At 44.8% G+C, this 131,928-nt stretch overlaps 4 protein-coding genes, 1 long non-coding RNA gene and 1 pseudogene across 6 annotated transcripts; 4 read left to right on the top strand and 2 right to left on the bottom strand.

Moving 5' to 3' along the window:
• The first annotated feature begins 24,670 nt into the window (after window positions 1-24,670).
• On the top strand, window positions 24,671-25,603 carry LOC125622627 (olfactory receptor 5V1-like). The gene has a single exon (XM_048820753.1). The coding sequence runs from the start codon at window positions 24,671-24,673 to the stop codon at window positions 25,601-25,603; it is 933 nt and encodes a 310-aa protein (XP_048676710.1).
• Window positions 25,604-41,978: 16,375 nt separating this feature from the next.
• On the top strand, window positions 41,979-57,891 carry LOC125622606 (olfactory receptor 11L1-like). Of its 2 annotated transcripts, XM_048820731.2 has the most exons (3): window positions 41,979-42,091; window positions 53,095-53,158; window positions 55,898-57,891. In XM_048820731.2, the coding sequence occupies exon 3, from the start codon at window positions 55,916-55,918 to the stop codon at window positions 56,894-56,896; it is 981 nt and encodes a 326-aa protein (XP_048676688.1). In that variant the 5' UTR covers window positions 41,979-42,091; window positions 53,095-53,158; window positions 55,898-55,915; the 3' UTR covers window positions 56,897-57,891. The 2 variants fall into 2 exon arrangements, with proteins under 2 accessions (XP_048676688.1, XP_074974654.1); XM_075118553.1 differs by lacking the exons at window positions 41,979-42,091; window positions 53,095-53,158 and adding an exon at window positions 55,180-55,283.
• An 8,725-nt stretch (window positions 57,892-66,616) lies between these two features.
• LOC125622651 (uncharacterized) lies at window positions 66,617-73,822 on the top strand. Its single transcript, XR_007352762.2, has 3 exons — window positions 66,617-66,800; window positions 68,903-68,955; window positions 70,388-73,822. It is a non-coding gene; the product is annotated as an uncharacterized LOC125622651 (long non-coding RNA).
• Window positions 73,823-77,089: 3,267 nt separating this feature from the next.
• LOC142068882 (olfactory receptor 5F1-like) lies at window positions 77,090-106,044 on the top strand (annotated as a pseudogene).
• LOC125622624 (olfactory receptor 5G9-like) lies at window positions 82,354-83,292 on the bottom strand. The gene has a single exon (XM_048820750.1). The coding sequence runs from the start codon at window positions 83,290-83,292 to the stop codon at window positions 82,354-82,356; it is 939 nt and encodes a 312-aa protein (XP_048676707.1).
• Window positions 106,045-127,440: 21,396 nt separating the features above from the next.
• On the bottom strand, window positions 127,441-128,334 carry LOC125622503 (olfactory receptor 226-like). Its single transcript, XM_048820595.1, has one exon. The coding sequence runs from the start codon at window positions 128,332-128,334 to the stop codon at window positions 127,441-127,443; it is 894 nt and encodes a 297-aa protein (XP_048676552.1).
• Window positions 128,335-131,928: the final 3,594 nt, after the last annotated feature.

Here is a 131,928-nt window from a genome sequence, read left to right as displayed (position 1 = left end):
CCCATTAACCAGGACAACTGGTTGTAAATGGCTCTGTTTACTTGTAAGACTTCCTGTACACCTGTGTGCTGGCAAGTGGGTAATGAAGTCTTACAGTGACATGTGATCATGTCACCTGAACTGAAATCCATCTTTAACTTGGTGCTTTTCCATTGAGAAGGAGGGGTGGGAACACAGAGGGACAAAGGATTCCTGCCTTGTGCAAAAGATATATAAGGGGGTGGAAAAGAACAAAGGGGGCTCCAGTCATGAGAAATCCCCTAGCTACCACCTGAGCTAGAACAAGGACTGTACCAGGGGAAAGGATTGGGCTTAGACTAGGAAGGAGTCCAGTCTGTGAAAGAAGCTTATTGAAACATCTCTGAGGATGAGATTTTATCTGTATTCAGTTTTCTTACTGTATTAGGCTTAGACTTGTGTGTTTTATTTTATTTTGCTTGGTAATTCACTTCATTCTATCTGTTATTAATTGGAATCACTTAAATTCTCCTTTTCTGTATTTAATAAAATCACTTTTTACTTATTAATTAACCCAGAGTAAGTATTAATACCTGCGGAGGGGGCAAACAGCTGTGCATATCTCTCTATCAGTGTTATAGAGGGTGAACAATTTATGAGTTTAGCCTGTATAAGCTTTACACAGGATAAAACGGATTTATTTGGGGTTTGGATCCCATTGGGAGCTGGGTATCTGAATGCTAGAGACAGGAGCACTTCTTAAACTGTTTTCAGTTAAGCCTGCAGCTTGTGGGGGACATGGTTCAGACTTGGATCTGTGTTTGCAGCAGGCAAGCGTGTCTGGCTCAAACAAGGCAAAGTACTGAAGTCCCAAGCTGGCAGGGAAAATGGGCTCATAGGTAGTCTAGGCACATCAGATGACAGTCCAAAAGGGGTTTCTGTGATCCAACCCATCACAGTGAGGATGTCATAAACTCAGCCAGAAGTAAGGGGTGTATTACAGCAGTGGCTGGGTAAGATTCTGCGGCCTGCAATATCCAGGAAGACAGACGAGATGATCTCGATGATCCCTTCTGGCCTTACAGTCTATGAATCTAAAAGATCTGTTCAAATCTGCCCTCCCACTCAGGGATTGTTGGGGTGGAGGGACTTGAACTAGGAGCCTCCCACATCTCAAGTGAATACGCTAACCACTGGGTTAAACGTTAGGAGGGATTGCTTTTCACCCCCTCCAAAATGATGTAGGTGCCTAACACCAAGGGACGGTTGGCAGCTGAGAATCTCAAGCAGAGGGAGGTGCCTCCCTGCCGATGGGATTAGGAACCTGTCTACAAAAGAGGACTCCCCTCTCCTTGCCACCTCCCTGTGGCATCTCCCCACCTAGTGGGTTGCCTTTTGTGAGTCACATTCGTAGCGCCAGTCTCTCACCCGTTGCATAGGGCGCTAAGGCACCAGACTCACGCTTTGTGAGCCCCAGTGATTCTCCAGCTTCCTAAAAGCTAAGTATGGTGATGCTCAGCCTCACCACACCCAAGTTGTTTTGTGAGTCTGTCCCTGGGTTCCTAATTTGGGGGTGTGAGCTCCACCAGGCAGCAGAGCATCTGAAACTGAGGCAATCAGACCCCGAGTGTTGAAACCCCTTATTTCTCCTTGTGACCCTAGTCCTTACTCTTCAGAATTAAAGCGGAGTCTCTGGAGGACAATTGAGAGGTCCAGCTGTGCCCTCCTGGAGAGCCTTCAGCACCTCTTCACTTCAGGAAATGATGTCTTTGCTTTAGGTTAAATCTGGTCAAGAATTATTATGGTGACAAACAACACAAAACAAAGGATTGATACTCATTGCCATGCAAATCTTGAATAATTCCAGTGATTTCAGAGGACTCACACCAACATGTGACTGAAGAATTATGCCCAGTGTGACCGTATGATGTATCAATGTTAGATACTAGTGCTTGGTCCCTTTACTAGGGCTGGTTCAGAAAGGAGCTTTTTGTGGAAAATCCAAGCCTATGAAGTCAATGGGAATTTCACCTCACTAAATTGCATCAGAACATCAGGAGCTTGGCCTTATGGGATGACAATTATAATCATTGAAATGTCAGGCTGGAAGGGACCTCAAGAAGTCATCAACTCCAGCCACTGTGCTGAGGCAGGACCAAGTAAAACTAGACCAATCCTGGCACGGGTTTGCCCAACCTGTTCTTAAAAACCTCCAGTGATGGAGATTCTACAACCTCCTTTGGAAGCCTGTTCCAGAGCGTAGCTCCCTGAGAGTAAAAGAGTTTTTCTTCATATCTAACCTGAATCTCCCTTGCTGCAGATTAAGCCCATTGTTTCTTGTCCTACCTTCTGTGGGCATGAAGAACAACTGATCTCTGTCCTCTTTAAAACAATATGCTTGAAGACTGTTATCAAGTTCCCCTCAGTCTTCCTTTCTCAGGACTAAACTTTCCCAGTTTTTTCCTCTTTTCTCATGGGTCAGACTTTCTAAACTTTTAAGCATTTTTTGTTGCTTTCTTCTGGACTCTCTCCTGTTTGCCCACATCTTTCCTAACATGTGGCTGTAATAAAATACAGCCCAGACTTTAAAACTTATCTGCTCTTCTGGGAGCCTCCTCAGTAGGCTACTCCCTTCTGAAACCTTTCTCCAGTCCCTTGAGCACACCCCTTTCATGTGGTTGACTCATGCCTCTACTTCTTTCTGGGGTGGGAACCCCACAATCCTACCACTCTGACTGGGACTTTGGGTTACTCCTCCCTGGGCACCAGCTGGGCTACCTGGCAGGTCCAGATGTCCTTTGACTTGGCTGGAGTTCCCCTTTGGAGGCCTGAGGCTAGGAAGAGTTTGCAGTGAGACAGAAGCAGGAGGATTTGTCCAAACGGTGCCCAAAGCTTAGAAAAGCAGATTTAAAATACCTATAAACCATTATCTTTCCTACAGTTGGCATTCCCTGCCAGTAGCTAGGTAGACATAATCCAGCCTTGGTGGTCCCTGTTCTCTCTGGGCACCAAATTACAGCTTTCCCACTACAGCTCCTGACCCTCTGTCTCTCTTTCTTGACTCTGATGCCTAGGCCAAAAGCTTTTAGCAATAACTGTCAGTGACAGCAACAGCAGACATCTTAGTGGAGCAGGGATGGTGTCAGTAATGGGATACTGTGTCCATGTCATCACCACACCAGCACACTAGGAACTAATTGCCCCACCTTGTTGGCACTCTTAGGATGGAGCTGAGAACTCACTGGACCATGGGTAGTTCTTACCTCCCCTCTCAGCCCTAGAGTGATTTCTTAAGGACAGAGGTGAGGCACACTGGCAGGGAGTGGGTGTAGGTAAATCACAGAGCCATTGCCATGCTATGTGTGACCTCCAGAAAGCCAAGGACAGCATCCTACAGAGATATCAGCTCTTCCTACCTATACAACTGTTGTGTGTTTCATAGTAATTATTTATAATTCAGGAGCAACTTTGGAGCATTGTGGCAGAAAAACCTGAGAGTCTCTGGATTAAGTTTAGAAGTGTGAGCAACAAGGGTGATGTCGTGCTGGGAGTCTACTATAGACCACTGGACCAGGGGGATGAGGTGGATGAGGCTTTCTTCTGGCAACTCGCAGAAATTATTAGATTGCACGCCCTGGTTCTCATGGGAGACTTCAATCACCCTGATATCTGCTGGGAGAGCAATACAGCGGTGCACAGACAATCCAGGAAGTTTTTGGAAACTGTAGGGGACAATTTCCTGGTGCAAGTGCTGGAGGAACCAACTAGGGGCAGAGCTCTTCTTGACCTGCTGCTCACAAACCAGGAAGAATTAGTAGGGGAAGCAAAAGTGGATGGGAACCTGGGAGACAGTGACCATGAAATGGTCGAGTTCAGGATCCTGACACAAGGAAGAAAGGAAAGCAGCAGAATATGGACCCTGGACTTCAGAAAAGCAGACTTTGACTCCCTCAGGGAACTGATGGGCAAGATCCCCTGGGAGAATAACATGAGGGGGAAAGAAGGCCAGGAGAGCTGGCTGTATTTTAAAGAATCCTTATTGAGGTTACAGGGACAAACCATCCCGATGCGTAGAAAGAATAGTAAATATGGCAGGCGACCAGCTTGGCTTAACAGTGAAATCCTTGCTGATCTTAAATACAAAAAAGAAGCTTACAAGAAGTGGAAGATTGGACAAATGACCAGGGATGAGTATAAAAATAGTGCTCGGGGATGCAGGAGTGAAATCAGGAAGGCCAAATCACACCTGGAGTTGCAGCTAGCAAGAGATGTTAAGAGTAACAAGAAGAGTTTCTTCAGGTATGTTAGCAAGAAGAAGAAAGTCAAGGAAAGTGTGGGCCCCTTACTGAATGAGGGCGGCAACCTAGTGACAAAGGATGTGGAAAAAGCTAATGTATTCAATGCTTTTTTTGCCTCTGTCTTCACGAACAAGGTCAGCTCCCAGACTGCTGCACTGGGCAGCACAGCATGGGGAGGAGGTGACCAGCCCTCTGTGGAGAAAGAAGTGGTTCAGGACTATTTAGAAAAGCTGGACGTGCACAAGTCCATGGGGCCAGATGCGTTGCATCTGAGAGTGCTAAAGGAATTGGCGGATGTGATTGCAGAGCCATTGGCCATTATCTTTGAAAACTCATGGCGATTGGGGGAAGTCCCGGACGACTGGAAAAAGGCTAATGTAATGCCCATCTTTAAAAAAGGGAAGAAGGAGGATCCTGGGAACTACAGGCCAGTCAGCCTCACCTCAGTCCCTGGAAAAATCATGGAGCATGTCCACAAAGAATCAATTCTGAAGCACTTACAGGAGACGAAAGTGATCAGGAACAGTCAGCATGGATTCACCAAGGGCAAGTCATGCCTGACTAATCTAATTGCCTTCTATGATGAGATAACTGGTTCTGTGGATGAAGGGAAAGCAGTGGACGTGTTGTTTCTTGACTTTAGCAAAGCTTTTGACACGGTCTCCCACAGTATTCTTGTCAGCAAGTTAAAGAAGTATGGGCTGGATGGATGCACAACAAGGTGTGTAGAAAGTTGGCTAGATTGTCGGGCTGAATGGGTAGTGATCTATGGCTCCATGTCTAGTTGGCAGCCGCTATCAAGTGGAGTGCCCCAGGGGTCGGTCCTGGTGCCGGTTTTGTTCAATATCTTCATAAATGATCTGGAGGATGGTGTGGATTGCACCCTCAGCAAGTTTGCAGATGACACTAAACTGGGAGAAGAGGTAGATACACTGGAGGGTAGGGATAGGATACAGAGGGACCTAGACAAATGAGAGGATTGGGCCAAAAGAAATCTGATGAGGTTCAACAAGGACAAGTGCAGAGTCCTGCACTTAGGATGGAAGAATCCAATGCACCGCTACAGACTAGGGACCGAATGGCTAGGCAGCAGTTCTGCAGAGAAGGACCTAGGGGTGACAGTGGATGAGAAGCTGGATATGAGTCAACAGTGTGCCCTTGTTGCCAAGAAGCAATGGCATTTTGGAATGTATACGTAGGGGCATTGCCAGCAGATCGAGGGACGTGATCATTCCCCTCTACTCGACATTGGTGAGGCCTCATCTGGAGTACTGTGTGCAGTTTTGGGCCCCACACTACAAGAAGGATGTGGATAAATTGGAAAGAGTCCAGCGGAGGGCAACAAAAATGATTAGGGGACTGAGGAGAGGCTGAGGGAGCTGGGATTGTTTAGCCTGCAGAAGAGAAGAATGAGGGGGGATTTGATAGCTGTTTTCAACTACCTGAAAGGGGGTTCCAAAGAGGATGGCTCTAGACTGTTCTCAATGGTAGCAGATGACAGAACAAGGAGTAATGGTCTCAAGTTGCAGTGGGGGAGATTTAGGTTGGATATTAGGAAAAACTTTTTCACTAGGAGGGTGGTGAAACACTGGAATGCGTTACCTAGGGAGGTGGTGGAATCTCCTTCCTTAGAAGTTTTTAAGGTCAGGCTTGACAAAGCCCTGGCTGGGATGATTTAATTGGGGATCGTTCCTGCTTTGAGCAGGGGGTTGGACTAGATGACCTCCTCAGGTCCCTTCCAACCCTGATATTCTATGATTCTATGATAGGTGCCAAGAAATTCACTGGGATTCTCAACGCCTCAGTTCAATCACCCAGTCTCCCTGTACAATGAATGGGGTGAGGCAGGCACCTAAAAATGGGATTCACAAAAGTCAGCACACTCAGGGGTTCCTTGTCTAGGCTAGCCAATGGGAGATTCAATCGAGGTTCCTGTCTCTGCTTGGGATGCACTCTCACCTCCTTGATAACTCTTAGCTCGGTCGTTTGGGGCACTCACCTAGGAGGTGAAAGACCCAGCTTCAGTTCCCACCTCTGCCTTAGGAAAAAAGGGACTTGAACATGGACCTGCTATTTCTCGGAATACCTCTATTACCTCTGGGCTGGGGGATATTTTGATATGAGGTTCCCTAGTTTCTCCTGCTGAAGCCATTCACTTTGGATAAATACTTAAATAGCCATTGGGCCAGAGAGAGAGAGAGAAAGTGCATGACTCTATAGACCGATGGAAGGTGGGCAACCCGTAATCCACTTGTCCTGCTCCAATGAGTCTGTTATATGGCTCTAGAATGAGGGATGGTTTGAGACTGAAGGTCAGACTCCAATAATGAATTCATAACAGCAGACACACTTTTTAACCAACAACATCCAGGTGGCAATACATGGCTCTCCTGGAAACATCGTATTTAATAGGTGCTTTCTTCATCCTGTCTGCAGAGAGGAACTGTGATGGTTCATAGACTCCAAGGTCAGAAGGGACCATTATGATCATCTGGTCTGACCCCCCTGTGTAACACAGGCCAGAGAAATTCCCCAAAATAATTCCTTTTGAAAAATTGCTCGGAGGAACCCTCCCTGTCTTTGGCTCCCACGTGTTGGCCTGTTTAGGAGGTGTCGAGCAAACAGTAGAAAACCTGCTGTCTTTTTGTTCAAATCTTAATGCCATGGAAATGCCAGAACTCCTGTGAATTTGACAGGAGTCACTCATGGATCCCAGGTTTCAGAGTAGCAGCCATGTTAGACTGTATTTGCAAAAAGCAAAGGAGTACTTGTGGCACCTTAGAGACTAACCAATTTATTTGAGCATAAGCTTTCATGAGCTACAGCTCACTTCATCAGATGCAGCCGATGGAGTGAGCTGTAGCTCACGAAAGCTTATGCTCAAATAAATATGTTAATATCTAAGGTGCCACAAGTACTCCTTTTCTTCATGGATCCCAGTGACTGATTCAGGTCAGAGGAGGCTGGTGAGAGGGCAAAAGAGAAGACACTCAGCATCCTGGGAGAGGAAGAGAGAGAAGGACGCTCATAGCAGTTTGGAAACATCCAGAAAAGAAGATGAGGGGAGAAGGGTAGGGAGAAAGGAGGAGGAGGAAGAGAGGGAGAGGGAGAGGGAGAGAGAGAGGAGATATTGGGACAAGCTCAGATATTATCCTGATTACATAGATAGATAGAGAGAGATGTAAAATGGAGTCACAAAATAACTATGGGATACTCTCTTGGCAATGGCTGCCCAATGTCTGTGATGTGATTTTTCATTCAGGAAGCAATGCACCATGATACCATCCTTGCAAGGTAATGGAAAGGGGACCAGGATAATGCCAAGGGTCTTCACAGCTTCTTTGAGAGACACGTTCACTCTTCACATTTCCAACTCTGAACTCCACCGGTCTACGATATGCCAACCCTTCGCTCTGGCAGATAGAGCTTGCTATTCTTTTGTTGGAAGAATGAGCTCATCATTTCTTGTTTATTGGGGAGTTTGGGTTGCCTGGCAACATCTCAGCAGAGTCTTTCTGAGAATAGGTTTCAGAGTAGTAGCCGTGTTAGTCTGTATTCGCAAAAAGAAAAGGAGCACTTGTGGCACCTTAGAGACTAACCAATTTATTTGAGCATAAGCTTTCGTGAGCTACAGCTCACTTCATCGGATGCATACTGTGGAAAATACAGTGAGGAGATTTATATACACACAGAACATGAAAAAATGGGTGTTATCATACACACTGTAAGGAGAGTGATCACTTAAGATGAGCTATTACCAGCAGGAGATTGGGGGGGAGGGGGCAGGGGAAGAAAACCTTTTGTAGCGATAATCAAGGTGGGCCATTTCCAGCAGTTAATAAGAACATCTGAGGAACAGTGGGGGGTGGGGGGGGGGAATAAACATGGGGAAATAGTTTTACTTTGTGTAATGACCCATCCACTCCCAGTCTCTATTCAAGCCTAAGTTAATTGTATCCAGTTTGCAAATTAATTCCAATTCAGCAGTCTCTCGTTGGAGTCTGTTTTTGAAGTCTTTTTGTTGTAATATTACGACTTTTAGGTCTGTAATCGAGTGACCAGAGAGATTGAAGTGTTCTCCAACTGGTTTATGAATGTTATAATTCTTGATATCTGATTTGTGTCCATTTATTCTTTTCGTAGAGATTGTCCAGTTTGACCAATGTACATGGCAGAGGGGCATTGCTGGCACATGATGGCATATATCACATTGGTAGATGTGCAGGTGAACGAGCCTCTGATAGTGTGGCTGATGTGATTAGGCCCTGTGATGGTGTCCCCTGAATAGATATGTGGACACAGTTGGCAATGGGCTTTGTTGCAAGGATAGGTTCCTGGGTGAGTGGTTCTGTTGTGTGGTGTGTGGTTGCTGGTGAGTATTTGCTTCAGGTTGGGGGGCTGTCTGTAGGCAATGACTGGCCTGTCTCCCAAGATTTGTGAGAGTGATGGGTCGTCCTTCAGGATAGGTTGTAGATCCTTGATGATGCGTTGGAGAGGTTTTAGTTGGGGGCTGAAGGTGATGGCTAGTGGCGTTCTGTTATTTTCTTTGTTGGGCCTGTGCTGTAGTAGGTGACTTCTGGGTACGCTTCTGGCTCTATCAATTTGTTTCTTCACTTCAGCAGGTGGGTATTGTAGTTGTAAGAATGCTTGATAGAGATCTTGTAGGTGTTTGTCTCTGTCTGAGGGGTTGGAGCAAATGCGGTTGTATCATAGAGTTTGGCTGTAGACGATGGATCGTGTGGTGTGGTCTGGGTAAAAGCTGGAGGCATGTAGGTAGGAATAGCAGTCGGTAGGTTTCTGGTATAGGGTGGTGTTTATGTGACCATCCTTATTAGTAGTGTCCAGGAAGTGGATCTCTTGTGTGGACTGGTCCAGGCTGATGGTGGGATGGAAATTGTTGAAATCATGGTGGAATTCCTCAAGGACTTCTTTTCCATGGGTCCAGATGATGAAGATGTCATCAATATAGCGCAAGTAGAGTAGGGGCATTAGGGGACGAGAGCTGAGGAAGCGTTGTTGCTGGTAATAGCTCATCTTAAGTGATAACTCTCCTTACAGTGTGTATGATAACACCCATTTTTTCATGTTCTGTGTGTATATAAATCTCCTCACTGTATTTTCCACTGAATGCATCCGATGAAGTGAGCTGTAGCTCACGAAAGCTTATGCTCAAATAAATTGGTTAGTCTCTAAGGTGCCACAAGTCCTTCTTTTCTTTTTTCTGAGAATATTTTCCCAACGGTCACCAGAATCCGTTTAAGCAGTTGTGCTGCGGCACTTGGAGATCCATGTGAGATAGCAACAATTCATTTCTAGGAAGGTGAGTTAGGAGTTTTCATTGTTGAAATGGACACAGGTTAGTAAAAATTTGAACACAAACAGTCTTCATTATAAAAGAGCTCAGAATGGTTAAGGGAGTACAGCATTCAAGCAAAACCACAGGAATGATATATTAACCAGACAAGTGAGAGTTACAAGAGCTCTAATTCCTAGCTTTGTAAAATAGTGAAGTTTTCACTGCCACTTCCAGCAAATTCATTCCTTATCAAAGTGTACCATTTTCTCTCTTGTGTTTTCATGACCATGAAAGAGATTCCTATTTGATTTTCCCCCTTTTATTATTCCTTTTCTTCTTTGAGAACCACCTCCTGCTGGGGTTCAGGCACCAGCAAGTCTGTTTTTGACAGGAACTGCAATTGCCCCTTGTCAAAATGTGGATTTTCACCCCACATCCTTTTTCCTGCTTGATGAATGGCCACTTAAACAGGTGATAGTCCTTGTTGACACTTGGCTGAGTCTCCAGCCTTCCTTTTGCCTCTGCGGATCTGTTTGGACTTGTTCCCTAGTCTTAGAATGTGTTTTAGCATTGTTATATGGAAGCATCTTATAACTCTATATACAATATTGCCATATGGATAATAATGCTCAGCAATTTATGATTTTTCAAATGATTCCTCACAAGTCATACTTTGTACAGAATAGTTCTGTAAAAGGGTGAACATGGGGTACATACTGTCACAGTGGGTGGGCAATATCCCTAGCCTGGTGACATAACTTGGGGCAAAATCAGAAATCAAAGTGAAATCTTCAGAGGGGCTATTCTGATTTGAATGTAATCAAAGGTGTTGTATCTGCTCAATAGGGTCATAGGACCTCATAGGACTTGATTTCTGGGCACATCTCAGTGTTGATTGGTCAAGGGGAGAGGAGGAACTACCACAGAAAATCCTGCCTGTGTCCCAGAGCAGATGATCCGTGGGTACGGGACCTAAATCATGTCCCTCCTAGCACTGCCCCTAACCAGTCTCTTAGCACTTCCTCCAACCAACCAGCCTTAAGGGGGCAAGAACTGATTTTGACATCTGCGGTGTGAAAAGTTTGATAGCTGGAGTGTGAAGAAATTTGTCTAGGTGTGCAAAAGGTGTATTCCATAACTACATTGACACCCCACTTACAGTTTCACAGACTGCTAATTGAGGTAGGCTCTCAAATGCTGCTCAAGGTCAATGAGAGTTGGTTGACTCCAAGTCTTCATCTTCCTATTAATGGGCATCATGTCCCAGAATACTCATCCCTTTGCCCAGTGCTTCCCTGTTTGTTCAAAGCTGAACCCTTCTTCAGGGGAATGGAACCAATCACAGACTCTATCTACCCATCTGTGGTCACTCACAGTCATTGTTGTAGACCTTGACGGTATGGCTAAAATAATGAAGGCTGAGATTGTCAGTCACCCAACTCCCATGGGCTTTGAATTGCATTTGGGTTCCTAACTTCACCAGCTTCCTTTGGAAATCCAAGTGTACAACCGTGCGGGGAGTGAGATCAATGCTCACATGTTCCAGTCAGGACAGTGGCTTTATTGATCTGATGCGGGAGGGATAGTTCAGTGGTTTGAGCATTGGCCTGCTAAACCGGGGGTTGTGAGTTCAATCCTTGAGGGGGTCATTTAGGGATCTGGGGCAAAAATTGGGGATTGGTCCTGCTTTGAGCAGGGGGTTGGACTAGATGACCTCCTGAGGTCCCTTCCAACCCTATGATTCTATGATATGGCCACAACAAGGGTATATTTGAGAATATAATTCCTTCCCTGAAGAGCTGTCAATTAAAGAAGACAGTTGATCTCCACAGGAAGGTGGAGATAGATTACAACATTCACACGTGTGCTGAACCAGCTCCCTGATGTGCCCTTTTACCCCAGAATCTTGACTCCCAACTGCCCCACACGCTTTAACTGCTACACCCACTCCTCTCCCCGAGAGAGGAATTGAACCCAGAAAAACTGATGCTCAGCTACCTGCTCTAAACAGTCAATCGTCTTGGAACAGCCTTCTCTCCAATCATTAGAGAAGTGTCCTTACTATGTTATTCAAAAACAAGTTTATAAATCAGAGGTTTTGTTATTCTTTTACCAGCTCTACTTAATAATCACGATTGGCAAAAAACACAGGCAAGAAAAGACTGGCTCTAAAGGCTGAGACCATTCCAGTCAGCATCATAACTTTGTCAATTGCCAGGATCCAATGGAAGAAAACCCTAATCCAACAAGCACAGCTCTACACATGAGAACAGAATTTCTCCTGTGACCCATCAAAGATCTCAGGCTAAGGCTGAAGTAGTGACAGTTCCAACACAGTGTCCTGCCATTCTGCCTCATCCCTGCTTTGGGGAGCCTGCATCCAGCTGTCCCAGGGTACCTCAAGGTCCATGACCCTTCAGCATCAAGTACATGCAAGGCCTTTGCAGGTTTAGGCTGGGATATTCGAAGGATTGTCCAGTTCACACTGAAAGTCACACTCAGTGGGAATGGCACTGGAGTGAACTTCGCCACTAGCCTTTGGCCACTGTTATGAATGGAGCAAGAGGTTTGCAAATGAATTCCAAGGCTGTTGGTGAATACATTTTACACATGGACATGTGTCCACGGGCAGCTGGTCTGAAACCCACTGTATGCATTTCACAAGAGACACCAGACAGCCACCAGGTGGTAACAAACTGGAGTCACTCCTGCCAGGGGATAGAATTGAACTGGAGATTTAGAAATTCAAAGTGGAAAGAGCTGATTTCTCTGTAGGATTCTTCCCTTGGCTTTCTGGAGACCACAATCAGCATGGAATCATAGAATCATAGAATCATAGAATATAAGGGTTGGAAGGGACCCCAGAAGGTCATCTAGTCCAACCCCCTGCTCAAAGCAGGACCAATTCCCAGTTAAATCATCCCAGCCAGGGCTTTGTCAAGCCTGACCTTAAAAACCTCTAAGGAAGGAGATTCTACCACCTCCCTAGGTAACGCATTCCAGTATTTCACTACCCTCTTAGTGAAAAAGTTTTTCCTAATATCCAATCTAAACCTCCCCCACTGTAACTTGAGACCATTACTCCTCGTTCTGTCATCTGATACCATTGAGAACAGTCTAGAGCCATCCTCTTTGGAACCCCCTTTCAGGTAGTTGAAAGCAGCTATCAAATCCCCCCTCATTCTTCTCTTCTGCAGGCTAAACAATCCCAGCTCCCTCAGCCTCTCCTCATAACTCATATGTTCCAGACCCCTAATCATTTTTGTTGCCCTTCGCTGGACTCTCTCCAATTTATCCACATCCTTCTTGAAGTGTGGGGCCCAAAACTGGACACAGTACTCCAGATGAGGCCTCACCAATGTCAAATAGAGGGGAACGATCACGTCCCTCGATCTGCTCGCTATGCCCCTACTTATACATCCCAAAATGCCATTGGCCTTCTTGGCAACAAGGGCACACTGCTGACTCATATCCAGCTTCTCGTCCACTGTCACCCCTAGGTCCTTTTCCGCAGAACTGCTGCCTAGACATTCGGTCCCTAGTCTGTAGCTGTGCATTGGGTTCTTCCGTCCTAAGTGCAGGACCCTGCACTTATCCTTATTGAACCTCATCAGATTTCTTTTGGCCCAATCCTCCAATTTGTCTAGGTCCTTCTGTATCCTATCCCTCCCCTCCAGCGTATCTACCACTCCTCCCAGTTTAGTATCATCCGCAAATTTGCTGAGAGTGCAATCCACACCATCCTCCAGATCATTTATGAAGATATTGAACAAAACCGGCCCCAGGACCGACCCTTGGGGCACACCACTTGATACCGGCTGCCAACTAGACATGGAGCCATTGATCACTACCCGTTGAGCCCGACAATCTAGCCAGCTTTCTACCCACCTTGTAGTGCATTCATCCAGCCCATACTTCCTTAACTTGCTGACAAGAATACTGTGGGAGACCGTGTCAAAAGCTTTGCTAAAGTCAAGAAACAATACATCCACTGCTTTCCCTTCATCCACAGAACCAGTAATCTCATCATAGAAGGCGATTAGATTAGTCAGGCATGACCTTCCCTTGGTGAATCCATGCTGGCTGTTCCTGATCACTTTCCTCTCATGTAAGTGCTTCAGGATTGATTCTTTGAGGACCTGCTCCATGATTTTTCCAGGGACTGAAGTGAGGCTGACTGGCCTGTAGTTCCCAGGATCCTCCTTCTTCCCTTTTTTAAAGATTGGCACTACATTAGCCTTTTTCCAGTCATCCGGGACTTCCCCGGTTCGCCACGAGTTTTCAAAGATAATGGCCAATGGCTCTGCAATCACAGCCGCCAGTTCCTTCAGCACTCTCGGATGCAACTCGTCCGGCCCCATGGACTTGTGCACGTCCAGCTTTTCTAAAAAGTCCCTAACCACCTCTATCTCCACAGAGGGCTGGCCATCTCTTCCCCATTTTGTGATGCCCAGCGTAGCAGTCTGGGAGCTGACCTTGTTAGTGAAAACAGAGGCAAAAAAAGCATTGAGTACATTAGCTTTTTCCACATCCTCTGTCACTCGTTTGCCTCCCTCATTCAGTAAGGCAAGGGCTCTGTGAATTTCCCTACACCCACTCCCTGCCAATCTGCCTCAACTCTGTCCTTAAGAAGTCACTCTAGGGCTGAGAGGGGAGTTAAGAACTACCCATGGTCCAGTGAGTTCTCAGCTCTATCCTGAGAGTGCCAACAAGATAGGGCAATTAGTTCCCAGCGTGATGGTTTGGTCATGATGACGTGGACACAGTATCCCATTACAGCCTAGTCAGACCTCACACCAGTTCCAACAAGAGCTATGCTGTTGATTTCACTAACAGCAATTGCTAAAAGCTTTTGGCTTAGCAATCAATTATATTTGTTCTTGAAATCTATAAATACAAATGTTACATCCTTATCACATGTACTTGTACCTGAGGAACTTAGGTAAATTGTCCAGGCTCTAAGGGCTCAGGCCTTTATTGCAATAAATACAGCTTAACAGTGATGAAGAATATTCTTCACTTTGATCAACACGTACAATTGGCCTTGCAATCTGGACTAGGCCATCTCTGAATTGAATGGTTGTTTCTGCGTTGCTGAGTTGATTTCATTGATCAAAGTGTTTACAGACAGAATACAATTACTAATTCTCCTGGGCACCCGTATTCAGAGACAACCCTGGGGAATTTATCCCAGCGGTCATTGAACAATACAGAAAGGATCAAGATCTGAGATCCTCTAGCAGAGAAGCTTCTCTTCTGTTGGTAAATGGGTTTCAGAAACAATGCGGTGGATCACAAATGGGAAGGCAAGTACAAGACAGTCTGGGGCTTTTTCCTTTGTTACTGTTATGGCCCCAAGTTCATTTTCTGGAGCCATCAACACCTAAATTGTCTCCAGAATTCTCTCTCTCTCACACACACATCTAATCACTCACTCTAACTTACTCTTACGTATCTAACCTACAGAATTGTCCTTCATTTTCTCTTGGTCTTATCAAAGATACTGTGCATCATGTCACGCTGTCAAGATAACTCTGGGTTGTTGGTTGTTGGTTTGGCTAGTGCTTTTCCTCTCAGCACTCTGGGATCTCATTCTCACTAATGGAATGACACTGTATGAGGCAGGGAAGTGGGGACAAATGTGGGGGTGCTCTTTAAACATTATTCACAGGGTTGAAGGCTGTCACAGCAGGAAAGAAGTCAGAGCCAAGGTTCTTTTCCCATTTCTTTGTGACTTTTTTGTGTGTGTCTGTGACTCACCCAGCAGTGGGGGGGTCCTGCAACTCCAGTCCCCCTGGGCAGGGCTCAGCTCCCCCCTCCAGGCATTGTGACCAAGTGCGCGGGGTCGCAGCACCTCTCAGGTGTGGCCCAGCTGCCCCTCTGGAGCAGACACAGCAGCTGCTGATGTTCCTGAGGCGAGCGTGGGCCAGGGTGTCAGAATTGCCAGTCAGCCGGCTGAGGCAGGAGCCAAAGCAGGCTGGGAAAGGGGCTGGCTAGCATAGAAACAGGCACAGAGCAGGAGCAAGAGGTAGGGCCGGCTGATGCAGACCTCCCCTCTGCACAGGGCTGGGGTCAGGGCTGGGTGCCAGGCACTGCTCCGGGTGCTCAGTGCCACCTCCCGGAGCTGCCACTAAATCCCTGGCTTTTAGCAAATTTACCGTGACTGCCACCCTGTGATTCTGGATAAAAAATGCCATGACAAATCTGCAGCCCTAATTATTAATAGTGTGCCTGGCTGTGCCACAGGTGAGGTTTGTCGGTTCCCGAGAATGGATCGGATGTTTCACCCTGGGGGCCTGTCTGCCCACGTAGCCACAGAGGGTACAGCTACCCAGCAAATAATCCCCCCTGGCACCAAGTCTCAGAGCCTGGGACATCTGACTGGGGAATGCAGGGTTCGCACTAAGAGGGGGAATAGGACAATATAGACATTATTGGGCTGTACCCTCCCACCCACTCTGGGTTTCCGAGCCCGGGCCCCTGTCGGAGCAGGAACTTCTACACTGATGTTTTTAATCCTGCAACGTGAGCTCCGTCATCCCGAATCAGTAGACCCAGGCTCTGATGCTCGGTGCTGCAGGCTTTTTATGTGTGTTGAGTTACTCAGAGAGAGGGGACCATTGCCGAGAGCTGCGTAGCAGCTTCCGCTTCAGGACCATGAAAAGAGAAGTCCAGAGCCTGTGGCTTTAATGGCTCCTGCCTATTCTTGCAGGGAGCACCCAAACCAGTTTCAATATTTTCAGCCAAAAACTGAGAAAAAATGAGCATTTTTTTTGCGTAAAGCCTCTGGAAATTAGTAGCCCCCATCCCCGTGAAAAATCAAAACAATTACAGGAAAGCAGATACTTCCCATGAATATTTTCACTGTTTTTGAAAATCCAGTTTTTCATTATTTTTTTTTAAAGGGTCAGTGAACATTTTTCAACCAGTCCTACCCATAATGTTCTAATAAGTCTCGTGGTATTTGCTAATGGGTGAAGGAATATAATGGGGCAGAACCCCAGCTCACGTAAATCAGTGTAGCTCTGTTGAATTTGATGGACCAGATCCAGAGCTGGTGTAAGTGCAGCTACACTGGTCCTGGCTCCATTTGTGAGTCTGCTGGGTTTTCTGTTGCACATGTATCTACTTGAACATCTCTGTACCTGTGTGTTTCTATTTGAATCTCTGTATGGAGAATGTGTTTGAGTGGGTTTTTTTTTTTTTTGGTGCCTAAAAGGGCTTCCCTAAGAATGTGGGTTTTGTGTAGATGTCACTCTCTAGGTTTGTTGTGTGTGTATATGTGTATTTTTATGTATTTTGTGCTTGCATCTGTGTGGATACAATGGAATAAATTCTGTTCTCAACTGCACTAGGTATCTTGATAATTTGGTTCAGTGTAAATGAAAATTATGCAATGTAAATAGAAATTTGTGGCCTGACCAGTTGCATAACAACAACACAAAATTAACAAGGAAGTGCACATTTTGTAAACAGATACACACCAAAGTACACATATTGTCAAATAAAACATAATTTTCCATGCAGCCTACACAACAAACACTGCACCCACAGTGATAATACAATCACACAAAAATTTACAAACACACAAACCCTATTCAAGCATACATGGTATACTGCACTTTTAATCTAATCTAATCTAATCTGATCTATCTATCTAGTTGTGACGTTCTGTACCTTGGGGGAACACCCGGCACCCCCACGTTCATCCTTATAATATGATTGTGTGGGTATCCAATACAAAGTTTGTCATGTCGGGTGTCTTCAGAAGGCTCATGATGCACTGAGTATGGTAGTTATAATAATGTTATAGTAATGTCATAGTAATGCTGTAGGTTGTAATTTCACGTATATAGTTATGAGGCTGAGAATGTGTCCTCATGGCTTAAGTCAAACCAGGTAAAAACTCTCCAGAATCAGAGGGGCAGTTCACACCTCATCAGCGCATGTATGGGACAAACCCAGCCCAGCTTCACAGGAACAAAGGACACTGGTCTAGGCAACAACAAAGGATCTGTTGGACTCTCGAGTGAAGCACCCCCCTTCCTTTGGTCAGTTTTGGACTGCGATGAGATAATGCTCGCTTGACTCTGAAGGGTGGGCGGGGGTGGGGGCAAATCCAAGAGGGAAGAAAGAACATGATAAAAGGGGGAGATGTTTGCCATGCTCTTCCTCTCTCTTCCACCTCCATCTACAGACATCACCACCAAGCAACTGAAGAGCTGATCAAAGGGGAGAGACTGACTGAAGAGCAACCAACCAGCGTGTGGTGAGAAGCATCCAAGTTTTTAAGGGCATTGAAAGTGTTAAGATCAGCTTAGAATGTGTTTTGTTTTTTATTTCATTTGACCAAATCTGACTTGTTATGCTTTGACTTATAATCTCTTAAAATCTATCTTTCGTAGTTAATAAATGTGTTTGTTTATTCTACCTGAAGCAGTGCATTTGCTTTGAAGCATGTCAGAGACTCCCCTTGGGATAACAAGCCTAGTACATATCAATTTCTTTGTTAAATTGACAGGTTTCAGAGTAGCAGCCGTGTTAGTCTGTATTCGCAAAAAGAAAAGGAGCACTAGTGGCACCTTAGAGACTAACCAATTTATTTGAGCATAAGCTTTTGTGAGCTACAGCTCACTTTATCGGATGCATCCACTGAATGCATCCGATGAAGTGAGCTGTAGCTCACGAAAGCTTATGCTCAAATAAATTGGTTAGTCTCTAAGTGCCACTAGTGCTCCTTTTCTTTTTGTTAAATTGATGAATTCATATAAGCTTGCAGCGCCCAGTGGGCAGAACTGGACACTGCAAGACAGAGGTTCCTAGGGTTGTGTCTGGGGCTGGAGATATTGGCTGGTGTCATTCAGTTGCAAGTACCTGGGAGTGGCTTACATGCCAGGGGCTGTGAGTGAACAGCCCAGGAGTGTGTGTGTGTGTGGGGGTGGGGGAAGGTTCTCACAGCAGAGCAGGGTAAGGCTGGCTCCCAGAGTCAAGGATTGGAGTGAGCTAGCAGATCACCGGTCCAGATAACACCAGAGGGGAACGTCACACTATTATATTACTTTTTCTTTCTTCCTGTCTCTCTACATGGTTATCAGTGGCCTGATACAAAGCCCACTGAATCCTATACAAGGATTGCCACTGAGTTTGATAAAGGCAGTGGAGAGCAGTGTGTCCTCGTGGAAGGGATGCCAGGCCTGCTCTGTGAGCTTGGTTATGTCAGGTCACTTCTTTCTGCCTTAGTTTTCCCATTGGTAAAATGGGGATGATGTCTCCTACCTCTTTTGGAATGTATTTTGTGAGATTAGATGAAAGGCACTCTATAAGTTCCAGGTATTAATATACAAGTTTCATCACCAATGTATCTGAGTGACTCATATTCTGTAAAAACAATGAGGAGTCTGGTGGCACCTTAAAGACTAACAGATTTATTTGGGCATAAGCTTTCATGGGTAAAAAAACCCACTTCTTCAGATGCATGGAGTGGAAATTACAGATACAGGCATAAATATACTGGCACATGAACAGAAGGGTTCTCCTTACAAGTGGAGAACCAGTGCTGACAAGGCCAATTCAGTCAGGGTGAATGTGGTCCACACCCAATAACTGATGAGGAAATGTCAATACCAAGAGAGGGAAAATTGCTTTTGTAGTGAGCCAGCCACTCCCATAGAATCATAGAATCATAGAATATCAGGGTTGGAAGGGACCCCAGAAGGTCATCTAGTCCAACCCCCTGCTCAAAGCAGGACCAATTCCCAGTTAAATCATCCCAGCCAGGGCTTTGTCAAGCCTGACCTTAAAAACCTCTAAGGAAGGAGATTCTACCACCTCCCTAGGTAACGCATTCCAGTGTTTCACCACCCTCTTAGTGAAAAAGTTTTTCCTAATATCCAATCTAAACCTCCCCCACTGCAACTTGAGACCATTACTCCTTGTTCTGTCATCTGCTACCATTGAGAACAGTCTAGAGCCATCCTCTTTGGAACCCCCTTTCAGGTAGTTGAAAGCAGCTATCAAATCCCCCCTCATTCTTCTCTTCTGCAGGCTAAACAATCCCAGCTCCCTCAGCCTCTCCTCATAACTCATGTGTTCCAGTCCCCTAATCATTTTTGTTGCCCTTCGCTGGACTCTCTCCAATTTATCCACATCCTTCTTGAAGTGTGGGGCCCAAAACTGGACACAGTACTCCAGATGAGGCCTCACCAATGTCGAATAGAGGGGAACGATCACGTCCCTCGATCTGCTCGCTATGCCCCTACTTATACATCCCAAAATGCCATTGGCCTTCTTGGCAACAAGGGCACACTGCTGACTCATATCCAGCTTCTCGTCCACTGTCACCCCTAGGTCCTTTTCCGCAGAACTGCTGCCTAGACATTCGGTCCCTAGTCTGTAGCTGTGCATTGGGTTCTTCCGTCCTAAGTGCAGGACCCTGCACTTATCCTTATTGAACCTCATCAGATTTCTTTTGGCCCAATCCTCCAATTTGTCTAGGTCCTTCTGTATCCTATCCCTCCCCTCCAGCGTATCTACCACTCCTCCCAGTTTAGTATCATCCGCAAATTTGCTGAGAGTGCAATCCACACCATCCTCCAGATCATTTATGAAGATATTGAACAAAACCGGCCCCAGGACCGACCCTTGGGGTACTCCACTTGATACCGGCTGCCAACTAGATATGGAGCCATTGATAACTACCCGTTGAGCCCGACAATCTAGCCAGCTTTCTACCCACCTTGTAGTGCATTCATCCAGCCCATACTTCCTTAACTTGCTGACAAGAATACTGTGGGAGACCGTGTCAAAAGCTTTGCTAAAGTCAAGAAACAATACATCCACTGCTTTCCCTTCATCCACAGAACCAGTAATCTCATCATAAAAGGCGATTAGATTAGTCAGGCATGACCTTCCCTTGGTGAATCCATGCTGGCTGTTCCTGATCACTTTCCTCTCATGCAAGTGCTTCAGGATTGATTCTTTGAGGACCTGCTCCATGATTTTTCCAGGGACTGAAGGGAGGCTGACTGGCCTGTAGTTCCCAGGATCGTCCTTCTTCCCTTTTTTAAAGATTGGCACTACATTAGCCTTTTTCCAGTCATCCGGGACTTCCCCGGTTCGCCACGAGTTTTCAAAGATAATGGCCAATGGCTCTGCAATCACAGCCGCCAATTCCTTCAGCACTCTCGGATGCAACTCGTCCGGCCCCATGGACTTGTGCACGTCCAGCTTTTCTAAATAGTCCCTAACCACCTCTATCTCCACAGAGGGCTGGCCATCTCTTCCCCATTTTGTGATGCCCAGCGTAGCAGTCTGGGAGCTGACCTTGTTAGTGAAAACAGAGGCAAAAAAAGCATTGAGTACATTAGCTTTTTCCACATCCTCTGTCACTAGTTTGCCTCCCTCATTCATTAAGGGGCCCACACATTCCTTGGCTTTCTTCTTGTTGCCAACATACCTGAAGAAACCCTTCTTGTTACTCTTGACATCTCTGGCTAGCTGCAGCTCCAGGTGCGATTTGGCCCTCCTGATAACATTCCTACATGCCCGAGCAATATTTTTATACTCTTCCCTGGTCATATGTCCAACCTTCCACTTCTTGTAAGCTTCTTTTTTATGTTTAAGATCCGCTAAGATTTCACCATTAAGCCAAGCTGGTCACCTGCCATATTTACTATTCTTTCGACTCATCGGGATGGTTTGTCCCTGTAACCTCAACAGGGATTCCTTGAAATACAGCCAGCTCTCCTGGACTCCTTTCCCCTTCAAGTTAGTCCCCCAGGGGATCCTGGCCATCCGTTCCCTGAGGGAGTCGAAGTCTGCTTTCCTGAAGTCCAGGGTCCGTATCGTGCTGCTTACCTTTCTTCCCTGTGTCAGGATCCTGAACTCAACCAACTCATGGTCACTGTCTCCCAGATTCCCATCCACTTTTGCTTCCCCCACTAATTCTACCCGGTTTGTGAGCAGCAGGTCAAGAAAAGCGCCCCCCCTAGTTGGCTCCTCTAGCACTTGCGCCAGGAAATTGTCCCCTACGCTTTCCAAAAACTTCCTGGATTGTCTATGCACCGCTGTATTGCTCTCCCAGCAGATATCAGGAAAATTAAAGTCACCCATGAGAATCAGGGCATGCGATCTAGTAGCTTCCGTGAGCTGCCGGAAGAAAGCTTCATCTACCTCATCCCCCTGGTCCGGTGGTCTATAGCAGACTCCCACCACTAGATCACTCTTGTTGCACACACTTCTAAACTTAATCCAGAGACACTCAGGTTTTTCTGCAGTTTCGTACCGGAGCTCTGAGCAGTCATACTGCTCCCTTACATACAGTGCTACTCCCCCACCTTTTCTGCCCTGCCTGTCCTTCCTGAACAGTTTATAACCATCCATGACAGTACTCCAGTCATGTGAGTTATCCCACCAAATCTCTGTTATTCCGATCACGTCATAGTTCCTTGACATCACCAGGACCTCCAGTTCTCCCTGCTTGTTTCCAAGGCTTTGTGTATTTGTATATAAGCACTTGAGATAACCTGTTGATCGCCCCTCATTCCCAGTATGAGGCAGGAGCCCTCCCCTCACAGACATTCCTGCCTGTGCTTCCTCCCAGTCCCTATTCAAGCCCAAATTAATGGTGTTAAGTTTGCAAATGAATTGTAGCTCTGCAGTTTCTATTTGAAGTCTGTTTTTGAAGTTTTTTTGTTGAAGGATGGCTACTTTTAAATTTGTTATTGAAAGTCCAGGGAGATTGAAGTGTTCTCCTACTGGCTTTTGTATGTTACCATTCCTGATGTCTGATTTGTGTCCATTTATTCTTTTACATAGAGACTCTCCTGTTTGGCCAATGTTCATGGCAGAGGGGCATTGCTGGCACATGATGGCATATATCACATTTAGTAGATGTGCAGGTGAATGAGCCCCTGATGGGGTGGCTGATGTGCTTGGGTCCTCTGATGGTGTCGCTAGAGTAGATATGGGGACAGAGAAGGCAACGGGGTTTGTTACAGGGATTGGTTCCTGGGTTAGTGTTTCTGTGGTGTGGTGGGTAGTTGCTGGTGAGTATTTGTTTCAGGTTGGGGGGCTATCTGTAAGTGAGGACTGGCCTGCCTCTCCAGATCTGTGAGAGTGAGGGACCGTTTTCTGTGATAGGTTGTAGATTGTTGACAATGTGCTGTAGAGGTTTTAGCTGGGGGCTGTATGTGATGGCCAGTGGTGTTCTGTTATTTTCCTTGTTGGGCCTCTTCTGTAGTAAGTGACTTCTAGGTACCTGTCTTGCTCTGTAAATCTGTTTCCTCACTTCCCCAGGTGGGTATTGTAGTTTTAAGAATGCTTGATAAAGATCTTGCAGCTGTTTGTCTCTGTCTGAGGAATTGGAGCAAACGCGGTGGTATCTGAGGGCTTGGCTGTAGACAATGGATCGTGTGATGTGTCCTGGATGGAAGCTAGAGACATGTAGGTAAGTATAGTGGTCAGTAGGTTTCCAGTATAGGGTGGTGTTTATGTGACCATCGCTTATTTGCACTATAGTGTCCAGGAAGTAGCTCTCTTGTGCGGACTGGTCCAGGCTGAGGTTGACGGTGGGGTGGAAATTGTTGAAATCCAGGTGGAATTCTTCAAAGGCCTCCTTCCCGTGGTTCCATATGATGAAGATGTCAACAATATAGCACAAGTAGAGGAGGGACTCTAGGGGATGAGAGCTGAGGAAGCGTTGTTCTAAGTGAGCCATAAAAATATTGGCATACTGTGGGGCCATGCGGGTACCCACAGTAGTGCTGCTGACTTGAAGGTATAAATTGTCCCCAAATCTGAAATGGTTGTGGGTGAGGACAAAGTCACAAAGCTCAGCCACCAGGTGTGTCGTGGCCTTGTCAGGGATATTGTTTTCCATCCTCTTATGGAATAGTGGTGTAAAGAGCTTCTACATCCATGGTGGCCAGGATGTTGTTTTCAGGAAGATCACCAATGCATCGTAGTTTCCTCAGGAAGTCAGTGGTGTCTCGAAGAGAGCTAGGAGTGCTGGTAGCATAGGGTCTGAGGAGAGAGTACAAATAGCCAGATAATCCTGCTGTAAGAGTGTCAATTCCTGAGATAATGGGGCACCCAGGATTTCCAGATTTATGGATCTTCGGTAGCAGATAGAATACCCCTGGTTGGGGCTCTAGGGGTGTGTCTGTGTAGATTTGTTCCTGTGCTTATAGCAGGGAGTTTCTTGAGCAGATGGTGCAGTTTCTTTTGGTAACCCTCAGTGGGATCGGAGGATAGTGGCCTTTAGAATATGGTGTTGGAGAGTTGCCTGGCAGCTTTGTGCTCATAATCCGACCTGTTCATGATGACTACAGCACCTCCTTTGTCAGCCCCTTTGATTATAATGTAAGAGTTGTTTTTGAGGCTGTGGATGGCATTGAGTTCTATACAGCTGAGGTTATGGGGCAAGTGATGCTGTTTGTTCACATTTTCAGCCTGTGCATATCTGTGGAAGCACTCTGTGTAGAAGTCCAGTCTGTCTTTTTGACTATCAGGAGAATTCCATGCAGAATTTTTCTTCTTGTAGTGTTGGTAGAAGGGTTCCTGTGGGTCAGTGCGCTGTTCAGTGGTGTGTTGAAAATATTCCTTGAGTCGGATATGGTGAAAGTAGGCTTCCAGATCACCGCAGAACTGTATTGTGTGTGGGAATGGTGGGGCAGAAAGAGAGTCCCTGAGATAGGACAGACTCTCCTGTTGGGCTAAGTGTGTAGTTGGATAGATTAACAATATTGTTGGGTGAGTTAAGGGTACCATTGTTGTAGCCCCCTGTGACATGTAGTTTACTGTCCTTTTTCCTCTGTAGAGAAGTAAATTGTGCATTGTAAATGGCTTTGTCTCGTTTTTGTAAAGTCCAGCGATGTGGAAGTTTGTGTGGAAGGTTGGACTCCTTGTTGTTGGACTCCTCGTTGTTTTTGTGGATACAGACTAACACTGCTACCCTCTGATCCTTGGCATCATATTCTGTAATGACTTTATCCCCCCCAAAATCTCTCAGGTACATTAATGTTTTCAAGTGGAACAACTGCATATCATATAACAAGTATCATATACTCTTAAAATGTTATAACCATTTCTTGGCAGTAACACCATTGAATGTTGAAGCATGGAGAGAAGAAATCAAACTGTGTTGGAGGAGTTCATCATCCTGGGATTTTCCAGCCTCCGGGAGATGCGACCCTCACTCTTCAGTGGGTTTTTGTTTACTTACCTCTTTACCCTATTTGGGAACACCTGCATCATCATCCTTGTTTTGGTGGACCAGAGACTCCACACTCCCATGTATTTCTTTCTTGGGAACCTGGCCTTTCTGGACATCTGTTCTACCACCACCACCATCCCCCAGATGCTGGTTCATCTCCTCTCTGAGAGGAGCAACATCTCCTTCAAGGGCTGTGCGCTGCAACTTTACTTCTTCTTCTCCTTCATGGGCACCGAGTGCCTCCTGCTGGCAGCCATGGCCTTTGACCGCTATGTTGCCATCTGTAATCCGCTGTGTTACACACTGATTGTCAACAAAAGCATTTGCCTCCAGCTGGCAGCTGCCTCCTGGGTAACTGGCTTCCTTAACTCTGCAATACACACAGTCTTCACCTTCTGGTTACCCTTCTGTGGAGACAACCGTATTGATTACTTCTACTTCTACTGTGATATCCCGCCACTGCTGGAACTGTCATGTGGGGACACCTCTCTCAACAAACTCCTGTTGCTCTGCATTGGCCTCTTCATAGCCTGGACCCCCTTTGCCTGCATCCTTCTATCATACACTTACATCATCTCAACTATACTGAAGATGCCTTCTTCCAAAGGGAAGAGGAAGGCATACTCCACCTGTTCGTCCCACCTGACTGTGGTCCTTCTGTACTATGGCAGCTCTATCTTCTCCTACCTGAGACCCAGTTCAAGACACACATCAGATAGCGCCAGACTGATCTCCGTGTTATATAGCGTCTTAACACCAATGTTAAACCCAATTATTTATACATTGCGAAACAAGGATGTGAAAGTAGCTTTGACATACATGATACATAGGATGTGAATGAATATTATTTGCCTCTTCTTCTCCTGTTGTTACTGCTGCTTCTTCTTCACCATCATCATCCAAATATTTGCAAATAATTTATAGTATGAACCCACAAACAGCATTGATTCAATTCTTATTCGTTTGGGAACATGATACTATATCTGGGTTTTTAATTTTTTTTTTCATTTCTTACTCTCTCTTTTCTGTACACAGGCATGGCAAGTTCTAAGGAATGTCGAGTGCATCGCATGGAAACACAAAGACGTTATAGCTAAATTTGGGAGGATTCGATTTTTATTGGTAAATGTCAGGAAAGGTGGATTTCACCGTACACACACAAACTGACAAAAATATTTCCATTGATAACCATTGTAATTTATAGATAGGCAATGTAAGAAAAATGCTGATGGAGAACGTGAGTTTGATTTAAGGATGTTTACTTTGTATGTTTTGACAAGTGATGTTGACAATGTCTGTTTTAACTCTTATAAAGCTTAAAGTTTTTGAAATCAATGTCTAGTGTCAATAAATAATTATCTTCCGACCTGCCCTGTAGTCGAACCCTCCCGTAATTTCCTGCAACTGGGAAAGATTAAATAGATAAAAATCAGAAAAGAAATCTGGCAGCTTGCACTTGTCCGTACACAACGGTCCTGCGCGGCTCCCGCACGCGGGGGCTTCTGAGGCGCATACACCGGCCCTCGCTCAGAATCGGGTTCAGAATCGGGCCCTCAGACTGGCGGTTCCGCATTTGGACTTCGGAGGCAGCAGCACATAACTGCCAGTGTTTTCATCCGGCCGTGACCCCGCGGGGGGGGGGGGGGGGTATCTCAAGGCTTGAGCAAAAGAGCAACGTTTGTTTAACCTCCACTGCCGGGAGGGTAGCGAGGCAGGTGCCCAGCCCGGGCTATAGGCCGCCAGGGTCTTGGCTTGCTCACGGGTTCAGGGCTGGCTGAAGCTCCCACTCGTTCCCCGGTCTCGCTGCGTGCGCCCCCGCCAGGCTCGGGCTCTGCGGCGCCCGCTCCAGGGGCGGAGCGCTGCGCCTCTCCCCGCCGCGGCCGGGCTGCAGAACACGGGGCGCCGGCGGCGCGGACCGCACGACTTCCCTTCCGGAGCCCTGGCCGCCAGCAACGCCTGCGGCGACCGCACGTCTCCGCACAAAGTATCGTGTCCGCTGAGCAAAGCTGGGAGCGGAGCCGCGGCGCTGAAGCAGAGCTGGGGCCGCTCCAGGGCTCGGGGCTTGAGCCTCGGGGACCGCCCGGGGCTGAAACCGGCGCTCCCCTCCCAGCTCAAGTGCCCAGCACCGGCGCCTCCTGCGGGGCTGGAGCCGGGAGGGGCGCTGCAGGGCTGAAGACCTGAGCTCCCGGATCTCAAGCCCTGCGGGCTGGCTCCCCCTCCCCGGAGCCCGCGCCCTGCGGCGGTCGCCCTACCCGCCCCCGCCCGCTGAAGCCCCGAGGCAGCAAAGTATTTGCGTGTGTGTGTGTGTGTGTGTGATTACTTCTTGTTCCACATGGTGTCCGGGGCGGTTGACTGGTAAGTCCGGAACTCTTGTGTTTGTAGCTTTGAGGTTTTACTGTAAATCTCTTTTTCCAGTTAGAATTTCAGCTAGACTAATAATTCTGCCTCCACCTAGCTGGTTGGAATGTCTAGTAATAGAAAGAGTCATAGCTCGGTGGTTTGAGCATTGGCCTGCTAAACCCAGGGTTGTGAGTTCAATCCTTGAGGGGGCCATTTAGGGATGGGGCAAAAATTGGGGATTGGTCCTGCTTTAGGGGGTTGGACTAGATGACCTTGAGGTCCTTTCCAATCCTCGTATTCTATGATTTTCTCTCTCTGTATATATTGAGACAGCCAATTCATCTCAGTTTGTTTATGTGGGTGTATGTTTTAAGCTGCTTATGGATTCATTTTAGGGATACACATGAATGCTCAGCGAGGTACAGAGGTTTTAAATGTGGTGTTTGTTATGTGTAGGTGGGGACCTAGGTAGACAAGCACTCAAAAGAGTGTCTCTACATCAGAATAGACACAGATAATTATTATACAAATATGTACAGTATACATAGTTATTTAGTGCAATATTGTTATACTCAGACCCTCAAGTAGTTTATAAAAGAGTATTTATAGAAGTTTGTATTTAAGAGTATTCATTATTTTACATGTCTAATAAACAGTATATTTGGTGCATACTTGATGCAGGACTGAACAGAATTCTCTGGCCTGTGCTAGGCAGGAGGTTAGACTAAATGACCATAATGGTCTCCCATGGCTTTAAAATCAAGGAATCTATGATGTCATCCTGATGCTAAAATCAGATCTGCTAGCATAGACATATGCACTTGCAGAGAACATGATGGAAATTAAGATCTACCTCACAGAACCGTGATGTGGCACAAGTAATTTAGGCTTGTAAAGTTCTATCAGAGTATTAGATAGAAAGTCATTCACAAGTCCTTAGACTTAGGTCAGAGGGAAGACAGGGGAAATACATTCAAGAGACAGCCAAAAAATGTTGCACAGACTAATAGAGCAGGAACAGAGGAAGCCTAATGGATTGTACCGTAGACCTGGTAGGAATGTTTACACTGTTGAAATATTGATGAAAATTGCTAGTTTTACACCCACACAAAGTGGAGATGTTCTGAAACACTTCTCATTTTCAACCACATATGCATATTTTTTCCTCTAACATTTCAAATTGTGAAGATATAATTTGGAGACAGCACTTTGACTAAATATTCTCATTTCTTTTTCAACCAACTTCCAATCTGGTCAAAAGATTTTGAATTTCAGAAGTTTGGTAAAAAAAAAATTCATTAAAATTTAGATTAGAAAAGTAGATATTTTTAAAACACAATTTTCCCTACCCGTTTTCCTACAGAACACGTCACCCTCCCATAGCAAAATGTCAATGAATAAATGAGAGCTGCAGGAGGAGGGAGGGAGGTCCATAAAATGCTAGTGGATTTCTCCCATTCTGACTAACTCTACTTTTCTTTTTCAAATTTCTCCAGCTGTATGAAAAGATGCTTTTCTATACCATTTTTCAAAAGGCTTCTTTCACCTCTTTGTTCCTCAGAGTGTATATTATGGGGTTCAACACTGGTGTCACAACTGTGTTCATGAGGGAAATCATTTGGGTCACTCTTTGGGCTGTAGCTGGACTTGGGCCTCAGATAGGCAATAAGGGCCGTTCCATCAAACAAAGTTACCACCATGAAGTGGGAGGAGCAGGTGAAGGAAGATTTCTACCTTCCCTCTGCCAACGGCAGCTTCAGGATGGTGGTGATAATGCAGACGTAGGACAGGGTTATCAGCAGGAAAGGGCTCATAATGAACAGCCCTGACATGACCAAGAAAACAGTCTCAATCTTGGAGGTGTCTGTGAATACCATCTTCGCCACTGGTGGGATGCCGCAGAAGAAGTGGTGGATGTGGTTGGAGCCACAGAAGGGCAGGCTGAAGATCCACATGGTCTGAACCACTTCCACCAAGATGCCGATGACACACAAGGTGTCTGCTAGCTAAACCCAAGCCCACTCACAATTGTTTAGTGCCTACATCGGGGCAGGAGGGAGGTGCCTATCTCTGTTTGTGATCCACAGAAAAGAACCCTTCTCTTGTTGTCAAGCGGATTAGGTCTCGGTGCCTAAATACTTAAAAAAATTTGGCCCGTAGGCAACTAAATCTGAGGGTTAGGAACCTTTCTGGATCTGGGCCTATGGAAATATGGGGCCAGATCTCCATCTGGTGGCTATTAGTTTATTTCCATTGAAGTCGAGCTGGGCAACAAAATATCAGATGAAATTCAGTGTTAATAAATGCAAAGTAATGCACATTGGAAAACACAATCCCAACTAGAACATATTAAATGATGGGGTCTAAATTAGCTGTTACCGCTCAAGAAAGAGATTTTGGAGTCATTGTGGATAGCTCATAGAATCATAGAATATCAGGGTTGGAAGGGACCTCAGGAGGTCATCTAGTCCAATCCCCTGCTCAAAGCAGGACCAACCCCAACTAAATCATCCCAGCCAGGGCTTTGTCAAGATGGGCCTTAAAAACCTCTAAGGATGGAGATTCCACCACTTCCCAAGGTAACCCATTCCAGTGCTTCATCAGCCTCCTAGTGAAATAGTTTTTCCTAATATCCAACCTGGACCTCGCACACTGCAACTTGAGACCATTGCTCCTCATTCTGTCATCCGCCACCACTGAGAACAGCCTCTTTGAAGCCCCCCTTCAGGTAGATGAAGGCTGCTATCAAATCCCCCCTCACTCTTGGGGTGGAAAAATCGACCACGTGTTGTGTTTGGATCAGAACAAGCCTGAGGCCCACTTTATTACAAGCATGCAAGCATTCAGGGGACGAGAGCCTGCCCAGCTGTCGACCCTTCCGAAAGGAATACAGAAGCTTATATAGCTCAAAACCACAATTAATTACACACACTTCCTTATTTAGCAATATATCACCTTATTAGGATTACATTAGAAAATCAATGCAGGCCAAAAGCAAAAACAAGCATCTCCCCCACTAGGCCCCTCCTGTTATTCACTGTCTGTTCTTTTGCAGTCTGTGACCTTTCTAACACAACTGTTGCGGTTATATATTTCATAAGCTTTGACTATTACAAATTATTCTGCTTGGGGACTTTCCACTCTTGGCCCTTATCCACAGAAACAAGCCTGGCCAAAGGTCAAGGCCTAAAAAGCTTGTCCAAAGTTAAGGCCTACCAAATTTTCCTTCACACTCTTCTCTTCTGCAGACTAAATCAGGCCAGTTGCCTCACTCTTTCTGCATAAGTCATGTGCTCCAGTTCCCTAATCATTTTTGTTGCCCTCTGCTGACCTGTCCTCTCCAATTTGTCCACGTCCTTTCTGAAGTGGGGGACGCAAAACTGGATGCAATATTCCAGTTGTGGTCTCACCAGTGCCGAATAGAGGGGAATAATTACTTCCCTCGATCTGCTGGCAAGGCTCCTACTAATGCAGCCCAATATGCCGTTAGCCTTCTTGACAACAAGGGCACACTGTTGACTCACATACAGCTTCTCATCCACTATAATCCCCATGTCCTTTTCTGCAGAACCTCTGCTTAGCCAGTCAGTCCCCAGCCTGTAGCAGTGCATGGGATTCTTCCGTCTTAAGTGCAGAATTCTGCACTTGTCCTTGTTGAATCTCATCAGATTACTTTTGGCCCAATCCTCCAATTTGTCTAGGACACTCTGTACCCTATCCCTACCCTCTGGGCATATCTACCTCTCCCCCCAGTTTAGTGTCATCCGCGAACTTGCTGAGGGTGCAGTCCATTCCATCATCCAGATCATTAATGAAAATGTTGAACAAAACAAGCTCCAGGACTGACCCCTGGGGCACGCCGCTTGATACCGGCTGCCAACTAGACATCGAGCCATTGATCACTGCCCATTGAGCCCAGTGATCTAGCTAGCTTTCTATCTACCTTATAGTCCATTCATCCAATCCAGCTCTCCTGGACTCCTTTCCCACTCACATTAGCCTCCGAGGGGATCCTGCCCATCAGTTCCCTAAGGGAATCAAAGTCTGATTTTCTGAAGTCCAGGGTCCGGATTCTGCTGCTCTCCTTTCTTCCTTTTGTCAGGATCCTGAACTCGACCATCTCATGGTCACTGCTGCCCAGGTTGCTACCCACTTTTACTTTCCCTATGAATTTTTCCCTGTTTGTGAGCAGCAGGTCAAGAGGAGCATGACCCCTAGTTGGTTTCTCCAGCACTTGCACCAGGAAGTTGTCTCCGACACTCTCCAAAAACTTCCTGGATTGTCTGTGCACCCCTGTATTGCTCTCCCAGCAGATATCAGGGTAATTGAAGTCCCCCATGAGAACCAGGGCCTATGATCTGGAAACTTCTGTTGTCCAAAGAAAGCATCCTGTACCTCGTCCTCCTGGTCTGGTGGTTTATAGCAGATGCCCACTATGACATCACCCTTGTTGCTCTTGCCTCTAAACTTAACCCAAAGACTCTCAACAGGCTTTTCTGCAGTTTCACACTGGAGCTCTGAGCAGTCATACTGCTCTCTTACATACAGTGCAACTCCTCCACTTTTCCTCCCTCACCTGTCCTTCCTGAACAGTTTATACCCATCTATGACAGTGCTCCAGTCATGTGAGTTATGCCACCAAGTCTCTGTTATTCCAATCACATCATAGTTTCTTGACTGTGCCAGGACTTCCAATTCTTCCTGCTTGTTTCCCAGACTTCTTGTGTTCGTGTACAGGCACTTAAGATAACTAGCCAATTGTCCTGCTTCCTCAGTATGAATCAGGAGGTCTTCCCTGTTGCACCCTCCTCCTTGTGTTTCCTCCCGGTATCCCCTTCCCCACTTACCTCAGGGCTTTGGTCTCCATCCCCCGGTGAACCTAATTTAAAGCTCTCCTCACTAGGTAAGCAAGCCTGACTGCGAAGATGCTCTTCCCTCTCTTCATTAGGTGGATTCCATCTCTTCCTAGTCATCCTTCTTCCTTGAACAACATCCCATGGTCGAAGAATCCGAAGTCCCCGCTCTGACTCCACCTGTGTAACCATGCATTTACCTCCACAATTTGATGGTCCCTACCTGGGCCTTTTCCTTCAACAGGGAGGATGGACGAGAACATGACTTGCACCTCAAACTCCTTTATCCTTCTTCCCAGAGCCAGATAGTCTGCAGTGACCCCCTCAAGGTCATTCTTAGCAATATTGGTGCTCATGTGGAGAAGTAGGAAGGGGTAGCGTTCTGAAGGCTTGATCAGTCTAGGCAGACACTCCATCAAATCCTGAATTCTAGCTCCAGGCAAGCAGCGCACTTCTCGAGTTTCCCAGTGCATTGCAGATGAATGACTCCATCCTCCTTAGGAGCGAGTCCCCGACCACCACCACCTGTCTGCTCCTCTTGGGAGTGGTGGTTGTGGAATCCTCATACCTAGGACAATGCATCCCATGCCTTCTGGTCGATGGGGTCTCCTTCTGATCCCTTCCCTCAGATGACTCTTCCAAACCATTCTCCTCCGTAGAGAGCCTGAAAATGGTTTCTTATCTCTATCTGCATTGGGGACACACGGGTTCTCCTCTTTCTTCTTCTGGAGGTCACATGGTGAAAATTTTCTTCCCCGTTCTGTACTTCCTTCTCTGATTCTTCAGCATGCTGTTCCTGGAATACCAAATGCTAACTTCTATCCAGAAAGTCTTCATTTTCTCTGTTGCAACTCAGGATTGATACTTGAGTCCTTTAACCTTCTCTTCCAATATGGAGACCAACTTGCACTTTGTACAGACAAGGTCACTTCTATCCTCTGGGAGAAAGACAGACATGGCACATCCTGTGCAGGTCACAACAGCTGATCGCTCATTATCCATATTCTCTTCCTTCTAAGAATCTCTTCAGATGTATTTACTGCTCACAGAAGCATGAAAGGCAAAAACTCTTTGGGAACTCCCCCTCTGTAGTAGTAGTATTTTATGTTTGTATTAATATAATTTAAAATGAAGAATAAAGAATAATAATGTAGCATGTATTAAATGTATTGGTGTATGATTTGATCATATCCTGCCAGCCACCCTTTTTAAATAACAAAAAGAAATAGCCTAATGGGCCATTGGTAAAGATACATCAGCCAGAATCTGTGTCTGGACTGATTTCAAAACAGTGACAGACCTTTAAGGGTCACCAATTTGTTGTAGGTTTAGCATTTTAAAATAAGTAAAAGAATGCCATGATTGTCTTTCTTTTGCATTGCACGTTAATGTTCCTGTTCAAAATGTTCTGTGCAAATTAATGCTGTTTTGTGTGTAAATAAGAAATGTATGTGTTAAAAGATAAGCGTGAAGGCCATCGCTGAACCAGATGTACAAGGTAGAAACCAAAGACAAACGCAAGGGCGCCAGGAGGCTGCAACATGCTGCTATTGAAACGTCAGAGAAGGGCAGATTGATGTGTCTTAAAATAAGACAGGCACCTATCATTGGGATTAAGATAGTAGTGATAAAAAATAAAAAAGACAATTTCAAAAAACAAGCACTCATCAAACAACAATTAAATACAGCACGATGGAGCAAAACTCACTGGTCCCAATGAAGGAAAATCACTATATAAACAGGGGCCCTTGCCATGAAACTTTGGGTTCGTCCTGCCAAGACTTCCCTGGAGCATTGTGTCGCATACGACGGAACCCGGCTCCTCCCTACCGGTGATCAACCTAGGTTGATCAGACTGGTAACTATAACATTGACTGGCGGGACAGTGTGCATGGTGTGTGTATGTGTGACTGAAAAGCATATGTTAACTGCTGTTTTCTCAATAAATGCGGCTTGCTGCCTTCTCCCCATAATAGATCTCGTGCACTTTGTATAAGCATAACATTTTTGGTGGAGAATGCGGTTCAGCAAGAAAAGCAGGATTGGTCCCAGACAAGGAGGCAGGCAACAGATAAAAAAATTGAAAAACAGGTTGGAAGCCCTGAGGGCATAGTGGCAGAAGTAAGCGAAGCAGTAAGTACAGGCATGGGGAATTCAGATCTCTGGAACAATACTTGGAATGGTGAAATCTAAGTTAATAAAGGTGTCATTTTGGGAGATAAGAAAGTAATTTAAGGAAAAAGAGTAAAAAGTTAACTCTGCAGAGGCTGGAGGGAATTAAGTGGTTAAACACTGTAAAAGTGTTGAAAAGAAAAAGTGTTATAGAAAAAGAATTTTTGGTTTCTTTGCAACCATTCTGAAGGAAAAATGGACTCTTTTCCGAAGGAATGTCTGTAAATAAGCCAGGCAAAAAGACAATCTTGTTTAAATCATTTGACTATGAACAATTTAGTCAAATTTGCTAAAAAAACATAAGGGGTTTCTATTGGAATTTAACTGCCCCCAAATGTATATAAATGTAATGTATGTACAGCTGTGTAAAAAATAAAGCAGTGTAAGGGGTGTTAAAAATAATATGTGTGTATAAATATATTGTGTAAATATGTGGAGTGTTAGGACCTAAAACAACACTCCTGGTTTGTAAAACTCTTGCTTTGTAGGTTTAAGATAAATTGGTTTGTTTTTTAAATAATACCACTAAAATCCATTTGAATCTTTCTTTCAAAGTTGTAAAACCAAAAAAATGTTTTTTGCCAGACACAGATAACTAGAGTTTTGTTTGGCCTTGGTATTTAGCATTTAACGCTTAAGGTACCTTAATGCTTTATAAGTTCAATATCTTTTTAAAAGACCAAAGTCATGGCTGCAGCTGGGCAGTCAAAACCAAAAACATGGAAAAAGATTCTGAATTTGTTTTTTGGTAACAAAATAGCAAATAAAAGCTGTAGTTAAAAACAAAAAGACAGTGCCCCACACTGAGCCTTAAGGTGATGCTGGGTAATCAAACTGTTACTTTGATAAGGGTACATAAAAACTCTGTGAGCACAAAAGAAACAGTTACACCTTATGTAAAAATTAATATGGCTAATGTTATAAAAATTAAACTATGAAAGAAATGTGCATTTTCCCCAGAACATGTGCAGTGTATATTGTAGAAGGGGTAAAAAAAAATGCAAAAACATACCATACTAGTTAATTAAAATCCTATTAGGGCTCCAAAGGGAGCCACAATAGGTTGTGTTTTCTTTTTCAGATCGCTGTGTGTTTTGGAAGCAGGAGTTAAAAGTGGAAAGTAATCAAAACTCTGGTGAAAGTTGATTGTGTCCCTTTTAAAACAGAGTCTTTGAGCTGCTGATGGCTTTAAATCCAAAAGCAAGCCAGAAAGCATCTGTGTTAATGCAAATTACCTAACTAATAAAGAAAAAAAAAAAGAACTGCCCATAAATGGCAGCACAAAAGAGTAAAACCAAAGAACAAAAAGAAAAACAGGTAAATCAGGGAAAGGTAGTGGCACTAGTAAAAATGCTGGCCCCTACCGACGCCCACTCTTTAAAAGTACTGGTAGAAAAAATAAATTTTCTTAGACCACACATTTATAAATATGCTAAAATAACTCACCCATTGTGGGAAACTGTTAAAGAAAAAGACAAAATAAAAATGGGAAAAAGAGCAGGACTCCACTTTAACTCTGCTAAAGCAGAAGGCTCTCACAGCCCCAGCCCTTTGTTTCCCTGATGAATCATAGCCTTTTGTTATTCATTTGGCAGCTAATAACGTGGCCTTGGGTGCCACACTATTACAAAATATTGAAAAAGGGAACCAACATAAATGTCCAGAGGTCACTCTGGACAAAAGAATTGCCTTGGCAGAGGTACCCCCACTGAAAAAATTAAATTAAATTTAAAAATTTTTAAAAATTTAAATATTTAAAAAAAGCATGTCTGGTTTACTGATAAAAGTATATGAAAGATGATGTAAAAACATGGGTGCAAAATTGTGTGCGGTGCTCTCAGGACAAGGCTCGTCATCCTCACTGGCAACCCATGATGCACCAACAAAGGCTTGGGTGGCGCACAGGGTTCAAATTAATTTTATTAATAAATAGCCAAGAAGTAAAAAAGAATTCCAGTATTTATTGGTAATAATTAATTCCTTTTCAGAATGGGTAAAGGCATTTCCTACTAAAAATAATAGCACCAGGGTAGTGGCCAAAACGTTTTTTAATAAGGTAGTATGTAAATATGGCACCCCTGAAATAACAGATTCTGATAATGGGGGAGCCTTTGTAAAAAAAAAATCTTTACAACAATAATACAAGCATTGGAAATTAAACAAAAACTCCATATACCATACCGGCCTCAGTCCTCAAGCCAAGTCGAGTGCATAAATTGCATATTTAGAAAGTGCTCCGAAAGGTAGTAATCACACAGGAAAAATCTGGCTGAATAAACTCCCTCTGATTTTGGCTGCCATGCACAGCAGTAATAGACTAAGGACAAAAATTCAGCCCTTCCAAATTGTGTTTGAACATCCAATGTGCCTCATGATTAATCCTAGTTACCTGGGACATGGTCAAGAAAAGAGCTCTAATATAACCCAGCATAATTATTTTCAATGGCTTAAACAGTTACAAGAAAATAAAACCACCCTCCAGTATAGGGTTAATCAGGCCATCGAACACATGACCAACAAAATTCAGAAACAAAGGCCCACAAAGGCAGCCCTGTGGAAAACACAGGATCAAGTCATGTATCTCAAAATGGAAAAAAGGGGTCACTCACTGAAATCAAACTAGATAGGCCCTTACTCCATAGTGAACCGCCTTAGCTCATTGGTATACCGTATTTAAAAAAGTGAAAAACTAAAATGGGTCCATGTTTCACAATTATATTGTTTACATAAATAATAATGTTTAAATTCTTTGCAGAAAAGAACATCCTGAAACCTAAGCATAAGGCACTGCTTAACCACCACAATTTTAATCCACAGAAAATGAAACTCCAGTAGGAAGTCTGGCTTTACCTGCATCTGGGAACTTTTAGCACCCAGATAATTAAGGCAATCATGGAAAAAAATGCAGCCCTCCTTATAAGCCAACATTTAAAAATAATTCACTCCCCGCCAACCAATCATGGATTCCTACCCGTGATGCAGTGATCCTCAAGAAATGGTATAATAAAAATACTAGCCAACTCTTAAAACCCTTAGGAAATACCAATATGTATGCCTGGAAAGGAAAAGTGTAACTTAAGGTTCACTATAAACACCACAGAAATACCAAACCACTTGAAAATAGGGGTTAAAATAGAGGGTCCCTATGGGGATACCACCTGAAGTTCCAGCTACCCACAATTACCATATCAGTGGAATGATCCTGTTAAGACAGGGACAATACTAACAGTTATTGTGGAATACTGTCCAATGCCCTGTAGTAAATTGAACCTATGGTTCCCTGACACATGCACAGAACCTGGAGGAGAGATTATGCATTCAAAAAAGGTACCCCAATTAAAATAAAGAAACCCAAGTTGTTTGTAACTCAAAGTAATCCAGTAAAAGTCTTGTTAAATCCACTATTAGTAAAAATATAAATTGGTATGTATTGGACTCAGTTAAACATGTCTAAATTAAAACCCAAATGTTCACCTTATAGATTCATAGATACTAAGGTCAGAAGGGACCACTATGATCATCTAGTCCGACATCCTGCACAACGCAGGCCACAGAATCTCACGCACCCACTCCTGCGAAAAACCTCTCACCTATGTCTGAGCTATTGAAGTCTTCATATTGTGATTTAAAGACTTCAAGGAGTAGAGAATCCTCCAGCAAGTGACCCATGCCCCATGCTACAGAGGAAGGCGAAAAACCTCCAGGGCCTCTTCCAATCTGCCCTGGAGGAAAATTCCTTCCCGACCCCAAATATGGCGATCAGCTAAACTCTGAGCATATGGGCAAGATTCACCAGCCAGATACTACAGAAAATTCTTTCCTGGATAACTCAGATCCCACCCCATCTAACTTCCCATAACAGGCCATTAGGCCTATTTGCCATGAATATTTAAAGATCAATTAATTACCAAAATCATGTTATCCCATCATACCATCTCCTTCATAAACTTATCGAGTTTAATCTTAAAGGCAGATACGTCTTTTGCCGCCACTGCTTCCCTTGGAAGGCTATTCCAAAACTTCACACCTCTGATGGTTAGAAACCTTCGTCTGATTTCAAGTCTAAACTTCCCAATGGCCAGTTTATATCCATTTGTTCTTGTGTCCACATTGGTACTGAGCTTAAATAATTCCTCTCCCTCTCCGGTATTTATCCCTCTGATATATTTATAAGAGAGCAATCTTATCTCCCCTCAGCCTTCTTTTCATCAGGCTAAACAAGCCAAACTCCTTGAGTCTCCTTTCATAAGACAGGTTTTCCATTCCTGTTATAACGGCCTGGATAAAGCCATATCAGCACGCCAATGACCAAGCAAAACAAAATACAGTAGGCACCATATTAAAAGGAGTTGGCTTTAAAGCAAAAATTATAATTACTGTGTCAAGGTTCCTTCCCCGCTCTGAACTCTAGGGTACAGATGTGGGGACCTGCATGAAAACCTCCTAAGCTTATTCTTACCAGCTTAGGTTAAAAACTTCCCCAAGGATACAAACTATTTTACCCTTTGCCCTTGGACTTCCACTGCCACCACCAAACGTTTATCCGGGTTTATTTTTATTAGGAAAGCGTTGTTTGGAAACGTCTTTCCCCCCAGAATCCTCTCAACCCTTGCACCCCACTTCCTGGGGAAGGTTTGGTAAAAATCCTCACCAATTTGCATAGGTGACCGAAACCCAAACCCTTGGATCTTAAGAACAATGAAAAAGCATTCAGTTTTCTTACAAGAAGACTTTTAATAGATGTAAAAGGTACAAAAGAATCACCTCTGTAAAATCAGGATGGTAAATACCTTACAGGGTAATTAGATTCAAAACACAGAGAATCCCTCTAGGCAAAACCTTAAGTTACAAAAAGACACACAGACAGGAATATCCATTCTATTCAGCACAGCTTAATTTCTCAGCCATTTAAAGAAAGCATAATCTAACGCATATCTAGCTAGATTACTAACTAAATTCTAAGACTCCATTCCTGTTCTGTCCTCAGCAAAAGCATCACACAAACAGACTCTTTGTTTTTCCCTCCCCCCAGCTTTTGAAAGTATCTTGTCTCCTCATTGGTCATTTTGATCAGGTGCCAGCGAGGTTATCCTAGCTTCTTAACCCTTTACAAGTGAAAGGATTTTTCCTCTGGTCAGGAGGGATTTTAAAGGGCTTTACCCTTCCCTTTATATTTATGACATACTGTAAACCTGAAGGTAATTAAAAATAAGTTAAGTTCCTTGTCACAACTGCAAGATAGTCTCATTCACAAGCAGGCAAATAATACTGTGAATTTGGTAGAAATAGGTCTGGTAAACCTAAAAGCAACATAAAATATGTGGCAGTGACTAAACACCACCTCCTGGCTACTGTAAAAACAACAAATAAAAGTAGAAAATAAAACTGTCTTGGCCATGGGATGTACTGAGATGCAAATTCTTAGTTTAGCATCACTTGAACATAAAATGTTTTGGGTAATATCCGGAAATGTTCGGGTATTAACACATCTTTTAAAACAATAAAAAAAGGTCCTTGTTTAACATCTACAAATATAAATAAATGCAATATGTTTCCAGCATGGTTAAGACAAATTTGTTATTAGTTAAAATTATTGTTAAAATTGTTCACCAACAGTCTATAAAGACAAAAATATAAAAAGTAAGCCCGTTCCCAAAATTGATCATGGGATCCTTTTGGCTACCCCAGGTTATAGGTCAGTAAGCTGGAAAAAAAATTATTGGATACCCAAGGGTGTAAAAATGGAGCCCTCAAAAATGGGTGTGCTTATCCCTTCCTGTCACCACAGAACCATGCAGCAAGGACACATTACTAAAAACATGTGTATGGAATTGCAGCAGGGTGGTCACTCCGCTCCTGCCCTGAAGGGGTTAAAAGCAGCCCTGGAGAGGGCTGTGGCTGGGTAAAAGGGATTAAGAACAGCTGGGGAAGCTGATTAAGTCGCTGACCACAGGTGTGCCAGCTGGCCCTGATAAGAGGGCTGTGGGCCAGAAGCTGAAGGAGTCTTACTCTAGCCCTGGAGTGGGAAGGGCCAGCTGCCTGAGAGAGAGGTACCTTTAGCAGAGCAGGGCTGAGGAAGGGCAAAGGGAGCTGGAGAGCTCCATCCTGGTAAACCCCCAGGCTGCAGGCCTTGTTTACGGCCAAAAGTACTGGGGCTGCAGAGGGGCAGCCTGAGTATAGGCAAAGGCAGCAGGTTCTACCCCCTTACCAGGGATGAGTGGCCATTACAGACTGCAGTCTGCCCCAAGGAAAGGGGGCTGGATGATGACTGGCAGTAGCCACTGAGGCAAGGTGGGTTTAGAGGGTTGGGAGTTCCCCTTTGAGGGGAGACCCAGAGTGGGGGTACTGCTGGGGCAGAACTCCAAGGGAAAGGGGCACCGGGGTCCAGGAGGGACACGGTGCCAGCGACAGGCAACACACCGGCCTGCAGAGGGCGCTCCATATGCTGGGAAAGAGCTAATTCCCAGACAACCAGTAGGAGGTGCCACACCAGTGCATCGTCATTCCGCTACAGGAATAAACTAAAAAAGGTAACTCAGTTTTTACAACAGACACAAAGAACTATAGAAAATCATGTCGTTCAAATATTACATGCTAATAAAAACATGCTATCATTGGTACAGCATTTTTACAGGCTGGTCCCTGATCTCTAAGGGTTCATTGTCTATTATGTTTCACCCATTATTAGTTGTGTTAATATTGTCCTGTGTTTGCTTGCTAGAAATGTGTTGTATGTGCTGTTGAACAACAAAAAAAGTTTGTTAAATTACAACCACAAGCTCAAATTGTCTCTCAGTATATTGCTATGAAACAATTGTATAAAATTTGACCCACTCAATAATTGTTCTTGAGGGGTCAAAAGGGAAACATGTAGTAGTAAAATTTTATGTTTGTATTAATACAATTTAAAAGAAATAATAAAAATAATAATGTAGCATGTATTAAATATATTGGTGTATAGTTTAATCATATCCTGCCAGCCACCCTTTTTGAATAGCAGAAAGGAATGGCCTAATGGGCCATTGGTAAAGATACAACAGCCAGAATCTGTGTCTGGACTGATTTCAAAACAGTGATAAACCTTTAAGGGTCACCAATTTGTTGTAGGTTTAGCATGTTAAAATAAGTAAAAAAATGCAATGATTGTCTGTCTTTTGCATTGCAATTTAATGTTTCTGTTCAAAGTGTTCTGTGTAAATTAATTCTGTTTTGTGTGTAAATAAGAAATGTATGTGTTAAAAAATAAGCATAAAGGCCATCGCTGAACCAAATGTACAAGGAAGAAACCATAAACAAAGGCAAGGGCTCCAGAAGGCTGCAACACTCTCCTATTAAAATGTAAAAAAAGGGCAAATTAACAACTCTAAAAATAAAACAGACACCTATCAATATAAACAAAATAGTTGTAATAAAAAATAACAAAAAACAATTTAAAAAAACAAGAACTCATCAAACAACAATTAATGACAGCATAACGACGCAAAGCTCATTAGTCCCAATGAAGAAAAATCACTATATAAACGGGATGCCTTGCCATAAAACTTTGGGTTCATCCTGCCAAGATTTCCCTGGAGCATCATGTCATGACTGACGGAACCCGGCTCCTCCCTACCGTTGATCAACCTAGCTGGCCACTAGGTTGATCCGGACTGGTAACTATAACATCGACTGGCAGGACAGTGTGCATGGTGTGTGTATGTGTGACTGAAAAGCATATGCTAACTGCTGTTTTCTCAATAAATGCAGCGTGTTGCCTTCTCTCCTGTAAACGATCTCATGTGCTTTGTACAAGCATAACACTTCTTCTGTTTATTTGTCCTCTATTCGCAGTATGCTACTCTCAGGACATGTCCAGACTCTGTTTTGATGATTTCTACTCCAATGGAAATTTGATCTTCAAAGCCTGGATATCTGCTACTGCTCTACAGGGGGTGACACTGGGGTCAGAAGGGACACTGGGGTAAGAAGAAGGAGCAGCACTGTTTTGTTCCACTGGTAGCCTCATTTATCCAATGGGACTGTACGAGAAGGATGAATGTGTCAGAGTGTGACACACTTACTCATGTCTGGTGGTAACTTACTCCACCTGTATTCTAACTGACTCCAATAGGACTTTGCACATTACCATTGCATGTCAGTAAAAGTTTGGCCCCAATTAAATAAGTCTATTGGAATCAGGACAGTAATCTATTTGAGGTTGTCATTGTCAAAGGAACCTATGGGGAGTTAGGCACCCATGTGTCATTGATATGATGGTCACAATGATCCTTTGAAATCTATGGAAGGGCCACAAAGGGCCTGGGGTTTTGAAAAGAATGTACTGAAATTCAATGGGATCTGAGCACCAAACTCCCTTAGTTTCCTTAGAAAAGCCAAGGCTGAAGTCAGCATCCAGATTCTGCTCCATTTACTCCCACTGGGTAACACACTGCTCTGCAGGGAATGCCTTTGATTCCAATGGGACAGATTCCAATTTTCCTATGCAAAGTGAATTGCAAACCCCGCCGGGAGTGCTACTTGCAGAGTAAGGGATTATGCTATCTGGATTCTTTGACCATGGGATGGTGTTCCAAGAAGAAGGAGTGCTAGGCAGAGACAGGCTCCACCTAACGAAGAGAGCGAAGAGCATCTTTGCAAGCAGGCTGGCTAACCTAGTGAGGAGGGCTTTAAACTAGGTTCAACGGGGGAAAGAGACCAAAGCCCTGAGGTAAGTGGGGAAATGGGATACCGGGAGGAAGCACGAGCAGGAGCACGTGAGAGGGGAGGGCTCCTGCCTCATACTGAGAAAGAGGGACAATCAGCGGCTTATCTCAAGTGCCTATACAGAAATGCAAAAAGCCTAGGAAACAAGCAGGGAGAACTGGAAGTCCTGGCAAAGTCAAGGAATTATGATGTGGTTGGAATAACAGAGACTTGGTGGGATAACTCACATGACTGGAATACCATCATGGATGGATGTAAGCTGTTCAGGAAGGACAGGCAGGGCAGAAAAGGTGGGGAAGTTCAACTGTATGTAAGAGATCTGTATGACTGTTCAGAGCTCAAGTATGAAACTGCAGAAAAACCTGAGTGTCTCTGGATTAAGTTTAGAAGTGTGAGCAACAAGGGTGATGTTGTGGTGGGAGTCTACTATAGACCACCGGACCAGGGGGATGAGGTGGACGAGGCTTTCTTCCGGCAACTCGCAGAAGTTACTAGATCGCACGCCCTGGTTCTCATGGGTGACTTCAATCACCCTGATATCTGCTGGGAGAGCAATACAGCAGTGCAGAGACAATCCAGGAAGTTTTTGGAAAATGTAGGGGACAATTTCCTGGTGCAAGTGCTGGAGGAACCAACTAGGGCTCTTCTTGACTTGCTGCTCACAAACCGGGAAGAATTAGTAGGGGAAGCAAAAGTGGATGGGAACCTGGGAGGCAGTGACTATGAGATGGTCGAGTTCAGGATCCTGACACAAGGAAGAAAGGAAAGCAGCAGAATACGGACCCTGGACTTCAGAAAAGCAGATTTTGACTCCCTCAGGGAACTGATGGGCAAGATCCCCTGGGAGAATAACATGAGGGGGAAAGGAGTCCAGGAGAGCTGACTGTATTTTAAAGAATCGTTATTGAGGTTACAGGGACAAACCATCCCGTTGTGTAGAAAGAATAGTAAATATGGCAGGCGACCAGCTTGGCTTAACAGTGAAATCCTTGCTGCTCTTAAATACAAAAAAGAAGCTTACAAGAAGTGGAAGATTGGACAAATGACCAGGGATGAGTATAAAAATAGTGCTCGGGGATGCAGGAGTGAAATCAGGAAGGCCAAATCACACCTGGAGTTGCAGCTAGCAAGAGATGTTAAGAGTAACCAGAAGGGTTTCTTCAGGTATGTTAGCAAGAAGAAAGTCAAGGAAAGTGTGGGCCCCTTACTGAATGAGGGCGGCAACCTAGTGACAGAGGATGTGGAAAAAGCTAATGTACTCAAGGCTTTTTTTGCCTCTGCCTTCACGAACAAGGTCAGCTCCCAGACTACTGCACTGGGCAGCACAGCATGGGGAGGAGGTGACCAGCCCTCTGTGGAGAAAGAAGTGGTTCGGGACTATTTAGAAAAGCTGGACGTGCACAAGTCCATGGGGCCAGATGCGTTGCATCTGAGAGTGCTAAAGGAATTGGCGGATGTGATTGCAGAGCCATTGGCCATTATCTTTGAAAACTCATGGTGATCGGGGGAAGTCCCGGACGACTGGAAAAAGGCTAATGTAGTGCCCATCTTTAAAAAAGGGAAGAAGGAGGATCCTGGGAACTACAGGCCATTCAGCCTCACCTCAGTCCCTGGAAAAATCATGGAGCAGGTCCTCAAGGAATCAATTCTGAAACACTTAGAGGAGAGGAAAGTGATCAGGAACAGTCAGCATGGATTCACCAAGGGCAAGTCATGCCTGACTAATCTTATTGCCTTCTATGATGAGTAACTGGTTCTGTGGATGAAGGGAAAGCAGTGGACGTATTGTTCCTTGACTTTAGCAAAGCTTTTGACACTGTCTCCCACTGTCTCCTATTCTTGCCAGCAAGTTAAAGAAGTATGGGCTGGATGAATGGACTATGAGGTGGATAGAAAGCTGGCTAGATTGTCGGGCTCAATGGGTAGTGATCAATGGCTCCATGTCTAGTTGGCAGCCAGTATCAAGTGGAGTGCCCCAAGCGTCGGTCCTGGTGCCGGTTTTGTTCAGTGTCTTCATTAATGATCTGGAGGATAGTGTGGATTGCACCCTCAGCAAGTTTGCAGATGACACTAAACTGGGAGGAGAGGTAGATATGCTGGAGGGTAGGGATAGGATACAGAGGGACCAAGACAAATGAGAGGATTGGGCCAATAGAAATCTGAGGTTCAACAAGGACAAGTGCAGAGTCCTGCACTTAGGACGGAAGAACCCAATGCACCGCTACGGACTAGGGACCAAATGGCTCTGCAGCAGTTCTGCAGAAAAGGTTCTAGGGGTTACAGTGGACGAGAAGTTGGATATGTGTCAACAGTGTGCCCTTGTTGCCAAGAAGGCCAATGGCATTTTGGGATGTATAAGTAGGGGCATTGCCAGCAGATCGAGGGATGTGATCATTCCCCTCTATTCGACACTGGTGAGGCCTCATCTGGAGTACTGTGTCCAGTTTTGGGCCCCACACTACAAGAAGGATGTGGAAAAATTGGAAAGAGTCCAGCGGAGGGCAAGAAAAGTGATTAAGGGACTGGAACACATGACTTATGAGGAGAGGCTGAGGGAACTGGGGATGTTTAGTCTGCGGAAGAGAAGAATGAGGGGGGATTTGATAGCTGCTTTCAACTACCTGAAAGGTGGTTCCAAAGAGGATGGATCTAGACTGTTCTCAGTGGTAGCAGATGACAGAACAAGGAGTAATGGTCTCAAGTTGCAGTGGGGGAGATTTAGGTTGGATATTAGGAAAATCTTTTTCATGGGAGAGTGGTGGAACACTGGAATGCGTTACCTAGGGAGGTGGTGGAATCCCCTTCCTTAGAAGTTTTTAAGGTCAGGCTTGACAAAGCCCTGGCTGGGATGATTTAATCGGGGATTGGTCCTGCTTTGAGCAGGGGGTTGGACTAGATGACCTCCTGAGGTCCCTTCCTACCCTGATATTCTCTGATTCTATCTGAATAAGACGATCAGACTCCGGGCCCAACTAAAGGGATATGGTCACTCTAGATTGACACCAGTGTATCTGAACTCAGCATCTGCTCCATTCCCTTTGATTATCTCTGATGAACCCTCTTCTAGACAGAGACAGGAGTCGGAACCAAATCGTGACCTTGGCCACCCAGACTGAAAGTGTGTCTACACCATGGGGGAGGTGTTAATCCAAAGCTTTTTGATGAGTTTCAGGTAATACACGAAATACAAGTTGCCCCAGTAGCATGCACATGGACACCTGTTCCATTTTCAATCTACATTGTGAGAACACATGGCAGCAGTTTGCCCAAAACTGAGGGTGTAGCATTTTCCAAGGGTATCCCATGGTCTTTTGCTTTGCTGCTGATCCTCGTGCATCGTGGAACTGCATTTGCTGTGAACTGTGGGAAGTCAGGTGCATTCCATTCCCCCCTACCCCCACTGTCTCTGTCCCATTCTTCCTTTCTGGATGAGCTTGCACCATTTTTGAATTGCTGTCAGCCAGCATGGACTGACCAATGCTGTTGGAACAAGTGGACCAGTTCCTGGGTCACCTACACAGTGTTCAGCACCATTGCTGGGCACAGGAAACCAACATGGATTGGGGGGAGAGGATCTTTTTGCAGAGCTGGCATGACTGGGCCTGGGGATAGTGTTTCATGATGAGGAGGGCTACCCATTTTGAGAGCTATGCACAGCTGACCCCGGAGCTTCAGTCAGAGTTGCGCCTATGGATGTTCACTGGTGTAACTGAGAAGAAAGGGTGGGTTTTTGAAAGAAGACTAAGGGAGTTAGGTGCCCAAATTCCACTTAATTTCAGTGGAAGTTGGTTGCTTAAGTCTCCTTTGAACATATCAGACAGACGTAACTGAGCCAAATTAATTCTTCCCCTAGTTCCAATGGTATAAACGCAGGGTACCGCCACCAAAGGCAAGGGAGTGTATGGGAGAGAGTCAGACCTCCTGAAGTCATGGCATGGGATAGTTCTGATTTTCAGAGGAGATGCATGTCTCTGAGGGCTGCCATTAAATCAGTGAGAGTTGTTGGGGGTTCAGCACCTCTGAAAATCAGGGCAATTATTTTGGGCTGTGATTTTCAAAGGGGTCTAATGAAGTTGGGCATCCATACTCCATTGGACAGCTAATTCCTCTAGGCTCCAATGAAAGTCTTAGCCCAGAGGTCTAAATATGGATTTTAGGGTAGGGTTTTCAATAGAGCCAAAGACATATTGGAACACAAGCCAATGAGACTTTTGCTCCTAAATCAAATAGGTGCTTTTGATATCACACTCTAAGGCAGGGGTCCCCAACACAGTGCCTGCCAAGGCGCCTGCCGGGGCATTTTTGTGCGCCCGCAGGACACCCCGCCGCCGTTCCTCAGCGGCATTTTGGTGGTGACTCTTCTTGCCGCTGTCGCCTTTTGGCGGTGGCATTTCGGTGATGGGGTGTCCGTCGCCTGCCACAGTCTTCTGGGAATAGCAATATGCTATTCCCACAAGAAAGGTTGGGGACCACTGCTCTAAGGGCCTAAAGAAGAAGATAGATTCATTGTACGGGTTTCAAAAGTCCCTAAGTCCCTAAAATTTCCATTGATTTAAATGGAAGTCAGCGGCCTACAAACCTTTGCAAATCCAGGACCTACTCCACCGTTAGAGTCAGCATTGGCCCCAGATGATCCTGTGTGCCACCAGGGGGTGCTGCGCTACAGGAAGTGGGGTCCATGCCCACCTAGTGAGGCGGTTGGGGGCTCTGCAGAGCTTGGAGCATTTGTGTGGTTCGGTGGAGCTCTCCTCTGGAGTCAGTGGTAATCCCATGCCCTGGGCTGTGTGAGGGGATTCTGAGGTGAAGGGAGTGGGGTGGGGGCTTAGTTGGGGGCACTCTCCTGTCTTGGGGCATGCTGAAGTCAGTGCCCAGCACCATTCCAGGCAGTGCAGCACTGTAGGGAACGGGGGCAGAGGGTTCAGTTTGGAACACGCTGGTCCATGCTGTCACAGTGCTATTTCTGGTGGAAGTTATATGGCTTAGATGCAATACCATAATGCAAAACCATCTATTGCCACCAAGTTTTCTGTTGTGCTGTTCACAGGTGTAGTGGTGTGCACTGGCTAGTGGCAGTATTTTGTAATAGTTTCTTCCAGCAGGGGGCTGCAGTGGTGCATATGTGCGTGTGCTAATGTACACACACGGTATGTCTACACTGGAATAAAAGCCCTGCAGAAATAATCACAGCTGGCCTGGGTCAGCTGACTCAGGCTCTCGGGGCCTGGCTTGGGGGGGGGCTAAAAACTGTGATGTAGGTTTGGGCTGGGGCTGGGTTTGGAGCCTGGGCTCTGGGACCCTCTCAATTTGTAGACATCCCAGAACCCGAACGTCTACACAGAAATTTTACAGCTCCCTAGTCTAAACTCCACAAGCCTGAGTCAGCTGAGTTGGGCCAGCCACGCGTGTTCAGTGTAGACGTAGACAGAGTTCCCACTTTGCATCAGGTATTCTCACCTTCCTGCCTTCATCATCTTTTTAATAGTGTTGTGTTGGTTTGCCGAGGGTTGCCAACCCTCCAGCATTGTCCTGGAGTCTCCAGGAATTAAAGATTAATCATAGAATATTAGCATTGGAAGAGACCTCAGGAGGTCCTCTAGTCCAATCCCCTGCTCAAAGCAGGACCAATCCCAACTAAATCAATCCAGCCAGGGCTTTGTCAAGCCAGGCCTTAAAAACCTCTAAGGAAGGAGATTCCACCACCTCCCTAGGTAACCCATTCCAGTGCTTCACCACCCTCCTAGGGCAATAGTGTTTCCTAATATCCAACCTACACCTCCCCCACTGCAACTTGAGACCACTGCTCCTTTTTCTGTCATCTGCACCACTAAGAACAGCCAAGCTCCATCCACTTTGGAATCCCCCCTTCAGGTATTTGAAGCCTGCTATCAAATCCCCTCTCACTCTTTTCTGCAGACCAAATAAGTCCAGTTCCCTCCGCCTCTCCTTGTAAGTCATGTGCCCCAACCTCCTGATAATTTTTGTTGCCTTCCTTTAATTTAAAGATCTTGCCATGGGGTGAAACCTCCAGGAATATGTCCAACCCAAATTGGCAATCCTATCTTTGCCTGTAAGAGGTAGCTGCATTTCAGGGCTTGGTTCCAGAGACCACTAAGTACATTTCTATTTCACATTCAGTTTGATGCATTGCTAAAGCACTTTGTGGTCCTGTGTGATGGAACCCAAGGCAATATTAACCACACCAGTGAGACATGATTGTAGTGTTTAGGGTGAAGCAATTACAGATATGGTCATTTCAAAGACAAACAGACACAATCTCTGGATGCCAAATAGGCCCAGAAGAGCAGGGAGGGGATTATCTGCTATTTTTTAGAGACACAAAGTACAGCAACTCAGCAGGGAAATGTTGACTGGCAACAGCTAAAGGACATTGCATCATCTTTGTTGCTCCACATGAAATGTCTCGGGAGTACCGTGGGAAGGGAAAGGTTCTGCTCCCCCCAGGGAATTATTCATGCCCTTCTTCTCCAGTTTATCAGCTGCAGCTCCCATTGGAGTCAATGAGGCCTCAGCACCAGGGCCTATGTGAACATTGGGCCAATGACCAGGGACCATGCCAGGTCCAGGAATGTCTCTTGCCCTGGCCACACTCACAAATGCAGGGCAAACAGCTCAGCAAAATACACCGGGAGATTTTTCATTCACGGTAGTGAATGGCTAAGCTTTTGGAATAATTAATTCTCTTGATAGTAACTACTCTTAGCTGTTCTGAGGCTGGTCATCGCCTCTGCCAACAGCGATTTACACTGCTGTGTGCTAACAATGGCAGGAACTGAAGGATTCAATTCCTTGACACCGTTTATGATCATCCCTTGACTGTCCCTCCTCCATCTCCACCTTCCTCCCACAGGAAAGTGAGGCACTCAAGGGATAAGTAGTCTCTATGGGTGGCTGATGTGAAAATATATGACCAGCTCCTGAGACTTTCAGACTCAAAGCCTCCTGGGCATTAATTAGATGTTAATCATACTGAGCTGGCTAATGCAGTCTGGTGTAGCTCCATTGAACTGAATAGAATCATTTTGACCAAAGAGCAGTGGCTGAAAACATGGATGGTAATGCTGAAATAATGAAACTATGATAATACTGTTCTTAGGGAAATATTGCAAGGTGAAATTAGAGGAGCTCCCCCACCCTCTGCTGCCTCCCCCTGATGTTCATTATACAGTATAGTCACCCCTTCCCCACCCCCACCCTCTGCTGCCCCTAGTGCCCATGATACAGTATAGCCGCCCCTTCCCCACCCCCACCCTCTGCTGCCCCTAGTGCCCATGATACAGTATAGCCGCCCCTTCCCACCCCCACCCTCTGCTGCCCCTAGTGCCCATGATACAGTATAGCCGCCCCTTCCCCACCCCCACCCTCTGCTGCCCCTAGTGCCCATGATACAGTATGGCCATTCCTTCCCCATCTCCACCTTCTGCTTCCCCCTAGTGCCCATTAAACAGTATAGCCGCCCCTTTCCCATCCCCACCCTCTGCTGACCCCTAGTGCCCATTATACAGTATAACCACCCCTTATACAGTATAGCTGCTTCTTCCTATCTTTTCCCCTTTGCTTCCGCATATTGTTCCTTATACAGTGTATCTGCCCCTTTCCCCTCCCCAGTCATGTGGGTCTCACAGCCCTTGCTCCATCCCTCACCCTAACAGCTACACCACTATTTCATTGCCCTGCAGCCTGAGCTCTAGGGGCCTGAGCCAGCTCACCTGAGCCAGCCGCAGACTTGTCACAAGTCTTTTATTGCAGTGTAGACGTATCCACAAAATCAAGATGCAGGATTTGTTGTCTCTAAACAATCCAAGACAGGCAGCTGTCCAGCATTCTTTTGAAAACCTCCAGTGAAGGAGCTTCCATGACCTCCCTCGGCGTCTGTTCCATTGTCCTCCTGTTCTTACAGTTCGGAAATTTTTCCTGAGATTTAATCTAAATCTGCTGTGCTGTCGTTTGAACCCGTTGCCGCTTGTCCTGCCCTCTGTATCAAAAGAGAACAACTTTTCTCCATCTTTTTATGGCAGCCCTGCAATTATTTGAAGACTGCTATCATGTCCACCCTTACTCTCCTCTTTTCCAAACTAAACATACAGTTCCTTCAGCCTTTGCTCATATGGCTGCATTCCATCCCTTTGATCAGCTTTGTCACTCGCCTCTGGATCCTTTCCAGTTTCTCTCCATCCTTTCTCTACATTCGTGACCAAACCTGGGCAGAGTGCTCCAGCTGAGGCCTAGCAAGCACCAAGTAGAGCGGTACTATCACCTCCCATAACTTGCATGCTAGGACTCTGTTCATGCAACCCAAAATTGCATTTCCTTTTTCTGGAACAGCATCACAATGCTGACTTGTTTTGAGGTTGTGATGCACCACAGCTCTTAGATCCTTCTCAGCAGTGCTGCTGCCAAGCCAGTTACCCCCCAGTCTGTATTTGGGCATTTGTTTTTTTCTTCCCTAAGTGCAGCACCTTACACTTGTCTTTGTTAAATTTCATTTTTTTGTCTAGAGGCCAGTTCTACAATTTACCAAGATCCCTCTGAATTTTAGCTCTATCCTCCAAAGTGTTTGCACCCTTCCCCACCAGCTTTGTGTCATATGCAAATTTGATCAGTATATTCTCTATTCCTACATCCTGGTCATTAATAAAGATGGTAAAGAACACCGGACACAGAACAGATCCCTGTGGAACCCCACTTGAGACCTCCCTCCAATCTGACACAATTCCATTAATAGCTTCTCTTTGTTTACAGTTCTTTAACCAATTATCTATCCACTTATCTATCCCAAGACCACCTTTCTCAAGATTACTTATGAGAATATTATGTGGGACTGTGTCAAAAGCCAAAAGTTAGACCCAGAGCATGTGAGCAAGAACCAGCCAGCCCAGCACCTGAGCGAGAGAATACTCGGTGCGATCTCAGAGTCCTGGCTTTCTCCATCCAATGTCCCATCTCCAGCCCTTGGCCATCCCTGATGTTTCAAAGGAAGGAGACTCAAAATAAAATCCCTTCCTGACCCCTGCAGATGGCTGGCTGAAACCCTGAAGCATGAGCTTTTAGGAACATAATACATACATTGGAACTAAGCTGTAGTGTATTGGTAAGTTTATTGGATGGAAGGTCTCCATGCTCACATCCACTAACATGCCCCTTCACACAAAGAAAGATCCCACCTCTGCCTTCATTCCCATTAGCTCATACATCATCCTCGGGGGGAAGAGAAAGCTCTAAACCCTGTGAAAGTATCAGGGTATCTGAGATGATATCCCACCAGTCTCTGCACAGGTTTCCTACTCCAAGATGGTTTGTTTGACTGTGGGAAAAGGTCCACAAGTCAGCCCAGGAGGCAGAAATCTATCAGGAGAATACCATGATGTCTCATTCCCCTCTCACTCACCCCATTGTAAATCAGGAGCTTCTCCACTAAGGTCAATAGTGATATTGAATCACTGTAAGTGAGAAAAAAATCTGGCCCTTAGTTGCCATCCCCCAAGCCCTAGTGAGCTCTTGCACACTTGTGTAAATCTGGAGTAATTACAGTGAGATTAGCACAGCTATTCTTGATTTTGGGGCTGTTCCAACACCCATTGATTTAAATGGACAGACGAACTTTGGTTTCAGCAGACACTGGACTGGGTCTTCACAGAGCAACTGAGCTCAGAATCCGCCCCTCTGTGTTCTCCACTGGTTTTACAGCTAATTAACTGTTTAGTGAGCTCATCCTATGATGATTGGATGGTTCTTTAGGGACGAGGGACCCAAGGGGAAGTTAGAAGAAAAAGTGTTTTATGCTCCCCATTTCTGTCACTTCGAGTTAGGTGTAGCAAGGTCTGTAATCATCTCTTAAGCCTCCTGCTTAATTAGCTCTGAAATTCAACATTGTGTGGATACATGTTTTTTTCCCCTAAACTGTCTAATTTGTTACTGATGATATTGCATGTTTCTTGAAGAAATTCCTTGCTCTGAACTATTTTTATAGGTGTATCTTTGTGAGATATAAAACACTGCCTCAAAATATCTGATCTGTTAAATTGTCGAAAAAGTAAGTATTCAGTTGCTCCACTTAAATCATGCCTGCATGCTGTCATTCTAAGTGAGGCAAAGTGATGTCCATTGATTCTCTCTGAAATTCACCATTGTGAGAGTGCAAGAATTTTTCCTAACCTTTCTGATCAATTCCTGATGTTATTACATGCTTCTTGATGTTAAAACTCCTCATTGTCTTTGAATTATTATTTATTTATTATTTAGGTGCATCTTTGGGAGACAGACCACACTGCAGCAAGATAGCTGATTTGTAGAAATTGTGGAAAGCGTAAGTGTTCACTGGACCTTATTTCTTAGATGCCTTCTTCTTTGGTTCAATCCAGTGGCCATTGAAGTAAATGGACAGTTTCCTTTTGATTTGAATGGCAAAATTAGACTTTGTCTACACCGGTATAATTAGAGCAGTTCAACTCCAAGTGTGGATGCAGTTATAGCAGTATAAATGTGCTTACACCATTATTGCATATTGTCATGGTTCCTTCCCCACTCTTAACTCTAGGGTACAGATATGGGGACCTGCATGAAAACCTCCTAAGCTTACTTTTACCAGCTTAGGTTAAAACTTACGCAAGGTACAAACTATTTTACCCTTTGCCCTTGGATTTCCACTGCCACCACCAAATGTTTATCTGGGTTTATTTTATTAGGAAAGCATTGTTTGGAAATTGTTGAAATTGAAGCATTGTTTTCCCCCCAAAATCCTCCCAACCTTTGCACCCCACTTTCTGGGGAAGGTTTGGTAAAAATCCTCACCAATTTGCATAGGTGACCACAGACCCAAACCCTTGGATCTTAGAACAATGAAAAAAAAACATTCAGGTCTTGAAAAGAAGAATTTTAATAGAAGTAACAGTAAAAAAGAAGTAACAATAAAAAAAAATCACCTCTGTAAAATCAGGACGGTAAATACCTTACAGGGTAATTAGATTCAAAACAGAGCCCGGAGCCCCGGGGTAGCGGTTGCAGCCGGGAGCCCCCAGGGCTCCTCAGTGATTTAAAGGGCCCAGGGCTCCACTGCGGTAGTGGCAGCTGGAGCTCTGGGCCCTTTAAATCGCCCCTGAGCCCCGGGGCTCCCAGCCCCTTCTGCTGCTGGTAGCTCGGGGGTGATTTAAAGGGCCCCGGGCTCCCAGCTGCCGCTACCACATCTGGAGCCTTGGCCCTTTAAATCAAGATTTAAAGGGCCCAGGGATTTAAGGCCATGCCTCTTCCGGTTGAGGCCACGCCCCCTGCTCAGGACTCCAGCATAACGGTAAGTCCTCTAACTTACTTGCACCCCTGGGTACAGACTAACATGGCGGCTACTCTGAAATCTCATTGAGAGTTTCCTTCAACAGTCCCAAAGTAAACCAGAGTAATTAAAATGGAATCAATCCTATGAAGCATTCCTGAATTCCTGATCAGGATTTTATTAGCATTTTTCTCCCCCTTTGCAGTGTCTAAGCAGAACTGAACTGTACATGGCTGGATGTAATGTTAGAAGATATAACAAAAAGATATTTACTGTGATTTCCCATAAATTAGAAGTGTCTGAAAACGAAATCTCCAAATACAAACGTTCCCAATCCCAACTCTGTCACAAAGGACTTGATCCAGCACTCCACTATTGCAGTTTTGCACTGGGGATTTCAATAGAATTACAGGGGTATACAGCTGAAGGGGTTCAGCACTCAGTCACATTGCCGTAGTACCGACATCTGTGAATAGTTCAGCTGCAATCAATGGGTTACTCAAGTTCAAACGTACTGTGAGAGAAAGAATCTGGACTTCAGGGAAAGATGTGGGATCAGATTCTAGCCACAGTCAAACCAGTGTAGGAGTAATTCCACTGAAATGGATAGTGTTCCTCCAGATTTATCTGATATACCTGAGGGCAGAGTTTATGCCTTAGAGAATTTAACCTATTTTCCAAGCAGATAACTATGTTCTTGAGTAGATTTGTTATTCAGAATTGTTCTTCATATGATTGTTATCAATCATTCAGAGCACATGAATCTGCTCTTATTTACACTGTTATAAATCAGGAATAGCTTCACTGAAGTAAATGAGATCACCACTGTTGTGGATAAAAGCCCAATTCTAGTCTTATACAAAATTAAGTTTGCAGCAATCTGTCTATCTAAGTACTCATTATAAAGAATCAGATGTGTTGATTGGTTTTGATTGGACAGAGTGATATCCATTCTTTCCATTACCTAACTGAAAGAGTGTAATGCTTCAAATCTAGCTAGCTAGCTAGCTACATGCCCCCCCCCCCCCTTACTTTCTCTCTCTCTCTGTTGTTAGATGTTTGGCTGTGTGTGTGTGGGTTTTTTTGTGTGCTGCCCCAGCTATGCACAGACAGCTGGCAGAGCATACGTCTAGTGAACCGCCCAATGACCACAAGATTCGTTAAGGTATGAAAGCACCAGGCCAGGTTTATTGTCTCCAAAGCACAGTAATAGCACCTGGCAGTCTGTACGAGGATACTAAGATATGTATGCCCATGACAATGGACACAGCTCAGTGAATGGAGGAACTTTCCATTCCCCCCTCGGCTGGACAAAACAATAGATTAGTTACTGCCCCCTGACCTGGCTAGTTATTACTCATCACCTTATACATGTTGGTTCAATTAAAACATTTTTATTACATACTTTATCCTGACCTTGTCTTTTAGGAGGGGTCAGTGTGTTCCTGGGGGAATGTTTTTGTACCATCCTTGATATCAGAATGTTCTGGTACCACTTAATATTGGAATGTGTTTGTGTAAGTACTCTGTGCTTAGGACTTCTTAGAAATATGTATTTCTGCAGTATCAGCCCTATTCTTGCCAAATTCTGTAAGCAGGTCCTAGCTCATACCAGGCCTCTAATACAAGGGCTTATAAGGCTCTCTTCCTCTTCCTCCTCCTCCTCCTCCTCCCCTCTCTCTCTCTCTCTCTCTCCACCCCAATTTCCTGCCACTTTAATTAATCATGTGTTTAATTCTAGTAAGACATTGTGTATTTTTCTTTGTATTAACCCCACAGATCTGACACTATGTGGCTATGGAGGTTTGGAACACAACAATTGTAACCCACTTCATCATCCTGGGCTTCCCAAGCCTCCAGAAGCTGCAGCTCTTGCTCTTTTTTGTGGGCTTGATCATCTACCTCATGACCTTGTCTGGACATATTGTCATCATCACAATAGTACGTCTCGACCTCCGCCTCCACACCCCCATGTACTTCTTCCTCAGCAACTTCTCCTTCCTGGAGATCTGGTACACCTCCAACATTGTTCCCAAGATGCTGCAGGTCTTCCTGGCCACAGACAGGTCCATCTCATATGCCGGTTGCCTCGCCCAGCTGTACTTCCTCATCACCTTGGGTACAGCTGAGTGCTTCATCCTGGCCATCATGGCCTATGATCGCTACTTAGCCATCTGCAACCCGCTGCGCTACCCGATCCTCATGAACAACAGGGTTTGTGTTCGTCTGGCCATATGCTCTTGGGTAGGTGCCTTTGTTGTCAATGTTCCACCTCTGGTCTCCCTCTGCAAGCTGCCATTCTGTGGGCCCAACGAGATCAACCATTTCTTCTGCGATGCCCCACCCTTGCTGAAACTGTCCTGCAGGGACCCCCGCAAGGCCGAGACAGTCAATTTCATTGTGGCCACCAGCGTCAGCGTCAGCTCCTTCCTTCTAATCGTGGTCTCGTACGTTCTCATCATCGTGACGATCTTGCAGATCCCTTCGGCCCCGGGGCGCCAGAAAGCTTTCTCTACCTGCGGCTCCCACTTGGCTGTGGTGACCATCTTCTTTGGCACCCTGATGTTCATGTATGTGCGGCCGACGTCCAGCTACTCCAAAGACTCAGTCAACTTCAACAAGCTAGTGTCCATGTTCTACACGGTGGTGACGCCCATGCTCAACCCCGTTATATACTGCCTGAGGAACAAGGAGGTTAAAGAAGCTCTGAGGAAAGCAGTGATGGGAAGGTGTGTACTGCTGCCCAAGGCTGGGAACATTCCTAACAGGGGTTGGTAATAGAGGGGAAGGGGAAGCTGAGTATGGCAGGGAGTGCGTGTGTGTGTGTGATGTTAAATAAGTATTCCTCTAAGTCAATATGTTTCATTCCTTTTAACTTAACAAACTTTACTATAGGCTTTCTCTCTCTCTCTCACTCTCTCTCATATGCCGGATAAATCTATCTATCTATCTATCTATCTATCTATCTATCTATCTATCTATCTATCTATCTATCTATCTATCACCAAGCAAACATCCACCCTGCCCCCCCCACACTCTCTCTTTCTAACCTGTTTTCTATAGTGTCTAAGGGACATATCTTTAAAGGTATTTAGGCAAATAGTGGGGTATTCAAAAGCACTTCAGTGCCTAAAAGTCATAGATTTTAATTAGGCCTTGTCTACTGTACAGGGTAAGTTGATGTATGTTACGTAACTTGCGTAACTTAAGTCGACATAGTTTACATCGACTCGCCGCAGTGTCTACCCTGCTCTATGTTGGTGGGAGAGGCTCTCTTATCGACATAGCTTCCGCCTCTCATTGAGGTCATATACTGAAGTTGACGGGAGAGCGCTTTCCCAGCGACTTATTGCATCTTCATCAGACCCGCTAAATCAACACCGCCGCATCAATCACAGCACCGCCAATTTAGCCCCATAGTGAAGACAAATCCTTAGTGTTAGATGCCTAGGTGCATTTGGAAATCCCATGAGTTCCTAAATTTCTTTAAAAATCTGGCCTTGTTTCTATTCGATTGTCTGTCAGTCTATTGTTTGCCACTATGATCTATCCACTATCCTTTCACAGATAGTGACTCTCTCTCTCTCAGTCCATCCAGGGTCTTGTACTACACCCATGATATCTGAACACCTCCCTGCTGGACCATCCTCTTCTCCTCCATTATTATACCATATTGCATAGTTTAAACAGTTATGTATGCAAGCAGATGTTTTAACTATTGTAAAAGTCATTTGCAATTATAAATTTAAATTAATAAATATATCTGTCATCTAGCCAATCTCTCTCTCTCTTTTTCTAATGTGTCTATGAACGTATCATCTGGGAATCCTGAGTGAAATCCTGGCCCCATTAAGGCCTGTTGGTGCATGATCTCACCTGGACTAAGTTATTCTCATTGGGTAGATCTGCCATCTGAGCTGGGAGTGTGGTTCCCCTCGTGGGAGTACAAAGAGCGGTATAGCCATATAGTAGCACTGCTAGTCGCAGCAGGGGCACGGCTGAGCTGTTCCAAGTACAAAACCTGCTGCCCGTGGAACAGCTTCAACAAGAGAGTCAGAGGGAAACCTACAGCAGAATATCCCATAGGCCTCTGGCTAGGACACCCACCCCAGAGGTGGTGGTGGTGGGGGGTGTTCCTCCTCTACTCCTTTCTCCCCTCAGACAGAGAGTGGACTTCACTTGATCCAGAGGCACCCCTTACCCCCTCCTTGGCATCTCCCATTGGCTAGGTTAGATGGCTCCCCGCCTAGCATGCTGGCTAGTATGAATCCCGTTCTGAGGCAGCTATCTCTCCTCATTCATTGGAGAGGGAGCTGAGGTGCCTAACCCAGGCTTTGGGGATCCCAGTGATTTCCTAGGTCCCTACAAGCTAGGTGCTGTCAAGCTCAATATCAAAACACCTAAGTCCCTCTGGGAATCTATCCCCGGGTATAGCCTCCCAGCAATAACTTTGAGTGATGCATGTTGCATTGTTTTCCTAACTGCAAGCTGTAACTAATGTGTTTATGGACATCCAGTGACCTTAACTATTTGAGTCACAAGCAGGGAAAAAACTGATCTTGTAAAGAGTGCAGTGTATTGGAGATCATGGATTCTGGGGTCAATTCTCATCTCCAGCACAGAGTCACGGTGTTACCTTAATAGGTCACTTCAGGCCCAGTTTATAAAGATATTTAGGCACCTAGTGGGAATTTCAAAAGCATTTCAACGGCAATTAGGTGCCTAGGTGCTTCAGAAAACACCATGAGGTGCCTAAATACCTGCAAAATATCTGGCCCTGTGTGCCTCAGTTTACCCTTGAAAAATGAGGATGAAGGTGATAATAATATTCCCACTGCCGAGAGGTGATGGGAGGCTTAGAGCTTGTCTGCACTTGGAATGTCACAGTGGCACATTTGCAGTGCTGTAGCTGTGCTGCTGAAGTTCTTCGGTGTAGACATTACCTGCGCCAACCCTGAGAGGTGGGAGCTCTGTTGACGGAAGAATTCTAGCACTGTCTGCACGAGGCCTAGCACTGTCTGCACGAGGACTCAGATTGGCTTAACTACGCCACTCAGGGGTGTGTTTATATACCTTAACTAATAATCATTCAAGTACATAAAAGGTTGTTACATGGAGGATGGAGAAAATTCTTAGCCTCTGAGGCCAGGACGAGAAGCAATGGACTTAAATTGCAGCAAGGGAGGTTCAGGTTGGACATTAGGAAAAACTTCCTAACTGTCAGGGTGGTTAAGCACTGGAATAAATTGCCTAGGGAGGTTGTGGAATCGCCATCACTGGAGACTTTTAAGAGCAGGATGGACAAACCCCTGTCAGGGATGGGTCTAGATAATACTTTGTCCTGCCATGAGTGCAGGGGACTGGACTAGTCGACCTCTCGAGCTCCCTTCCAGTCCTATGATTCTGTGACTCTATATCAGGACAATATGACAGTATTTTTCAAAGTATAAAACACTTGATCAGATGAACTTGAAATTAAGTAGGGAAGATAGGAAGGGCACCAAGTGTTAGATATATAAGTATTGCTTGCAGTGGTGCTGTAACCAGGTTGGTCCCAGGACATGAATGAGAGTAGGTGGGTGAGGCAATAGCTTGTATGGAACCAGCTTCAATGGAATAGATGAGCTCTGGAGCTAAAAAGAGCTCTTCTTTCAGGACTGGACAAAGTAATCAGAGTGTCCCAGCTAACGACAAGGTGGGACAGATTGATAAAGGTAAGGGGTTACTGTATTGCAGGAAACTAGTTAGAGTGAAGTGGACAATTAACACTTCTGCAGGCATTGGAGAAGAGGTTACAAACTGGGACACTCTGATTGCTTTTTCCAGACAAGAAGAAGAGTGCTGTGTAGCTGGAGAGCTCACCCACCTTGTATCTCTCATTTAAAAACAATCATTTGAAATAAAATCTGTTGCTTCTCATCAAAATTTGTAAAATTCTCACCCATCCTTAATCTGAATGCTGTTGATCATCTCAGGAATATTAATGCCCAAGACTGTTTTACTGACATTTTATTTTTGCTTAGATTTTTGTTTAAAATCAAATGCTCCTTGCAAAACTCTCTTTGTTTGGTTTTTCTACTGGTGTTGCTCTGATACATGCTCCAAGGTGCTTTGTGCCAACGTTATGGTATAAGAACATAGACAGAGAGATGTTTGAAGTATAAGTTGTTTGGAGCCCAGTTCTTCCATTAGGAGGCACTCAAGTCCCAGATCCAGGCTTTGGAATGTTACCCGACTATAGTCTGGAAGGTCAGACCTCGGAGTAATCCACACTACACACAAGAGTACTGAAGGTCAATGGATCAGTGAAACACACCATCCAGTATTTTGGTGTGGTGAGATTTGAGCTTGGATTTGCATTTCATGGCTACTTCTGTGTAAATCTTCTATAAACACAAACACCTACTCCTAAGACCCACACCTCACAAACACAAGCACACTGCACGTAGATGCACAAACACAAACACACAAAACAAAACAATGAGAGACAAATCCCCAGCTGGGGAAAGTCAGTGGAGCTACAGAGATTTACTCCACCTGAGGATCGGCCCACGACGTGTGTTTGTGCATGTTTTTCACTTTCTGAAGGTATGCATTTTGATTTTCTTTGTACATATGCATTTGTGAGTGTGCATGATGGTGTGCTTGTACATTTGAGTGTGTTTGTGTATATATGTTATTTTGAGCATGTCTGTGCTGTGGGTGTTTACACATATGAAACAGAAAAAAACATTCCTTCACCCACTAACTTCCCTGGTCCTTCTCGCATGAACAGAGAGCAACAATACCCGAAGTCCAACGGTGCAAACAATTCGATGTTTATTGGGGTGAACTTCCAGCAATCATGATTCCAGTTTCCTTCCTTAGTGTCCCCCTTCCCAGCTCTGACACCACAGAGCCTTACACCTGTGTCCCTGTTCCCATTCCTGCCCTTAGCGAAACATGATTCCAATTTCCTCAGCCCCATTCCCTGTTCCCATTTCCCCTTTTAGCAAAACATGATTCCAATTTCCTTACCCCCATTCCCTGTTCCCATTTCCCCCACCCGCATGCCCACCCCTACCCCCCTACTTCCTGATTGACTGCAGACTATATAGTAAAACTTGAGTTCTGCTTTGCTATACCTTAACCAATCATGTTCCTGAAATTTAACTAACCAATCCTAACATATTGTAACAGGATTATGTAACCAATTATATCCCACCACCTTAATTAGTTTACACCCAGCAAAATTAATTATACAGCAGACAGAAATAATCACAGAACCAGACAGAGATTATACAGACAAACAATAGCGAAGTGGGAACTATAATGACAAAACAATACAGAAGTGAGGATTTCACATCCCAGCTTTTGAATTTAATTGAGTTCTTTCCAGACAGGATGCTATCAAACTAAGTTTCCTTTTACATTTTCTAGGCACTTCCCTTTCTCTGGAGGTGATAGGCACTATCAGGACAGGATTGTATTCCTAAGAGCCCAATAGCACCTTCTTTCAATGTGACTAGTTTGGAATGTGAGGATGTGACCGTTCGCTTCCCAGTTTATGGGTGCCTCTGTTGCTTAGCCAAAGGCCTTAGCCTAAGAACTGGGCCTCAGACTGTCACAGTAAGAGAAGGACCTTACACTGGCAGACAGTGATTTGATTCTTTCTTTTATACCTCTAGAACTAGCCAAGTGATAAGAATACACCTAAATTTTTAGAGTATAGGCCTTTACAGACAGACCTGAATATCTGTATCCTAACAAACATCCATGAAAGACATAAATACTCATATAAAATCATACCCAATTTTGTAATGTCCATTGAGATCAATGGATTAAAAGTGCTGTAAAAAACAAGTACTATTATTAAGCCAGAAATTTTTGATTTTCTAAAAAAAAAAAAAAAAAATGGTTCATGTACTGGGTTAAACTTTCAACAATAGGGATAACTCACTGTGTCCTTAATTTTAATTTATGCCAAAATCACGGGTTTGAATGTTTAACACAAGCTATTGTATAATGTTAGTGGCTGGAACTAATGCTGGGGGATGAGTGAAAGTAGAGAAACAATATAGTTTTGGGGGGAAAAGGAGTTAATGAGACAATGAAAAATGAATGCATAAAGACAGGGAGAAATGAGGAATGCTGTGAGATAAAAGCCATAGGTTGGAAAAGCAAGGAGAGATTGAGGCTGAATGAAAAATTTAAAGTGAGCGAGACGGAGAGTAACATCTACTTTGAAAGTTTAGTGTCCATGGTACTAGAGTATAGACAGGACCCAGCTATCATTGTAGAAAGGAGATTCTTTCCTGAGGATGCTGGAAACAGACAGATGTTGTGGTTCTCTAGTCCCCAGACTATCACAAAAAATCTTCATTTTTTCAGGCTGGCTAACCTAGTGAGGAGGGCTTTAAACTAGGTTCACCGGGGGAAGGAGACCAAAGCCCTGAGGTAAGTGGGAAAGCGGGATACCGGGAGGAAGCACAGGCAGGAATGTCTGTGAGGGGAGGGCTCCTGCCTCATACTGGGAATGAGGGGCGATCAACAGGTTATCTCAAGTGCTTATATACAAATGCACAAAGCCTTGGAAACAAGCAGGGAGAACTGGAGGTCCTGGTGATGTCAAGGAACTATGACGTGATTGGAATAACAGAGACTTGGTGGGATAACTCACATGACTGGAGTACTGTCATGGATGGTTATAAACTGTTCAGGAAGGACAGGCAGGGCAGAAAAGGTGGGGGAGTAGCACTGTATGTAAGGGAGCAGTATGACTGCTCAGAGCTCCGGTACGAAACTGCAGAAAAACCTGAGTGTCTCTGGATTAAGTTTAGAAGTGTGTGCAACAAGAGTGATGTAGTGGTGGGAGTCTGCTATAGACCACCGGACCAGGGGGATGAGGTAGATGAGGCTTTCTTCCGGCAGCTCACGGAAGCTACTGGATCGCATGCCCTGATTCTCATGGGTGACTTTAATTTTCCTGATATCTGCTGGGAGAGCAATACAGCGGTGCATAGACAATCCAGGAAGTTTTTGGAAAGCGTAGGGGACAATTTCCTGGCGCAAGTGCTCGAGGAGCCAACTAGGGGGGGCGCTTTTCTTGACCTGCTGCTCACAAACCGGGTAGAATTAGTGGGGGAAGCAAAAGTGGATGGGAATCTGGGAGGCAGTGACCATGAGTTGGTTGAGTTCAGGATCCTGACACAGGGAAGAAAGGTAAGCAGCACGATACGGACCCTGGACTTCAGGAAAGCAGACTTCGACTCCCTCAGGGAACGGATGGCCAGGATCCCCTGGGGGACTAACTTGAAGGGGAAAGGAGTCCAGGAGAGCTGGCTGTATTTCAAGGAATCCCTGTTGAGGTTACAGGGACAAACCATCCCGATGAGTCGAAAGAATAGTAAATATGGCAGGCGACCAGCTTGGCTTAATGGTGAAATCTTAGCGGATCTTAAACATAAAAAAGAAGCTTACAAGAAGTGGAAGGTTGGACATATGACCAGGGAAGAGTATAAAAATATTGCTAGGGCATGTAGGAATGTTATCAGGAGGGCCAAATCGCACCTGGAGCTGCAGCTAGCCAGAGATGTCAAGAGTAACAAGAAGGGTTTCTTCAGGTATGTTGGCAACAAGAAGAAAGCCAAGGAATGTGTGGGCCCCTTACTGAATGAGGGAGGCAAACTAGTGACAGAGGATGTGGAAAAAGCTAATGTACTCAATGCTTTTTTTGCCTCTGTCTTCACTAATAAGGTCAGCTCCCAGACTGCTACGCTGGGCATCACAAAATGGGGAAGAGATGGCCAGCCCTCTGTGGAGATAGAGGTGGTTAGGGACTTTTTAGAAAAGCTGGACGTGCACAAGTCCATGGGGCCGGACGAGTTGCATCCGAGAGTGCTGAAGGAACTGGCGGCTGTGATTGCAGAGCCATTGGCCATTATCTTTGAAAACTCGTGGCGAACCGGGGAAGTCCCGGATGACTGGAAAAAGGCTAATGTAGTGCCAATCTTTAAAAAAGGGAAGAAGGAGGATCCTGGGAACTACAGGCCAGTCAGCCTCACTTCAGTCCCTGGAAAAATCATGGAGCAGGTCCTCAAAGAATCAATCCTGAAGCACTTGCATGAGAGGAAAGTGATCAGGAACAGCCAGCATGGATTCACCAAGGGAAGGTCATGCCTGACTAATCTAATCGCCTTCTATGATGAGATTACTGGTTCTGTGGATGAAGGGAAAGCAATGGATGTATTGTTTCTTGACTTTAGCAAAGCTTTTGACACGGTCTCCCACAGTATTCTTGTCAGCAAGTTAAGGAAGTATGGGCTGGATGAATGCACTACAAGGTGGGTAGAAAGCTGGCTAGATTGTCGGGCTCAACGGGTAGTGATCAATGGCTCCATGTCTAGTTGGCAGCCGGTATCAAGTGGAGTGCCCCAAGGGTCGGTCCTGGGGCCGGTTTTGTTCAATATCTTCATAAATGATCTGGAGGATGGTGTGGATTGCACTCTCAGCAAATTTGCAGATGATACTAAACTGGGAGGAGTGGTAGATACACTGGAGGGGAGGGATAGGATACAGAAGGACCTAGACAAATTGGAGGATTGGGCCAAAAGAAATCTGATGAGGTTCAATAAGGATAAGTGCAGGGTCCTGCACTTAGGACGGAAGAACCCAATGCACAGCTACAGACTAGGGACCGAATGGCTAGGCAGCAGTTCTGCGGAAAAGGACCTAGGGGTGACAGTGGACGAGAAGCTGGATATGAGTCAGCAGTGTGCCCTTGTTGCCAAGAAGGCCAATGGCATTTTGGGATGTATAAGTAGGGGCATAGCGAGCAGATCGAGGGACGTGATCGTTCCCCTCTATTCGACATTGGTGAGGCCTCATCTGGAGTACTGTGTCCAGTTTTGGGCCCCACACTTCAAGAAGGATGTGGATAAATTGGAGAGAGTCCAGCGAAGGGCAACAAAAATGATTAGGGGTCTGGAACATATGAGTTATGAGGAGAGGCTGAGGGAGCTGGGATTGTTTAGCCTGCAGAAGAGAAGAATGAGGGGGGATTTGATAGCTGTTTTCAACTACCTGAAAGGGGGTTCCAAAGAGGATGGCTCTAGACTGTTCTCAATGGTATCAGATGACAGAACGAGGAGTAATGGTCTCAAGTTACAGTGGGGGAGGTTTAGATTGGATATTAGGAAAAACTTTTTCACTATGAGGGTGGTGAAACACTGGAATGCGTTACCTAGGGAGGTGGTAGAATCTCCTTCCTTAGAGGTTTTTAAGGTCAGGCTTGACAAAGCCCTGGCTGGGATGATTTAACTGGGAATTGGTCCTGCTTTGAGCAGGGGGTTGGACTAGATGACCTTCTGGGGTCCCTTCCAACCCTTATATTCTATGATTCTATGATTCTATGATTCATCTGCTCCCTTTTTCCCAGGCTCCCCTAAAAGCAAGGCAGATTTTGTCACACTTTCAAAGCCATCATTTTTGACTCGGTTTAAATTAATGCATAACAAGTTCACCCAGTATTTATTAAAACCCCCTAGCAATAACAGGAACTGTAGGTAAAATGGGAGCTTTTGAAAACATTACCATACATAATTACAAAAGAAACCATTAGTTCATTGATAGTATCTAACAGTTTTATGGCTAATTTTTGCTACTATTGATTTCAAAGGACTTTAGAAATGTAGTGTTCTTATCATTTTCCTGTTTTACATATGGAGTGGGGAAAGTGGAGGTTACATGGATTTTTGAAGCTTCAAGAGACACTTGTGACATCCGGCACATCACAAGTCCTGGAATTCCACCCAATAATTCCTGCATCTAGTCCAAAAAATGTGTTGCTGTGGTAGAGCATATCATTCAGAGAGACACCCAGTCTTGATTGCAGGTTTTACAGTGCTGGGGAATCAACCAACTCATCTGTCAAATTGCCCCACTGTTTAATTGTCCCCGGTGTTAAAGGTAAAAGGCCAGTATTTCAAAGAATGGCCACCAAACGGCAGTGGGATCACTCAGAGCAGATGAGACCTCTCACCATGACTAAAGGTGGTAGAACCAGTCTCACAACTTGTGAGGTTCATGGGACTGGTAAGTTCACACATCCCTATTTATTTTTGCCATGATCTCCATGCTGTGAATGGTACTCCATAAAAAAATCAAATCAAATTCATTCTTCCGTCTCTCTTCTTGATCACTTACAACAAAAAAATTGACATGCACAAATAATAGTGGCAAGAACTTACTATGCTTTATCTATGTAGCATTCATGCAGGGTTCATGCACTTGGCAACATTCAGGGCACACCCTGAGTGTTGTGTAGGAGCAGTGCACACACGGCTCCTCTCAAGGGCATGAACCTTGGAAACTCGCCCAGATGACATGAACCGTGGGAAGCCTCCCAGGACTGGGCTCAAGGCCCGAGAGCAAGGAATGCAGTAGATAGAAATTGGTAAATAAGAAAGTTAAACAAAGCCAGTGTATTCCTTTTATCTGTTGGAGTATGTAATGCGCAGGAGGAGAAAAGGAATAAAAGAGAGGGTGGAAAGCTGACAAGGCAGACCAGCCTGCTTGCTTGCTTAAAGCCTTGTTCTGTCTTGTATTTGGACCGCAACAACTGGCGCCCAAACGTGGGGCCCTCAGCACTCACCTCGCCCGGCAAGGGTTTCAGACGCATCACTCATCCGCTTCACGGATCCCGGTGAGTATTTTTCGTTGTGGTAAGTATAGGAAGCTCCCTCTCTGCTTTGCAAGTGCAACACCGCAGTGAGCTACAGTATTTGCTGCGTAAGGCTCAGCATGATTGCCCCACTCGAGAACTCACTCTCCTGCTACAGGAGGTGAGTGCTCAATGCCCGTGGTACCCTGAAGCCAGAACCCTTAAGCTAGCGGACTGGGAGCGGTTGGGCTAGACATTGCACAAAGAGCCTCGGGCACCCGTGCAGGCTTTACATGCCTGGCACCTCTGCCGTGATGCGATACAGCGTGTCACCTCGGAAAGGCCCTCCCTCATGCCAAGAGAGAGGCTGGTGATCTCGCCACTCCCATCCGCTCCTGCAGCCATCCCCCCTCCTGGCGATGCGACACAGCGTGTCGCTTCGGAAAGACCCTCTCCCGCGCCAATAGAGGGGCTGCCGATCTCGCCACCCCTGTCCGCTCCTGCAGCCATCCCTCCCCCTGCTTCACCCCCAGTGCCTCAATTACTGCCGCCTCCTTTGTCTTCCCCTCTGGAGCCAGTGAGTGGTCACTGTCCCCCCGTGGGGCCCCATGCTCTGGGGCCCCCCGGGGGGTCGTCCGCGTCTGTTCAGGGGCTTTCGCTGGTGCAACAAATGGTTCACGCAGCGAAGACTCGCCCAGATCTTACAGCAGAGGAATTAGCTAATCTGGTCTCAGTTTGCCCAGTGACCTGGCAGGATGATGGCCAGAGCAACCAGCTTGCAAACTGGGTCAGTTTGCCTTACTCGGTGATCAGAGAGGTAAAGAAAGCTATTCGCGAGTTTGGCCTCACTAGCACCTATGTACGTGGTGTCCTTGAAGGGCTAGGTACTGGCTACACCCTGGTCCCTGAAGATCGGAAGGCGCTGTTGCACATGATGCTGACGCCCAGTCAGTATGTTATTTGGCTTAGTGAGTATCGGCAGATGGCGGAACACCAAGCCCAGGTATATATAGTGCAAGGTGTCACTTATGAGCAGTTAGCAGGGGAGGGCCCATTTGCTACCGTTCAGATGCAGTCTCAACTCCAGCAGGCTGTCTTCCCCATTATTTCTGCCTGCGCCCAGCATGCTTTCCGGAAGGTCCCAGATTCAGGAAAGCCTACCAAAAGCTTTGCCAGTATCCGTGGGTGCATCAGAGTCCTTTATGGATTTTACCTACAGATTGCAGGAGGCTATCCTCCGACAGGTGGATAACCCTGTGGCAGCTCAGGAGATTCTGTTAAAAATGGCAGTTGAAAATGTGAATGAGGATTGCCGCCGTGCTCTCCAGGCGGCACAAGCCGCTGGCGTTCTAGAGCTGTTGAACATGTTGTGGGCATGCCAAAACATGGGCACACAAGCACATAAAGCTGGGGTTCTGGCCGCTGCCCTGTGGAAAAGCGGGAAGGAGGGGAAGCGTTGTTATCGCTATGGTAAGGAGGGTCACTTTCAGCAGGAGTGCCGCTCATCGACGGCGCCTGCCTGCCCCTCAAAGAAGTGCCCCAAGTGTCGGAAGGGCTATCACTGGGCTAATCAGTGTCGTAGCGGGTCGGGAAACTGCACGACGGGTCCCCCCCGAACCCAGGGCCAAACGGGGGTGTTCCCCACTCAGACAACTGTTCCTCTGCCTTAAAATCCATAGACTCCATGAGGGCAGTGACTGCCGGAAGTGCAGGGCTTGATTTGATTATGCAGGAGGACGCTGATTTTCAGTTGCCGGGGGAGGTTTGCGCCATACCTACACAGGTGACGGGACCTCTCCCTGCAGGATTTGAGGGTCTGGTTCTCCCTCGCTGACACGCTGGGAAACAGGGTTTTTTTGTCATCCCAGGGGTCATTGACGCCGATTACACCGGTGTTATTAAGGTTCAGGTGTGGACCCATCTTCCGCAGTTGCTCCCGCATGGACGGTCAATTGCACAATTGATTTTAGTCCCCTATCAGGTGCCAGCCGCAGAGGATCAAGCCCGGGGCGGAGGTGGCTTTGGATCGACGTTGTCTCAGTCGCCACCTCACAACATGTCCTCTCAATTTGTTGGTCTAACAATGTCGCTCCGCCCCTTGAAACCTCAGTTAACACTTCTTTTAAATAATTTTCCTTTTACAGGGCTGGTGGACACTGGAGCTGACGTTACGGTGATTCGTGATCAGGACTGGCCGGTCGGTTGGCCAACAGTTCCTTCTAAAGAGTTGTGGGTAGCGGGAGTAGGAAACCCGGGCGCCAAAGTTTGTCTTGGGTCACAATCTCTAAACCAGGAGGCCGTGCCCTTGCTATGATCCGCCCTTTTGTGCTCCCTGTCCACCTCAATATTTGGGGCTGTGACTTACTTGTAAAGCTGGACACCACCCTCGATATTAATATATAATGGCCCCAAACTCTCCCCCACCCACCTTGCCCTCTTCATTACCATTGGTATGGCAATCCTTAGAGCCCGTATGGATTGACCAGTGGCCCCTCCCCCTAGAAAAGCTGAAAGCGCTTCATTCACTTGTACAACAACATTTGCATGCACAGCGCTTGGAAAGCTTCACTAGTCCTTGGAACTAGCTGCTGTTATTTTGACCTTTCAATTTTTTGCTGATTGTCCCTTTAATTTGATTGTGGACACGCATTATGTTTATCAGGTAATCGATCATTTACCCCTTGCCCTCAATACCCCTCAGATTGATGCGGACCTCCTCCGCCTGTTTTTGTCCTTACAGTATTTCCTCACCACTCGTAATTTCCCTTATTTTGTTGCTCATATTCGCAGTCATACCTCTCTGCCTGGGCTACTCACTGAGGGCAATGCGCGCGCTGATCGCGCGTTACGTGGTCAGATAAATTCCCTTTTTTCTGACCCCATCGAAAGTCATTCCTTTTTTCATCAGTCTGACTCTGTTTTGGCCCGACAATTTCACATTCCTGCTGATCATGCACATTCTATTGTTCGTTCCTGCCCCCACTGTGCCGCTGCTGCCCCTACCTTTTCTTATGCCGTTAACCCCAGAGGTACCGCAGCGAATCAGCTGTGGCAAATGGATGTCACTCACGTGCCACAATTCCGCCCCTATTCGTTTTTACATGTTTCCATTGATACCTATTCGGGATTCCTCTGGGAGACCCCACAGCATGGGGAAGCCACTCCCAAAGTTATTCACCATTTGCTAGCCTGTTTCGCTGTTATGGATTGCCCGAGCCAGATAAAAATGGATAATGCCCCAGCCTATTGCTCCACAGCCCTCTCCACCTTTTGTGCCCAATGGGACATCCATCTCAAACATGGGATCCCTTATAACTCCACGGGCCAAGCTATTGTTGAACGTGCAAATCGCATGCTAAAAACTTTGCTTGACAAACAATTAAAACAAGGGGAGCTGCGTCTCTGAAACTTAGGAGACATTCAGCAACAATTGCATGTCCTTTTGTTTACTTTAAATAATTTAACATTGAATACAGATCAGCAGACCCCCGCAGATTGGCATTTTCATAAGTCCGAGGTACTGGAAAGACCGCGTGTCTATTACCGTCAGCTGCCCGATCTGCAATGGTTGGGCCCAGTACCTTTAATTACTTGGGGTCGGGGATATGCTGCTGTGTCTCTCCCTGCAGGACCGTTGTGGGTTCCGGCCCGGTGTGTGCGACCGGCACTGAAACAGCATGGCGTGGCACCAGGGGCTGTCGAACCCCATACCGGAGTTTCAGCTGATCTTGGAGGAGAACGCGGTGCCTCCCGGGTCGCCAATGGCGGGATGGAGATGGAGGAGACGCAGCGTCCCAAGCCAGCCCGTGACATGGGGAGCAGTGAAAGCATTGGTTGCCGCGGCTCAATGAAGACTGGCAGCAAACCAACAGCCAGAGACTCCTGAGACTCTGTTTGTGGCCATTCTCACCCAAATCACTGCTAATTCTGTACTGATTGTGTGCCTTATGTGCCTGCTATTTCCTGTAGTGGTTGACTCTGGAGCGCCTCCTCCGTTACGGGCCTGAATGACATATAACCTATGGGAAAGATTGGCTTCAATAGCAAATGTTACCCACTTTTGTTTATCTGATTTTGTAGCAGCTGAAGAATTGTTAGGTACGTGTCTTATTCCAGTATGTCATCACCCTGAGGAAATAGGGAATGAGACGATGCTCACTGCTTACGCGAACCTCTCTTCCCAGTACTCTAGCATGGCTAATTGGGGCCCGGCCAACTACACTTTACCTTCTTGGGCTTATTTTTTGCTGTTGCTGTGTGCAATATATTTCCTTTTTGTTAAGGCTTTGTCGAGACCCGCCCTGGCAGGCTCCACGAGTTATGACCTTGTCTGTCCGGTAGTTAATGGCTTGCAAGAGCAAATTGATGCCCACCATGAGATGGCCGAGCACAAATAAACAAAAAAGGAGGGGATGTAGGATTCATGCAGGGTTCATGCACTTGACAGTATTCAGGGCACACCCTGAGTGTTGTGTAGGAGCAGTGCACACACGGCTCCTCTCAAGGGCATGAACCTTGGAAACTCGCCCAGATGACATGAACCATGGGAAGCCTCCCAGGACTGGGCTCAAGGCCCGAGAGCAAGGAATGCGGTAGATAGAAATTGGTAAATAAGAAAGTTAAACAAAGTCAGTGTATTCCTTTTATCTGTTGGAGTATTTAATGCGTAGGAGGAGAAAAGGAATAAAAGAGAGGGTGGAAAGCTGACAAGGCAGACCAGCCTGCTTGCTTGCTTAAAGCCTTGTTCTGTCTTGTATTTGGACCGCAACATATCTATATATCTTTTCCACAACTATACACTTTCTCTCACCATCAAGTGATTTAGACAAAAATTCAGGAAAAAGGGGCAGTTGGAGTCCCTGTTTCCCCAAAATATTCCTCCAAGTCCCTTCACTCCCTTTCCTGGGGAGGCTTGAGAATAATATACAATGTGACCACAGACCAAACCCCTTGGTTTTTAGAACACTGAAAATTAATCAGGTTCTCAAAAGAAGAATTTCATTTTTTAAAAAAGTAAAAGAATCGCATCTGCAAAATCAGGATGGAAGGTAACTTTACAGGGTAAATAAAAAGATTTAAAACACAGAGGATTCCCCTCTGACTCTGCTTCCCAGTTACAAAATAGGAATGAAATTACCTCTTAGCATAGGGAAAATTCACAAGCTAAAACAAAAGATAATCTCATGCATTTCTGTGCGTTAGTTACAATTTTTATAATCTTAGATGCTCATTTCAGGTATGTTTTTAGGAGATGTTTTTCCTGCCTGCCCTCTCTTTGTTCAGAGAGGGAACAAACAAAGAGAGCACAAACAAAACCTTCCCCCCCCCCCCCCAGATCTGAAAGAATTTTCTTTCCCCATTCATCTTTCTGGTCAGGTGCCAACTAGGTTAATTGAATTGATTAACCCCTTACAGGTAAGGCAATTCAGTACAGCTGCCCTGTGTATATTTATGACAGGGTCTTAAACATTTAAGGATGGAGATTCCACCACCTCCCTAGGTAACCTATGCCAGTGCTTCACCATCCTCCTAGTGAAATAGTTTTTCCTAATATCCAAACTAGACCTCCCCCAATGCAACTTGAGACCCTTGCTTCTTCTTTTGTCATCTGCCATCACTGAGAACAGCCTAGCTCCATCCTATTTGGAACCCTGTGAAGACCGAGGCAAAAAAAAAATGGAGTACTTCAGCTTTTTCCACATCTGTCATAGAATCATACAATCATAGAAAATCAGGGTTGGAAGGGACCTCAGGAGGTCATCTTGTCCAACCCCCTGCTCAAAGCAGGACCGATCCCCGATTAAATCATCCCAGCCAGGGCTTTGTCAAGCCTGACCTTAAAAACTTCTAAGGAAGAAGATTCCACCACCTCCCTAGGTAACCCATTCCAGTGTTTCACCACCCTCCTAGTGAAAAAGTTTTTCCTAATATCCAACCTAAACCTCCCGCACTGCAACTTGAGACCATTACTCCTTGTTCTGTCATCAGCTACCACTGAGAACAGTCTAGAGCCATCCTCTTTGGAACCTCCTTTCAGGTAGTTGAAAGCAGCTATCAAATCCCGCCCCCTCATTCTTCTCTTCCGCAGACTAAACAAGCCCAGTTCTCTCAGCCTCTCCTCATAACTTATGTGTTCCAGACCCCTAATCATTTTTGTTGCCCTCCGTTGGACTCTTTCCAATTTTTCCACATCCTTCTTGTAGTGTGGGGCCCAAAACTGGACACAGTACTCCAGATGAGGCCTCACCAGGGTCGAATAGAGGGGAACTATCACATCCCTCTATCTGCTGGCAATGCCCCTACTTATACACCCCAAAATGCCATTGGCCTTCTTGGCAACAAGGGCACACCATTGACTCATGTCCAACTTCTCGTCCACTGTACCCCCTGTTAGGATATAGATATTCAGGCCTGTCTGCAAAGGCCTGTACTTTAAGAATTTAGGTGTATTCTTATCACTTGGCTAGTTCCAGAGGTATAAAAGAAAGAATCAAAACCACTGTCTGCCAGTGTAAGGGCCTTCTCTTACTGTGACAGTCTGAGGCCCTGTTCTTAGGCTAAGGTCTTTGGCTAAGCAGCAGAGGCAGCCATAAGCTGGGAAGCGAACGGTCACATCCTCACATTCCAAACTAGTCACACTGAAATAAGGTGCTATTCGGCTGTTAGGAATACAATCCTGTCCTGATAATTCCTATCACCTCCAGAGAAAGGGAAGTGCCTAGAAAATGTAAAAGGAAACTTAGTTTGATAGCATCCTGTCTGGAAAGAACTCACTTATCAATAGCTGGGATGTGAAATCCTCACTTCTGTATTGTCTTGTCATTATAGTTCCCACTTTGCTGTTGTTTGTCTGTATAATCTCTGTCTGGTTTTGTGATTGTTCCTGTCTGCTGTATAATTAATTTTGCTGGGTGTAAACTAATTAAGGTGGTGGGATATAATTGGTTACATAATCCTGTTACAATATGTTAGGATTGGTTAGTTAAATTTCAGGAAAATGATTGGTTAAGGTATAGCTAAGCAGAACTCAAGTTTTACTATATAATCTGTAGTCAATGAGGAAGTGACTGGGTGGGGGTGGGGGTGGGCATGTGGGTGTGTGAGATGGGAACAGGGAATGGGGGTAAGAAAATTGGAATCATGTTTTGCTAAAGGGGGAAATGGGAACAGGGAATGGGAGTAAGGAAGTTGGAATCATGTTTGGCTAAGGGTAGGAATGGGAACAGGGACACAGGCGTAAGGCTCTGTGGTATCAGAGCTGGGAAGGAGGATACTAAGGAAGGAAACTGGAATCATGCTTGCTGGAAGTTCACCCCAATAAACATCAAATTGTTTGCACCTTTGGACTTCGGGTATTGTTGCTATCTGTTCATGCGAGAAGGACCAGGGAAGTAAGTGGGTGAAGGAATAAGCCCCCTAACAAACCCTAGGTCCTTTTCTGCAGAACTGATGCCGAGCCATTCGGTCCCTAGTCTGTAGCGGTGCATTGGATTCTTCTGTCCTAAGTGCAGGACTCTGCACTTGTCCTTGTTGAACCTCATCAAATTTCTTTTGGCCCAGTCCTCCAATTTGTCTAGGTCCCTCTGTATCCTATCCCTAACCTCCAGCATATCTACCTCTCCTCCCAGTTTAGTGTCATCTGCAAACTTGCTGAAGGTGCAATCCATGCCATCCTCCAGATCATTTATGAAGATATTGAACAAAACCAGCCCCAGGACCGACCCTTGGGGCACTCCACTTGATAGCGGCTGCCAACTAGACATGGAGCCATTGATCACTACCCGTTGAGCCCGACAATCTAGCCAGCTTTCTATCCACCTCATTGTCCATTCATCCAGCCCATACTTCTTTAACTTGCTGGCAAGAATACTGTGGGAGACAGTGTTAAAAGCTTTGCTAAAGTCAAGGAATAACACGTCCACTGCTTTCCCTTCATCCACAGAGCCAGTTATCTCATCATAGAAGGCAATTAGATTAGTCAGGCATGACTTGCCCTTGGTGAATCCATGCTGACTGTTCCTGATCACTTTCCTCTCCTCTAAGTGTTTCAGAATTGATTCCTTGAGCACCTGCTCCATGATTTTTCCAGGGACTAAGGTGAGGCTGACTGGCCTGTAGTTTCCCAGATCCTCCTTCTTCCCTTTTTTAAAGATGGGCACTACTTTAGCCTTTTTCCAGTCATCTGGGACCTCCCCCGGCCGCCATGGGTTTTCAAAGATAATGGCCAATGTCTCTGCAATCACATCTGCCAACTCCTTTAGCACTCTCGGATGCAACGCATCCGGCCCCATGGACTTGTGCATGTCCAGTTTTTCTAAATAGTCACTTGATTGCCTCCCCCATTCAATAAGGGTCCCACACTTTCCCTAACCTTTTTGTTGCTAACATACCTGTAGAAACCCTTCTTTTTACCCTTCACATCCCTTGATAGATGCAAATCCAATTGTGCTTTGACCTTCCTGATTACACCCCTACATGCTCAAGCAATATCTTTATACTCCTCCCTAGTCATCTGTCCAAGTTTCCACTTCTTGTAAGCTTCCTTTTTGTTTTTAAGCTCACCAAAGATTTCTCTGTTAAGCCAAGCTGGTCATCTGCCATATTTACTATTCTTTCTGTATGTCGGTATGGTTTGTTCCTGTACCATCAAAAAGGCTTCTTTAAAATACAGCCAGCTCTCCTGGACTCCTTTCCCCCTCATGTTAGCATCCCAGAGGATCCTGCCCATCAGTTCCCTGAGCAAGTCAGTGGCTGCTTTTCTGAAGTCCAGGATCTGTATTTTGCTACTTTTCTTTCTTCCTTTTGTCAGGATCCTGAACTCAACCATCTCATGGTCGCTGCTGCCCAGGTTGCCACCCACTTCTACTTCCCCTATGAATTCTTCCGTGTTTGTGAGCAGCAGGTGAAGAGAAGCATGGCCTCTCGGTGGTTCCTCCAGCACTTGCACCAGGAAGTTGTCCCCAACACTCCAAAAACTTCCTGGATTGTCTGTGCACCGCTGTATTGCTCTCCCAGCAGATATCCAGGTGATTGAAGTCTCCCATGAGAACCAGGGCCTGTGATCTAGTAACTTCTGTGAGTTGCCGGAAGAAAGACTCGTCCACCTCATCCCCCTGGTCTGGTGGTCTATAGCAGACTCCCACCACAACATCACCCTCATTTCTCTTGCCTCTAAACTTAATCCAAAGACTCTCAACAGGTTTTCTCCAGTTTCATACTGGAGCTCTTAGAAGTCATACCGCTCTTACATACAGTGCAAGTCCTCCACCTTTACTCCCTCGCATGTCCTTCCTGAACAGTTTATACCTATCCATGACAGTGCTCCAGTCATGTGCGTTATGCCACCAAGTCTCTGTTATTCCAGTCATAGATAGATGTTGTATATGGTCCAAATCCTAGTGTTCCTGCATCTCTTTTAATTCAAGGGATCTTTCTTATCTACATTGGCTTAAAGAGGAGAGAGAAGCTTCAGTGAAGTCTCAGTAAAATCGAATATAGGCTGCAACATTGGGATACCATTTATTTATTTATTTATTTATTTATTATCTTAGGATAAAAATGTAGAAGAGATATTCCTGCTTCCAGGTATTAGCCAACCCCAAAGTGATAAGGATTATGTTACATTAGAAGTGGGCATGTTATTACATATTTTTTCACCTTCCTCTGAAATCCTGGTACTGGCCACTGTCACAAGGTACTGGTCTAGATGAACAAGTGGTCTGATCCAGTCTGGCTGTTCTATATCCCTGTGTAGATTGGATGAGTAATTTTCAACCAATGAGTTATTCACGATTGTTTCCCTTCAACAGCCTGCTATACTTACAGTGTCTGGCTGGTCATCAAAGCTACATAATATCATCCTCTCTCTATCAAGGGAGCAGTAAGATCTGCATATACCTACCACACAAACCTTAATGATGCCATCATTTAGTATTTTTACCCTGGTCTGCCCTTCCCCTTCTCTCAATTATTCGATAAACCCACTTAACTGCCAGCAGTTGTCATGCTATTCATGCTAGGTGAACACCTAGGTAGAAAGTCAGTGCAGCACTTTCCAATAAACCTTCAGATAGGTGTTTGGTTGTCCATAGATCTTGGGTTAGTCATTTGAACAAGGACACACTAGATCCATTGCTGTACACTTTATGACCTTTGACTCAGAGTTTCAAGACTATCTAGAGGGTTTAGATACCCAGCGGTCATTGGAATTCAATTGTTGGGGAGTGGGCACATAACTCAGTTAGGCACCTTTGAAAACCCCCATCCTCACATCTGTTAATGTTTGTGTTGTCTTTCTCTTTACAGGTTATCATTTTGCTCAACAAACCAGCATGGAAAATCAAACCACAGTGACTGAGTTTATTCTTATGGGACTCGCCAGTGACCCACAGCTCCAGATTTTCCTCTTCCTGGTGTTTTTGGTTATTTACCTAATCACCCTGCTGGGGAACATGCTGATCATGCTAGTGATAAGGGCTGACCCTCACCTACACACCCCCATGTGTTTTTTCTTGAGTAACTTATCCTTTGTAGATATCTGCTATTCCTCCATTACCATCCCAAAGATGCTGGTGAACTTCCTAGCAGAGCAGAAAACTATTTTTATTGGCAGCTGCCTCATCCAGATGTTCTTCTTTCTGGCATCAGGAACGACAGAGATCTTCATGCTCTCAGCCATGGCTTATGATCGCTATGAAGCAATATGCCATCCCTTGAACTACATACAAAACATGAGCAAATGGGTCTGTATCCAGCTTGCCAGAAGGGCATGGGCAATAGGATTTACTCTTGCACTGGTAAATACCCTTCTTGTCCTAAGAGTGCACTTCTGTAAATTCAACAAAATCAACCATTTTTTGTTGTGAAATCCCTCCTGTTCTGCATATCTCAAGCAGTGACACCTTGGCCAATGAGGCCATATCCAGCGTTATTGTGGGACTGGGTTCGTCATCAGTAATCATTGTGTCTTATATTCTCATCATCTCCACCATCCTCAGAATCTGCTCCACCGAGCGGCGGCACAAAGCCTTTTCCACCTGCAGATCCCACCTGACTGTGGTTCTATTATTCTACTTAACAGCATTTTTTAAGTACCTGAGACCAGCCTCAGGATCCTTCCTCGAAAAAATAGTTACTGTGCAGTACAGAATCTTAACCCCTATGCTAAACCCCTGGAAATCACAGAGGTAAAGACCGCCCTGCGGAAAGTCCGAGAGAAAGACCTATGTTTTCCAAGCACAATGGGGCCAAAATAATTGTTTAATAAAGGTGCATCCATGTATGCCAGTAAAACCCTGGTTCTGTTTATCTATATGAGTATTGCAGAGTGAAAATTAGAATTTTCTTCCCATGGGAAATTCTAGTATTTCAACATGTGTTTTTTTGCCCTGAAAACACAAACACACCCCTATATCTATATTGACATAGAGACAGAAATAGTGAAATGAAAGGTTCTGAAAGTTTTCAGTTTGGAAATAATGAGATATTTTACTTTGGCCTTTTTCAATTGAAAGAAAACATTTCATTGTTCCTGAGTTGAAATATTTTGCTTCTCCTTGTTGAATTGACTTTGAAACAAAGTGGTTTGAGTCAATTCAGCATTAATCTGTGTTTCCTTATGGCCATGCACAGCCCCAGGGGAGCTGTAGTTTGGGTTACTAATGCCTCTGTTCTCTGTTAAGGTATGTCTACACAGCAACTAGACACCCATGGCTGGCTGGTGCTAGCAGACTTGGGGTCACAGGGACTGTAACATTGCTGTGTAGCCATCTGGGATCAGGCTGCAGCCTGGGTCCTAGAACCCTGTGGGGTGGGAGGGTCACAAAGCTTGGGCTCCAGATCGAGCCCCCAGGTCTACACAGCAGTGAGCCATCCCCGCAGCCTGCGTGCTACAAACCCAAGTCAGCCGGCATGGGCCAGCTGCAGGATTTTCTTTGCTCTGCAGACATACCCTTATAGGCCAGGTTCCCTGGTCAGATTACAATTTGCATTTGCAGTGACGTGACTTCTGTGGAGCATGATGAGGGGTGGTGAAACAAAGAATGCTGTTAGCACTTGTGAGAAGAAGGAGAATAATAATAAGTGGTGGTAGTGTTAGAGAGTTGGATTTTCAGAGGAGCCGAAGGGAGGTGGACAGTCAAATAACTTGAAATCAAAAGGGAATTTAAATACAAACTCCCTGATGCTCATTTGAAAAGGTCTGTCTCAGCCAAAGAGTCAAAAGTGTTAACATGACCCTGTAACTGTCCAACATTAAAGAGTGTTAAACACTGTTCGGGATTTGGTAATACAGAGACCTAAGACTGTTCGGTATCATGGCAAACACACAATTAAAAATCTTTTAAACTTTTTATTAACGATAGAGAGGGGGAAAAAGAAAAAAACATTAAAGCATTTAAAATGTAAAGTATTAAGTCAGGCTTTCATTCTGACAACATCCTTTGTTCCCTTTCCTGTTAGCTGGAGGGTTTTTTTTAAAAGAAACACCCCTTGTTCAACCGTCTCTTAGATGATATTCAACATGGGAATAACTGTCCTTCTTGGGGCAAAGAGAAAAAGTGAGTTGAGATGGGTATAGGTTATCATTATTGTAAAAGACCTTTACTGTCTTCTAGAAAACCAAACAAGACAAGCACACAAAAAAGGGGAAAGAAAAAAACTAAGAAAGATAGAAAATGCAGCTTCTCTCTCCGGTGTTGACTCTCACTTGCAATCTCGCTGTTAGAAAAACATGGGCGGAGCACATGGTCTTACCAGCCACCTGAAGACTTGGCAAACTTAAATGAGCATTGGGCTGTTCTGGTCATTGTATTTAGCTGCCTCTCTGGTCACAAACTTACAGCAGGGTTGACAAAAGAGTCCCCAAACACAGGGCCATCTTCATGATTTATGGGGTCCTATGCAGTATTATTAAACTGGTGTCCCTATGCCCGATGGCTGCCCGGGCTCACATGTGTATTTTAGATAACGGTGGTCTTTTGATGGATTTATTTTAAAAACTATGTGTCTGAAGATCCAAGCATTTAAGGGTAAAGATGAATACTGAGATTGTGCATCTAAAAATCTATGCAAGGACTTTTTAGAGCTGTGATTTTATAATCTTCAGCAACACACTAATGAAATATTTTGAAAGCAAATTTTAAACCAAGGTCCTGTAGACTAACATGTTCTGAGTAAATATTACAGTCATGCACAACTCTTTTTGTCAGTAAATTCAGAAACTGACAGTATATACCTGGTGGTTGGCAAATGCCTGTTAAATGGCTTCATTACCACTTGAATGGCTCTTTAACAGTTTCAGAGTTGTGCTAATAGGTCTGGTGGGCTGGAAGGCTTTTTCACTTTTAAGTACTAGATCCCCTCCAGAGGAAGACTCACTAGGCTGCAGCAGCCAGCTGTGGTGGGAGCCTTAAGGAAGGGTCAGAACAGGGATAGGAAGAGCTGGCATGGTGGCAACTAAGACCCAGGGATACCCCAAATTTTCAGGTGTCCTAAGCAGCTGCCTATGCTGTGTATGCCTAAGGACAGCCCTGCCAAAACTGCACAGTTCTGGCTGGCTGAGACAAGCTCTTATTAATCAGAAGGACAAAACAGAGAGCTAGGAAAGAGAGAAAAATAAGGTAGGAAGGAAAAGGAAACACTGGGAGAGGAGAGTAGCAGAATCTTGGTGGTGTTCGACATTTAGCCAGGCCAATGGAGGTGGCAGTGTCATTTGGCTCAATCTCTCTGACCCGATCTGGTCAGGATATCTCTCAGAATTAGCATGAAGAAGGTCCAGGGTCCCAGGAGAAGTTGGGGGTGTTAACCATGGTGATGAAACTTAGTCCTTCCCCTTCTTCAGTCAGCTGGACTCATGGTTGCCAGCTTTCTCCCAAAAGACTCTTCTTGTAAGGAATGCAAAAGGGAGTGATGGATGGAATAGCTCATCCCTACATTATTGTGCTCACCAGTTAGGCCTTGTCAAGGTTCCTTCCCCACTCTGAACTCTAGGGTACAGATGTGAGGACCTGCATGAAAACCTCCTAAGCTTACTTTTACCAGCTTAGGTTAAAACTTCCCCAAGGTACAAACTATTTTACCCTTTGCCCTTGGACTTCCACTGCCACCACAAAACTTTATCTGGGTTCCTGAAAAAACGTAGTTTGGAAACGTCTTTCCCCCCAAAATCCTCCCAACCCTTGCACCCCACTTCCTGGGGAAGGTTTGGTAATACCAATTTGCATAGGTGACCACAGACTCAAACCCTTGGATCTTAGAACAATGAAGAAACATTCAATTTCCTTACAAGAAGATTTTTAATAGAAGTAAAAAAGAATCACCTCTGTAAAATCAGGATGGTGAATACCTTAAAGGTAATTAGATTCAAAACATAGAGAATCCCTCTAGGCAAAACCTTAAGTTACAAAAAAGACACACAGACAGGAATAGTCATTCTATTCAGCACAGCTATTTTCTCAGCCATTTAAAGAAATCATAATCTAACACATACCTAGCTAGATTACTTACTAAAAGTTCTAAGACTCCATTCCTGTTCTGTCCCCGGCAAAAGCATCACACAGATAGACACAGACACTTTGTTTCTCTCCCTCCTCCCAGCTTTTGAAAGTATCTTGTCTCCTCATTGGTCATTTTGGTCAGGTGCCAGCGAGGTTACCTTTAGCTTCTTAACCCTTTACAGGTGAGAGGATTTTTCCTCTGGCCACGAGGGATTTTAAAGGGGTTTACCCTTCCCTTTATATTTATGACAGGCCTAATTTCAGACACACCGATTTTGGTTCATCGATTGCTGGTCCTACTCTTCTCTTATTTACCAGGTGTGATCTTAACACAGTCCTTGACTTATATTGGGCAGACTTTTTGTTTGGACTCATTCAGTCTTTCTGTTTCCCCTTTCCCATCAACATTTGTTGTTATAGGTTACTGTGACTCCTTATGAACTTTCATTGACTTTTCACAGTTGAGGTCCTAATTAGCGTAAATGTATGGGCACAGTTACCACAAGACTACACAGACAGGAGTTTAAAGGAGTGTGTGAAAGTTGCTACTATTATCCCTAGGATTAACCTACATTTTCAGAGGTACCTACAAGATATTGATCCCCAATTCATATTAATATCATACAGCAATGAAGATCATATGGCGAACTCCCATTAATTTAGGCTTGGATTTTTTTTAAAGATTCTCAAAGATTTAGGCACAGAAATCCCACTGATTTTCAGTGGGATTCAGAGGCAAATTCCCTTAACCTTCTATCAAAATCTCTTAACCTTCTATGAAAATCTCATCACTAGCCAGTTTAATATTCATGGGAATTGTGGACCTACATCAGTTAAGTAGCTTTGAGAACTCCAGTGTAGGTGACTCACTAGATGACTCAAGAAATGTAGAGAAGAGCCAGAAGTTGAACTCAGATCTCATTAGTCGTAATCAAAAGACCATCCTTCCTCTATAGGAATAAATACACTGAAATAAATTAAAGTAAATAAATATACACATGTTCTCAGTCTATATAATATAGGATCACAATATAGAAGCAGTCTCTGGCCAACGTTTCTTCTGTAAGTCTTTATTATACACCCAATGGATACCATTAAACCTATTTGAGGAACTTGAATTTTCTCAGCATTTTCCCCAGAGCTGTTTTCACTTCTTTGTTTTTCAGGCTGTAGATGATGGGGTTTAACATGGGGGTCAAGATGCTGTACTGGATGGAAATTAGTCTGTCTGGCATTGATGCAGAATCTGCATTTGGTTTCAGGTACAGAAAAAACCCCGTCAGGTACAATAAACCCACCACAATGAGGTGGGAACTGCAGGTGGAGAAGGCTTTATGTCTGCCCACCATGGAGCTTATCTTCAGGACGGTGGAGATGATGTGAATGTAGGAGACCAGGGTGAGGAGGAAAGAGCTCAATCCAAATACCACAAGGGTTGCAAAAAGCACCACTTTATTGACGGTGGAGTCAGTGCAGGAGAGTTGTAGCAGGGGAGGGAGCTCACAGCTGAAATGACTGATTGCATTGGGTCCACAGAAATGAAGGTTCAGCACAGGAACAGTATTTATCAGGGCATGCAAGAAACCCAAAGCCCATGTACTCAGCACCATTTGGACACAGATACGTTTGTTAATTATGCCTAGGTAATGTAGTGGGTCACAAATGGCTGTGTATCGGTCATAAGCCATGGCTGAGAGAGTGAAAATTTCAACTCCAACAAACAGAGTAAAAAAGAATATCTGAGTAATGCAGCCATTGAAGGAAATTTTCTTCTGCTCTGCTAGGAAGTTCTCTAGCATCTTAGGCACCGTGACTGAGGAATAGCAGATATCGACAAAGGATAAATGGGACAGGAAGAAGTACATGGGGGTGTGAAGCTGAGGATCAGCCTTTATCACACCCATGATCACCATATTCCCTGCAAAGGTGATGAGATAAATCACTAAAAATACCAGGAAGAGGAACTGCTGGAGCTGTGGATCATCAGACAGTCCCAAGAGAATGAAGTCGGTCACCATCGTTTGATTGTCCTTTGCCATTAACCCAGGAAACCCTTCATCTGTAAGAGCAGAAACAGAATTTATTTAAATGAAATTGCAATTCACCTGTGATAAATAGATAATGAAACAGGGAGATGATCTAAATGATAGGACAATTGCAAAGTCATCTTTACTAAATCGAAAAGGAGGACTTGTGGCACCTTAGAGACTAACCAATTTATTTGAGCATGAGCTTTCGTGAGCTACAGCTCACTCACGAAAGCTCATGCTCAAATAAATTGGTTAGTCTCTAAGGTGCCACAAGTCCTCCTTTTCTTTTTGCGAATACAGACTAACACGGCTGTTCCTCTGAAACCTTTACTAAATCGTTATTAACTCTCCATCGTCACACTTATCTTTGCTGGTCCCAATTTCACAGGATTTTGCATTTAGTATTTCCATCACAGAGCTTTCTTCCCTTTTGCTGGGAGCTCCGCTTGCCTCTCTCCTGAAAACACTTTTCTCCCCCCAAGACCATGCAGGGTCCTGTTGTGCTCTCATTAACATTGGTACAGTGCATAGCCCCAAGCATAGAACTGGATCCAGACACTTTAGAATAAATCCTCCCTTTCCAGCCCCTATTGTAAATACCCCTCCAACAATATATACGGCACTGAAAATAGTTGAGAAAACCTCAAGGAACATAAAATTCTTTACAAAAAAAAATCTTCCTATTTTAGTCCCTGTAATCACTTCCCTCTACACCCCTCAGTGGTTGATACCATCTCCGATTCTGCCTCCCTTTTGACTAGAAAATAAAATAAGTATTAACCAGGGCTAACTCTCTTGGCATCAAAGGGCTCAATTCTCCTCTTACCATAGCGTCGATGAGGAGTAATTCCACTGGATTTGATGGGGCAGATTTGCCCCTCACTTGCATTCTGCTGCTGTAAAGCTTGTGTACGTGAGAGGGGAATCAAGCCTAAAGATTCTGTGTTTTTACATGACACCAAATGTGATGAAACTGGGAACGTTCTGTAATATTTTTACAAGCATTGGTGTTGTCACCCATTAGGTGAAGAAGGGTTAAAATCCTTCCTCTGGAAGAGGGGGAAGGCATGAAGTGTATAGGTCATATCCCTGCCTGGAGGGGTATGAATGGGCCATCAAGGGCCGGCTGGAATCAACACATAGCACTGGAAGACACGGAAAAGACATGGGGAAACCCAGCGACTGAACAGGTACACTTAACGAAAGGGAGGCATAGGTGGGCTGAACGTGTGAACCCAGGGTGGTGTAGCCACGCAGGGGCAATGGACTGGGGGTGTCAGGAGCCTGCACTAATACACAGGTTCCCAGACGCGCACACAGAGGTTCTCATTTGGGGCTGAGAGTCAACAGGACAGAGACGGATTATGCAGGAGCATGACATTGTGGAGCCATGGCATCTGCCAGTCTGAACTCTGCTTTGACCGTTGTTTCACTATGCGATGCCAAATGCTTCCTGGTGCTGTCTCCCAGTTGCCTGCGGAACCATACCCTCTTTTGGGAGAGGCTGCTCCGGGCTGCTGCAAAGACTCGCTGCCTTGCATTGATCCCTGAAGGGGTAAAGTCTCTCTCAGGGCCTTGATTTCAGTTGGACTTGCTGCAGTGAGCTCACAGTGAGAAACAGGGGTGCTGGAGCCCAAAGACAGAGTCTCAGCAGCATCAAGGCTGTGTGGCTAACCCTTGTGGAAAAGTGTAACCCTTTGGGGTCTGGATACTCCCAGGAGACTGTTCAAAAGCCAGGACAGAACACAGAACTGTAATCCCATGGCAGCATGCTCCTATATCATTAGCATTGTTATTATATGGTTATTCCATATTGTATGACAGACGCTACTGAGTCCCTCCTCATTGCCTGCAGACTTCTCTCCTCTTATTACAATATTACTGCGTTTACAGCAGCAACTGCTGGCTCTCCCAACATTACCGTTTCTTGCTAGACAACACTGAACATCTCCCAGAGGTGGTCTTGCCCTGAGACATTCACAGATTCCCACAATTGTGCTGTCACCTGCAGCTCCAAGTCCCAGAGAAGTGGCCATTAAGGCCGCAATTAAGGAAAGCATCCTTAGGTCAGCAGTTAAGCAAGTGATTAAGTTAAGCATGAAATTAAGTGCTGTTCATAGAATCATGGAATATTAGGACTCCTTTCCCCCTCATGTTATTCTCCCAGGGGATCTTGCCCATCAGTTCCCGTAGGGAGTCAAAGTCTGCTTTTCTGAAGTCCAAGGTCCGTATTCTGCTGCTCTCCTTTCTTCCTTGTGTCAGGATCCTGAACTCGACCCTCTCATGGTCACTGCCTCCCAGGTTCCCATCCACTTTAGCTTCCCCTACTAATTCTTCCCCGTTTGTGAGCAGCAGGTGAAGAAGAGCTCTGCCCCTAGTTGGTTCCTCCAGCACTTGCACCAGGAAATTGTCCCCTACAGTTTCCAAAAACTTCCTGGATTGTCTGTGCACCGCTGTATTGCTCTCCCAGCAGATATCCAGGTGATTGAAGTCTCCCATGAGAACCAGGGCCTGCGATCTAGTAACTTCTGTGAGTTGCCGGAAGAAAGACTCGTCCACCTCATCCCCCTGGTCTGGTGGTCTACAGCAGACTCCCACCACGACATCACCCTTGTTGTTCACACTTCTAAACTTAATCCAGAGACTCAGGTTTTTCTGCAGTTTCATACTTGAGCTCTGAGCAGTCATACTGCTCCCTTACATACAATGCAACTCCCCCACCTTTACTCCCTCGCATGTCCTTCCTGAACAGTTTATACCCATCCATAACAGTACTCCAGTCATGTGAGTTATCCCACCAAGTCTCTGTTATTCCAATCACATCAAAATTCCTTGACTGTGCCAGGACTTCCAGTTCTCCCTGCTTGCTTCCCAGGCTTCTTGCATTTGTGTATAGGCACTTGAGATAACTCGCTGATCGTCCCTCTTTCTCAGTAGGAGGCAGGAGCCCTCCCCTCTCGCATGCTCCTGCTCATGCTTCCTCCCGGAAGCACTTCCCCACTTACCTCAGGGCTTTGGTCTCCTTCCCCCGGTAAACCTGGTTTAAAGCCCTCCTCACTAAGTTAGCCAGCCTACTTGTGAAGATGCTCTTCCCTCTCTTTGCTAGGTGGATCCCGTCTCTGCCTAGCACTCCTTCTTGGAACACCATCCCATGGTCAAAGAATCCAAAGCCTTCTCTCCAACACCACCTGTGTAGCCATTCGTTGACTTCCACGATTCGATGGTCTCTACCCAGGCCTTTTCCTTCCACAGGGAAGATGGACGAGAACATCATTGCACCTCAAACTCCTTTATCCTTCTTCCCAGAGCCACGTAGTCTGCAGTGATCTGCTCAAGGTCATTCTTGGCAGTATCGTTGGTGCCCACGTGGAGAAGCAGGAAGGGGTAGCGATCCGAGGGCTTGATGAGTTTCAGCAGTCTCTCCGTCACAGCGTAAATCCTAGCTCCTGGCAAGCAGCAGACTTCTCGGTTTTTCCAGTGGGGGCAGCAGATAGATGACTCAGTCCCCCTGAGGAGAGAGTCCCTGACCACCGCCACCCCCCCCTTCTCTTGGAAGCGGTGGTCGTGGAACTCCCAACCCTAGGACAGTGCATCTCATGCCTTCCAATCGGCGGAGTCTCTTTCTGTTTCCTTCCCTCAGATGTACCATCTAGTCCACTCTCAACATTCGTACCTGTGGAGAGAACATGAAAACAGTTACTTACCTGTATCCGCGTTGCTGGTACATGGACGTTCCCCTTTCTTCTTCTGGAGGTCACATGCTGACAAATTTCTTCACAGTCCTTCTGTCCCCGCTGCGCAGTCTGCTCTGAATCTTCAGAACATTGTGTCCATAGAAGCATATCCTGACATCTGTGGGCTCTCCCCAGTCAAACTCCCTCTGTTAGCATCTCTGCTGTTTGCTGCTCAGCTGGTTCACAGCTGACTGGCTTTTTATAACAGTCAGGCCCACTCAAGGCTCACCTGGAACAAAGCACTCCCAATTCACACTTTTCAAACCACCAATCAAGCACATTGTCAAACTGTCAAATTGTCTCCACAACAGACACTCAGATACTCACCAACACAGACTCCTTAATGCAGCCCTTAGCATACCTCCTCTCAGGCAGATCCCAGGCAAACTCCCTCTGTTAGCCTCTCTGCTGTTCGCTGCTGTTCTGAATAGTGGCCTAGAGGAGGAAGATTAGATAGATAGATAGATAGATAGATAGATAGATAGATAGATAGATAGATGATAAGGTGGGTGAGGTGATATCTTTTATTGGACCAATTTCTGTTGGTGAAAGAGACAAGGTTTCTCATTTTCCCATAGTTCTTCTTCAGGGCTGGGAAAAGTATAGACAGACCAAATTTGTGGCATGCAGAATCCTACTTTGATCTGTGATTCAGCTGTGACTTCTTCAACTTTGAGCTGCAATTCAAGACCTCAGGCTAATCTAATAATTGAAACTGATACCAGCGAAGAAACTGAGTCAGTCAGGTGTCAGGAAAGTGGCTGCTAAACCAGGGAAACACACTGTTTGGCCTCATGATAAATTCAGTGCAGGATCTCACAACAAGGGACATGGCTATGGAGCAGATGGGTGAGAGAGAAATAAAGAAGCTTAATATTTAAAGGCTATACCATTCAATGAAGGCTCAAGAGAGTTGTGAAGAGAAATGAGGGATTTGAAATCAAATAAAGAAAACCTCAATGATTTAGAGGGTGAATGACAGTGGGAAAAATAGTTCATAGAACTATAAAAATTACTGCTCTTAAGTTTTATCCAAGGGACCCTTTCTGGGTCTTTAATGAAATTGGTTGATTGAAAGAAATTAGCCTCTTGGTTATAAATGTACTCCTTCATATGTACGCTCAATGCTGTTTGATTCACCACCTCTCAGCATCAGGGATATTTTAACACATTGACCTGAAATAAATAATACAGCCAAACTCACCTGAGGACTGCGTGGGAATGAGAGAAACCATGAGACGGCAGTACTTGTCCTCTGGAGTTCTGGTGGCACAGATGAGAGAGTATCTATCTAATCTATCTATCTATCTCTGTACACCCCATCTATCTATCTATCAATCTATCTCTTCTGATATTTAAGGAAATTGCCTGTTTTTCATGCTGACCAGCCAGATCCTTTTTGACATAGGAGGAATTGGGTAGAACTGGATCTAAGTTATATCAAGACCTTCTTCCTCTTTCCTCTACTGAGAATAAAGAGATGGCCTTTATCTGACTTCAAATTTCTAATGAGTTCTGGGAGGAAGCTGTTTACCTTTGGGACCTGTTCCCTGAAGTCTGTGTTTACATCACATTTGTTTGCCAACACATAAAGTTCATCCTATGTTTAGTATATCCAGAGATGTGGCTGTGGGCCAGGGTCAGGGAGTTGAATTGCTGGGAGGGTCTGCTAAATTTTAAAAGGAATTAGAGCTGGTGTTCAATCCAGGAGTCTGGACTATCGCCGGTGTACTATGGAGTTGTTCCATGTTTGCAGAAAGGGAAATTCATGTATACTCATCCCCCCACCTGTTTACTTCCACAAGCATTTTGATGGAATGGCAAAGGACTGCAGTGGAAAGTGCAAATGAATGGGAAAAGTAGGGGAATCACAATCATGTTTTATTATGGAAAGGACACATCTGACATGCTTATAACCTCCCTGCCCAAACTCCCCATCACTGACCCCCAGATTTCCCCCAACACAAGCAGACCCCTTAATTACACTTTAGTGCTGCAACTTGGACACATCTCACCATATTGTTTCTTGCTGTCCATTTCCTCTATTGGGTGTACTTTACTTTTTAGTAGGATCAAATCTCCTTTCGTTGCCTGCAGCCCCTTTCCCCTAATCCAACCTATGGTCATTTTCCAGGTTGATTGTCCTTGGGTTTTTCAAAGGGGTCTAAGGGATTTAGGTACCCAATGCCACTGAACATCAATAGGAGTTAGGCACCTAACTTCATTAGGCTCTTTTTAAAAATCCCACAAATGGAATTGGTGCATTTTCTAAAGAACCTAAGGAAGCCCATGTGATGACCCAAGTCTTGAACCCAGGCCTGGGAGTCCCCACACAGCTTCCACCCAGTGCCTACTGAAATCTGATGGGCTGAGAAGCTACTAACACTATAATCCCAGCCAAGACACCACACACAGGAGTTCTGACAGGAAGATCACCCAGCTCAACTGATTGGTCCAACTACACCACAGGATCTCAGCTGGGCTCTGTGGCCCCCTGGGTGTCCACGATCAGGTTTCAGAGAGTCCACTGAGGACCAGGCTTCACATCTGGGTGGAGGGGCTCAGGCTTCAGCCTGTATCCAACATAAGTCATTGCTGAGAGAATGAAAACTCCACAGCTAAGTGGATGAGGAACACTTGGCCAAAAAAAAGGTCAATTTTTGCACATGGTTTTGACAGGAAATTTCTAAATGAAATGAAAGAACAGTTCTGTTTCATTTTGCTTTAATTGCCACTTTTACATTTTTTTAAAATAACAAATGTTGAATGACGTAGACTGTCAGAATTATAGAATTTCATTTCCCTTCCTCTTCCTCCTTCCCCTCCCAAAAATTGTGCACAATTTTCAAACAAAATAAATGGAATGGAATGAATATGTATTAGGGATGCACCACACTGTACTTTAATCCTTTACATTTCTCAGCAGGCATGAAAAATAATGAAGAGGACAGATCACTTATTCAGAGCAATCTGGATGTCTTGGTAAACTGGATGCAAGCAAACACTGTATGTTTTAATATGGCTAAATGTAGATGGATACATCTAGGAACAAAGATGTAGGTCACACTAACAGGACAGGGCTATCCTGGGAGGAAATGACTCTGAAAAAGATTTGGGTTTTATGGTGGATAATCAACTGAACATGAGCTCCCAGTGCAAGGCTGTGGTCAAAAAAGCTAATGTGATCCTGGGATGCATCAACAGGGGAATCTCAAGTGGAAGAAGAGAGGTTATTTTATCCCTGTATTGGCACTGGTGTGACTGCTGGTGGAATACTGTGTCCAGTTATGGTGCCCACAATTCAAGACAGATGTGAGTAAATGGGATAGGGGTCAGAGAAGAGCCACGGGAATGATTAAAGGATTAGAAAGCCTGCCTTATAGTGATAGAGTTATAGAGCTCAATCTAACAAAGAAGATTAATGGGTGCCTTGATTACAGTCTATAAATACTGTGACAAAGCTCTGTCCTTGCCTCCGTGGGTCCCGCGTTTTCTGGCGGATTTCGCTAGCCTCAGAGGCTCACTGCGACCCTGCACGTAACCCTTCTCTCTCTAGAGACAAGGGTCACAGTCTACTGAGCCATTTTCATCATAAGCCAGTGAGGGAGGTGAGGAGAACTTATCCTTCCTTGCGCGGTCTCTGTTGTCTCCCAGTCTCAGTGATTAATCAGGGGGCAAAGGTGTGGGCAGGGGGGAGCCCGGGCCCACCCTTTACTCTGGGCTCCAGCCCAGGGACCCTAATAGCATCAGCTATGGTAGCTGACCTTTAAGAAACATGGCATGTACAATTCCCTGGGCTACTTCCCCCACAGCAGCCCTCACTTCCTCAAGCTCCACTTCACCCTCACCTCAGGGCCTCCTTCCTTGTGCCTGATATGGTGTGTACTGCTCAGCCTCTCCAACAGCGCAACTTCCTCCCACAGCTCCTGCCATTCACACCCACCTGACTAACTGGGAAGTTTTTGACTAGTTTCAGCCAGCCCCTGATTGGCTTCAGGTGTCCCAATCAACCTAGCATTCTCCCTGCCTTCTGGAAAGTTCTTAATTGGCCCCAGGTGTCTTAATTGACCTGGAGCAGCTGCCATTTCACTTATCCTGGTACCAGGGATCTGTTTAGCCTGGAGCTAATATATCTATCTCCCACTACTTTTCTATAGCCATCTGTCCTTGCCCCATCACAGTACATACATGGGAACAAATGTTTAATAATGGGCTCTTCAATCTAGCACAGAAATGTCTAAGAGACTCCAATGGCTGGAAGTTGAACCTGGACAATTTCAGACTGGAAATAAATGTTTAACAGTGCGGGTTGTTAGAGAGCTTATTCCTTCACTCTCCCACTTCGCTGGTCTTTCTCGCATGAACAGAGAGCAACAATACCCGAAGTCCAAAGGTGCAAACAATTCGATGTTTATTGGGGTGAACTTCCAGCAAGCTTAAATCCAAGTTCCTTTTTCCTTATTTTCGAATCCCAACTTACTTCCTGTTTGCCCCTAATTTATATAGTAATATTCTTAGCTACACCTTAACCAATCATTCTACTGAAATTTACCTAACCAATCCTAACATATTGTAACATGATTAGCTAACCAATTATATCCCACCACCTTAATTAGTTTACACCCAGCAAAATTAATTATGCAGCAGACAGAAACAATCACAGAACCAGACAGAGACCATGCAAATAAACAATAGCAAAGTGGGAACTATAATGACAAAACAATACAGAAGTGAGGATTTCACAACTACATCTATAAAGACATACGGGTTTCCCAGCTCTGTCTATTGATAAGTGAGTTCTTACCAGACAGAAAACTATCAACCTAAATTTCCTTTTACATCTTCTAGGCTCTTCGCTTTCTCTGGAGGTGATAGATCGGATCACCTTGCTAACAGCCCCATATTGACTAGTTTGGAATGTGAGGATGTGACCAGTCGCTTCCCAGCTTATGACTGCCTCTGCTGCTTAGCCAAAGGCATTGGCCTAAGAACAGGGCCTCAGACTGTCACAGTGATAGAAGGCCCTTACACAGATTCTTTCTTGTATACCTCTATTACTAGCTAAATGATAAACATATACCTACATTCTTAAAGTGTAGGCCTTTAAAGGCAGGCCTAAATATCTATATCCTAACAAGGGTAATTAAACATAGTGACAATTTACCAAGATTCATAGTGGAGTCTCCACCACTGACAATTTTAAGTTAGGATTAAATTTAATTTTAGGGTGTTTTCCTAAAATATCTTCTCTAGGAATTATTTGGGGGCAGTTCTCTGGCCTATGTTATCCAGGAGGTCAGACTAGATGATCACAGTGGTCCCTTCTGGTCTATGAATCTATACATTTCATCTAGCTAGTGGACCTGGATTTAGTTGATCTAGATGGGTGGAAAATTATGGTGACCAAGTGGCGATTTAGGCCCGTAGTTTGTTGAGAGCAGTCTTACAAACCATGTCCAGGAATTGCTCACTAAAGAGAGAGTTTTTTAAAGGATCCTATAAAATTAGTACATATATGTTCTTTCTGTACCTGGTTCAGTCCCATTGAAGGCTATTGGAACTTACCTTTGGCTTTACTGAGAGATATTATTGGAGGCAGAATCTAGCTCCCTGTAATATCTCTCAGTAATTTAAGTCCCTGAACTGCTGTGCATTTGCAATTAAGTGACTAGGTATAGTTACTTATCTGAAGGATTTTAGCACCTGTTTTAAATGAAAATCATATCACTATGCAACCTGAAACATGGAACCACCAAAGGTATCACCATAATATGTGTGGTGTAGGGGGCATTTCCTAGTCTGAATTTGATCTTGGTGTGGATTTCAGCTGCAGCCATGTGAGTAACTGATTTTCTGGTTCACTGGCCAAACTGAAAACATGGGTGAGGGGAAGGTGAAGGAGGATGGTTCAGGTCAACCTGAAACAATGTTTTTATTTATTTTTTCAGCAAGCCAATTAACATTTTCATTTTGACTCAAATTTTATTTCATTTTTGAATTTTTAAATCTTTTTAAAATAAAATGTAAGTAAAGCTTGAAGCAAAAATCAAAACATTTCATTTAAAAAATGTCAAAATTTAATCTTTTGTCTTTTACATTTATATTTTATTTTATTTTCCAGAAAATCTGGGTGAATTTTCTTTTCTCAAACATTCCCCCAACAAGTTAGATCTAATTTCATGGCTGTTTCCTGGATCCAGAATGGGGATGGTAAAAAAAAAAATCAGACTGGAAAATCCATGCTGTCCAAATCCTTATCTAGGTAAAGATCTGAATTTTGTGACTGGCCCAGTTTTTTCTAGGACTAGGTTCTGGTCCCTGTATTCATGAAGGGTTCCACCTCAAAAACAACATGCAAGCAGAATGATCAGAGTGATGTTTGACAAATGCCATGAACATTGTAGTTTTCTGCATTTGTCACCTAATTATAGTTCAGCTCTTCAACTGGTCGAAAGCAGTGTAGCATGATGGACTTTGATAGAATGACACCATCTTACTTCAGCTAGGAATGTATCTAGATATTTACTCACCTCTCTTTTACCTATTTTATGTATTAATTGTCCCCAAATTTCCTTAACACAGAAGTAACATTGACCAATGCTTACTCATGTCCTTCCAGAATGATGCAGTAGCTAAACTTAACCCTCTGAAATCCAGGTAATGCAGAGTAAAGGTAATGCCAACTGAAACTGCTAAAAATTGGAAAAACAAACTTAAGGCATGTTGCCCCAGGCATGGGCCAAAAAAAAAGTTGGAAGAATCAGAAAAAAAAATCTATGACATTATTTATTAGGGGGTAATTATCTCAAGAACCCCTTGTTTAAGTGACCTCACATCTGGATCACTAACCCTACACTGGCCATCTATGAAGCAAAGCAATTTTCAAGACAATCTGAGTAAGCATGCAGGTAATCTGTTAAACTGCAAGTGTCTCCACTTTAAGTCTACCACAGCTGCCACTCTACTAGAGTATATAGATCCTACATTTTCAGTCTGGTTTCACGTGCCTCTTTGTTTTGGGTGCCCAACTTGAGGCACATTTTCAGAAAGTTATTAATGGCCATCCTCTGAAAACCAAGACACTTTAATGGGTCTCAAGCAGAATACCCAGAAATTAAGGCACTGAAAATTACTGGTCAGGTTTGAAACGGTCTGTTGTGTATTGCTCAATCTCTGTTACAGTGGTGCAAGGAGGCATGCTAGAGGAGAAGAGGTCTAGGGCCATGGGAGTTTGTAATGGAATGAAGAGACACAGGAATGTTTTTCTCAGGGCCTCTCTCACGTCCTTGTGCCGCAGTGTGTATATTATCAGATTCAGCAGTGGTGTTATCACAGAATAAAAAACAGACACCATTTTATTGACATCAGATTCATACTTCCCTGCAGGGTGGACATACATGAAAATGAGCGTCCCAAAATATATGGTGACCCCTGAGAGGTGCGAGGCTCAGGTGGAAAATGTCTTCTTGTGGGCGATGGCTGATGACAGCATAGAATCAAAGAATCATAGAATATCAGGGTTGAAAGGAATCTCAGGAGGTCATCTAGTCCAACCCCCGGTATGGTGGCTGTGATTTGGAAGTAAGAGGCCATGGTGAAGAGGATGGCAGACATTACAATGACAGTGCTGAAGGCACAGCCTACTGCCTCGATGGTGTAGGTGTCTGTGCATGCGAGCTTAAAGAGCTGATCAGCGTCATAGAAGAAATGGTTCATCCTGTTGGGGGTGCAGAAGGAAATCCTGGCTAGCATGAAGTATGGGAAAGTGGGGCAGGCAAACCCCATGAGCCAACATGCCATGGCCAAGTTCTGGCAAATCCTAGGGTTGCAGATGGTGGAGTAATGCAGTGGGTTGCAGATGGCCAAGTATCTATCATAAGCCATGACTGTCAGGAGGAACAGCTCAATGCCAGCAAAGGAGAAGTAGAAGTAAAAGAAATGAGATAGTCCTCTTATCTGCTAAGAAGTTGGCCAACATCTTGGGCACTGTGACGGTGATGTACCAGACCTTCACCTGTGGGAGGTTGCAGATGAAGAAGGACATGGCGGTGTGGAGGCCAGAGTCCATTAGGACAATGAGGATGGTGAACAGGTTACCCATGAGTGAGAAGATGTAAATGATTCGGAACAGCACGAAGAGCAAGACTTGGAACTGTGGCAGGCTGGTGAACTTCAGGAAGATGAACTCAGTGGCCACTGTCTGGTTCTCCCTCTCCATGGGACTGACTGGATAAACCTTCATTAATAGTTTTGTAAATAAACAGGCATATCAGCTACTCCATAACCAAGTGGCCAAAAGCATATGAGTTATATCAAGGATGACTTAATTATTAGGAATATTTAGCTAGCTGGCTGGCTAGCTAGTCAATATCTTTCATGAAAAACCCTTTTTGATGAAAAATGGCTTTTTCATCAAAATGAAATTTCTTTAGGAAATGTGTATTTTTTATTAAAAATTCCAGATATTAAAGAAAAAATTAAAAACCCGTAACTGGAAAAAATTGTTCTCAGGTATTCTTTCTTTCTTTCTTTCTTTCTTTCTTTCTTTCTTTCTTTCTTTCTTCTGAAAAAAATATTTTGAGGAAATGAATGCTTTGCTGGATTCCATCAAAGTTTTCCACAGTAACTAAACTATTTCTTGACCAGTTCCATAACCTCTATCTCTCACTGTCTCTCTCTTCATCATTAAATTTCTAATGTCTTTGGTATCAATGCTAAGGAGACAGCTCTTGTATTTTTGAGATACTAAGAACTGAACATTTTATCTCCATAGCCAGTTTTTCCTAATCACTTTATTTCTGAGATTGTATTGTACTGGATATTCCATGCCATGCATTCGTCTTTCTGTTTAACTGTTCGAGAAGTGATCTGTGTATTCCATTCTCTGTCTATGAAATAAACCCACTACAAGAATTTGAAAGCGCTATACATTTATAACAGTCATTTAAATTTAAATTACTATGGGTTATATTGTACCATCAGCCTTGAAGTAGAATTCTCTACTTAAGTTGAGTTCTACTGAAAATCTGATAGTATGGAATTCACCTAGAAGGGTAAGAAGAAACAGTCATAGGCAGTATGCAAACTTACTCACAATAAAGCTCTTCAGAGATCAGATGAGTGACTGAAATAAACTAACACTTTCATTCCCAGAATCCTGGCCATCAAGGAATTTTAAAATGCAATCCTTTGTTATAGAAGTTGTTTATAGAGCCAACGTTAACATTGCTTGGGAAACTGTGTTATACTGGAGGTCAGACTAGATGGTCACAATGGCCTTTGGAATCTATGACTCCATGTACCTGGGCCGGGGAATGATCCAATGAGCAGACCAAATTCGGGGATGAAAACTGGCCTCGTGCCACCTGAGGCACGTTGCACATATGCTAAGAAGAAGACACCCAGACTGTAAGTTTTCTCAGGCATGGGAGCTAGATTCCCAAAGGGATTTAGACACCTAACAGCCACTTTCACTGAAATTCAAAAAAGACCCGGTTTGAAACCCCTGAACACTGTAGGCACCCAAACTCAAATAGCACCTCACTTTCCACTGTAAAGACTCCCTATATTTCTGCTTGTAGTTATGTGCATGCTTGAACTCCATACAAACTGACCAGGAGGGAAAGGTCATTTCTGGTGACCTTTAACCCAGAGGTTAGTGAGCTCACTTGCACATGGGAGATGCCTGGTTGAAGACTCACCTCTGCCTTAGGGGGAGAAGGGATTTGAAGAGGGATGTGGCGTCTCTCAGGTAACAACATCCATACTGGGTCAGACCAAAAGTCCATCTAGCCCAGTATCCTGTCTTCTGACAGTGGCCAATGCTAGGTGCCACAAAATAAGAAAGACGGCCCCAGTGAGATTTGAATTCACAACCCTTGGTTTACAAGACCAGTGCTCTAAGCCCTGAGCTAGGGGACTTGGAAAACTAGCTTCTGTTGATGGATTTGAAAAGCCATAGTCTTCCAAAAATCAAATCAATCCCTCTTTCTGGGGTACATCTGGAGTCAATCGGATTCATTCTCATCTCATGCACCCTGGTGTAAATCAGGAGTGATTGCATTGGAGTCACTAGGGCTTATTCCTTTCCCTCTGACTCCAATGGAAATCAGAACTCCACTGGAGCGAATGGAGCTGATTCTCTTCTCATTCACCCTTGTGTAAATCAGGAGTGACTCCTAGGGCTGGCTGAAGTTTTTTAACAAACATTTTTCCAGCAAAAATAGTTTTATAGATTTTTTTTCACAAAAGATTGAATATTACAGCATTTTTAAGGAGAAAAAAATAAAACAACATAAAACAAGGGTACTTTTGTTTGTTTGTTTGTTTTTTAAGCCTGCCAAAAGAAAGTGTTTTCTTTGGGTTTTGAAAACAGAATAAAATGAGGGTTTTGATTTTTGGTTTTCAGAATTTTGTTTTGTTTTTTTTTCACTCTCTCCTCCTCTTTTCCACTGAAAATGTGGGAAAATAAAAAAGGCAGACAAAGTATATGTCAGAAGGAGTTGATTTTTTTTCACCATTTTCCCTACATTTTTTTCTTTCAGTTTTCTTCTTTTTTCCTCTTTTACCAAGGAGAGAAAGAGCTGTGGGGAAATCTGAAAACAGAAATATGTTTGTTTGCTTTTCAAAACAGAAACAAACAAAAAAATGAAAATTGCAATTTGAAATAAAAAATATTCATCTCATGCCATTTTTTCTGGTGGTGGTCTAAAATACAATTTTTTCAAACAATTTTTTGAATACAATTATTTGTAATATTTGGTGGAAATAAAATAAGATTTTTCAACCATCTCGAATAACTCCATTGGAGTCAGTGGAGTTTCACGTGTGTAAAATAACAGTAAGTGCGAAGATCAGGGTTAGAAGGGATGTTTGCAGTGACATTTATGGACCCTGCAACACATACCCTGGGAGCAATGTGCGGCTGGATGCATAGAAACAGAAGTCTGGAGCGAGATCTGCTTTGTCTTAAGCAATGATCTTGTTAGAGCAATGATCTAATTAGCTTTTCCCCACACCACTAGCCCTACACTGGAGATGGATTAGAAGTTGCCTGCCAGTATACATGTCCTTTCTTGAAGGTCTCTTTACACTGCTATTGAGGGTGTCATTTTGCAGCTCCAGAAGGCATCCCAGAATTAGCTTTCATTTAGCTACCACTCTAAAAATACCAGTACAGTTCTGGTGGCATAAGCTTCAATATGGTTTAGTAAGATGAGTGCGTACACAGGTTGGGTACTGAAGGTGGCCTTCAGGAGGTTCCTAGTTCAATCACTGGTATAACACCCAAAATAGCATTTATCACCCAAGGGGGGATTTGAACTGCTGTGATCTTCAGGTGCTCAGTAGAGATTCCTCTGCTCAGAGAAAACATGTAAGCTCCTTGTCAGTCTACTTTATCTGACCCCCCATCTGCGCAGTCCACAGAGGCTGAGAAAGTGTTATATGTTTTGGCTAGAAGCTAGTGGCTCGCTAGCTCAAGGTGTAATGACTTAGGCATTCCTATGTGGAAGTCTTAAATTCCCTCTTTGCTGGTGGGCAAGAGGGGGGCTGAGTGACCAAGTGCAGGCACCCTGAACTCTGATCACTCTGATGTTAATTAGTTTCCGTAGAGACGGGGGTAATTAGACAATCAGGCTGGCTGGGATAAGGATTGAATTATCTCATCAGTGAAAGGCTGACAAAAAGGCAGAAAGTCCCAAAAGGGAGGAGATAGAGGGGACCAGGGCTAGCTGAGCTCGGTTACATGGAGGCCTCAAGGGGGGAGGCTTTGGTTCCCCTCCGGTCTTGGGGAGAGGGCCCGTGGGTGCTGCAGATAGATTGTTGCATGGTGGTTGTGGAAATGTTGGAGGGAACTTAAAATCATAGGGTACAGTGAAGGCACAACCAGTGGAGTCTGTGCAGTTTCTGCAGGGAAGAAGGTGGGAGAGAAGCCAAGCCTCGTGACAGACTGACCCACAAACAATACTGCTTTGCATCGTCTCCTGTGACATTGCACCCTATATTTGTCATAGTAATATTATTAAGATATGATTATGACATAATTATGATGCATTTTGTACAAGATAAGTCATGTGAGGTGTCATTGGAAAAGTTATGAGTTGTTGAATATGATTATCCTATTTGTATGCATGTATCATTTTTGTATCTGAAGTTATAAATACTGACTATGTATCTGTACTTCAAATGTACTTACACCTGGGTAATGGCCACTAGACAAGATGCTTTCAGTCTAGATAGCTGGTTGGGAAGGGCCTATTCAGGGTAATGAGCCATTAGAGAAAACAATAGGCCTTAGGAGAAGCTTATCTCCTACCAGGTGAGCCTTCCTGAGAACACTCCAGACAGCCTGTAACTGTAATGGCTGCTATTACTCCACAAGAACATGTGACCAGGCCACATGACTCTGGACTCCATCTTGGGATGTCAGTATTTTTCCACAAACTGGTCTTAAGACCAAGTTTTGAAGGAAATGGTTCTTGCCATATGCAAAAGCTAAATAAGGCAGGAAGTGACATCATCTCTTGTTCTTCACTCCCCACACAACAGTACTCCTGAAAATACCTGAGGAACAAAAACTTAACTGGGGAAGTGCTGGACCCAGGCTGAAAGGATTTCTAGCCTGTGTATGAAACACCTGGGCATTCCAAGCTGTAAAAGAAAAGGACCTAGGGGTTACAGTGAACGAGAAGCTGGATATGAGTCAACAGTGTGCCCTTGTTGCCAAGAAGGCTAACAGCATTTTGGGCTGTATAAGTAGGAGTATTGCCAACAGATCGAGGGACGTGATCATTCCCCTCTATTCGATATTGGTGAGGCCTCATCTGGAGTACTGTGTCCAGTTTTGGGCCCTGTCAAGTTTCCTTCCCCACTCTGAACTCTAGGGTACAGATGTGGGGACCTGCATGAAAACCTCCTAAGCTTACTTTTACCAGCTTAGGTTAAAACTTCTCCAAGGTACAAACTATTTTACCCTTTGCCCTTGGACTCTCACTGCCACCACCAAACATTTATCTGGGTTTATTTTTATTAGGAAAGCATTGTTTGGAAACGTCTTTCCCCCCAAAATCCTCCCAACCCTTGCACCCCACTTCCTGGGGAAGGTTTGGTAAAAATCCTCACCAATGTGCATAGGTGACCACAGACCCAAACCCTTGGATCTTAAGAACAATGAAAAAGCATTCAGTTTTCTTACAAGAAGACTTTTAATAGAAGTAAAAGGTACAAAAGAATCACCTCTGTAAAATCAGGATGGTAAATACCTTACAGGGTAATCAGATTAAAAAAAACAGAGAATCGCTCTAGGCAAAACCTTAAGTTACAAAAAGACACACAGACAGGAATATCCATTCTATTCAGCACAGCTTAATTTCTCAGCCATTTAAAGAAATCATAATCTAACGCATATCTAGCTAGTTTACTTAGTAAGTTCTAAGACTCCATTCCTGTTCTGTCCCCGGCAAAAGCATCAGACAGACAGACACAGACCCTTTGTTTTTCTCCCTCCTCCCAGCTTTTGAAAGTATCTTGTCTCCCCATTGGCCATTTTGGTCAGGTGCCAGCAAGGTTATCCTAGCTTCTTAACCCTTTACAAGTGAGAGGATTTTTCCTCTGGCCAGGAGGGATTTTAAAGGTGTTTACCCTTCCCTTTATATTTATGACAGGCCCCACACTACAAGAAGGATGTGGAAAAATTGGAAAGCATCCAGTGGAGGGCAACAAAAATTATTAGAGGGCTGGAGCACAAGATTTATGAAGAGAGGCTGAGGAAACTGGGATTGTTTAGTCTGCAGAAGAGAGGAATGAGGGGGGATTTGATAGCTGCTTTCAACTACCTGAAAGGGGGTTCCCAAGAGGATGGATCTAGACTGTTCTCAGTGGCAGCAGATGACAGAACAAGGAGTAATGGTCTCAAATTGCAGTGCAGGAGGTTTAGGTTGGATATTAGGAAAAAAAAATCACTAGGAGGGTGGTGAAGCACTGGAATGGATTACCTGGGGAGGTGGTGGAATCTCCTTCCTTAGAGGTTTTTAAGGTCAGGCTTGTCAAAGCCCTGGCTGGGATGATTTAGTTGGGGATTGGTCTTGCTTTGAGCAGGGGGTTGGACTAGATGACCTCCTGAGGTCCCTTCCAACCCTGAGATTCTATGATTCTAAAGAAAGTGCAGCTTGCCCCTTAAGAATCTTCAAGTCTGCATGTACCATCAATTAGGGTGAAACTCTGCTAATTCATATCCAGTCTATCAGGTATATTAAACTCAGTTTGTGTTTTTGTTAATTTGCTAGGTAATCTGCTTTGATCTGTTAGCTGTCATTTATAATCACTTAAAATCTATCTTTTGTAGTTAATATATTTATTTTATGTTTTACTTTAAGCCAGTGGTACTCCAGTTCAAGTTCAGTGAGTTTGGAGTCAAGTGCATGGGAATCTTGGCTCAGAGGGGCTGTTGCATTTCCTCTCCACATTGAGTGGGAGACGAACTGGATAGTAAATTCAGACTCCTCAGAGTTTGGACCAGAGCAGGATGGTACAGCTCTGGGGTCCTAGACCAGGAAGCTGGTGGTTACCTTGGCTTTAGCCTCTCTATTTTTGATTTACATTCAGTGGCTGATGAGAGAGCCTGTACGTAACTGCAACTGGGTGTGTCTCTACCTGTGTGAATGCTGGTGGAAGTGTAAGACTGGGAACATGTCTTCAGATTGTCACAGCAGCACAGCGTGAGAGGGAGCCCAGGCTGGTGGGTCAGGGGCTCAGTGGTACCCCGTGGGGGAACCTCTCCACATCTCCCTTCCCAAATGACTTTGGATACAACATAGCTAGGAGACTGTACGAATCTACGAGTGTCGTGAGCAGATAATATAACAGCATTTGACAGCACAGCATCCATCCCTGCAGAATTCCCATGGGGAAGAGTAGCCATAATGCTAAATGGAAAACCAAGAGTGTCAAGGACGTGCTCTCACCCCAGAACCTCAAAGAGACACACCCAAACACTGCAATAAAATGTACATGGTGCAACGAAGAGATGGTTAAAGCTACTTAGGAAATAAAGGGAAGACAGGGAAGATTAACTTAGGAGCAGACTGCCATGGAGAGAACATCAATGAGGCTACACTCATTTTCTCCCTCTGAGGATCCAAATCTTGGCACCTATGTATAAATAAAATAAAATCATGTCTTTCCTAGAACTTTACTTAAGGCTGCAAAATGTAGGAGTCTGAAAGTTTTGATTAGTTATTGAGTGAATATAAGTGTGACATGCATGGTCCTATGCCCAAGGGAACCTGGCCATTATCTCAGCCATTAACCTCAGCCATTATTCTGGAATAAATTGTGCATCTTTCAATGAGATAAAGGGAGCCTCTTAATCCAGGGTATATCAGGGTTTTGTGAATGTTAGTTCAACCACAGTGAAGTCCCTTCATTGATTTGCTCATTCAGGGTTATGCTCATTACATGTCCTATAACAATGGATTTGTGAGACAGAGGATGCTTTTACTTATATGAGTCCAAAAGCTACAGATCAGGGTGAAAACTTCACATCAGCAGCTATTCTCATATGGAGTCCAGGTGAGTTTTAGTCTTTTTAATCAGCTTTACTCTTTTCCTTTTTCAAAGACATTTTACTAATGAGATATTGGAGTCCCAGACCAGTGGTGCGGGTTCCTTTCCTGGACCTTCCATTGGTCTGATGGGTCACTGTACCTGCTCTGTACCACACAGTCCCCATTTGTAAATTGGGGGATGGTGATATTTACCTTGTTTGCTCAGGCATCTGAAGGTCCACTGATGAAAAGTGCTAGATCAGAGATAGGGTTGATGAAGATCATCATCAATTTGCACATGAGAGAATCAAGTCATTTAAAACTTCCATCTCCAATGACCCAAGTAGATCTGGTTTTTAAAATACCTAACTCCCCAAACTTTGTCTTCACTGTGAATAGGGTGTGCTTTTCATTGAGGCAGATATTTTGAGATAGAAGTCTCTATTTAAAACCCTAGTGGAGACAAGTCACGGGTAGATTTTATCATCATGTAGTTACTCAAAGTCAACCCTTTACTCCCCCACTCTACTGCCACCTGGGGTTGACCTCTACTAGCTATGCCGAAGCACAGTGTAAAATGTAAATCAGGAGTAACTCTGTCAGTATCAATGATGTTACACTGGTTTGGGGAATTTTGCCCAAATTGTCCACAATGCCTGGAGAAGACGATATGAAAGTAACAAGGAGGACTGTATTCACAGCTTCTTCCCTGTGCTTGGCATTCTCCTTCGGCACCTAGATAGACATGACTCAACATTGCTGTCTCATGTTCTCTCTGGGTACCAAGCTTGCTCACTGCAGCTCCAGACTTTCAGTCTGTCCGTCCATCCATCATCCTCCAGCATGCTGACCATTCCCCTCTCCCTCTTTGTCGGGGGCACCTTCTAACACATCAATGTCTTTTGACCTTCTCAGCCATGGCCAAACAGCTCTGTGCCAGGATAGAGGCTGAGTGAGTCCCTCTACATTGGTATAAACCTGGTAATTGAGTTTGAGAAGACTTTCTCTATCTGTGCCATTGTTATACCCTTCCTTAGCACTCCTGTCCCCTCTCTTACAGCCTCCTTCCATTGAACTTCATGCATCAGGTAGGTAATTCCAAACTGACCAGGAAACAAAGTCATATGTAATATTAATAAGAAACAATACAGACATTTTCCTGATTTGTCACATAGGAGAAGCCCAACGGCAGGTTGCAATGAAAGAAATTAATATAAGTTTTCAAAGTATATCCCAGTGAACAAAAAGCACAGATGCCAAAAGAAAGGGTAGAACAAAGATACAGCACACACATGTACGCTTCTTTGGGCAGGGACTGTCTTTTTGTTCTGTGTTTGTGCAGCAGCTTGCTGTACATCATGGCATGCTGGTCCAAGACTGAGGTTCCAAGAAGCGACCACAATACAAGGGTTCTACACAATTCAGGGAATCTCTGGGACCAGGGATTGTGACCATTAGTTGGGAGGTGTCCAGAATGAAAGTTGCATCTTAGGAAGTGACATAGTATGGAAAGCTCTGAGAAATACCCAGCTGAATTGTCATTGTAAATCATAGAATCATAGAATCATAGAATATCAGAGTTGGAAGGGACCTCTGGAGGTCATCTAGTCCAACCTCCTGCCCAGAGCAAGACAGATCCCCAACTAAATCATCCCAGCCAGGGCTTTGTCAAGCCTGACCTTAAAAACTTCTAAGGAAGGGGATTCCACCACCTCCCTAGGTAACGCATTCCAGTGTTTCACCACCTTCCTAGTGAAAACGTTTTTCCTAATATCCAACCTAAATCTCCCCCACTGCAACTTGAGACCATTACTCCTTGTCCTGTCATCTGCTATCACTGAGAATAGTCTAGATCCATCCTCTTTGGATCCACCTTTCAGGTAGTTAAAAGCAGCGATCAAATCCCCTCTCATTCTTCTCTTCTGTAGGCTAAACAATCCCAGTTCCCTCAGCCTCGCCTCATAAGTCATGTGTTCCAGACCCCTAATCATTTTTGTTGCCCTCCGCTGGACTCTTTCCAATTTTTCCACATCCTTCTTGTAGTGTGGGGCCCAAAACTGGACACAGTACTCCAGATGAGGCCTCACCAATGTTGAATAGAGGGGAACGATCACGTCCCTCGATCTGCTGGCAATGCCCCTACTTATACATCCCAAAATGCCATTGGCCTTCTTGGCCAGCTTCTCGTCCACTGTCACCCCTAGGTCCTTCTCTGCAGAACTGCTGCCTAGCCATTTGGTCCCTAGTCTGTAACAGTGCATTGGATTCTTTCGTCCTAAGTGCAGCACTCTGCCCTTGTCCTTGTTGAACCTCATCAGATTTCTTTTGGCCCAATCCTCCAATTTGTCTAGGTCCCTCTGTATCCTATCCCTACCCTCCAGCGTATCTACCAGTCCTCCCAGTTTAGTGTCATCCGCAAACTTGCTGAGGGTGCAATCCACACCATCCTCCAGATCATTTATGAAGATATTGAACAAAACCGGCCCCAGGACCAACCCTTGGGGCACTCCGTTAGATACCGGCTGCCAACTAGACATGGAGCCATTGATCACTACCCGTTGAGCCCGACAATCTAGCCAACTTTCTACCCACCTTGTAGTGCATCCATCCAGCCCATACTTCTTTAACTTGCTGGCAAGAATACTGTGGGAGACCGTGTCAAAAGCTTTGCTAAAGTCAAGGAACAACACGTCCACTGCTTTCCCTTCATCCACAGTACCAGTTATCTCATCACAGAAGGCAATTAGATTAGTCAGGCATGACTTGCCCTTGGTGAATCCATGCTGACTGTTCCTGATCACTTTCTTCTCCTCTAAGTGCTTCAGAATTGATTCCTTGAGGACATGCTCCATGATTTTTCTAGGGATTGAGGTGAGGCTGACTGGCCTGTAGTTCCCAGGATCCTCCTTCTTCCCTTTTTTAAAGATGGGCACTACATTAGCCTTTTTCCAGGCTTCCGGGACTTCCCCTGATCGCCATGAGTTTTCAAAGATAATGGCCAATGGCTCTGCAATCACATCTGCCAATTCCTTTAGCACTCTCGGATGCAACGCATCCGGCCCCATGGACTTGTGCTCGTCCAACTTTTCTAAATAGTCCTGGATGACTTCTTTCTTCACAGAGGGCTGGCCACCTCCTCCCCATGCTGTGCTGCCCAGTGCAGTAGTCTGGGAGCTGACCTTATTCGTGAAGAGAGAGGCAAAAAAAGCATGCTCAGGCATGTAGGAGTGAAATCAGGAAGGCTAAATCACACCTGGAGTTGCAGCTAGCGAGAGATGTTAACAGTAAAAGAAGGGTTTCTTCAGGTATGTTAGCAACAAGAAGAAAGCCAAGGAAAGTGTGGGCCCCTTGGTGAACTCTTCTCCATCCAATACAACATCTTAACTCCCATGTTAAACCCCATCACCTACAACCTGAAAAAAAAAGAAGTGAAAATGGCTCTGGGGAAAATACGCTCAAGTCATGTTAGTGATGTTGCTTAACTAGCTAACAAAGATGCATAGAAGAACTGAGTGCTCAATAGCCTGAGCTCATACAATGAACTGAGAATGCATACTCATGTCATTATATTTAGAAGTATTTTCATTTTTTCTTTAATGATATATGTGATAGAGATGATAATTTCCTGCAATATCTTTGGGAGATCTTACTGTAGTAAGTTCCTGCATCATTGTGGACCAGGCACTGTGTATAATTCCATGTGGGAGGGTGACATCAGCCCTGCAGGAACTAAGAATGGGGTGGGGTGGTGATTAGGCAAATTCACTCAGGTTGTAACACCTCCAGAGAGGTACCCCCACCTAAAAAGGCTTGTGTATACTGGTTCTAACTGGATTCTCCAGAGCCTAATAGACCAAGAAAGGACTTTTGGACAAATCACATAAGTTTAAATTGACTCAGGGCCTTCCTTCTTATACAGCAAAGACAGGACCTTCAGTTTCGGGGACCCTCAATCCTTCCTGGCAGGGGGTGGAAGGACTTTGGCCTACTGTGGCCCCATAAGATGGATGGGTGACCTCTGGTAAGCTTTTTGCATACACATAGGAAATTTGATTTTTGTATGTGTTTTCGCAGTAATTCTTTCATATGAAGAACAAATGTATTTGTTTGGAAAGGGATGTGGGTACCTTTTAACAGCTGTCAATTATGTTCTTCATAAGCCTTTGGAGAGAAAGCAAAGCATAGAAGAAGGCGTGCTTAGGCAGTCTGGCTTGCTGGGGATATCACAGGGTAGGCAGGGAACTATGCAGCCTGGAAAAACTCCTGGTCAAGAGGGATAGAGATGTGGGTCTCTGCCCAAGAAAGGTAACAGCCTAGAGTGGGTGCCCTCAAGGGACCATGGAGAGGGAACACAGGCACATTTGCCCTGAACTGTGGCAACAACCTTTGAGTTGGAAAGAACTCATCAGTACCCAGCCTGAGTATTAAGGCGTGAGCTAGTGTCTCTAAAGAGAAATATGGAAGCTGGGAGCCTGTCTCCCAGACTTTCATCTTCATTCTCCTCAGGTTTTACACACGCACTTTGCGGTCGGTGGGTGAGACAGGACCTGACTACCAATTGCCATACCCCCAGTGGCCACCTGAGGTCCCTTCTGCAGCCTGGCACAGAACAGAATTTGTAAAAACCTGCTATGCTCCACCACTACTTATGCATGTGCATAAATATACTTGGACCAACATGTCATATCTTAAGTGGAATGCAGACTCAAAGGGAGTTTGCTTTGCAGTAGACGGAGGCAAAACATGGAAATCTGACCCAACCCGCTCTATCCACTGGGCAGTCCCCACCCACAAAATGATCATAATGTGGCTGATGTGATTAGGCCCTATGATGGTGTCCCCTGAATAGATCTGTGGACACAGTTGGCAACTGGCAACGGGCTTTGTTGCAAGGATAGATTCCTGGGTTAGTGGTTCTGTTGTGTGGTGTGTGGTTGCTGGTGAGTATTTGCTTCAGGTTGGGGGGCTGTCTGTAAGCAAGAACTGGCCTGTCTCCCAAGATCTGTGAGAGTGATGGGTCGTCCTTCAGGATAGGTTGTAGATCCTTGATGATGCGTTGGAGAGGTTATAGTTGGGGGCTGAAGGTGATGGCTAGTGGCATTCTGTTATTTTCTTTGTTGGGCTTGTCCTGTAGTAGGTGACTTCTGGGTACTCTTCTGGCTCTGTCAATCTGTTTCTTCACTTCAGCAGGTGTATATTGCAGTTGTAAGAATGCTTGATAGAGATCTTGTAGGTGTTTGTCTCTGTCTGAGGGGTTGGAGCAAATGCAGTCGTATCGTAGAGCTTGGCTGTAGACAATGGATAGTGTGGTGCGGTCTGGATGAAAGCTGGAGGCATGTAGGTAGGAATAGCGGTCAGTAGGTTTCCGGTATAGGGTGGTGTTTATGTGACCATCGCTTATTAGCACCGTAGTGTCCAGGAAGTGGATCTCTTGTGTGGACTGGTCCAGGCTGAGGTTAATGGTGGGATGGAAATTGTTGAAATCATGGTGGAATTCTTCATAGCAAACCTGGTGGCTGAACTTTGTGACTTTGTCCTCACCCATAACTATTTCACGTTTGGGGACAATGTATACTTTCAAATCAGCGGCACCGCTATGGGTACCCGCATGGCCCCACAGTATGCCAACATTTTTATGGCTGACTTAGAACAACGCTTCCTCAGCTCTCGTCCCCTAATGCCCCTACTCTACTTGTGCTACATTGATGACATCTTCATCATCTGGACCCATGGAAAAGAAGCCCTTGAGGAATTCCACCATGATAAACACCACCCTATACCGAAAACCTACTGACCGCTATCCCTACCTACATGCCTCCAGCTTTCATCCAGACCACACCACATGATCTATTGTTTACAGCCAAGCTCTGCGATACAACCACGTTTGCTCCAACTCCTCAGACAGAGACAAACACCTACAAGATCTCTATCAAGCATTCTTACAACTACAATACCCACCTGCTGAAGTGAAGAAACAGATTGACAGAGCCAGAAGAGTACCCAGAAGTCACCTACTATAGGATAGGCCCAACAAAGAAAATAACAGAACGCCACTAGCCATCACCTTCAGCCCCCAACTATAACCTCTCCAACGCATCATCAAGGATCTACAACCTATCCTGAAGGACGACCCATCACTCTCACAGATCTTGGGAGACAGGCCAGTTCTTGCTTACAGACAGCCCCCCAACCTGAAGCAAATACTCACCAGCAACCACACACCACACAACAGAACCACTCACCCAGGAACCTATCCTTGCAACAAAGCCCGTTGCCAACTGTGTCCACAGATCTATTCAGGGGACACCATCATAGGGCCTAATCACATCAGCCACACTATCAGAGGCTCGTTCACCTGCACATCCACCAATGTGATATATGCCATCATGTGCCAGCAATGCCCCTCTGCCATGTACATTGGTCAAACTGGACAGTGTCTACATAAAGGAATCAATGGACACATATCAGACATCAAGAATTATAACATTCAAAAACCAGTGGGAGAACACTTCAATCTCTCTGGTCACTCGATTACAGACCTAAAAGTTGCAATTCTTCAACAAAAAAACTTCAAAAACCGAATCCAATGAGAGAGTGCTGAATTGGAATTAATTTGCAAACTGGATACAATTAACTTAGGCTTGAATAAAGATTGGGAGTGGATAGGTCATTACACAAAGTAAAACTATTTCCCCATGTTTATTTCCCCCCATCCACCCCCCACTATTCCTCAGACGTTCTTTGTCAACTGCTGGAAATGGCCCACCTTGATTATCACTACAAAAGGTTTTCTTTCCCCCGCTCTCCTGCTGGTAATAGCTCACCTTAAGTGATCACTCTGGTTACAGTGTGTATGGTAATGCCCACTGTTTCATGTTCTCTGTGTATATAAATCTCCCTACTGTATTTTCCACTGAATGCATCCGATGAAGTGAGCTGTAGCTCACGAAAGCTTATGGTCAAATAAAGTTGTTAGTCGCTAAGGTGCCACAAGTACTCCTGTTCTTTTTGTGAATACAGACTAACACGGCTGTTACTCTGAAACCTGTCATAATGTAGAGTGAATTTGTAGGGTGGTGTAGTAAGGCAGGAAGGATGGGGCATTACAGAGCTAGCCTGGTGCTTGGGAGACCTAAGGGCTATTCCCAGCTCTGCCATATGACCCCCCTGTGATGTGCAGCCAGATTTTCAAAGGTATTTTGGTGCCTGAAGTTGAGGGTAGGTGCCTGGTTGGGTTTTCTAAAGTTTCATTTGAAAGCAATAAGATTTAACAATCTAGGAACTAGTGGGATTTTTAAAAGCACCTAGGCACCTAAATATCTTTAAAATCTGGTCACCAGGCACTTTTGAAAATCTCACTATCTGCAACATTAGGCCTAAACACCTCTGAACACCTTTAAAAGTCTGGTCCTTTGTCTCTCTCTCTGCATCAGGTTTAACAGTAACTCCCTATCCCACAGAAGTGTAGTGAGGACAAAGACATTGAAGACTGTGAGGTGCTCAGATAGTACCATGAGGAAGGTTGTATAAGGTTGAAGTGGGGTGGGAGGAGGTATTGTTTCATATTCTCTGTGTGTATATAAAGTCTGCTGCAGTTTCCACGGTATACATCTGATGAAGTGAGCTGTAGCTCACGAAAGCTCATGCTCAAATAAATTGGTTAGTCTCTAAGGTGCCACAAGTACTCCTTTTCTTTTTGCAAATACAGACTAACACGGCTGTTCCTCTGAAACCTGAAGGTTGTATAGGTACCTGCCATAGATAGATAAATGTGTTCTAGGTATTAGGAGTGGGACTACACTGCATAGTTATCCCAGGCTTGGATTCAGGGTTAAGCCCAAATCCCCCATACCATCCACACACAACTCAGTTTGATTTGGGTCAGCAAGCCCTCAGGACTCAGGCTGGCAGACCCTGGTAGGGGGGTGGTCTGCGCCTGAGTTGCACTGCAATGTGGTCTTAATCTCTGTCATTTTGCAGTGTGGACGCAGCTCAGGCTGCAGACCCAAATCAGAAGGTCTGGGCAGTGCAGTATGGATGCATTATCGTGGCTGTGAGACCCAGATCAACCCAGGATTACAATGGCATGTGGATGCTTAAGTGAGGGCTTGGGAACACTGAGTCCACCAGCCCAGATCCCACAGACCTGTGTTTACAATGCAGTGTAGACATGCCCTAGGAGTCCATTATTGACTCAGGGAGAAAATACATTCTAGTGACAAGAGTTGGGAACTGGGAGCTAATACTGTTCTGGACTAAAATGTCTATGTATTATTTCTATTACAGGAATAGGTAGAGACACCAACCAAGAGTGGGGTCCCATTTTGGTAGATACTTTTTAAGCATACAGGGCCAGATTTTTAACGGAATTTTGATGCCTAAAGAAGATAGGGGTTTAGTGAGATTTTCAACCATGCCTACGTGCCTTGATTTCAGTGGGAGTCAGGTGTCTTGGCACTTTTGAACTACTCACTAGGTGACTTCTACATCTTTAGGCACCTAAATATCTTTGAAAATCTGGGCCTTAGTGGGACTGTATGTGCTTCTAAGCAAGGCTACGGTTCAGCTGGATGTTATGGGCTGTGTTATGCAGGAGCTCAGACTAGAGGATAAAGATGGCCCACTCTGGCACAGAGATTCGAAGTATTGGCAGCAAGGTCAAACAGAAGGTCACTGTCAGAGCTAAGAATAGAACCCACGTGTCCTGAATCCTGGGCCAGTTCTAAGTCAACTTCATCATTGCTGACAGACCATGAGATCGCTTGCCTGTTTTTATCTTTTCCATATTAATGGCCATCCCTCTGATTCTCCTCTGACCTGCTCAATTACTTTGCCTGCCAAGAGATGAGCAGAGAGGCAGGGTAGTGCTAGGAATGGCCATTAGCACTGATTGATCCATTAGTGAATACCAGGTGATTTCCAAGGACTTTGAAGGAGGCATAGACAACCTGGGTCAGCATTTGACCGGGGGTTTCTCACTGGCTTTCACCAGCTATAACAAGAGGAATCTAGTTTAGGTTCTGATTCAACAGCAAATTGTGCTTGGACAGAAACCTGAGCCCACGTTGTGTCCTAGAAAAAATCATTCACTGGGGCAGGTCTATAATGAAGATAAAATTGAAGGTGCTGGGGGGATCCTAGGGGTTAATTCTGAGATATTCCCCCATATAAAACATACTCTGACCATACACATTAACAACCAAGGCCACAGTGAGATCTGAACTCATTAACCCCTGGTTTATAAGGCCAGTGGTCTAACTGCTGAGCTATGGAACTACTACATGCAAAACTGTGGTAAAATATCCATTGACTTTAAAAGGCCAAAATTACACCATAGATGCCTGCATTTGTTGTGCTATATTATTTCATCCATCATCATAACCTGCTGACTCTGAGCCCATCCCAGCAATCTGTGGAAAGTACAAGTTGTATACACTGTACAAAGTGGAATTGAGTTTAACCTTATTGCATTAAGTTTAAGTATTTTCAGAGTTCACTGTATTAAAAATGCAAAGGTTTATGTGCTGTTGTGCGATTGTCTATAACTTGTGGAGGAAATGTGACTCGTAAATCTTTGGAGGTGTTATTAGCGTCAAAGGAATCTTTGAAATCATGTGCTAGACAACCATGGTTATGTGGGATGCTAGGAAATACCTGGGAGCAGGGGAAGGGAAATTCTTTCCCCTGAAACCATCCTTTTTAAGCTGCATCCTAAGGAGAAACCCATTATCTAATGACAGGTTTCAGAGTAACAGCCGTGTTAGTCTGTATTCGCAAAAAGAAAAGGAGTACTTGTGGCACCTTAGAGACTAACCAATTTATTTGAGCATAAGCTTTCGTGAGCTACAGCTCACTTCATCGGATGCATACTGTGGAAAGTATAGAAGATCTTTTTATATACACACAAAGCATGAAAAAATGGGTGTTTACCACTACAAAAGGTTTTCTCTCCCCCCACCCCACTCTCCTGCTGGTAATAGCTTATCTAAAGTGATCACTCTCCTTACAATGTGTATGATAATCAAGCTGAGCCATTTCCAGCACAAATCCAGGTTTTCTCCCCCCCCCCCCCGCCCCCACAAACCGATTCTCCTGTTGGTAATAGCTTATCTAAAGTGATCACTCTCCTTACAATGTGTATGATAATCAAGGTGGGCCATTTCCAGCACAAATCCAGGGTTTAACAAGAACGTCTGAGGGGCGGGGAGGGGGGGGTAGGAAAAAACAAGGGGAAATAGGTTACCTTGCACAATGACTTAGCCACTCCCAGTCTCTATTCAAGCCTAAGTTAATTGTATCCAATTTGCAAATGAATTCCAATTCAACAGTTTCTCGCTGGAGTCTGGATTTGAAGTTTTTTTGTTGTAATATCGCAACTTTCATGTCTGTAATCGCGTCACCAGAGAGACTGAAGTGTTCTCCGACTGGTTTATGAATGTTATAATTCTTGACATCTGATTTGTGTCCATTTATTCTTTTACGTAGAGACTGTCCAGTTGACCAATGTACATGGCAGAGGGGCATTGCTGGCACATGATGGCATATATCACATTGGTGGATGTGCAGGTGAATGAGCCTCTGATAGTGTGGCTGATGTTATTAGGCCCTGTGATGGTGTCCCCTGAATAGATATGTGGTCACAGTTGGCAACAGGCTTTGTTGCAAGGATAGGTTCCTGGGTTAGTGGTTCTGTTGTGTGGTATGTGGTTGCTTGTGAGTATTTGCTTCAGGTTGGGGGGCTGTCTGTAGGCAAGGACTGGCCTGTCTCCCAAGATTTGTGAGAGTGTTGGGTCATCCTTCAGGATAGGTGTAGATCCTTAATAATGCGTTGGAGGGGTTTTAGTTGGGGGCTGAAGGTGACGGCTAGGAAAAGAAGCCCTTACGGAATTCCACCATGATTTCAACAGTTTCCATCCCACCATCAACCTCAGCCTGGTCCAGTCCACACAAGAGATCCACTTCCTGGACACTACAGTGCTAATAAACGATGGTCACATAAACACCACCCTATACCAGAAACCTACTGACCGCTATTCCTACCTACATGCCTCCAGCTTTCACCCTGACCACACCACACGATCCACTGTCTACAGCCAAGCTCTGCGATACAACCGCATTTGCTCCAACCCCTCAGACAGAGACAAACACCTGCAAGATCTCTATCAAACATTCTTACAACTACAATACCCACCTGCGGAAGTGAAGAAACAGATTGATAGAGCCAGAAGAGTTCCCAGAAGTCACCTACTGCAGGACAGGCCTAACAAAGAAAATAACAGAACGCCGCTGGCCGTCACCTTCAGCCCCCAACTAAAACCCCTCCAACGCATTATTAAGGATCTACAACCTATCCTGAAGGATGACCCAACACTCTCACAAACCTTGGAAGACAGGCCAGTCCTTGCTTACAGACAGCCCCCCAACCTGAAGCAAATACTCACCAGCATCCACATACCACACAACAGAACCACTAACCCAGGAACCTATCCTTGCAACAAAGCCTGTTGCCAACTGTGACCACATATCTATTCAGGGGACACCATCGCAGGGCCTAATAACATCAGCCACACTATCAGAGGCTCATTCACCTGCACATCTACCAATGTGATATATGCCATCATGTGCCAGCAATGCCCCTCTGCCATGTACATTGGTCAAACTGGACAGTCTCTACGTAAAAGAATAAATGGACACAAATCAGATGTCAAGAATTATAACATTCATAAACCAGTCGGAGAACACTTCAGTCTCTCTGGTGACGCGATTACAGACATGAAAGTTGTGATATTACAACAGAAAAACTTCAAAACCAGACTCCAGCGAGAGACTGCTGAATGGAATTCATTTGCAAATTGGATACAATTAACTTAGCCTTGAATAGAGACTGGGAGTGGCTAAGTCATTGTGCAAGGTAACCTATTTCCCCTTGTTTTTTCCTACTCCCCCCTCCCCGCCCCTCAGACGTTCTTGTTAAACCTTGGATTTGTGCTGGAAATGGCCCACCTTGATTATCATACACATTGTAAGGAGAGTGATCACTTTAGATAAGCTATTACCAGCAGGAGAGTGGGGTGGAGGGAGAGAAAACCTTTTGTAGTGGTAAACACCCATTTTTTCATGCTTTGTGTGTATATAAAAAGATCTTCTATACTTTCCACAGTATGCATCCGATGAAGTGAGCTGTAGCTCACGAAAGCTTATGCTCAAATAAATTGGTTAGTCTCTAAGGTGCCACAAGTACTCCCTTCCATTATCTAATGATCACCTGTCACACGAGGACCAGACCAGAGACCCAAATGGGTTATAACTGACTCTCAGATTCATGGATGTGCTTGTTCTGAGAGAACAGCTGTCATGAACTTGTAACCACTGAAAAAAATAGACCCTGTGTGAGTATTGAAAGACTGATCACTGGCCAGGTTCCTTGTTGGAGTTGGGATCATCTTTGGTAGACTTATTAGCATGCATGTGTGATGTTCTATACCTTGAGGGAGTGTCTTGGAAACCCCATATTTCTCATTTTTATATAATCGTGATCTTACATATAAAGCAGGCCTTGTAAGGTATCTGGAAAGATTATGATCTGCTGAAAGTCATTTCTTTGTCCATATACATATATTATTAATGCATATGAAGTTATGAGAATTGTGTTATATGGTGGTCACTAAAACATGCTTTAAGTTGGGATATCAATCAGATATTAGCTCTCCAGAGGCAACAGCAAGGAAAGTAGCCAATACCAGGGTGGGGTATCAATCAACCCATCAACAACCATTGTCCAGCAAGGGAGCTACGATGCATTGACTTACCTGCATGAGCCCACACCAGGGGAATTACTCAACCTTCCCTGGAGACTCAGCAATGCCCCCCAGACATGCCTGGACTTGTGTTTTCCCAGCACATGGACTGAGGGTATAAAACCAAATAGAGGAGACCAATACTGGGCCTTTCTCCTTCACCCACCTATGCTGAAAGCAACAAGGATACTCTGAAGACTCCAACTGAGGGGACTTCCCAGATTTCAAGGGTGGAATCTGTATACTATGGACTGTAATATCCAGTCGAATGAGAAAAACAGCTTAATCTAGATGTTACCCAGTCTAATAGGTTTGAGAGTTTAGACTGCAGGGTTATATTTTATTTTATTTTGGTAACTAACTCAGACTTTTTGCCTATCACTTAATATCACTTAAAAAGAAAAGGAGTACTTGTGGCACCTTAGAGACTAACCAATTTATTTGAGCATAAGCTTTCGTGAGCTACAGCTCACTTCATCAGATGCATCTGATGAAGTGATAAATTGGTTAGTCTCTAAGGTGCCACAAGTCCTCCTTTTCTTTTTGCGAATACAGACTAACACGACTGTTACTCTGAAACCTATCACTTAAAACTATCTTTTGTAGTCAATAAACTTCTTTTACTGTTTACCTTTACCAGTGAGTTTGCCTGAAGTGTGTGGCAAATGTGCTCAGGTTTGCAAAGGCTGCTGTCTGTCCATTTTCCATTGATGAAGTAGTGAACCAATTAATAAATTTGCACTGCTCGTCTTGAGCAATGCAAGATGGTATATTCCTGAGGTACAATGCTGGGAGCTGGGGAATTTGGATCTGGTGCCTTTCTGTGTGATTCATGAATGGCTCTGGGAGCATTCATGCAGTCTAGCTGGCTGCGGGGTCTCCACATGCAGTTGTGCTGAGTGATAACAGCACCTGGAGGGGTTTGCTGCTGGTCACTAGCAAGGCATTGTGAGAGTCAGCCAGGGTGGAGACAGTTAAGGGGGTACTGCGGTCCCACCGTCCCAGGCTGCACCCCGGGGATCCTGTCACAGCATGTAAATTCTGTTATTGCTTTAAGATGTTTTCTCTGTAATGCTTTCACCTTAACAATAACTGTCCTTGCTTACAGAGAGTTCTGTGCTGACTGAACTGTGGGCAATTATGTTGCGTATGGCCTCAGAGGAGAAGAGGAAGTCCTCCAAAGCAGGCCTGTTGTGGCAGTCCATATTGCTAGGGAATTCACAATTAGGCAGGGGATGGTGTGGCCTGGAATAACCCTGGTCAGGAGAGAGAAAGACGTGTCTCCACCCAAGAGAAGTGAAGTTGGGAAGCCGGGAGCCTAGACCGGGTGACCTTGAGGGACCATAGTGGGGGAACACAGGTGCAGTTGCCCTGGAGTGTGACAAACTACACAAAGTTACTCAAGTGTTACAGTGTTTGCAGAATCAGGCCCTAAGAAAGCAAACACAATTAATTCAGAGGGTGGAGAAGAGGGAGACAGCCAAATATACAGAGTTTTTCAAATATAAATATCCAGTTATTTCCACCGGGTCCTGTTCTAAAATGGTGATCAGGACATGAAAGTGCATGAGGACAGATACTGGGATAGATAGATGGATTTTAAACACCAGGATACAATTTTATTAAAATTTAACATTGGAGAAGGTTTGCCAGGTTCCAAGTATAGATTTCTGCCATGACATGGTTTGCTTCTCCAGATAGAGAACAAGAGAGAGACAGAGTTCAAGAGAGTATCTATCTATCTATCTATCTATCTATCTATCTATCTATCTATCTATCTATCTATCACATTCTCTCTGCAATGGCTTATGACTGACGTGTATATATGCCACTTCACTTCTTACATTACATGGAGATCATGAACAGAGCTGCCTGTATTCAGATGCTCATTGGTGCTTGGGTCATTGGGCTTCTGAAGACACTGGTGAATGTCCTCTTCTTGAATTGCTTAGACTTCTTTGGCCAAACAGAATCAGATAAGCTGCAAGATCACTCCCTGGCCATATCTGTCTTCCACAGACCCCTTCATCAATGATACAGTGGTCCTCATCTCTAGTGTTATCATAGGAATGAGCTCATTTCTGAACATCCTTGTCTGTTATGTCTACATCATCTCATCCATCCTGAGAATCCAGGCAACATAGGGCAGAAGCAAATCCTTCCCCACTAGTGGATCACATCTCACTGTGGTCACGTCAATCTTTTTATCTGCTTTATGTAAGTATTTGAGTCTGGCCTTATTGTCTCTGGTGCACCTAGATAGGATATGAAATCTTTGCTGGTGAACTTTGCAGATGACACAAAGATAAATGGTGTGGTAAATAATGAGGAGGAGAGAGATCCGAATCACCTGGTTAAATGGTCACAGTTCTACAAAATGTGTTTTAACACTGCAAAATGCAACGTAACCCATCTGGGAACCAAGAATGCAGGTTGTTACTAACAAGATGGGAGAGTCTGTCTTTGAAAGAAGTGAATCAGAGGCAGACATAAGGGGTCAACCTAGATGATCAGCTCAATAAATTCACTGGCTAGTTATGGCCCCAACAAAAAAAAAAAAGAGAAAAAGGAGGTACTTAGGTTCCATTCCCAAAGGGCAGTGGTGGTAGAGGTGAAGGTACCTTCCTTACAATGCTTATCTCAGTCGTTAGGATGCTTACTTTGTTATCATTAGTGGCAATATAGCACCATTCATAATGGCACTGGGACAGAGTGATTATGCAAATGACTCTAGCCTGATAGTTGGGGAATGCAAGGTGAAGGCCAGTGCCAATGACCGTTTAAACAACAGGGAACACCTGTGACAAGAGAAACTCAGTTTACTCCCCTAACCGACTAGCTTAGTAGCTAAGGCACTCTTTTGCAATATGCAAGACCCCATTGCCAGTCCTTTCTCCTTAGGAGGCATAGACTATAAGTCCCTTCAGGAGGCAAACCTATGACCATAGGTACGGGGGTTATTGAAGTTTCCACAGCACCACTGTAAGCTCAGGGGTGGGTGGGATGGGGGTTTGTGCTCTGCTGGAGGACTCTGTGGAACTAGGCTCTACAGGAAGTACTGCCCAGCAGGGCCTGAGTGGTGGCCCCTCGCAGCCCACTGATTGGCTGATACTAGTATTTAAACCAGGAAGCCATGGTTGGGGGGTGGAGAGGGGTTATTTCATAGAATCATAGAATAACAGAGTTGGAAGGCCATCTGGACTCTGGAGGCCATCTAGTCCAACCCCCTGAGTAACAGTGTCTGCATTCTTCTGCTCTGGATTTTGCTTACCATGCACCCTAGACTCTGGCTTCTGGCCTGGGTTTATCCATGACTTCGCTATTTGCTTGTTCTCTATAACCTGACACTGGACCCCAACTTTTTGATCTCTTGACCTGGCACAACCCCGACGCTCCTATTTACCTGCCGCCTGCAACTTGGTGCCTGGGCCTGGCATTCTGACCTGGCTCGCCCTCAGCCCTGCTACTCATTGCCTGGCCGGTACACGCAGGCTGCCCCTGTCCCAGTCCTGACCCAGAGGGGTGGATGAAACCTGGGCCTTCCACATCCCAGGTGAGTGCCCTAACCCTGGGACTAAAGGTCACAAGAAGGGCACTGCTGTTTGCTGAAAGATGCCTAAATCCCCTAACACCTGCAAAATTGTCCAAAACTATTTGGCAACTTTTTGTAAAATTTGTCACTAGTTTGGGATGAATGACATTGCCTTTTCCACAAATAAACTATTCAGCCAACAAATTTTGCCCAGCTCTCCATAGGGGTATCTAGGTGAGACTTAATGGCCTGTGTTCTACAGAAGGAGATCAGCCTAGCTAATCTAGTTGTCACTTCTGGCCCTAAACTCTACAAAACCTGTGAAAGCATGACATTTCCCAACACTCCTCAGATGTTTAAATAACTTCGTTAAACTGAGTGTAATGTCCACTTCGCTGGGCAGTTGGTTCCCTCCCACCCTTTGTCTGTCTTGTGTGTTTCCATTATAAGTAGGCTTGACAGAATTTGATTTATTTTCTAACATGTCAGCAGACAATATTGAAGCTTATTTTTAATCCTTTTTTTTCCATTTTATTTTTTACATTCTCACAGTTGCAGGAAATGATGTGGGAGGCCACACATTGGGGAAGGGCTGAGGCAGTAATTATTTAATGACAGTGGACATTGACATTCAAAAAGTTAAAGTTCTATAAACATTAAAACACAAATTTTCAACATCACATATCAACAAATACAGGAAATAACCTGAAATCAAACTCTATCTTCTCAGGCAGCATTTTTCTTATTTTGCTTCTCTATAAATTTTGCTTATTAACGATGGAAATATTTTTTGTCGGTTCATGTGTGTTCGGTGAAGTCAGCATTACCAATAAAATCAAATTCTTTTGAGCCTAATCATAAGCTCTTTTGGACATGGGCTATTTCTCTCTGCGTTTCTACAGCGCCCTGCACAATGGGGCTTTGGTCTTGACTGGTGCTTCTGGGTGCCATAGTAATGCAAAACAATGATATAAACATACCTGTTAATTTTCATTCCAAGGTACCATCAAGTTCGAATGAATTGTATTCTAATTTTTCTCTAGTAAAACTTGAACTAGGAGCCCTGGGTTTAATTCCTGACTCTTTTACTGACAGGCTGTGTGACCTTGGGCAGCTCATGTCCCCGCTCTGTGCCTCAGTTTCCCTCCTCCCTTTGTCTGTCCTCTCTGCTTAGACTGGAAGCTGTTGGGTGCAGGGACTGTCTTGTACTAGGGTATAGTACAATGGTACCCTGATCTCAGTTAGAGTCTCTGGGTGCTATACTAATGTGTGGGCTGGAGTTGGCTTAGACTACTTTGAAAACCAATGTTTTCACTAGATGACAATCAGTAGTAAAAGATGGTGATAATACTGGTAATGTGATGGTCAATGTATTGTATGTTGTTCATATTCGTCATTGTCATTTCACAGAGGAGCTGCCTGGTTCTGAATGTGTTTTTGTAAGATCTGTTCTCGTCCAACCACACCTATTTGCATTAGAAGCAGAAATTAAGTGAGGCACGTCCCATGGCCTGTGTTAAACAGGAGAGTAGGCTAGAAGATCACGTTGGTCCTGTCTGGCCTTAAAATTGGTGAATGATTGTCTCCTTCCATCCATTCCCTACAATGCTGCTTCCTTCTCATTTCTTACTCTTTGCTTCCCTCTAGTGATCACATGAAGGCAACAGCATTTCTTTGATATGAGCCCTATTCTCAGTCTCTTGCTTTTACTTTGATAGCATGATCACGATCCAGATCAATGCTTCCTGTTTATCCGTGAAAATGGCATATGGCCCATCTGTAACTGCTATTAGTAAACCACTCCAATGTCCGGACATGGGGCACTAGATGGGGAGGGCTCAGAGTACTACAGAGATTCTATCCCAGTCTGGCTGGTGGGTCTTGCCTACATGCTCAGAGTCTAACTGATCCCCATATTTGGGGTTGGGAAGAAATTTCCCCCCATGTCAGATTAGCAGAGACCCTGGGGGTTTATTGCCTTTCTTTGCAGCATGGGTCACTTGCTGGTTTGAACTAGACAAATGTTGGATTCTTTGTAACTTGAAGTCTTTAAATCAAGAATTGAGGACTTCAGTAACTCAGCCAGAGGTTAGAGGTTTATTACAGGAGTGGGTGGGTGAGGTTCTGAGGCCTGCAACGTGCAGGAGGTCAGAGTAGATGATCATGATGGTCCCTTCTGACCTGAAAGTCTGAGTGTAAAATTGCTAAACCAAAACAGCTCCTTAGCCAAGTTGGGACACTTGAAATCTGGACGGGTTCGCAGTGCCCCAGGCACCCACAGAAATTTGCCTCTGTATTGTTACTTCATCAGCCGGCAATGCACGTAGGCCCCAGTCCTGGTAACACTGAGACAAATGGGAGCTTGGTCTTTGATCTCAGTGCTGTTAGGGCCCATTGTTTGGGATTACGTCTGTCTAGGTAGCTAAATGCTTCCCAGCATGGTAGAGTCTGGGCACACCACAACCAATGATAAATGTAACCTCCCATCATTCATGTGAAATAAGGAGAGGGGATTTATCCCCATGTTAAATGAAGGGAAATTGAGGCACAGAAAGGTGTATTTGCAGCATCTGAGGATCCAGCCTTCTATATTTTCTAGTATTTACACAGGCCTCATCTGTGTAGTGTCTGAGCATCTCACAGTCAAGAACAGACTTTAACGTCATAACACCTTGTGAGGGTGAGACATGCGATTATCTCTATTTTACAGATAGGGAAACCAAGGCATGGAAACTATTAAGTAATTTACTACAATTAAGTGATTCACACAAGGAGCTATGGACCATTGCAACCAGCTGGGGTCTGGCCCCATTGAATCACATGGAGCTATGGCCAGTTTCTACCAGGTGAAGGTCCGGTCCATGGGGTTTAGTGTTAAGATTTTTTTTTCTAGCCTGCTTGTGGGATTTGGAGACACAAATTCCCATTAATTCTGGTTTGTAAACTTCACCCTCAGTCACTGTTTCAGTGTCCCATGCAGGACCAGTGGTAAAGACAGAAACTGAGCTGAGAGGTCTGAGGGCTGGTCAAGTGCCTTAAACCCATGATCAGAACTTCATCTCTGTGCAGGAATCCCTGAGTGAGCCCTGCTGGTGGTAAACAACTCTGTTCTATGGGTGTGTAACTGTGTGTTCCTGCTGCATGGAATGAGCATTTCAGTATGTACTTGCTTCTGTCTGTCACTGCCATGCTGAGGGACGCACACTGTGTGTGTGTGTGTGTGTGAGAGAGAGAGATTCCTGCTCCCCGGTGGGAAAATGAATCCTGTTCAGTGTGTGTGTATTTGTGTACGCATGTGTGTCTTGTTACCCCCTTCTGGAGGCAATAAGACTTGCGGGGTGTGTGTGTACTTACTGCCCCTGTTTGGTGGGCTGCAGTCTGGTGTGTGTGTGGACTTCCCTGTTGGATGGACTGAGGTCTTGTGTGTGTGTGCGCACATCCCGAATGAATATCAAAGTTTTGTGCAATGTGGAGTATTTGGGCAGGGGTGTGGGTTGTCGATTGTTGTAGGGTTGTTGTTCCATGCACATGGGTAAGGGGCTGTTACAGGTAAATCCCAATGTACTCTGGTGGGTGTGGCCCAGGAGGAGCATAGCAGCGGTGTGTGTGCGCGTGCGTATGGGAAGGAAAGCGCAAGTTGCTTTGCAATGCATTGAGACAGCTCAGCTCAGTCCCAGGCCTGGCCAGGGGGTACTCTGGGGCAGAACGCAGCAGAAATACCAGAGCGCTGAGGGTGTCAGGCCTGGGTTAGCCAGGGCATTGTCAAGATCGGGGTGTTCAAAGAGGAGTGGGTGTGAACTGGAGTGACAGTGGGTCAGGACCGAGGAGCGTTGTCAGTGTTGTGTGTTGGGGGTAGGACAGCAATGATAGGGGGACTGTGGCTCGCTATTGTGATGCTTTGGGTGAGCTGGGGAGCGGTTTGGGGGCAGGAATAGAAGGGGTGATGTAAGTCAGGACTGAGGCATGTCACCAAAGCAGCGAAGGGAGCCAACCCTGGGTCAGGACTAATGGGCTTCAGCAGAGAACAGGGGGCTGCAGAGCAGGACTGAGGGGCAATGACAGAACTGTGCATGGGTGCGGGGAGCTCAGGGGGTTGCAGATCAGGATTGAAGCCCACCAGCAGAGTGCTGTGTTGTGGGGAAGCCCGGGGCTGGGATAGCAGGGGCTGCAGCCTGGGAATCAGATGCAGGATCAGAGCTGTGGGTGTGTGAACCCAGAGATGGAACAGTGGAGGAGGCTGTGAGTTCTGTCTGAGGGGGATCAGCAGAGCTGGGGTTCGTGGGCAGGACAGCAAAGCCTGTCATAACCCAGGTACGTTGGCTGAGCTCCTTCCCTGAGGCCTAGAAACCTGGAATTGCCTGGGCCATGCTGCCTTGGCTAACCTAGAGGGAATCTGAGGTGTGTTTACATGTCAGTTTCCTTGCCCCCATCCATCTCCCTTGCATTCCCTTACTCCCTGGGGTCTGATGGAATTTATGAAGGAAGGGATCACCGTTCACAGGGGCTGGGAATGACTGGCTTGACCATTTCACTGTAACCAGCAGGGGCTACTTGACACAGGAACAGACCTGTCCCTTCCTTTGTCTAACTTTAATCAATGCCTCTGACTTTCTCTTCTAATCAGCCCCTATGGGACCACCTCTGGGACCTACATTTCCCGACACTGTTTCTATTCTAATGGCCCTCCATGGGACCCATTAAAATAATGAGGAACTTTTTGTTTCTGCCACTGGCCTGTAACTCCTTGAGAGGTTTGTTAAATCTCCAAGCAGTGTCCAGCTCTTGGCTGGGTTTAACATTCTTCAGAGTGCTGATTAAGACACATGAAGTTTTAATGATCTGTGTATCCTCCTTTAAACCTCTCTAGAGTTACAGGTGCTTCATGGCTAATTGGAGAGATTTCTTTTTAGTAAGTGTGTTGCTAGCTGAGATAGTTTTAACAAGCACATAAGGAAGCAGGGTTTTTTTTTTTTTTTAAATATTTTTATCTAAGCAAAGCATCAGTGAAATTAACATGTTCCAAATAAAACTGATCAGGGTTCCTTCACACTGGGGATCTGTCACAGCAAATCTGTGATCAGACCTATAGAATCAGCTGCATCCTTAAGGTCAAGCACCTTTTGCACCACGGACAGACCATTCATTGCCACTTCTCTGACCAAGATAGCACTTGTTACAGTCTATCCCCTTGCCACTGCTGTCCTTACCAGAGTGTTACAGTCACTCTGCCAGCCTCTTGTCAGCTCCAATTCCCACCTGCTTTGCCTGTGAATTAGCAGCACACAGAGTGAGAAGGAATATTTCTTAGTTACCAAATATCAGGTTATATCTTTAAATGGAACTTAGTGACTGTGACATGTCCCCACTCAGCAGCCCCTGCCCACTGAAGTCCACTTCCACAGGCTGACCAAGGGGTAGATTCTTTGATGGACAAATAGCAGAAGGAGGAGAAAATGGACAGGTATCTTGATGGACAGCCAAGAAAGACAATTAGGTGGATGGACAGATGATTATACACATGGATGGATGGATGGATGGATGGATGGATGGATAAAAAGATGACAAGGTAGATGAGTAGGGATACATGCACATGCTCTCTCCCTGACCCCCATCAGGCAGTGAGCTCCCTAAGTGCCCCAAGGTGCTCATTTCTATAGGTCAGAACCCAGAAGTTTGTTCACACTCCATGTCTATTGTCCCTTCATGTGGCTTCTGAGCTTGCCAGTAAGGAGACCAATTGGTGCGATCCACAGGGTGGTGGTTCTCATGTGGCTGCTTGTCCAATTAAGAACTCGTGAATGACCAGGGCTGTGAAATTCAGTTCTGGATTCTGAGACTCACCAGGTTTATTGGGGGTGTTTGGATCTGAGCTTTTTTGGTCTCAGATCCTGAAGTCCAGGAAGCTTCATTCAGGTTCATTGCTGCTATGGATTAGACAGAAGACCATCAAGCAATTCATAGAGAGGCCTGGACAGAGCTGTAAGACTGTGGCAATATGCAGTTGCTGCCAGCGATGTCGATGGCCCCATACCACCTCAGGCAGTGGTGCATTTAGCATCAGCCAATTGCAGGAGCAGCTCTGTGGAGCACAATTGTGCCTGGACATCAGTGGTATGGGAGAGAAATCAGGGAGACATTGGAACATGGGGCTAGATCCTCATACTCATTTTCACCAGCCAACTGGGTTGTCCTCCGTGGTGCTACGTTCACTTACACCAGCTGGGGTTCTGCCTTCAGCTGTGTGATACACAGCAAATCATAACTCTCACACACACAAATAGTAACCAAGCATTCATTTCCCAAATGTGCACACTGATACACATGCAGGCAGAGGGAGACATGCACAGATTCACACACATATAAAGGAATTACCCTTAAGCATTCACACGCACACATATTCCACGAAAGGAGGTTCAAACAAAGACCCACACACACAATGTGAATGCGCGCACACACACACAGTAGCACTCTAACACATACCAATTTTTATTGAAAATTTTCCCAGATTTTTCCAAAAACATGTTTTTTTTAACCAGTTTGAACGTGAATTTTGGAGTTTTCAAGTCTATGAAAATAGTGATTGTGTTAGAAACTCTGCTACATTACTTTAGGTAGATGTGTTTCTGGAAATAATAAATTAGCTTAACATTTCCACTTAGACTGTTAAAGTAAGGCAATGCAGTGGAAGACACACACAAAAAAAACAAACATGAATGTGCATATGTGTATGTACTGTTAAAATACAGTTCATGAAATAAACCACATCATTAAACTGTTTTTATTTTCAATACTCTTACTTCACTATTTGTTGTTTTTTTTCTGTCCTCTTGTCCCCCAATATTAACCTCAATATTTAACAGAAACGGAATTTATTTTTTTTGCATTGATTTTCATCGTTTTTAAAATTTATAATAAACACTGGTAAATCCTCAGGAATTTTTTAACAAAATAAAAAAATTGCACACAAAGGGCCTTGCACATACATCACCACATAAAACAATCATTCCCCAGCTTTCAAACCTAATTTCAACTGTCCTTCCGCTGAAACAGGGGAGGTCATTCATTTCCCCACCCAGCCATTCACATGAATTCACATATGTAATCTTGTGATTTAATTTTCCATTCAAATTAATTTACAAGGCTCTAAAGTGTAAACGTATGCGTGGGGGTTAATGGAATTTCTTCTGATTTATGTCAAGCAGGCCCAATTCACATATTTTAAGCATAGGCACCAGAACTTGAGCAGGTGAAAACCAGAATGAATTATTCACTTCCCCATCCCTCAGCCTCTGCTGTCCCTAGTGCCCATTATACAGTGTAGTTGCCCTTTTCTCATCCATCATGACTCTCTTCCCTCTTCAGAATGCTGAAGAGGCGCCTTTCCATGACAGCACCACACATGGTCCAAGTATCACATGTTACACAGCAGTTAACAAGGTTCAGGATCCTCAGAACTGTAAGTGATACTTTCTGTTCGCCAAAGCAGGTCCACTTTCTTTCCTCTCTTATTGCATGGCCAGAGGGGCAGAGTGTGTTGTCTTCTGCTAGGCAAGAAGTGGGTGGTGTGGGCTCCAATCTGGGCTTGTTTATAAAGCCATTGCTGTGTGTGTTTAATGGAACATCAAACACATGGCAATGGCTTGAGGTCAGTGTGACGGGTTCGGTCACAGAGACCCTCTTGGGACTGTCACCTGATGTGCTGAGACTACCTCTGAGCCCATTTTCTCTGCCAGTTTGGGCCTCCAGAGCCCTGTCTTGTTAAGCCAGATAGACTAATTTGCTGCAATACAGACCCAGGGTCTAACCCATGCCCCCAAAGCTGCAGACTTAACTGAAAATGGCTTGGTAAGTGCTCCTGTCTCTATCACCCAAACACCCAGCTCCCAAGGGGATCCAAACCCCCAATAAATCCGTTTTACTCTGTTTAAAGCATATACAGGGTAAACTCATAAACTGTCTGCCCTCTATAACACTGATAGAGAGATATGCACAGCTGTTTGCTCCCCCAGGTATTATTTACTTTGGGTTAATTAATAATAAAAAAAGTGATTTTATTAAGTATAAAAAGTACGATTTAAGTGGTTCCAAATAATAACAGACAGAACAAAGTAAAGTTACTATCATAAAAATAAAGGGAAGTTAAGGAAAGGGTAACCACCTTTCTGTATACAGTGCTATAAAATCCCTCCTGGCCAGAGGCAAAACCCTTCCACCTGTAAAGGGTTAAGAAGCTAAGATATCTCGCTGGCACCTGACCAAAATGACCAATGAGGAATCATAGAATCATAGAATATCAGGGTTGGAAGGGACCTCAGGAGGTCATCTAGTCCAACCCCCTGCTCAAAGCAGGACCAATCCCCATTTTTTGCCCCAGATCCCTAAATGGCCCCCTCAAGGATTGAACTCACAACCCTGGGTTTAGCAGGCCAAGACAAGATACTTTCAAAGCTGGAGGCAGGGGGGAACAAAGGGTCTGTCTGTCTGGGATCAGGTCAGGAATGCTCTTCAGAACTTCTGTTAAGTTAGTAAGCAATCTAGCTAGAAATGCGTTAGATTTCCTTTTGTTTAAAGGCTGTAGATGATGGGTACAGAAACGGGGCCACCATCGTGTACAAGACAGACACCAGCTTGTTGAGGTCAAAGGTGCCAACAGCCCTGGGCCATGCGTACATGAAGATGGTGGTGGCATAGAACATGGAGACCACCACCAGGTGGGAGGCACAGATGAAGAAAGCTTTATGCTTCCCGGCTGTGGATGGGATCCTGGCCATGGTGGAGAATATGCAGATGTAGGAGGCTCCTGTCACTAGTAGGGACATCACAAGGACAGACAGCGCTGCCACGAAATCCAGCGTCTCGATGGTCGAGGTGTCTGTGCACGACAGCTTCAGGAGGGGCAGAAGATCACAGAAGAAGTGTTGGATGGTGTTAGCGCTGCAGAACTGCAGCCTGGAGATCATCACAATGGATGGGAAGGAAGCCAGGAAGCCACTCAGCCAGGAGCCCAGGTTCAGCACGGTGCAGGCTCTGTGATTCATAAGAGCTGGGTAGTGCAGCCGTTGGCAGATGGTTAAATAGCAGTCACAGGCCATTGCTGCCAGGAGAAAACACTCAGAGGAAGCCAGGGACAAGAAGAAATACAGCTGAGCCATGCATCCCCCCAGAGAGGTGACCTTCTCCCCCAACAGGAGGTTGGAGAGAAGTTTGGGAACAGTCACCGAGACATAGAAGATTTCCAAGAGGGAGAGGTTGCCTAGGAAGAAATACATGGGAGTGTGAAGCTGGCAGTTCAACTTGATGGTCACAATCAGGACCAGGTTTTCCATGAGCATCAGAACGTAGATGGTTATAAACAGCACAAAGAGCAGCCACTGGTGCTCTGGGAGCCCTGGGAAGCCCAAGACGATGAAGTCAGTGTGTGAGGAGTGGTTTCCCTTTCTCATCTCCACAGTCTGCTTTCCTCACTGCCAAAACATTAATTGGGAAAAGTGACTGAATGGAGGGATATGGGAGTATGTGGGGAAAAAATTCAACCCCTGCCCAAGCCTCCCTAAATCCTACTTAATATTACTTATTCACCTACATCCAGAGACCCTTACTCTATGGCTACTCCGTGTTCCTTCCTTCCTTCCTTCCTTCCTTCCTTCCTTCCTTCCTTCCTTCCTTCCTTCCTTCCTTCCTTCCTTCCTTCCTTCCTTCCTTCCTTCCTTCCTTCCTTCCTTCCTTCCTTCCTTCCTTCCTTCCTTCCTTCCTTCCGGGGGAGGGATAGCTCAGTGGTTGGAGCATTGGCCTGCTAAACCCAGGGTTGTGAGTTCAATCCTTGAGGGGGCCATTTAGGGATCTGGGGCAAAAATTGGGGATTGGTCCTGCTCTGAGCAGGGGTTGGACAAGATGACCTCCTGAGGTCCCTTCCAACCTTGATATTCTATGATTCCTTCCTTCCTATTTTTTTGTGAGAGTATCCAGTTTTGAGAGCTCATTCTTAATCTTTCCCTGTTTGCTGTATAGGATGTTGATCAGGTGGTTCCGCAGAAGTTTCCTACTACAGGACAGGCCCAACAAAGAAAATAACAGAATGCCACTAGCTGTCATCTTCAGCCCCCAACTAAAACCTCTCCAGCGCATCATCAAGGATCTACAACCTATCCTGAAGGATGACCCATCACTCTCACAGATCTTGGGAAACAGGCCAGACCTTGCTTACAGACAGCGCCCCAACCTGAAGCAAATACTCACCAGCAACCACACACCACACAACAGAACCACTCACCCAGGAACCTACCCTTGCAACAAAGCCCGTTGCCAACTGTGTCCACATATCTATTCAGGGGACACCATCATAGGGCCTAATCACATCAGCCACACTATGAGAGGCTCGTTCTCCTGCGCATCTACCAATGTGATATATGCCATCATGTGGCAGCAATGCCCCTCTGCCATTTACATTGGCCAAACTGGACAGTCTCTACGTAAAAGAATCAATGGGCACAAATCAGACGTCAAGAATTATAACATTCAAAAAAGCAGTTGGAGAACATTTCAATCTCTTTGGTCACTCGATTACAGACCTAAAAGTGGCAATTCTTCAACAAAAAAACTTTAAAAACAGACTCCAATGAGAGACTGCTGAATTGGAATTAATTTGCAAACTGGACACCATTAACTTAGGCTTGAATAGAGACTGGGAGTGGATGTGCCATTACACAAAGTAAAACTATTTCCCCCTGTTTATTTCCCCCCTTAGTGTTCCTCAGACGTTCTTGTCAACTGCTGGAAATGGCCCACCTTGATTATCACTACAAAAGGTTTTTTTTCTCTCCTGCTGGTAATAGCTCACCTTACCTGATCACTCTCATTACAGTGTGTATGGTAACACCCATTGTTTCATGTTCTCTGTGTATATAAAATCTCCCCACTGTATTTTCCACTGCATGCATCCGATGAAGTGAGCTGTAGCTCACGAAAGCTTATGCTCAAATAAATTTGTTAGTCTCTAGGGTGCCACAAGTACTCCTTTTCTTTGGGACATGATATTATTTCTAAAAGGTCAACATTGTAAAATCAACAGGGCTGCATTAAGGGTTCAAGCCTTCGTTACCTCAAAGTGTGTATCTCCACCTATGAACCACTAAGACAGCTGTGTTCCTCTGTGACAATGCAGATCACTAAGCCCAGGACAAAGAACCTGAGATCTGGGGAGAAAGCACTCTCTGTTGAGGGGATCTGTCTATGGATCAATTTTCTGTAGATGGTACAGGGTGAGGGGACTCTATCTTGGAAAGAGGTGACTCTGAAAATGACTTATGCGTCATTGTGGATAACTAACTGGGGAGTGTGATGCTATGGCAAAGAAAGGTTTATATGATCCTTGTAGGTCATAGGTAGGGAAATACCAAGAAGGTGACAGGAGGAGATATTACCTCTGTATACGGCATTGGTGGCCACTACTGCTGTACTAGTTGGGATTTTCAAATGCACTGAAGGTAGTTAGGAGAATGACTTCCAATGAATATCAATTAGAGTTGGCTGACTAGTTTCCTTAGAATATTTAGAAAACCCTAGAAAAAATGCATATAATACACATTGGTGAATGAGATGGCAAACAAATCCGGATTATATTTAGGGTTATTTTGAGAAATCATATTAACATATAGACAGTGTGAAAATGGAGGCCTCCTGCCCTTGAACAAAAGAAGCGATATCTGACAGCACTGGACTATAAGTTCCACTTTAAGTGGTGTCCCAGGCTCAGCTGCTGAGTGGACTGAAATACATGAACTCTCCAGTCCATGTATTTTATCTTACTGTGCAATGAATATTTAGCTACAGGAAGATTCTGTAGAGTACAGATATAAGAAAAAAAATTCCTTATAATTTCAAATATGGAAATGAATGCCCTTCATTTTTCAATGTAATTGTAATAAGAAATGTCTTATGTATGTGAATAATTGATGTCTGTTGTATATTTGCTTACAGCCCATTCATAACATCAGAATGTAAATGAAGTTTGTATTGTACCTTTTTATCCTCCAATCTTTTGGAAAGTATTGTACATATTTAAGATGGGATTTTTCAAAAGAGTGCAAGAAAATGAGACATCCAACTGCCTTTGCAGTGTCCTAGCAGTGAGGGTAATAAAACATTGTAACAGTTTGCCAGGGAAGTTGTGGACTCACAATAACTTGAAGTCTTTAAGGCAAAATTAGATCTCTTTGTAAAAGGCATGCTTTAATCCAGCATCTGGGAGAAATTCTGAGGTCTGTATGTATTTGTGTATGTGGGTTTGTGGAGTCAGCCTGGATGATGGTGGTGATTCCTACCGGCCTTGCAGCCTGTGAAAATGTGAGTCTATGAATCGTGTTCATCCCCCTTCTTCATGGCCTTGTGGACTCAGGTTCCCAAGCCTATGCTTGAGCGTCCATCTGGGTTTACAATTGCTAGACCCAGGTCGCACAGCCATGGTAACGTGCATATTGCACGATGCAGAACTTCTGACTCAGGTTTGTGGGTTGAGCTCTGTCCATACAGCAAAATGATAGTGCTTAGAGCCAAGTCACAGCAGGACGTGGGCTCTGACCCGTGCCCCTAGTACAGTCCTAGGACCCGGGTCCTGAGTGCTTGCTGACTTAAGTCAGACTGATTTGTGTGTGGACAGAAGAGGGTCTTGGTCTCAAACCTGTGTCAGACACCCAGGCTTACTGTTTTATGTAGACATACCAAGAGAGAACAGATTTGCCTGCATTGCCCTCAACATTCTAATAAAACTTGCATTCAGACAATTACTATAATCAAATGCCATGCTTCAGGGCTTCAGCTGGTCACATGCAAGGGTCAGGAAGAAGGTGGGATTTGTTCCCCTGCTGCTCCGTATTCTGTGGGTGGCAGTGGTGGTGGTTTTGTTTGTTTAAACCTTCCTCTGAAGCATCAGCGATTGGAAACAGCAGGAGACAGGACACTGGACGGGGTGGGTTGGTGATCTGAAGTGGTACAGAAACTTCTTTCTCAAGAGCTTGGTTGGTATGTCTTCCTCATATGAT

This window comes from Caretta caretta, chromosome 13 (genome assembly GCF_965140235.1).
Source record: "Caretta caretta isolate rCarCar2 chromosome 13, rCarCar1.hap1, whole genome shotgun sequence".
Taxonomy (NCBI): Eukaryota; Metazoa; Chordata; order Testudines; family Cheloniidae; genus Caretta; species Caretta caretta.
This window is presented reverse-complemented; position numbering and strand designations above follow the sequence as displayed.

What these genes read in the sequence shown, in the direction of transcription:
- LOC125622624 (XM_048820750.1), bottom strand. Translation starts at nt 83,292, where the DNA reads ATGGCAAAGGACAATCAAACGATGGTGACCGACTTCATTCTCTTGGGA.
- LOC125622503 (XM_048820595.1), bottom strand. Translation starts at nt 128,334, where the DNA reads ATGAGAAAGGGAAACCACTCCTCACACACTGACTTCATCGTCTTGGGC.
- LOC125622627 (XM_048820753.1), top strand. Translation starts at nt 24,671, where the DNA reads ATGGAGAGAAGAAATCAAACTGTGTTGGAGGAGTTCATCATCCTGGGA.
- LOC125622606 (XM_048820731.2), top strand. Translation starts at nt 55,916, where the DNA reads ATGGAGGTTTGGAACACAACAATTGTAACCCACTTCATCATCCTGGGC.